Source organism: Syngnathoides biaculeatus, chromosome 2, assembly GCF_019802595.1.
Source record: "Syngnathoides biaculeatus isolate LvHL_M chromosome 2, ASM1980259v1, whole genome shotgun sequence".
Taxonomy (NCBI): domain Eukaryota; kingdom Metazoa; phylum Chordata; class Actinopteri; order Syngnathiformes; family Syngnathidae; genus Syngnathoides; species Syngnathoides biaculeatus.
The window spans coordinates 30,569,051-30,677,654 of record NC_084641.1 but is presented as its reverse complement, the minus strand read 5'-3'; the positions used below and the strand labels follow the sequence as shown (position 1 = coordinate 30,677,654).

General features: G+C 46.8%; 5 protein-coding genes across 19 annotated transcripts; 2 read left to right on the top strand and 3 right to left on the bottom strand.

The window, feature by feature from the left end:
* Positions 1-5,463: 5,463 nt before the first annotated feature.
* On the bottom strand, positions 5,464-8,949 carry LOC133515011 (uncharacterized). Its single transcript, XM_061847212.1, has 4 exons — positions 8,668-8,949; positions 6,772-8,108; positions 6,560-6,712; positions 5,464-5,868 (listed from the first exon to the last, which is right to left on the bottom strand). Exons 2-4 carry the CDS (start codon positions 8,050-8,052, stop codon positions 5,626-5,628), a joined length of 1,677 nt encoding a protein of 558 aa, XP_061703196.1. The 5' UTR covers positions 8,053-8,108; positions 8,668-8,949; the 3' UTR covers positions 5,464-5,625.
* A 1,558-nt stretch (positions 8,950-10,507) lies between these two features.
* On the bottom strand, positions 10,508-13,446 carry LOC133515093 (uncharacterized). The gene is made up of 3 exons (XM_061847363.1): positions 13,285-13,446; positions 12,318-12,506; positions 10,508-11,765 (listed from the first exon to the last, which is right to left on the bottom strand). The coding sequence occupies exons 1-3, from the start codon at positions 13,444-13,446 to the stop codon at positions 11,571-11,573; spliced, it is 546 nt and encodes a 181-aa protein (XP_061703347.1). The 3' UTR covers positions 10,508-11,570.
* Positions 12,540-22,538, top strand: LOC133515023 (monocarboxylate transporter 2-like). 8 transcript variants are annotated; one of them, XM_061847279.1, is made up of 7 exons: positions 13,546-13,662; positions 16,292-16,371; positions 19,460-19,587; positions 19,686-19,907; positions 19,974-20,117; positions 21,343-22,165; positions 22,229-22,538. In XM_061847279.1, exons 4-7 carry the CDS (start codon positions 19,700-19,702, stop codon positions 22,536-22,538), a joined length of 1,485 nt encoding a protein of 494 aa, XP_061703263.1. In that variant the 5' UTR covers positions 13,546-13,662; positions 16,292-16,371; positions 19,460-19,587; positions 19,686-19,699. The 8 variants fall into 8 exon arrangements, with proteins under 8 accessions (XP_061703246.1, XP_061703263.1, XP_061703254.1 ...); XM_061847270.1 differs by having other exon boundaries at positions 17,488-19,587; XM_061847262.1 differs by lacking the exon at positions 13,546-13,662 and adding an exon at positions 12,540-12,913 and having other exon boundaries at positions 16,292-19,587.
* Positions 22,539-26,970: 4,432 nt separating this feature from the next.
* On the top strand, positions 26,971-101,017 carry LOC133515097 (chemokine-like protein TAFA-1). Of its 8 annotated transcripts, none has more exons than XM_061847422.1 (8): positions 46,547-46,883; positions 48,807-48,960; positions 75,940-76,080; positions 79,307-79,431; positions 79,536-79,625; positions 96,878-97,022; positions 97,182-97,414; positions 100,888-101,017. In XM_061847422.1, the coding sequence occupies exons 2-5, from the start codon at positions 48,807-48,809 to the stop codon at positions 79,569-79,571; spliced, it is 456 nt and encodes a 151-aa protein (XP_061703406.1). In that variant the 5' UTR covers positions 46,547-46,883; the 3' UTR covers positions 79,572-79,625; positions 96,878-97,022; positions 97,182-97,414; positions 100,888-101,017. The 8 variants fall into 8 exon arrangements, with proteins under 8 accessions (XP_061703387.1, XP_061703406.1, XP_061703397.1 ...); XM_061847413.1 differs by having other exon boundaries at positions 96,878-97,056; XM_061847403.1 differs by lacking the exon at positions 46,547-46,883 and adding an exon at positions 26,971-27,285 and having other exon boundaries at positions 48,804-48,960; positions 96,878-97,414.
* On the bottom strand, positions 100,133-105,111 carry LOC133495627 (chemokine-like protein TAFA-4). Its single transcript, XM_061810502.1, has 3 exons — positions 104,994-105,111; positions 103,319-103,474; positions 100,133-100,986 (listed from the first exon to the last, which is right to left on the bottom strand). The coding sequence occupies exons 1-3, from the start codon at positions 105,109-105,111 to the stop codon at positions 100,688-100,690; spliced, it is 573 nt and encodes a 190-aa protein (XP_061666486.1). The 3' UTR covers positions 100,133-100,687.
* Positions 105,112-108,604: the final 3,493 nt, after the last annotated feature.

The following is a 108,604-nucleotide window of genomic DNA, read 5'->3' as shown; positions in this document are numbered from 1 at the left end:
GGAAAACGGAGCTCTAGTTATACGACACGTGAACAATAGTGTGTATATGTATATATATCCATCCATCCATTTTCTTAGCCGCCTATCCTCACAAGGGTTGCAGGAGTCTGTCAACGGGTAGGACGCGGGGTACACCCTGGACCGGTCGCCGGCCAATCGCAGGGCACGTGGAGACAAACAGCCGCACACCTAGGGACAATTTAGAGTGTCCAATTAATTTCGCAGGTTTTGGGGATGCGGGAGGAAACCGGAGTGCCTACCCGGAGAAAAGCCACGCAGTCACGGGGAGAACGAGCAAACTCCACACAGGCGGGGGCGGGATTGAGCCCCGGTCCTCAGAACGGTTGAGGCCAACACCTGAGGCACCGTGCTGCCACACATCATCTCATTCTCTTTATTTTAAGTTTAGTTATCTGGAAAACTGCGGCTTGTTGTAGGTTGAGTCACCTTCCGGGCCACCGTGCTCAAGACTGTACTCACGAATCCGTCCATCCGGCCATTATCCAAGCCGCTTATCCTCAGAAGAGTCCCGGGAAAGCTGGAGCCCATCCCAGCTAGCTTCAGGCGAAAGGCGGACTACACCCTGAACTGGTCGCCGGTCAGTCGTAGGGTAGATATCGACACCATCACCGAGCGGGAATCGATGACGAGAAAAAAATGAACATAAAAAAAAAAATTAGCCGATCGACAGCTCGTATCGTATAATTGTCAGTTTTTAATCTGAAGGCACCGCTGGATAAACATTTTCACATCTTCAGGGGGCCACGATTAATCACAGCTTTTGTATGTCCCAAAAAGAGCAAATGATTTGGAAACAGCTCAGTTATTATGTATTCTAATCATGCTTTCTATGCAGTACAGCCTCAAAAATGAACATGACACAGTATCTCTAGATGCTGTACTTCCAAAATGATCAAAATCAAGTTATGTCCGCACGTTTTGCACATTCCTGCACAACTCCAAGATTTCAACGTCCTCTTAGCAATAGCAAACTAATAATACAAATATCAGGACAGGGAATTCTCGTTATTCTTATTATGACGTGCGACCGAGGATGTGTACAAACATGCAGAAACGTGTACGAAAAGTGGAGGAATTTTGCAAAAAATGTGCAGAAACATTCAAGAAGGTGCAAGAAGAGGTTCTTGCCCGAGAAAGGTCTCTGAAAACGGACAGCCAAAGTTTACGCTTGAAGTACTGGATTCAGATGAGACTATTGCCGGGATTTTGTTCTTCACGGCATCGGTTCTGCCTAGACCCAGCGGTGCTTCATCTCCCAGGCCCTTCCGCAGATCCAGTCCTTGGTTTTGGCGAGAGCCGAAGGCTCCGCCCCGAGAACCAAACACAGTCGAGCCACTTTGAGACGGTTCCGTTCCAGGTAAACCCGCGCGTCAGCCTCCAGCCGGTCCAGAGCCCCCGGGCGGCTCTCGTCCAGGGACACCTCGGCGCTCAGCATGGGGTTGAAGCGGAAGTAGACGTCGGGGGGGAGCAGGTCGTCCAAAAGCGTGTGGACCCCTTCGGTGTCGGTGGCGCTACTGATCAGGTGGCTTATTTTGGCCCTCAGGCTCGTGGAGGTGGCGGGACCTCGCTTGGCGTTGTCGTAGCGACCGGTGCCGAGGGACAGCACGCACTGGAACGGGCGGTCGGGCCACAAGAGTCGGCTTTCGTGCACCGCCAAGGCGCAGGGGTTGTTCATGAGAATGCCGCCGTCCTACGATAACCAAAAAATAATCGGCGTCGACACGCAGTGGTCTACAAAAGAACAGCAAACGTGGCCGCCCAATGACTTTGACTGGAAATGAGATGAGCGCGTTGTGGAGAGTCACAGAAAAACCTACAGGGCCAACGTGCCGTCGGAGAAAAATGAATTGAGCGTACTGTGGAGTTCAATTTGTGAGCTTCAATAAAAGAAAAGCAGCTGAAGCAGGTGTGACGCTCTGAGCTGAGAAGTCTCCCTGTGATTAACGCGCATGCGCGTCCATTTTGCAAACTGAAACCCATTCGACAACTTGTCGCCAAGCGTTTGCGTTCGGAAAGACGAACACAGCGAACGTACGTATGTGTGTATATCTTTTTAATCGACTGTTGTTTTAATGTCAGGTTCGGGTTTGGTTGTAACGTGTGCTAGCTACCTCGATGTAGCAGAAATGAAGATGTTGAGGTTCTCGCTCGGACCCAGCAGGTCGGATAGGCTTAGAAATGAGATCACCAGAGGGACGGCCGAAGTCGGATGTTTTGGAGACAAGGTGAGAGAGGGACGACTTCCGTGGTTTGGACGTGTCCAGAGGCGAGAGAGTGAGTAAATTGGTAGGAGGATGGTAAGGATGGAGCTACCAGGGAAGAGAGAGCGAGAGGAAGACCAAAGAAAAGGTTGATGCATACCTGTCAACTTCATACGGATTTTGCGGTGAATCTTACGCATACGGCCGTACATCACAAATCAGACGGATTCTGAACATTTCCCTTTGCTTTTGCGCTAGTCTACGTCTATTGTGGGGAACACCCAAAGCTGGAGAATTCCAAACGTAGCCTGCATCAAAGATTTTTTTTTGCCGCGGCAGGCAAATGTTGATATTAGATGAGCAAAATACTTGCACTTCCAGTAACTTTCCAGTAAATCCTCGGCCCGGATCGAGCGCCGCCGAGGATTCGAGGCGAGGAATCGCCTCACCGCGGGAAACGTAGAGGCTGCGTCCGAGGAGCTGCCGCTAACCCCGTCGGCGACCCGTCGCAGTCGATCAGATCGTTAACGGTACGCTATTGGTGACGCTGACCTATCGAGATAGGAGGCGTACGGGGATATTACTTGACCGCAACAAAAAGTGAGTGTCATTTTGTTTATCTCCACTTTGATCATTTGTGGCTCAAATGAATTTGACTTAGCTCGTAGCTAATGTAGCGTGCATGCTGGCTAGTTATCATTACAAATACATGGGATTATTGTAGCTGACATTGTAGCTCTCTTGCTAGCGTTCTAGCTCGTGGTCGTGTTTTTATAACAGCTGACAAGAGGAATATATGTCAAGATGGATGTTGCATTTACTAAGATTAAGAATGGCTTCATAGGAACAAGAGCTAATGTCAGTTATTGTTAGCCTTACCGTACAGATCAGCTCCGTCCTGATTCGCTAAAAATAAGGAATTGATCGTTGACATGTCATCTTTCAAAACATTTTTCTTTTCCCGTCACTGATTCTCTTTGGTGAATCTCTCTTACAAATATCTGAGGTATTGTAGCCTGGCTGATAAATCGCCATCTTTTTCATCATTCCACTCAGTAGAATTAGACGTTAGCGTCAGATATTATCATTATTATGTAGATCTACAGTAAAAATCATTGAAGAACTTTGTGTTTTTTCCCCCCGTTATTTGGCCATATCATTTGCTTGGGTATGTGATCAGGATTTTTTTGCTCTCTATAAGGATTTTTGGGGGGTAGTTTATACAGGTTGGCGCTCCGAAAAGTTGACAGGTATGTTGATGGGTGTCGTGAGGGAGGACATGAGGACAAGTTGGGGTGTTAGAGACGAAGATGCACCAGCTGGGCTGAGATGGAGACTGCGTGGCGACCCCAAACGGGACAAGCCGAAAGGAAAGGAGGAAGACGCTCCCTCGATGTAGAAGAAGGGGAACCACGAGACCGGCAAGTGTCCGCTACGTACCCAGAGATCCCCTGTCGGTAACGCGTGCGCATTCATCACACGGAGACTTTTCAGCACGGGGGAGCGCTCGGTGTCACGATCCTGCCGCTTCAGCGCGAGCTGTGCGGGTGCCCCCGCCTCATGCGGGCGGATCATCCCCCGTGTATAGATAGGACCCGGTGACGACCGGTCCTCCGCCAGATCGTTGAGCTTCATGCCCCGTTCCGGCATTCTCGTATCCCCGTTCGAACCTGTGTGTAGCGACCTTCGTCCGTTCTCGGAGCGACCTTGGAAGCCTGACTCCTTCGATACTTCTGCCTTGCGCTGATTGTTTCCCCGTGTACCGACTCCCTCCTGCCTGTCCGCTCATCTGTTCTCTTCGCCCGACGTCACAACTACCGCTGCCGCACCGGACTGCCTGCTCGATCCCCGACCCCTGCGTACAATGGACGTGTCTCTTCTTGAACTACCTTGCGTCTTCCGAGTTCCTGCATTTGGGTCCTACCCTCGTTTCCGATGGGACGTGACACTCGGACCGTCACACCGGCGTGGATTGCACGTGCGTTTGCTTTCTGAGAATTCGCCACGTTTTTCGGAAGAGCGGCGAAGCGTGAGTGATCAACAGACGTTGATGTGGCAGGCGCAAAAAAAGAAAAATATCAGCAATAAATATTCTCAAGATACCGCTGCTTTGTAATAGCATTCATCTTCTCTCTAAATTTAGATTACATAAAATGGGGCTTTTCATCAATGTCAAATTTGCGTTGAACATTTATACACGCTTTGATGCGTATATGCACAGTGGCCAGGTTGAATATTTTAATTACAAAATATATGCACTTGTAATCCATGACAATATCGCCGTGCGATTGAAATACAGCGACTGGCTGTTTTGGCGTCACTTCCTCCTTCACCAGCCGACACTTGTGATTGGCTCGCTGGTTCTGTGGCAAACGTGCCATATTTTTCCCAAATATTTCCTTTTTGTGTTTTTCTCTCGGGGATTTTGAAATCGTTTGACTTTTGAAGATATGAAAAAAGATCAACTTTGGAATAGTTTCGTCTCGTTTCGTCGTTTGGCCGTCGGTGTTATTGGTGTAAAGGCTAAAAATTGACCCTTGAGTCAGGCGGAATACGGGCGGGCAAACCTGGTGGATGTCGCTCCGCAGCGGGAATTCCCGGAAGTATCCCGGAGCGGCCGACGACGCCCGCGCCGCCTGCCAGGCGGCGTGGCCGGAACCGCCGGCGTAGCGGCTCAGGGATCCCGGTTTGTGGTTGTAATTGCGGAAGATGAAGGCCTTGGGACTGTTGCCCCAGTTGACCACGGCGCTGACCGCTGACACCTGAGCGCAGGCACCCCCGATAAATGCCAGCAGCTAAAGCGGAGCGTACGTGACCTGATTTCTTTTTATGTTTTCGTGCGTTTCCACCTTTGGACTTGACTCGTCTGCGGCTGTTTTGATGAGAACCCGATCACCGAGCTTCTCTCTGAACACAAGACGGACGGGACGTTTGATTTCACACTGTCCGGACGTTCCGGAGTCCGTCCGTTGTTGTTCTTGTACCTCAGTATGCTCTCCCACGTCTCGGTGTTGTAGTACGAGTGATTCCAGCCCATTTTCACGGTGCCGACCAAGCGGTTCTGCCGGAAAACCTCCGAAGCGAAACGCCGATACATGTCGGCGCACTCTTCCAGGGGGAAGCGGGCCAAGCCGAGCATGAAGGCTAACACGGCCCCTGCGGTGGAAACCGGGATTTCTTTATCGTCTCACGCGGGCACTTTTCGGTTTCCGTTTCTGGTTCGGTGGCTCGCTCACCTGTGCTGACGCCGCAAATGTAGTCAAAGAGCTGGTGAATCTTTTTCCCCGTCTGCGCTTCCAGCAGCTTCAGGACCTGCAGGGGGACCAGGCCTCTGGAACAGAAAACAGCAGAAAGAAAAGGGCCCAAAAATCCAAATATTTTTGTGACGTGACCTACTCGGCCCTTACCTCGTACCGCCCCCGTCGATGGAGAGCACCTTGATACCGCGGCCTTTGACCGGGTCGACGTAGCCGACGCGGGCCAGAGCTTCCCTTATGGCCGTCTGGACGGCTCGGTTGTCTCCGTGGGCTCGCCGCTGTCTGACCAGCGTGGCGGCCATTTTCTCCTGCAGGTTTTGAAATATATAATACAGTACCACCTCGGTTCTCGACCACAATCCGTTCCAGAAGGCGGTTTGAGAAGCGATCTGTTCGAAAACCGAATCAATATTTCCCATTACAATTAATGGAAAAAGAAAGTCTAAAAAATATAGCATTTTAAAGCATTTTTAGGCTTTTCCTGATTAAAAAAAAACAACAAAAAACGGCATAGTAGCAATTATATACATATATATATATATGTATATATATATATATATATATATATATATAAAATAACAAAGGATTTGGTGACATGTCCATGAGAAGGAACACAAATCAAGATGATGTGAACTATGAAGTCGTTCATGTTGTTTGCTGTACTTAAATTTTAATATAGTCCAATACTGTTGCATGAGATTGCAAAATCAATGTCTGGAAATGTCAATAAATCAATCCCCCCACATCCCAAAAAACATTAATTGGACACTCTAAATTGCCTCGTCGGTATGATTGTGAGTGCGGCTCTTGTCTATGTTGTCTATGTGCCCTGCGATAGGCTGGCGACCAGTTCAGGGTGTACCCCGCCCGCCGGCCTCCTCCCAGTTGACAGCTGGGATAGGCTCCAGCACTGCCACGACCCTTGTGAGGATAACCGGCTAAGTACACTTAGCCCATTTATTCCGCTGACGTCTGCATTTCGCGTGGTAACGTGACGTGGGCAGAACTATTTGGAAAACTACGATCCTGCCGCGAATCACGCGTGAAAGCGTCGAAAAGATACTTTTCCTTCCAGCAGACCTGCCACGCCGGAGCTTTACGCGAAGGATGACGTCGCAGGTGCTCGTTCAGCTTCTCCACGCAGGCGCTCAGAACTTCTGCAGACGAGGCCCGTCCCAGCTTTCCAATCAAGTCACGCGTCAGGTCGTCAGCTTGCTGGTGGCTCAAAAACACCTGACGACACGCGAGATAAAATGCCTGGACTTGCGGATGCCGAGTGAGCTTTTCTTTACCTTGTCGCCGAAGGCCGCTTCCGGTGACGCCGTCGCGGCTTTCGGCTTTCTGTCCTGGCCCAAGGGCACCCGCCTCAGAAGCGGGCCCAGCAGGTCAGGGATGAATCTTGCGGGGTGATGAAAGCAGTCCAAGACTGAGATGGCCTCCTGTCCGTCTGCGGCGGCGAAGCCAAACTCCTCCTTTGGGTCCTCGCCGGCGCTGGCGGCCTTGAAATATTGATTGATGTGACGCGACATCTGAAGATGGTTCTCCCCGAAGTGGGTCGTGTTACGGCTGCCGTGGAAAAGTCCGGTTTCGGGGGCGACGGGGCCTCGACCGTGTGGCGTTGCGCCGACTTGGGCGGGCGACGGAGATGGCGAGGGGGCGTCGTCGGTAACCTCGGCGCCAAAGTAGGAGTTAACGTGTCTGGCAAAATGTCGATAGGTCTCCTCCAAGCTTTTGTGGAAATTGGCTTCGGCGGCTGCCCGCTCGACACTTGATTCGAACGGCGATGTTTCAGCGTCTTTGGGGCGCGCGGCGTGATTACTTTGCATTTTCCTCTTTGCCCTTCCGTGTGCGCTCCCCCCTTTCTCTGGAACTCGGACTCCGGCCGAACCCAGAGAGAAGACGGAGTTGACGTGACCGGCGACGTAATTGTAGCTCTCTCCGAATCGCGTCGCCAAAGAGCTAATGTGGAACAGCTGCGGTCCAGAGTTTGCCTGGATCGCAAGACCCGAGTCCTCCGGTTGCAGGTCTGCCGTCGATTGGACCGCTTTGGCCTCAGAACCGGGTTTGTGCCCCGACGTCTGCCGGCTCGGACTACGCCGCCGCGTCCTGCCGCTATGTTCTGGAGCGTTTTCAGCCCGAGATGCGGTGCCCTTTTTCCTGGAAGAAGGGTTAACTTGTCGGGACCATCGATGAACAGATTGACCCCGAGAGCTTTCTGCGAAACAGTTCGGAGGTGGCTCGATGGTACCGGCGGGAGTTTGGGCTCGGAACGCGCCCCTGCTGGAGGCCAAGTAGCATCTCACATTCTGGAGATGTTTCACTTTTGGGGATGAATCAAATGGGAAGCGATCCGAGACGGAACTGGAATCACCGAGACCGACATTTTTAAAAACTGTTTTATGGCCAAATGTGGAGAGACGGAAAATGGGCTCTGAAGAATGTCGGTGGCGGAGGTGAAGCGGAGCCGCCCAGGCCGGGTGCCTTCTCAGGAGAATGATTATGTATTTCATTTTACAGTACGAGCTCCAATTAGTGTCCGGCGTCCTTCGGTTGATGCTGAGGTAACGGCCCATTGTCGCTGTCACGTGATCGACGGCAACATTTTTAGTTTTGCGTGTCGATGATGGATCTGAGGAAAACAAGACCGACAGGTGGAATGGTTCCCTTTCGCGACCAAAACCGTGTGCAGAACAGTCGCGACAGTTGCAATGGAGCCCAAAGGTCAACTTGAGTGTTGTCGTGCTTTTTGCCCCTTTGAAAACATTTTGCGCGATTCCTGTAGCGTGTAATTGCCCCACCTAGTGGTGGAAATGGTGAATTACAAGCTCATCAACCTGTCAAAAATAACGCGATCAGTTTGTCAAAAGTGCCTACTGGAGACCGATTGAAACAGAATCCATAGTAGAAAGATTATTTTGAAAGTTGTAATAAAGTAGTAATAAATGAATGGCTGTAAGCGCGCCACGCACCTTTGACCCCCCCCCCCCTCCCAAGTCCAGTATGGGAATGCAACATGAACCCTCAAAAGTAATTCCACACGAGCACGCCCTTGGCTGTCCTTGTTTCTTTGCTTTATAAGTGGGACAAGTGCCGAATTCAAGAGTCCACTTGGGGGGGGGGGGGCGACAGCGTCGTTATGTACGTCACGAGCGCAGATGAAGGTCAAGACACAAAAAGGGAGAGCTTACATTTGCTTTTCACCTCGGGCGACTTCTGAAACGTGGAAGCTTCTTCTTCGTCTTCTGTCCTTCAGTCGTGACGACATTTTTTTCATTTCAAGCGTGCCAGGATCACACTTCTTCTTGTCGTTTTTGGATACCTAAGAAGCAATTCCTCTCTGGCCTGGCAAGAACATTGCTGGATGAACTTCAGCTTGGTGCCGGTGGGGGCTGGGGGAGGAGAGGGGCGGGGTGGGGTCCTCTCTCCCAATGTTCAGCCAGGCAAACAAGCTTCACATCACGTGCACGACGACACTGCCGCATAACTGCTGGTCGGTGGGCTCCATTGACTGGATAGCTTGAAGCCGGTCGGCCGCCATCTTGGTACTCCCCAAAGGACACGGGGGTTTTCCCTCATAAAATTTGGCATGTCGAATTAAAACCGGTCCTGTGAGCTCGACTTTTTTTTCCTTTTTTTCGGTTCTGGTCACATGAAGGATTTTTAATTCGACTTGGTGCAAAGTGCAAAGGAAAAACCCAAAACACTGTGACTAGCAGGAAAGCTTACATATTACCTAGGGCCCAATTTCCGTGACGTTAACTTTTCCCAAAAAACGCCGTGAAGCACTATCATCACAACATAGCAAAAAACAAAGCATTTTTTTTTTGTCATAAAACATGAAATTTTAAATCAATCAGTTCGATATATTTTTGGAAATAAGGACTGGCAATGTGCAAATACATGCTAAACACATTGTCCATATCCTGCCCCTGCGACGTCCTATTGAAGACAGAAAATTCCAACTTGTTTCCTCGCATTTGAAAATGAAATTCAATTTGCAAAGTTCTGTATCATGAAATTCATCCCAAAAAAATTCCCAGAAAATGTGTTTTCTTGCTTATCCACTGATGACGTCTGGGAAAATAGTGACATCGCTTTTTCGCGAAAAACCGTTGGCCTAACAATCGGAAACAAAACTTTGTGCAAGTGAATTAAGATCATCAGAAAATAAAACAATGAAAAAAAAAACCCCTTTCAAAACCATCTTTAACAGTGTCAAAGTAAATCTTTCTAATTTACTTGTGGAATATTTTCTCACAGCCACAAAACGGGCGATTAATGCTCAGGTCGGCGTGCTTGTTTTGGGAGTATCAAGGTTCGGTTCTGGTGGCCAACGAGCCATCCGGTCTTTTTTTTTAGATCAGTGGTGGGCTCACGTTTGCCCCGTCCTCCGTCGAACATACCGTGCAAGGGCTAAATGTCAACAGCGTGTGCATTTGGCAGCTCGGTCCTGCAGAAACTTGATCCAAATGTTTGCCATTATTTACAACGTTGCTATTTATGGAGCTAATACTTTACTGGCAAACAAGCCGACTGTAGCACAAGATTAATTTTACACAATAGTCAAACTCATTTTTGTCAAGGGCCACATTATAGTGACGGTTGTCCTCAGAGAACCATTATGACTGTGACACCATAAAAATATTTAACACCCTCATGATGCTTACACATGAAATCTATGAATTAGTTTTGGAATCAGAAATCAAGGCTATTGGATTTTTCAACTATTGTTGATGTTTTGCTTCCATTATCATTTATGACGTGACCATTTGAAACGTTGGTACAGACATGAATGAAAATCATGAAAGTTGACAGACGTGATTTGCCTTCGCGGGCCACATAAAATCATTAGGCGGGCCGGATCTGACACCAGGGCCTTGAGTTTGACACCGGTGCCATAATGTATACGTAGATTCGAACCTGTAATGACATTTTGTGGCCATTGGTTTTGAACTGCTACAAAACTTCCTGAACATTCTTCAAATACAGTACACCCACAAGACCTTTTACAGCATAAATACTGTAATACTCAGTTCAGAAATGATTTAATACAACTAACATGTTTGGTAAATACTGTAATACTCAGTTCAGAAACGATTTAATACAACTAACATGTTTGGACATCGACCCGCATCGGCGACATAGAGGTGGAGCGACCAAATACTTTTCCATTAGATGGTAGAAGATGTAATGAACTTGAGTAACTACAGTAACCATTCGTAAAACAGAAAACTGTACCAGTAGCTTCGATTGAAATCAAGGTTAAGCTTATCATAGTTTCAGTATAATTTACAGTACATACTTTACACCAAATATTTGTTTGTCTCCGTTTAATGTACGATGGCTCGTCTCAATAAAGGTTGCGGAAAAACTATCATGCGGAAATTTCCGGCCTATAAACCGCAACTTTTACACACTTTCAACCCTGCGGCTTATGCGGTGATGTGGCTAATTTGTGCATTTTTTTCTAACGGCCGCAAGGGGGCACTCGAGCGGAAAAGGTAAGAGTGACGTCCGGTGGAATACATGTGCCGAGAAAGTGACTTTTACCGGTCCAGTTAGCGCCGCCGCGTCAGCATGTTACTGCTGTGCCTCAATTATTTTTATCGGTATATTTTTTTAACTGGGCCTGTTAGCGCTGTGCTAGCGTGTTGCTGCTGTGTTACTGTCGTGTCGCAGTGATTTTTTACCAGTATGTTTTTTTTTTTTTTTTTTAAACTGTCCCTGTTAGTTGCTGTTTTTTTTTTGTTTTTTTTTTAACCGGCCCAGTTCCTGCTACCGTGTTGCTGCTATGTTAAGATAAACTCAAGGTATAAAAACTTAAACTCCTTGTAAATATCTCGTGTTTCAATGTGGGCACTTTCGGCTTTTACACAGGTGCGCCTTATGGGTGTACCAAATGGTATTTCCTTGACAAATGTACCGGGTGAGGCTTTCAATCAGGTGCGCTCTGTCGGCCGGAAATGACGGTAATTAAAAAGAATAACATGGGTTATAATCTGACACCACAGCAGGTACTTCTCTGAAGCATGTGATTCACTTTTGTCGTGAAGCAAAGAGCTTCCCTTAACAAGTCCATATTTTGTGCCGATCACTCCGTTTTCTTCCGACAAAATCCTGCGGCGCACTCCTCTCCGCGTCCGGTCCACTTCAGCCGATTCCGGGCAAAGAACGCGTAGGACGTGTCCATGAACGGTCGCACCGACGGGAGCGTCATGAAGCGGCCTAGCCAACCCAGGCCCGCGGCGTCGTACATGACCGCGAAGGCGGGCACTCCCCGGTGAACCTGCTGATGAAAGGAGAAATTAGGAAAAGGGAGCCCAACGCAAACAAATGCCGCCCGCTACAGAACATAAAAGTCCGGGGAACGTGCCACAATTTAGTAAAGATGCTGTCGAACAAAAAAAGATGATTTAGAGAGCGACCTGTAACACTCAACAGTGCTCTTCCTTCCAAACAACTGATTATACAGTAAATATTTAAAATCTATTAATTTTTAAAATAAAAATATTCTCAATGCCATTTTCAAAATAATTTTACGTGACCCTTAAAAAAAAATGTGTATGTGAAGATTCTCTGTAACTTCCACTAACGACCCAGATTAAACATAGCTCTTGCCCTCCATGTAGCGCTTGCGACTCGCTTGAGATACATTACGTCAGCATACTTCCCTGACACCGATTTTCACCACACAAAATGTGCACGTGGAAGTAAGTATGTTTCTTTCGGCTTGTCCCTTTCGGTGTCGTCTCAGATGAACGCACATATTTGTTTGGCACAATTTTTACGTATATACACAAAGCATTATTTTTCCAGTGCCTCGATCAGTTCAATCGACCTGGCGGTTCCGATCAATCACGTGCATTTCCTTCATGGCCGCCTCGAAGCTGACATCGTTGTATTTGGCTCGGTCGTAGCTCGGAAGCGAGATATCGACGAATTCCACCCGGTCGGGCTTCGTTCTCTGCAAAAACTGGAGGAACCGGATCTCCGTCACACATATGGGACAAAGTCCATCATAGAGCACCTGAAGCAGGGAAGACAAAACGGATTCAGAAGACGGATGGTTCCGTGCCAGGTCGTGCACAAAAAATAGATAGCAAGGGCACAACACGATTGGGCCTTAGACCCTAAATTGGCTCAGAACGCGGAATATTATCGTTCACGTATTTCAACTGACTTTGGAAAATGAATTTTGAGAGACATTTGAATCATGTGTAAATGATTTTCCGCCCGTGCGTATTTGCTCTGGGATGAATACGCAACGAGTAGGTGGCACTCGGCTTGCGGTATTTGTGACATGTCGCGTCGGTGACACTTTAAAAATAAAGCCAAAAAATATCTGGTGTCCATTTTGCCCGGCCAGCCAAGCCGACGCTTTTAGTTCGTGGGGGACGATGACCGGCCGGCAGGTCCCGATCTCGGATTTTCAAGGTGACTCTCTTGTCTGATAGATGAGTTTGACTTTGTGGTATTGATCACAGATGTATTGTTACTTTAAAGACATCAATCAAAATTAAGTTTGACAACGTACTGTTGCTGTTTAACTTTTTTTCCGTTTGTTTGTTTAAAGGGTTTCTCCAGGAAGTAGTAAAATGGTTCTTTTTACCACTAAAGTTACGGCAGTCTACTGACATAACGCGGTTAATTTTACACCACATTTCATTTTGACCTCCTGGTTCGATTTGTATGCTAACCACTGTAAAGGCGCATCCCTCCCACGCTGCACCTTTTGAAACATCACAACAACATGTCAGCAGAAGCCATCGGCGTGATCTGTCAACTGTTCCGCATCAAAAACTCGCCTTGACCGCAGCAGGCTGCGGGACGTCGTCGTCGTCGTCGTTGTTGTTGTTCCGATGCTGGTGTCTGCACACTTGCACGCTTGCCCCGCGTTGCCCGCCATCGACACGCGTGGGCAGCCTGGCCAAAGCCGACGTGAGATGTCTTCTTATCCTGGGAAGCATTTGAAGTTGCACCAAAAGCCAAACGTCGCAAGGAGACTCACACGAGTTCGCTACGTAGAACGAAAGTCAACAAAGGTTATTTTCTCTTTTTCGTAATAGCTACTGACCCGACTTCCGGGTATGATGCGAGGGACTAGATGACGCAGCACGTGTTTCCGCCCACTGCTTCGTAACGTCAAAACGGACGCCATATTGCTGCGGTCAACACCGATTACTGTAAGTGCAAATATCGCATTTTATGTGTGTTAAAAGAAACTAGGACAGTAATTACTTCTTTATTTTGCCAATTGAAACATTTTGGAAACGGATTGTTTTTCAAGCCTTCTTCCTTGAACTGTCTTTTTGAAGTTTCGGCGTTCTAATTTTAGAACATGGGATGGAATATGAGTTTATGAAAGACAAACAATACCCCCGACATGAACCTAAAATAGTATTAGTAAATGCCATACTTGATGTCAGATGTCCTGTGAGCCAATGTCTGGTTACGACAGGACAAGCTCTTGTTTGATGAAGTTTGAACTGATGAATGGAACGCTCACATGATTTGATAATCCTCACAAGTGAGTCAAATAACCAACTACAGCAAGCGATTTCTTGTAAGATTTTATGTTTCAAGAACTGCAGCAAAACTACTCCCCTCAACCTGAATATAATTGACTATTTTTGCTGTTATTGTTGTTTTGGGGCTAGTATGAGCAAGGGATAATTCACTCTCTTAAATAAAAAAAAAAAAAAAAAATCAAAGCTTCCCATCTCCGAAATGTAATGTCAATGTTTGAAAATCTCGATAACTCAAAGCATGACGCTTAGTCGCCACATTTGCGTAAGTCTTGGTTCTGTAAATGACCCCTCCAGTTGGTGAGACGTTTTATGAGTATGTCGACCTAATAACGCAGCACATGTGGCATATTTTGATGTGGCAGAGCTGACCTTACGTTCAAAGCACAACAAACCATTCGATGTTAATTGAGCATAAATCAATAAAAGGAAAACTGATGAAAATGATAATACTGATGGTAAGTAGGATGAGATAAATGATAAAAATGATCTTCAAAGAATTCGAAAGCATCAGAAATTTTTGAGCGAGCCTGTTAGGGGTGATCGAGTCCGACATAGCTCGAAGCCTAATATAGTAATAATGATTTTCGGGATTAAGGATAAATTGTCAAGGCAACTTGACCATGTAATTACGCTGGTATTATCCTGCCATTATAGTAGTTGTTTAAGATTGATCTTAAACGGACTGGTCAAAAATAAGCATTCCATCACATTTTCTGCCAAAAGTTTAATGTCAAAGTAGTTGAAATCAATTTCTGCTTGCAGACGTCCCGTGTGGCGATTCGAGCGTGACGGGCTTCCCGTTCAGTAACTTGACGCTGCAAACGTCTCGTGTGACCCGGCAGCTGCATCCTGTTGATGTTGATCTTCATGTCAAAAACAAGATGTGAATGCCAAGATATGACAATAATTGGGTTTATATATGGTTACTGACTTCCGTGTATACGTACGCGATGCAGTGAGATGCTAAGTGGGGAGGCTCCGTTTATCAGAGAGATCTTTGCCGTGCTGGTGACCCGATCGAGTAGAATTTTGTTTGGCGACATCTGCTGTTCAATTTGAGAGTTGGTGCCAGGGCTCAGCTCAACACACGAACCCAAGCCACGCAAGGCAATTGACCCCTCCGTGGATATTGCGCAATCCGCGTCACTGACCAATCAGAGGCCAGAGATCTGCGTAAACCACGCCCCTTTTCCGCTCCCGCCATTTTCTCAGACAACATTGCATGGTCCAGTATAGGTTTGGTTGGCGTTTTATCGCGTATTTGGGTTCTTTAACAAATCGATATGGTTAAGAGGTGTAGTCACGGACTTTGTAATAGTGACGACGGGTATCCTGAAAGGCGAGTTGGTGGAGTTCCGCTCGTACCCGTTCCAAAACCGAAGACCCGGTACGAAAAATGCCTTCGATGGATCAAACTTTGTGGAAGACCGCATCGTCAACTAAATCCATCTAATATCAACCGGAACACACATGTTTGCACCAAGGTATTCCTTATATTTGATTTTCAATACACGTCTCGTATCAAGGAATTTGAAGTTCTTCGCTAGCATAACACTGCTGCGTGTGATCGATTGAACGAAATCAGAAGCATGGCGTCTCTCTCAGTTAAGAGTGTATTGTATTGTATTTGCCATTTTTACGAATTGTTTGTCTTACGTCAGCGCACGTGGCGTGACGTCACTTCGGGAGGCGTGGTTAAGCGCCCTGTACGGAGGGGTCAATTGCTAACAATTCGCTCCATTGCTATTTGTGGCATGGCGACCTACTTGACACCTCCCACGTCCCAAAAACGTGCAACATTAATTGGACACTAAATTGCCCCGTCGGCGTGACGAGTTGAGTGCGGCCGTTTGTCTCGGTGTGCCCGTTGACGGCCGGGATAGGCTCCGGCACTCCCCGTGACCCTCGTGAGGATAAGCGGCGGAGAAAATGGATGGATGGAATGTGAACGATTGACCTGACATGCGATCAGAGGCGGATAGTAACGCGTTACATTTACTCGCGTAACATTTTTCCATACTTTTGACTTTTTTACATGAGTATTTATGTGAAGTAGTAACGATACTTTTACTGTTACAATGATCGACGTGCTGTTCGCTACTTTTGTTTTTTCATTCTCGCGTGCGCATGCTTATTTTTGGACTCCATGTTGGCCAATCAAACGCCATCACAAACGTCGTTTGCTTCCATTTCACCAATCAGAGCTCATCAAAATGACTCATTTTGGGCTTAAAAAAAAAAAAAAAACCAATAACGGCAAAACTTTTTTATGATTATTTTACAGCCTCCCATGCAGCCTTTCAATCGTCGCTGGCCCAACCAGGAGATTTCAGCCCATTTGTAACTTGAAAAAAAGACCCTGCGGTAAGACGAGATTGTTTTTGTTGTTGTTTTGCGCGTGGATTTGCTGAAAAGTGGTACGAGCATAACGGTGGCGCGCACACAATCGGTATGTTCAGCAAACAGAAGTCATTGGGTCGAGTTTCTGTAATAATCGACGTATGTTTTCGGTGGCCCAAAAGGGAAGGAAAAATTGAAATGGTGGCGGCAGTTTGTCGCTACTCTTTACTTGAGTACTTTCTTTAAATTCAGTACCTTCAAGTAAGTATTTGTTGAGTAGTTTTTCCATTTGACCTGAGTCATATTATTCCCATGTAAGAGTACTCTGACTTGAGTACAATATCCGGATACTATACACAGCTCTGCTCGCGACGTGCGTGTAAAACGTTGACGAGAAGACGTTCATATACTGTACTTTTATATTTTTCTTTCGGATGGATGTGTCCTAAATCCATAAGGAGCCTCTGAAATCCAAGTTAATTACTAATTAATACACTCGATAAATCGTGATTATGGATTTTTGTCAAGTCAATGTGATACCTGAGAAATAAAAAGCAAGCGAGCGCAGGATGTTGAAACTCATAACTGTGCACATAATTTGGAGCTGCGGGGTATTGGAATGGAAAAAAAAAAAAATATGATGCCGTTTCCTGCTGATGAACTAATTTAGTGCGAGGTGTGTAAATACATTTTTTCCTTTTTCCATTTCCAGTTTATAGGAGAGTAATTGCTGACTTTTAATTACACGGATTGTTCCATTTGAAACATACAAAAGTTTCCCGGCCTTGAAACGGTTGCAACTTCTCGTGACTTTCTTGATTATTTTAGCAGAATTGACGAGCACGTTTGCGAGGTTTGGGGTTCAAATGTCAGCTGTGCTCCTCCCGTGTGCGCTTTGCAGGTTTTCGCTGTGCTTGCTTGCGTGGTTTTGTTTTCCGAGCACACGTGCGGAAGCTTTGGGGTCATTTCAGACGCCTTCTAAGAATATCTTAAGAATTATCTGAATATAATCGGCAGTGTATCAAGTACAAATGATAAAAATGCGCGAATAGCCTGCTCGAGAGCGATAATGGGATTATGAATCCTTTATCAGCGCCTGAGAGAAAAGGCAAAGTGCATTTTTGTTTTGCTGCATTGCAGGGTCCTGTTTTTGCAGGTGCAGATCTCGTCCCAGTGTCAAGGTAACCTCTGACCTCGGCGCAGCACTTTCATTTTCACATGTCGTTGTAGTCGTTCAGTTTTTCGAGATTGCTTCTTGACCCTCCAAAATCCAACGGTTGGATGATTCTGTGGGAAGCTAATGCGGTCAGAAGCGACGCCTTTCCCCGCAACGGCGTCCTTCCTGCCCCGTATCGATACACATGTACAGTACATGACCGGAGCTATTGTACAGTTTTTGAGATTCGCTTTCAAAATAACAGCAGGTGCATCTTTCTGCAGGAAAAACAAGCACTTACTTAAATACTTTTGCCACTGTCCCATGACAAAAAAAAAAAAAAAAAACAAAGCTCATATTTACGACATGTAGACCACCCTGAACTGGTCGCCGGGTCCTCAGAACTGTGAGCCTCACCATGCCGCGTCTGTTTTATATAAAATGATGAATTTCCAGCGGCACGGTGGAACCGCTGGCGTCGGCCTCACAGTTCTGAGGAGCCGGGTTGGATCCCGGCCCCGCCTGCGTGGAGTTTGCTTGTTCCCCCCGTGCCTGTGTGTGTCTTTTCTCCGGGTGGGCACTCCGGTTTTCTTCCCACATGCCCAAGAACATGCAACATTAATTGGACGCTCTAAATTGCCCCGAGGTGTGATTGTGAGTGCAGCTGTTGTCTATGTCGCCTATGTGCCCTGCGATTGGCTGGCGACCAGTTCTGGGCGTACCCCGCCTCCTGCCCGTTGACAGCTGGGACAGGCTCCGGCGCTCCCTTGACCCTCGTGAGGATAAGTGGCTAAGAAAATAGCTGGATAGATGGATTATTTTCGAAATGATTGCGACAGACGAACCGTTGTTATCGTAATAATGATGAGAAAATAAGTGATTTCTTGATGGCGAGGGGAAGAATATTAGAAGCTGAAATGAGTTTATTTTTCAACATTTGTGTTTTCTTTTGGACATTCGCGTACGTGTTACCGACTGCAGCGCAACACAAACCGAGCCACACGCAGCCAGTCGCCGTGTTTTATCCGAATGAAGACGGGGGGCGCACGGGGGCCGCCACAATTAATTGTTGAAGGTAACGCTTCTATGTTTGGACAGCTGAGACGTTGGGTCGAGCCCCCCGCCCCGCGAAACCGAGGGAAGTCGGACAATGAGCCACCTCTAAGGAAGAAAAATCAAACGGCTTCCTCCGGCTTCACGTCAACAGCGATCGTGGCTGACGCGCAGGCTGTGACAAAGGGAAACAAAAGTAGACGGCGGCGAGCCGACGGGTCGCCGGGGAGACTGTCGTCCTCGAGGCGCTTGCGGAGAAAAGAAATTCCTTTCTACATTTTTAACTTTCAGCTAATCGCCAGCCAAGGTCACGGTTGTTATTTTCCCTTCCGCACACAAAGGCGACACAAATCAAAAGTCAATACAGATACATATTTTGCGTCCGAGCGGCCGCGCGCTTCAGAAACGTCGCTTGCTGGTTCCTTCTCCTTTGTGTGGACTTTTGTCGTCAGAACTCTGCAAAAGACTCCGAAGCTTTCGTCGAGTCACGCCGGACGAGATCAAGCTCCCACCAAATGGCGAGAAAAGTGGGGGCGGGTCGTCGCAATTTAATATCATTTTTAAGGCACTTTTAAGAGTAAACGTGAACATTGAAGATGAAATATGACGGCCCGTCCCGGAAAAGGAGAAGCGCTCGCTCGCAAAATCACTTTTGAGACAGATTTGTGGACAATATTTCAGAGGAATATGCCTTTTAAGTACCGTACATACAAAAGTCAGAAATGTTTTGAGTTGAGAGCAGCTTTGATCGATATTATTGATGTACGTATATTGATCACACAATTTGGGCTCCTTCAGACTTGCTCGAGTTATTTCCAGCAGCTTCGGTTTGGAGGACCATCTGTTGAGTTCCCAGACCTCCCCTTCCTGCCCCCCTCCCCTGACTTGTATTTCTTGTTCCAGCGCACGTGAGGAGATCAGAAGCCTTTCCGCGGGACCCCTCTGGGGTGGGGTGGGGTGGGGTGGGGTGGGGGGTTGGTTTTAGCCGGTCACGCTCACGCCCAGCGACACACTTCAACGGCACTCGAAAGGTTTGTGCAGAGGCGCGCCGATTCCGCTGCCGCAATCCGAGTCCTAACCTTTGCCGGAGAATTTTTTTTTTCTTCCCCCCCCCCCCCCTTTGTGTCAGCCCCCGAATCCGACATGCCGGCGGACGCTCTGGGCTACGTCCCGCCGGACGGAGGCTGGGGCTGGGCCGTGGTCTTGGCCTCCTTCATCTCCATAGGATTCGCCTACGCCTTCCCCAAGTCGCTCACCATCTACTACAAGGAGATTCAGGAGTATTTCTCCATTTCCTACAGCCAGATCGCGTGGCTGTCGTCCGTCATGCTCGCGTCCATGTACGCGGCAGGTCAGTCGCAACGCGGCGCCTCTCCGGGTGCTTGAGTCGCTAACGTGACCGCTCTCTCCCGCGCAGGGCCCGTGAGTAGCGTTCTTGTCAATCGCTACGGCAGCAGAGCGGTGGTCATGGCCGGGGGGTTCTTGGTTTCCTCCGCCATGGTGCTCGCCTCTTTCGGAACAACCATCGTCCATCTGTATCTTTGCGTCGGAGTCATCGGAGGTAATCGAACGTAAATGTCACTTCCCGGCGGTTTTTCTCGAGGGGTGAGAAGGACCGCACGTCTGTTTTTCACGGTATTTACGGTACCCGTCAATGTATGTTGTTTAATACGCCGGCGTTTGGACATTTCGTAGCCATGCGGCGTTTCCGCATTGAAATGTTTCCCGCCCGTCCCTCCCATTTTCTACAGCGCTCGTCCTCGTTGAGGTCGCAGGTCAGCTGGAGGCCGATCCCGCTGACCTTTGGAGCGGGACCGAGTACATACGAACTGGTCTGGTCAAGTAAACTTGTGCAGCCCATCGCAGAACATCGGATACACTATCGGATATGATGTGTCACTCACATACAGGATCTAATTAATATACTGTATGTTTGACATACAGGGTAAGTACGTACTCGTTCGCTTAAAAGACTTCACCAGGGGTGCTCAGACTTTTTTACCCCGAGATCTACTCTCCAAGCAAACTTTCGCGATCGACCGGCGCCCGGGAGGGACATCGCTGCAACTGCCGTAAATAGGAGGCCAGCTTGCTAGAACGTTCCGACGTATTGGCCATCCCTGAATCACGCGACGGGGTGGGCGATAGGCTAACGTCGTCGTCACGCCATCGACCGAAACCGCCTCACGGTCGACGCATTGAGCGCCCCTGGACTACACAGTGCGTGGAAAGTCGTTCCAAATCAAATTGATTTCGATAACGCACTTCATCCACAATGTGCTTGGCATCGTTAAAAGCATTTAAAAACAAACTAATGAACGTAAAAAAAATGAGGAAATAATAAAAGTGCAATGAAAACAGTGTAAGGTGCGAGAAATATCGCTGAAAAAGGGAACTACCCTAAAAAAAAAAAAAAAAAAAAAAAAAAACCCTGGATTTCAAATTTGGACGCTTTGGGCTGACAAAATTGTCACAAAAAGAAGAAATGATTCACATTTCCGTGCTAGAAACGCGACACGTCCTTCGTCCTCGCTGACGATTTCAGCTTCCAGACTGCAAATTTTGTGCCTAAAAGGCAGCCTAATAGTCGAAATCTTCACAAAGTCCTTTTGCTCGTGGGCAACATTGAATTGCGTCATGCAGGCAAGCCGAGAGTGGTGGAAATGGTGGGAATCAGAATCTGATTCCGACGTCAATATTTTTGTCTCGCAATTTCTCTCCCCGCTTACGTGGCCACGATGGGCAGCCTCGTCTGTTATTTAGGACCGGGCAATCCTTTTCCTCAGGTTTTGGCCTGGCCTTCAATCTTCAGCCCGCCCTGACCATCATCGGCACCTACTTCCACGCGAAGAGGCCGCTGGCCAACGGGCTGGCCATGGCAGGAAGTCCGGTGCTTCTCTTTACGCTGGCGCCGCTCAATCAGCTTCTCTACGATTCTTTTGGCTGGAGGGGAAGCTTCCTGATCCTGGGGGGGCTCACTTTGAACTGCTGCGTCGCCGGGTCTCTCATGAGACCCGTGAACAAAAAAGTCCAAGGCCAACTCCAACGTGAGCCACACGAGAGGGCCGGGGCAGGTCCCCAACACGCCGAGGCCCAAAGGACGGGCGGCGTGCATCGATTTATCGACGTGTCGCTCTTCAAACACCGAGGATTCCTCATTTACCTGCTCGGCAACGTGGTGATGTTTTTTGGCTTTTTCGCTCCGGTGGTTTTTTTAGCCCCGTACGCCAAACACCTGGCCGTCGACGAATACTCGGCGGCGTTCTTGCTCTCCATCTTTGCTCTCGTGGACATGTTCGTGAGACCGGCGACCGGCTTGATGGGCAACACCCAGCGGATCCGTCCCCGGATCCAGTATTTATTCAGTTTTGCCGTTTGCTACAACGGAGCGTGCCACCTTTTGTGCCCTCTGGCGTCCGGGTACGCCGGCCTCGTCGTTTATGCCGTCTTTTCGGGGATGGCCTTCGGGATGGTGTGTTCTTTGCTTTTCGAAGTGCTGATGGACCTCGTGGGAGCTCCCCGCTTCTCCAGCGCGGTCGGACTCGTCACCGTGATCGAGTGCGTCCCGGTCCTCCTCGGCCCTCCGCTTTCAGGTTGGCGACCCAATGGGTGAGTTGACCGCACCTCGAGTCGGGGGGACAGCGTTTGTGAGGAGTCGATTTTGTCTTCCAGGAGCGCTGGTGGATATTTTTGGAGAGTACAAGTACATGTACTACGCGTGTGGCGTCTTGATGCTGGCGCCGGGCGTGTTTTTCTTCATCATGCACTACTACAACTACAAGAGGCTGGACGAGGAGGGGAGGCAGCGGCCGTCGGCGGAGACGAGCGCGTGTGGAGAGGCTGTGCAGATGAAAAGGAATCAGAACGAACCGCAGCGATGAATATCTTGTCCCGAGTGTGTGCCGTGTACTTGATATTTACTAAAAAAACAAAACCCCACTTCTTACCTCAAGCAAGAGTTTTGGTATGTGTGGCCTTTTAGTTTTTGGGATAACACGGGACGCCAGCGTCCACGGTATTTGTCGTACTGTCCATCCGTGCATTTTCGACGGCGCTCGAAAGGCGGCCTCCGCCCCGAAATGGTCGCCAGTCCGTCGCAGGTCACGTGTCGACGCCGAGCGGGAACTGAACCCAGGTTCCCTGCAGCAAAGTCCGACGAGCCAGGTCACGACTCGTCAAGTGTGCTGCTGCTGCTGCTGCTGTTGTTTATGAACTTCCTCCCGACCGCTAGGTGGCAGCAAACACCAACATGGAAACTTGACCCAGTTTGCAAAACCTACAAAAAAAAAAAATAATAATCTTTTTTAAATGTAAAAGCAAAACATTGTGGAACGGCATCTCCTAGTCTTGGTTTTTGTTTTAGATTTTTTTTGAATTCTCCCTTTTCACCTTCTCGTACAGGGTACCTTGAATCTACAGTACTGTACTGTACTGACCCAGCGGCGACACAATGCGCTCCAAGGTGCGCGTTTCTATTTTCTCTACGTGTACTACACTTGTTCCCACATCATTTCCTTTCGCTACTGTAGGTCATACACACAAAAGTACTTATTTCCCTTGTGATCAACATGCAAATATCAGGTGTGTTAAGTGTAAGCTTAAGGGAAGGATTGTCACAATTCACATTTTACATTAACAAAGTATTTTGTCAATAACTGAAGGCTTGCACCTTTGTGATAGTTTTGTTAGCCACAACTGAGTCGAATGGACTGCAGTACAAGAGCCGCGTCAAATATTCAGTACGTGGCTTTGCCAAGATGACAATAGTCGAGTGGTCAGCCGCGATTGAATCCAATATTTCTTTCAATTGACCTCCCGGCCTCCCGAATCTGCTCGATGGCGATTCCTGCAGCGAAAAAACACACCAAAAAAAAAAATTCAACACGGACTGATTATTTACTGCACAACAAACTTGTATGGTCTATGAATGCAAATAAAATTTCATTCCATTTTTTCTCCAAACCTAATATCGTCGTTCGTCGATTATGAAAGTTGCATGAAAATGTTAAGTGAAAAAGCAGCCACGGCCTGATATTTTGTGATTTCTTGTTTCGTGTGGTATGTACGGAAATTCCCGGCCTACAGAGCGCACCTGGTTTTAAGCCTCACCCAGTACATTTGTAAAGGAAATACCATTTGGTACATACATACGCCGCAAACAGTTTGATGCTAACGCTAGCTCTGCGCTAACGCTAACAAGGCCGGTTAAAAAAAAACATACCGGTAAAAAGCACTGAGACACTGCAGTAACACAGCGCTAACAGGGCCGGACCGGTAAAAGTCACTTCCTCGGCACATATATTCCACCGGTCTCACGCTTAGCTTTTCCGCTCGAGTGCCCCCTTGCGGCCCGTTAGAAAAAAATGCACAAAATAGCCGCATCACCGCATAAACCGCAGGGTTGAAAGCATGTGAAAAAAGTTGCAGCTAATAGGCCGGAAATTAACGTCATCTTTGAACAGTTGGCCACCTCCCTGTCATGGGGATTATTTATTAATGTATTGATTCATACTTTTACCACATCGTGGTTCACATTCTGCCTTTTCCACATGTAGCAGATTTTTCCACCGTACATAGTTAATTTTACATACAATATGGCCGATTTTGCGCTACGTCGTGGGATTTTGTGGTGAGCATCTTTTTCCACGCAGGCTTTTCCAGCAGACTCACGTGGCAACAAAGTGCCAGCCAAGGCTGGCATCATTTCACACCTAAAAAAAAGATTTGAAAGTCAAAATCTCCCCAGGCAATAACAGGCGACTCTCCGCTCTCGTGCGTTGACTCGCATGTCACTCAACACGCCAGGCCCCGCTTTTTAAAGCCACACACATTCAAAGTCACAGATACTACCACTGCTACTGCCTAGAACGTTGAGCCTGGCAGCCCCAAGTAATACCTGCAACTCATATCCATATTTTGCATTGGTATTATGCATAGACCCAGACAATAGCAGATTTTTCATCTCTCGTAGGGTTTCTGGTATTGAACCCTGTGCTAAATGAGGAACGATGGGGGTGGCGGTGGCGGCGGTGGCGGTGGCGGTGGCGGCGGTGGCGGTGGTGGTGGTGGTGGTGGGGGGGGGTTAGTTCGTTCTACTCAATTGGGCCGCAAAACATGTCTGGCAAATGTCACCCATGGCGAATGAATAATTGATACCTTTAATTGTTCTGATTCCGAAACCTCCTGCACATTTTCCTTCCTATTTGGAATTGAATTGCTCAACCATCCACGTTTTTGTGTATCTTTTGATTTGGACCGTTTTCCTGGACTTTTGCGCCACAATCTTAGAATGAAACGACGAGGACCGCTTCAGACTTCGGACCTTTTGGTCACTTCGGGGCAACGAGCAAAGTGACCCTTAAAGGCCCGGGTACATTTCTTCTGCTTTGACTTTGGCTTCATACCCCGAAGCATCTGAAGGCCAAGATGCACTCAAGGAAAGAAGAATCCCATCATTACAAAAAGTATGCTGAAAATGTCCCCGCAAGGCGCATATCGACTGCCTTTCTCATGGAATGAAATTGTTTGCGTGAGAGAATCGATATGTTGTTCAAATATGCGCGGTGAACATTATCCGCAGACGAGACGGACTTTCGGTCTGAATGCTTTTTTTATTTCCCGACAACGGGCACAACGGAGCGAATTATTCAGATTCCTTTGAGAATCGTTTGTCCACAACGCGGTCACGTGAACCCGAAGGTGACAAAGAGAGAAATATCGAGACTTCCGATTAGCGGCGGGACCCGCGAGCTTCGTTATCGTCTCCTCTCTCAACAGCTTGAGCGTCGTCATCGCGGTGAACTGTGACCGATGTCGCTAAATCTGACTTTAATTTGGAGCGCCCCGATTTAATCCGGGCGGCTATTGCCGTGGCAACGGCAACTGTTTGAATGAATGGAGCCTTTCAGCTTTCCACCTCACGTGTAAAGCAAAGAGGTTTTCAAACTGGGGGTGGAGGGGGGGAGAGCTAATCTCCGAAAAAGGGGCGCGCGCCCACAAAAGTTTGACAACCACGGGTTGAATCCGACGTAGCGGTGAACCAGAACCGCTAATCGGCAGAGTGACGCCACGTCAACCGAGATGCAAGACCCGATTGATCACGCGCGGACCCGACATTTGGTTTCGGGGCGTCACTCGAACTGAGCTGAGCTTGTCCGAGATTCGATCCGCATCAGCACTGGGCTGGCCTGATATCGAATTGAGAACATTTCTTGCTATGTTCTTTATTTTTTTATTGCTCAAGGTGTTGGTTATCAATAACAAAGTACCCTGGCGTCTTGAGGTCCAATGCAGCCTGTTTTGCGAGGGGAAATTGTACTTTTTAAAAACATACAGTAGCACAGAATGTTAAAAATTAATGATTAATTTCAATACACTCTCTTCTGTTGTGCATTACTTGCCCACTGGTGGCATTATAACACAATAATTCAAGTAAACGATGACGCGTTTCAACCATCTCCTATAAGTGACTCAGCAATTTGCAATTATATTTAGCAGAGGATCAATATAGGCCTTGGAGTATTGCGATATTGTCTGTCTACATGTGATGCTGAAACAGTTGTGTTCAAATATCCCCTCGCTTAAAGTATTATAAAAAATAAATAGTATTTGCTAACCCGTCTATGATGGGTGTTTCTCATTACGTGAAGTTTGGCAAACATTTTAAATATGCAATGTGGAATTCTCTGTTTTTGTTCCGTTTGAAAAAAAAAAAAAAAAACAATTTCGCCAGCACTGAAAATCTCACGGCCGTGCAAACTCCACTGCAAAGTCATAGTCTTTCCTTAACATTTACTAATGAGAAAACATTTCATATTCAAAGAGAAATGAATACCTCTCACAACAACATACGTCAATATTTGAAGAAGAACGGCCGATTCATTTGAAGGGTCAGCCTGCGATGAAAACGACAACCCCCCCCCCCCAAAAAAAAAAAAAACACTTTTTGCCTTTTAAAAAAAAAAAAAAAAAATACTATTTGCAAGAAACAACAGGGGACGGTGAGGAAAATCAAAGGGGAAAAAAATCAGAGGGAAATCAACCAATCAGAGAAAGGATGCGAGGAAAAAGGTGTCAATCATTTCTTGTGCACTTGCAGGTGCAACCTTGCGCTCATCAATTTCTTCGGGATTCAGGAAGTCTGATGAAACCAAAATCAATCGATTGAGCCCTCATTTGCCAACAACTGGGAAAAAGACTAGCAAACAGAAATCGAGCCAATGGGGGGCGTAGTTGTCGCCTTTTAGAAATGGGGGGCAGCAAGCAGCTGAGAGGATTCAGAAATGGTCTAAAATTACATTATCGCCACTTTTTTTTTTTTTTTTTCATTGAATTGCGTTCCAAAAAATGACCACCAGGTGGTGATGGGTTGACAGGTCCCCCCCATCTCCGCAGGTCAATGGACCTTTCCGATGGCGACCTTAAGCTCCGCCCCCTTAGCCGTGTCCCGCAAGATTTCAAAATGGCGATTGAACATGTTTGAAATGGATTCTCTGTCGCCTATTCCAGATAATATTTGAGTTATGTTTTGTTTTTTTTTTTGACAAATGCGCCAGACTCGTCCAAGAGGGTTCTACAGAGAGGTCTCAACTATTTCACGCAAGGATATGTACACGGAATGAAGATTTTGGACCCAATGTCAGAGTTGCAGCGAAATGTTTGACGCCTCACAAACTTCATATTGAAATCCAACTGGAAATGGTGGAATCGTACTGCGCATGTAAAGCCGGGTGAGTACTTTTTACTTGGAAAGATCACCAGCAGTATCGTTGGAGTCTTTAGAAGTATTCATTTGACTTGGCTCGTAATGGAACCCAGCGCTCTGTCTTAAAAATCCGACGCGATACAAATAGGCAAATAGGCATTTCTCTTGCATGACGTGGCGGATTTACGCATCACGAACCCGACTCTTCGGCATAAAACACGACGCACTTCGTTCAGCAGGTCAGTGACGCGCTAACAAAGTGAAAGTTGTTGTCCTGCACAGATAATAATTCAGTCAATCTCTGAAAAGATACTTCTCCCTCACTTGAACATTTTTTCAACATAAAGCCTTGTGTTTGTTTGGTATTGTCCACACTTAGTTGTACGTGCGCTCTTCCGCGAGCCTTTATCCGTCGCAGACACTTGGTCAACTGCGTTTTAGGCTTTGGAAAATGAGTCAAGTGGGCCCCTTGTAACCTAGCCGGATATCTTTCGTCAGAATTGCGTGACATCTGAGGACCATTTTCTTCGTAACATTAAGGTTTCCAAGCGCCTGCTACTGACAACCAGCATTGCTTGTGGGACCACATGGCGGCAGTTGCATGTGTCAAGCCAGGGCTTAAGACGATGCGGCTATCTGATTGGCTATTATTGTACGAGTGATTGACATTAGCGACACCTACAAGTGTCCTGGACATCCTTATGTCTGGACATGGTGTTCTTCAAGGAAAATCCGGTCGGTGAGGGGCCGTTCTTCAGGGTGACGCCCTCGTGGTCTCACTGTCGCCCTCATGTGGGCACTGTCATTAGCGCAATGTTTTGCGAGCCCGATTAGCAACAAGTGTGATTTTTAACATTGACGCGCATAATGAAACATTTTTGTGAAATTGTCGTTTTGTGGTTTGGGTTAGATGAAGTTTATTGAAGGGATGATCAAAATGGAGAGCAGGATTGTTGTATTTGGATGTTGATTTGTTTTTCAGCATTCATCCCAACGTGCGCAAAACAGAAGGAGGCCCCGAACGTCTCCGTCATGAGAAATACTTGAGAGAAAGAGTCGACAGCCAAAGGACTAAATGCGCTTACGCGGCCCAAAATCTGAAGCACGTCCCCAAAAGCCAGAACAAAAAAAAAAATGGCTTTTGTCTGCCGACTACTCCAAAAATGTGCGAATGATCATCTGTACCCATATTTAGCCCACTTTTCTGTGGTGACAATGCGGAGGCGCTCCGACCGATATCTCAAAATACATTTTGGATTTGTTGGAAGGAATGTGTGACAGAAAGAGAGAGAGAGAAAGCAAGAAAAGACCGGGTGTGGACGCTCTGCGCTGCCGATCGGGACCAATGTTGGTCTTCATCGGGCCAAAGCAGGAAGCCGCCGAAGCTCGGACGCCCGCTGTGGACCGGCGACAGCGTTCTTGTGTGCGTGTTACAGGAGCCAGACGCCGATCGCAATCTGTCCTTTGAATGGCGCAGCGTTAACATGTTGGCTCGAAGAGTAAATGGCAGCCAGTGGCCGCAAGGCTGCCCGCTAACGCATTTACACGCTCGGCACACACCAAGTGGTGTGTGTCATTTGGCCGACGGAAGGACACCGGCTTGCCTTTTCCCTCTATCAGTCGCGCTCGAGTGATCGACACGACCGCTTTTCTGTTCCTCTCCATCTGGAATGGCCGATCCCGGATCCGCAGACGCCCACCAAAGGCTCCCCCACGGCCGTGCCCCCCCTGGAATCGGGCTGAGAACGCCAACGCGGTGAAGACGAGTAAGTCGGGCCCGGGCGAAGCGTCGTGCAAAGGTGCGTTGCTGCCGCGTCGGGGGTACCCCAGAAAATCGAACTTTACTCGCTTTTCAGTTGTGGAAAACCATTTGTCGACGGGCGTTTGTGAGGTTTTGAATGTTCAGCCAAAACCCGAAGGTGGAGCCTCGGGCCCGCTGAGCGGTACTGATGACTTCTTGTTTCTCATTTCTGTCTCGTTTGTCCAGATATGAGACTCAAAAGATTGCTGGATTGTTTTTTTTTTTTTTTTGGGGGGGGGGGGGAGGTTTCTGAATAATAGTGATTTTGAAGATGGGAGGATTGGCAAGGTTCTTTTTCGCTATGTCTCGGACACAAGTGTCGTGGGCGCGCCGGCCTTTGTACTGTGACTGAAGTGACGCGAGGCCTTCAGAACTTCTTCGAGCTTCAAGGACACCCTCCGTTCAGCCAGCGGTAGGCGTGATGAGGTTGTTGCGCGGTGAAAGGTGTGCGATTACATTCTTTTCAAAAGAGAAGCCGCCAGGAAAAAGCTATAAAGCAAGTATACAGGGACGTCTCGTGTCTTGATGTTCAGCTCTCCAGGTTTTCTCCAAAAATGACGTCCGCGTATCAGAGGGTTCGGTACCGCATACGCCCGAAGAGACTGAGGAGCTTTTTAAACCACCTCGGTGGCCTCAGTCCCAGAGATCGGAAGACCCACCTCAAAGAACCCAGACTCTTGGGAGGACTTCAAAGTATTCTCCTGACTGACTCGCAACGTTTCTACGTTTTGATGGTAGCGGTGCCCCCATCCCCACCAAACCGAGTGTTGATGCTGACTATTCTCCGCCCACTCTGGTTTTCTCCCGCATTGATTGGAGAATCGAAATTGCGCCGTCGCCGTGATTGTGAGCGACTGTTGTTCGTCTCCGTGTGCCCTGTGAATGGCTGGCGACCGGTTCCTGCCCAAAGATAGCCGGGATAGGCTCCAGGACCCCTACGACCCTTGTGGGGATAAGCATCTCAAGATGGATGGGTGGATATTCTTGGCCCACAGCAACATTAACCTGGAATATCCAGTATACGGAAAACGAACAGTATGTAAGGGTTTAGGCATGAATTATTGTATCACGTACATTCATATCTGAGGTTTTTCCTTTTTACATGAGCATTTTTCCAATAAATACTGTATTTTCAAGTCAGGTTTATGTATTTTGAGAACCCTTAATCAGGAAAGAGAAAAGGTTTCGCCCTGATTTCCGCAAATACCGCATTCCGGAGTACCCGCTAACTTCTTTTTTTTTAGCGCTCTGAGTCACCAAAAGACCGACCCGTGTCTGACGTCCAGGACGGAACAGAAGGTACTACCAAAGCAGCGAAGATTGGAAGGTGCTAAGTTCCGTGTAACCTTTTATGAGTGAGAGAGAAAAACCTTCAAGGCAGATCTCACGTGGAACAGAAGACACGACAATTTAGCAAAAGATGTGCTGAGAGCGCAGGTGTGAAACTCGAGGCTCACGGGCCGGATCAGACCGACCGCATCTTTTTATGTGGCCCACAGAAGCAAATCATGCGTCAACTTCCATCATTTGCATTCACTTTCGCGCCAACATTGCAAATTGTCAACTATGATAAATAATATTGCAAGTATTGCTACTAAACCTCCTTTCACGATCAGGTGGACAATAGTTGGACAAACTTTGGCATTTTCCTTGACTTCTGCTTTCCAAAACTAGTTTGCTGCGCGATTATGTTTGTGCTCCGTTGTTAGCTTCACGTTGCGTCCCGCGCTAGTGCGCTCTGCTCCCATCAGTTTCCTCCTCCCACTCGTCCCGTCCGAGTGCGCCTCATCGTCCCATCATCGCGTGTCTATTGAACGCGGCTCAAAAGCGCAGGCGGTCATTCGGTACTTTCGGCTGGATTACGAAGTCCCGATTGCAAATGTCGTTCAGTTTGCCATGTAGCGATTAAAATAAAAAATAAAACAGGATGGAAGTTCACTCGGAGAGATCGGCACGACGCTGCCGTGCTTCCTTCGCGTAGACGGGCTGTGCATCATCACCTGCAGGCTGCGGCAGCTCGTGAAACGGAGAATGACAAACAGCATAAGTCACCGAGTGACTCCAGCGCAGCCAATCAGCTGTAATTTATTCTAATGTATTCATAAGGTCGTTCAGCGGTGATGGATTGGCTGGTGGGAAGCAAATAAGCGCATTGCTTGAGTCTTTTGCTGGATTTCATTTCTCTTAATTGCCACGTTGCCCGGCGCCGGGATGTTTCCACAGCGAGACGCAAGCTGTTGCGACGCCGTCTCGAAATGTTTGAAATTGACGTCGGCGAGTGACGATCCGCTTATTGTTGTCGCGACGGGAGAAACAAGGTGATGAGCGTTTTCTTTCGACGGGATAAGTTTCACATTTCAACGTGATCTGGCGTCGCGTTCAAATGTGACAAACTCGAAACCTTGGCCTCATTATTTACTTTTTCCGGTATTATAGAGGAACATCCTAGCTACGCAACTCGTGATATTTAATTCAGAAATCCCCAAATAGCGTCTGCTGCATACCTTTCTCTCCTTTCAGTGACCTCAACCGCAAGTCATTGCTTTTTGTTTTGCAAATGCAAAAGGGAAACTTTATCATGTTTAAACGTGATAATGTATTGCGTTAAAATGCCAACTCTGTCGTGTTAAAACTTGAACAATCTTGCTCCGTTTACAATCCAGCTGGTAGATGCACATTTTGTTTGTGTAGTGTATTCAATTGAAAAGGGTTTACAAATCTTTGTAGTCTGTTTTAGTTTTCACTTTCTCAAATTTTATTGGAATTGCGGTTCTGCATATGGTTGGGTCGCATGTGACGTCACTCTTGTACTTGACCGCCACTGTTGCAGACAAGCAGTCAGCTGCCCGTCGTCACGCCAGATTTTTGTTGCACCTACGGTTGTGGAAATCGTGGAAACGGAGACATTCTGAAGCGATTTTTTTTCCGGGTTCCGAAGATTAGGTTGCACGAAGAAGAAGATACGATGGAGTTATTGGAAAAAAACAGCAGCAAAAGTGGCTTGGCAAATATCCGAACAAAGCTCAAGTACACAAGGCAAATGCTTATTTCTGTTCTGATCATTTTGGAAGCGGTAACCATGTGGATTTCCAGTGTTCGGATATTCTACTTCAGAGAAGGAAGAAGAAGAAGAAGAAGAAGAAAAAGGGAAGACTTTCAGATCCTTTGAAAGTTGGTCGTTGTGGACAGTATACGGATAGATATCTTCACAGAGTTTGATCTTCTGTACATATCTCGTTTTGGCGACATCATCGAGTGAATTAAAGTAGGCAGAAAACATCCGCCGCTCGCTGATACGTGGGCCTGTGGACGCTGCCACGGTGACGTCGTCTGCAACGCCTAGCTTGTCTGTAGAAATGGCGGCGATTCGATTGAGGGCGCGTTTTTATCACGTGATTGCAACCCAAGGACAAGCTCCATAGTGACGCTCTCGAACGTCACTGCAAAGTTGCGGCGCGAGAGGCCGGAGAAGCCTACTCGAGATCAAAGATGTGAAGAGTGACAGTGTTGCACATTACATCACTTAAATGGCATAAAGCGTCAGGTGTGCAGTGGTGCCTCGATTTACAAAAATTAATCCGTTCCGGAAGTCGTTTCGTAACCTGACTCTTTCGTTAGTAGAGACGTTTGTAAGTAGAGGTACTGCTGTATTTGTGATAATTGTGTGACATCATCATGACGTGACCCAATGTGGTGCAGCGAGGTGCAAATAAATGAAATATTATCTTTTAGCCTTATGTTTCTTTATTGAGGCTCACAATGTATGTTTTTACAATCAAGAAAATAGAATGCAACACGTAACGAAAAGTCTCAAAAATACTTGCTTCCATTTGTAGTTTGTCAGCTCCTGGGCGCGAGTAAGAAAATCCGTGTAATTGCCTCTTTGTAGCCCAAAATGTGCAAATATATTAAAAAGCAATCGTTTGCGACGTTTAATCAAACTGCTTCCATAAACAAACGGAATGGGGGAAAAAAAAAACTACATATAAACAAAAGGCCCAAGTTAAGCGTCATCGTGGCAGTGTGAAGTGCGTGATTGCCAGCGAAGGCTGCGTTGCACAATAGCGCGTCTCAAAAAGTAGGCCCTCTTTTTGTCTAAATAGGATGATTGGTGCCGGGCTGAAGGGTCCTTCAGTGGGGGGGGGGGGGCACGTGTGGGAGGCCTCGCATAAAGCATCACCCATGATGAACTTTTTTGTCAGTACGTACGGTCTAGCTCGCGTTGGCTTGTCCTCCTCGAAAAGAATATTTTCCATCTTTCACACAGAAGCCGTTCGCAGCCAGGTGAAGGACGGCGTCAAAAGGAGGACGTCCTTTGTTGCCAGGCGCTAAGCCTTGTTACTCTTTGGCAACATAATGATGCCATTATCTCCCTGCGATACGTGGCTAATAGCAACCGTCTTGCGTTGGGGGAAAAATAGCTCGAGCTCATGCCGTACTTCACCGTTTCTCTTCCTGGCTCATCTCGTTGCGGAATCGCATCTCATTTCCACGTCCGGGCGAGATTGTGAAGATGAGAGGCAAGTTCTGTCCGTCGCTTTTGGCCGACACGGGCGCGCCGGCGGCCTCTCGGCCTGCGTCCGTCTCGTCTCAAACAATTTTCTACGTCTGATCGGCGCGCGTGCAAACTTGCTCGTGACACCCGATTTAGGAAAGTCGCTCCTTCTACTTGAAAAAAAACTGTAAAATGAATATGGACATTTCTTTCTAGTTACATTCTGTTGTGTACATTTGAAAATAATTGCCAAAAATGTCCAGGATTGGGAGATATAGTATGAAACTCTTTTTCACCTTTTGCAAAACGGGGTCCAGTGACACACTTGGACATGAGTCCCCCCGTACAGGAACTAACCCGAGCCCGAAAAAGATTCGCTTATCTGCTTTAGAGTGCCTCGTTATTGCCTCAAGAGTGAGTGTCGGGGCGAGATTATTTTGTTTTTGAATTTGTCAGAGTAGGTAGATCGATAGATAGACTGCTATCTAGCTAGATCAGCAGTCGGCAACCCTCGGCTCCGGAGCCTCATGCGGCTCTTTCATCCTTATAATGCGGGTCTGATTGGCTTGGGAAAATAAATTACTAAAAAAAATTTTTTTGTATTTAATTGAAGTTCGTTTTATTTGTGTTAGTTTTTATATTATTTTAGTTCTAAATTTGAAGATTGTGATCTTGAAATATTAAAATATTAATTAAATTATTTATTATTTTTTCGTCGCTCAAAATAGACGTCACACTGCGGAAGCGGGTATACCCGCTGAAACGCCGTCTATTTGGAGCGACTTTCAAGCCCGGCAAAGCCAATGGAGAAACATGCTGCGGTAAAGTAGTAGAAGTTTTTTTTTTTTCTTCATTTTAGATGTGCGGCTCCCAGTGTTTTCTTTTCCGTGGAAACCGGGTTCAAATGGCTCTTTCGGTGTCAAAGGTTGCCGACCGCTGAGCTAGATAGATAGCGAGCTAGCTGGCTAGATAGATAGATAGATAGACAGCTAACCCCCCTCACCCCTACACAGGAACTAACCCTAGCCCGAAAAAGCATCTTGCCTTGCGTTAATCGTCTCACTTATCTGCTTTAGAGTGCCTCGTTATTGCCTCAAGAGTGAGTGTCGGGGAGAGGGTATTTTGTTTTTGAATTTGTCAGAGTAGATATATAGACAACTAGATAGATAGATAGATAGATGGCTTCGGGCTGGCACAACCCCTTTAAAGAGCCTCGTTGTCAGCCCCGAGTGCACGCACATCACACGGAGAAAGGGTAAACCAGGAATTTTTTTCTTAGAAACCCAAATGACACCAGTGGCATAGATTCCAACCACCAGAGCTGTAATCATATCTACTTTTGCAGCTCAAACATGTCATGTGTAAGCATAAGAAAGATGCTCTCGGAAAAAAATTCAATTTCTCATGTATAATGTGCATTTACACCCCGTCAAATTTGTTAAAAGTCAACAGTGCGTATTATACATCGGTATAAGTAAGAACAGAGCATATATATTTTATTATAAATGTATGCCCCCATCTAGTGATTATTAAAAAAAAAAAAACGTCAACTTTTCATTGCAATATGCCAGCTCCACCTAGAGGTTCCAAAAAAAACTGTAGCCTCCACTTTCATTCCAATGTTTCAATGGGGTACATATGGCTGCATATATGTACACTTATGTTGATAAGTTTAGATACCCCGGCAGAATTTGTGAATTTTGATTTGAATACAACTGTTCTTTGTTGTTACGTTTTGTTGACTGATGACGCTTTTCCAAAAAAGCTTGACGGTTTCATTTGAATCCCATTGAAGTAAAATTAAAAGAATTGTTGAAAGAATTATTCACATCTTACCAATGCCGCGGTGATCTTTTTCTAAATAAAATATATGAGCAAGTAAATAAAAAGTATAGTGTTCAAATAAAGTGCCTCTCTTCAGAATAACTCTTTGAAAAAAAACTAAGGGAATTAAGTTAATAATTCATGTTTTGATGATTTTGATTGATGCATGTGCAATGTATTACATTATACAAAGGTTTTTGCAGAATTTTGAGGTCAACTTTGGGGGTGCGTATTATACATGGGTGCAGATTATACACAAGAAATTACTTTAGCATCTATCTGCAGTGATTGATCATTTCAAGCAGATGGCCCCACATCTGAGAGTGGAGACAATGATTTTTTTTTTTTTTTTTTTTCCCTGATTTTGTATCTTCATTTTCTATAATTGGTGTTTTTTTTAATTATTCAAATTTCTCAGAGTTGTTAACACGTCTCTATGGTGTGTCAAATTTATCAGGCAATTTTACGCGGTAGTGACTCTAAAACTTTTTTTTTTTTTTTTTTTAAATGAATTCGGGACGTGGGTGTGAGGTCGTCCGAAATGAAGCATCGTAGTTGTAACGTGAAAAAATACAGTCGGGAAAACAAAGTTGTCACGCGCACATCGCGCGTGTTGTTGTTGCACGCTGAGTTATGGCCCCGGCACGCAAGAGATGATAGCGCCGTACACTTATCAATAATATATCATCTGATAAGAGAAATGATGGGCACTCAATCAGCTGCTACCTTCTCCTCAGAAGTAAGGCATAAATTTGCAGGCCAATAATAATGCATAAACCTGGAAGAAAAATGTTTCCTCTCTCCGCAGCCAGCCGTCGTACACAGCGGGTACTTCAAGCAGCCAACTTGATATGCAACCATCCCACTTTACGGGGGGGGGGTCGAGCGGAAATACAATTTCACTTTTCTATGAGCCGTTCTCACATCCTGCCTGTGGAGGCGAGCTCAAGTTCACTCCGGTTATTTCTTTCCTTTGACCGTCAAATTTGGCTCGTCATCTCACCTCGCTGGACTTGATTTTTATTTTCTGCGCGTTTTGGAAAATAACCGTCACCTTCCTTCCTTCCTTCCTTCCTTCCTTCCTTTCTTTCAAAAAGGGAAAAAGCGTCTGGTGGAATCGATGAGTTGGCGGGAAAGCCACTTTCATATTTTAGGTATTCTGGCAAATTTGACATTCGAGGTTCTAAACGGGGACTTTTTTGGGAGGGGCGGTGATCAAACATCCCAGCAGCCAGCACTGTATTTCCTTTTCAAACAAACGAGATAATTAGCTGTATACAGTACCTGGTTGACAAAAGTACGAGGCATACACCCCCCCCCCTCCGCCCTCGAAAATGGTTTGTTTCCACCCAATCTCTCCTCAACTCCCCAAGACTGGGCTCTGAGCGCGATGTCTGCAAATAATAGACGCTGCCGTCCAATCATACAAAGTTGTGCTTTAAACACTTTGTTCAAACCGAGATAGGCGGAAGGGAACGTTGCTTAAAGGGCCGCCGTCATGAAATGCATGATTTTTAGTATGTTATTAATGAAAAAACGGACCCATGTGTTTTTTTTTTTTTTTTTTTTTTGCCACAAAAGATGATTTTGACGTATACGGCTTTTTGTAACTCCCGCTATGAAAATCTTCTCGAGGGATTTTTTTTTTTTTTTGAGGAGAAGCAGGAAGTGACGTACTTGGCGGGACCGCCCTCAAGTGGGCTCGGTTGTTTCCATTCGTTTTGCCTCCGGGAAGGCGGCTCGTTGTTCCTCGGTGTTAGCCAAAATGCCGGCTCGTCGCATTGCTGGACATTGCTCCAACACTCGGTCGGGAGGAAGGATTTACCCTTCACAAGTTTGCGACCACTTGGATGTCGTCCAATGACGCTTCTGCAACTTTGCGCACGGATGACACGCTCTCCGCTCATTTTTATTTTTTCGAAAAGACATTGAAGTGAATAATGTTATGTATATTGTTCATTTCAATATCTATTTTAGAATGTTTATAGGGATGACACTAGACCTTTACTTTGTATTGTATAATACCAAAACTACTATCGATCGATAGCAGTCCTCATTTTTGCTGTAATTCAGCGATAGCGCTCTGTTGATGTTGTTGGTTCGAAGTTATCCAATGTTTTTTGTTGTTGTTTTTGTCCTAGCTAGGCCATGTTTCGTGCGGTCCAAGACAGCACCGCCGTCTTCCGTTTGAATTGGAATGAGAGACGCTCGCTGCCGTGTCGTGTGCTTGTGTTAGTATTGAAGCCGAGGCGCCACTGACAAGCTAACGGCCCCGGATAAATATAACTCCTAATTGGACCCGCAGAAAAGGGAGGAGAAAAGAGAGGATCTCAGATGCGCCGGCGGTATTAGCGGCAGAAGGGCCAAGTCATTGGTGTGCGAGTCACACGGAAGTCTGCAGTCTTAGCGCTCAAGTCCTGAGTCGGGTCCCAAGTCGAGACATGCGAGAGCGGAGTCCTACACTGTGAATTTTACCCACAAAATAAAGAAGATGGTAGAATATACCATATTTCTTTCCAACTAATGTTATATATTGAATATAAAATATTGTATCAGAAAGAGGGGAAGAAATGGACGCAAAGAATCGAGTTTCATGTCAAATAGATGCGAAGTGTGCGCAGATTGATTGGTAGATAAATTGCATTTCAAAAATAAATGAAGTCTCGTCTGATTCTTGAGAACACTACGCTAACGAAACCGGAAGCTAAGCCCAGACGTGCCAGAGTCGGCCCGTCGTGGATCGCTCGCAAAGCTAGCTGTTATTGCTAACCAAAAGAAGCGTAAGAGACGCGCTGTTGCGAGGCTTTCGACCTTTGGCGAGGTCGAGTCCAAGTCATGTGATCCGAGTCCACACCTACCGTGGCCAGCTTCATTTGAACGAACTTGAGAAGACTCCTTTCTACCAGTTCAAGTCCAAGTGAGGTCGCGAGTCATTGCTGTCTTTTAACAGATTGTCAAGTCCGATCTTAAGTCCAAGTTATACTATGTAATTATTGATAGTCACAAGCGTCATTTTTTCTTCATGTATGTCAATACGGTGCATGACATTTTATATAAAAGTCCCCAAAAGAAGTCTGAGGTCCGTTTTTGTCATTTTTAAGTACAGTATTGATGTGTAATACTTGTATCGAAATGAGCTGCGTTCCGCGAGAAATGAGAATTATTGCTTTTTTTTTTTTTTTTTAATGATTTATTAGTAGTTTTTAATCAATCAGTCAAGCAATTCGTCTCTTTGTGTGTTTCGATTTTGAAATGATCTTTCTCCGATTTGTTGGAGCTTCCCAAACAGAAAAACAAAACAAAACAAAACAAACGCTTCTCTTTGAAAAACTGTGAGACCGAAAACGGCACTCGGATGGAGAAATCTTGCCCGGCTTGACTTCTTTCCGGCTTCTGAAGTTTGCTCCTCTCCTCGCAAATGATCCTCATTCTGGTTTCTTTCACCGTGAACGTTCTCGCCGCCCCACCCACTGAGAAGCTTTGTTGCCAGTTGTTTTCTTTCTCCCTTATCGGAGCTCCGCCGACCTCGCCGAAACGTTCCTGAACTTTGTTTTGGCTTTCGGTCGGGTCTTTGACTTTCGCCCGAGTTTTCTGCTCTTTCCGAAGAGACATAATTAATCCGTGTCGGTGTTGCTGTCAAAGGCCAGCAGCGTGCGAAGCCATTCCGGATGCGCTCACCTTTTAATCTGCAGATGACGGATTCCGTCTCCTATGAAGTCGACGTTTTCACGTTTCCGGCGAACGCTCCCTTCATTGCGTCGTCTCCCTTTTTTGTTTTGCTTTTTTTTTTTTTTCGTATGCGGCCATCAAATGTCCTAATTTTTTCCGTACGGATTTCATTAGCTCCCGGGGCGATCGCGGCTGACCTCCGCCGCCGGGTTTCCTCCAGCTGCTCGAGCCGCCCAAGGACGAAGGGTGCCAGTGGAGTGCAAACGGCAGGCGTCGAGCAGTTTAGGCTGCGTCGTTTGTTGTGCTGAGTGCTTTCCACAAAAAGCTCGCGTGAGACATTCTGACCTTGTCAGCGGCGCCGGGCCGAGATCCCAGAGATGGGCAAAGATTTGACATATGTCATACAGCATAACATAAACGATATCCTCCTGAATTGTGTTTTTTTTTAGAAAGCCGCCCTTTTCAAAGCCCGGCTTCTTTGCATGCGGTACGACGCCTCGTCGCGGCGTATTGGAGCTTCGACCGTGCATACCCGTTTGTGTGATTTTGATGCTGACGTAAACATTTGAAGGGCAAACACGGTTTCATCTGGGGAGATGAAAACAGCCGTCGGTGGGGGGGGGGGCAAATTACAGGCACGAGCGTAATTGTTGGCGTTATCGTGTGATGTCTGCGAGGGAGCCGACGGTCTTTGGTGGCAACTGATATGATTGCTCGCCAGATTTTCATCCCTTTTCAAAATCCTTCAAAGGCAGCCTTTTCTTATCTGCAATACGAGAAACGCAGATCGGGTTCGGGGATGCTCGATTGCAAATATTAACGCAGATGACATTCTTAAAGGCCGCGAACAAACGCCTCCCATTGTACTGGCGTCTCGCACCTGGCCGCCGGTAGAGTCGAACGGTCGCAGATCTCGGGAGGCTTCGGGATGCTCACTGGGATGGAACCAGCCAGAAGGTAAAAGCATCTGTGCTCCGTGCGCAATGTCATCAGCAGTTGAGGCGGTCGAGGGGAGGGAACCTTACAGTTCTTCGTTAATTGGAATATTTCATAATGTGCACGCGATGACATTTGACCGATGATCAAATAGCATCGCCCTGGGTAAATGTCAATCTTGCATTTGCATGCGGTTATTAGTACATCCTGAGAAATTAGCCCGTATTCTGCTTTCCTTCCGCCTCTAATTGACTCACAGTTTGCGCCCGGCGAGCGAAGGAGTTGTTTCGCCGCTTTGCTTCTTATCCGCAACGAGGCTCAAAAGGAACAGATTAAGAAGCTATTAAATGTTAAGATCAACTGACGTGAAAGGTGTAAAAACTCCATTTCCTTTCAACGTGAGGGGCGGGGCCCCCGCAAATTGAAAAAGATCCCGCTCGAGACTTGTTTGTATTGATTTCACACACTCGGGTGGAAATAACCCCACTGAAACAGATACACGGGATCAAATTTGCACAGCGGCTTCAATCAAGATAATCTCGTTTCTTACTCGGCCAAAATTTCAGATGCGGATAAAGTCGACGGCGACCGTTTCCTATTGACCTTTGTGGAAGCGAGCAAAAAAAAAAAAAAAAAAAAACGGCCAATGAAAATGCAAACGAGTCCCGAGGAAGGCGGCGGCGGCGGCGCCGTAACTTCTCGGCGACTTCACGTCGAGGCGCTGATGCATCGATATCACGCGCAGGATATTTGAGCTCTAGCATCTGAAACTGTTTTTCTCTTGAAGAGTTTCGGGCCCGTGAGGATGATTTGGTGCCTCCGCCTTTCTCTCCACAAAATCTTCCTCTGTGTCATCGCGGCAAAAGCACTTGTGCACGACATCATCTTCATTGTGTCGCGTGGAACTTGTCCGACAGGAATCGACCCCCCGGCATTTTGTTGTTGTTGTAGTAATCTGAATATCATCTTAAAATGTCATGTCTTTTTTTTTTTTTTTTTTTATGGGGTACACACACAGAAAATGCCTGAAGTGTTTCTCATAATGACGAGACCGCTGAAGGGGAAGCTAAACAGACGAGAAGCATCCTGGCTCCATAGTTCTTCCCGAGACATTTTCAGCGCTCCCACCCTGAGCACAACACAACGATTTATTGACATTTTGACTGTGCTTAGCCGCCCTCTGGAAGAAGCGACTCACACCTTATTTTGTAGGCACGCCATTTAGAAGCATAGAGTCAGACAGGCGTTAAAAGTAAAACCATAATGCCGCCGTAATTACTTGAAAAGGCGGCTTGATGTTTGTTGTCCGCAGTCTGAGCAGTCATTATGTCTTGTACCTGAGTAATGCCGGGCTTTGTGTTTGCGCATATCTGTACTGCCCATTTGGAAATTATGAGACATCTGTGACCACTATGGGCTAGGAAAAAAAAAAAAAAAAAAAAATAGAAATATATATATATATTTCTATTTTTTTTTTTTTTTTTTTTTCAGAGAGCTGCCGTCAGAAGCATTCAGGCAAAGGCTCGTTGAATCAGCAGTGCGCAAACCTTTTCAGACAGAAATCGGTGGTCTGCAGGTCAGGAAAATCTTTGTGATTGGTTTGCAGCGCGGCGCGGATGATAGACAGGCGGCCATTTGTGGGTTTTTTTTTTTTTTTTTTTTTATGTGGGTGCTTCACAGTCCCTCACAAAAGGGGCTTAGGAGGAAGGCATGAGCTTTGCCTCCATTTCATTTGAGTGCCAAAATGCACGTTTCAATTGAATATTGATGTTGTCGAGTGCTGGGAGAGTACTCGGCAAGTCCCCGGGGATATTTGGCGAGCCTGAGCGGGGATTCCCTCGGTAAGAAAGTCGTCACGTTGTCATAATAAGATGCTTGAAGTCCAAGGTCGGATCCCTGCGTGCTTTTTGTCAATCATGTTGTCGTCAATTCAGTTTCAAAGCGCTGCTGGTTGTGAATTCTCTTTGTGGACAACAATGTGAAACTGTCAGTTAGTTCACATGGACTCAATAAAACTGACCGCTTGGACTACAATGAATTCATCCATCGGTCCGTCCGCCCATTTTCCATGGCACTTCCCCTCACTCAAAGTTTAAACGCGTCCTCTGCTGGACATTTCCAACTTGAACGTCTTCCACTTGCAGAATACGAGTGAGGGAACGTCTTTTGCCATCTTCCGAGGGGAGGACGTGATGGAAAGTGGCATCCATCAGGGCAAGGACAAGCAAAAGTGGAGCAAAGTTTTGCTCTGAAATGTGACAGCATAGTTTGCGCAGCTCAACAAAAGATTAAATCATCTTCGGAATCGTTGGAAATTTCTCTGCAGCGCTATTAACTGTTTTTTTTTTTTTTTAAGAACATCCTCCTTCACGGATATTAGTACTTGTTCTTTTTTTTGTTTGTTATAAAGACGAAAGAAAGAAGAAACAATATTTTCAAAATAAAATCTGTCAAAATTCTGATCGTCACTCAAAAATTGGAGAATTTTACAAACGGGTGATTGGAGCACGTGTTTTTCTTGGGAGCAAAAGGCTGAGCTCAGGGCTCGGGTCAACCTAACGGCAAAAGAAATTGATTGGTCTCAGGATCCCACGGATGAGCCGCCGACATCTTGGAGAGAAGAAAAGAAACGCTGCGTTTCCCCGCGTTACGACATTTCACGTTAACGTTTCTCAGCACTGGTATGTCGACTGAAGGACGCGCGCCGTCGTGAAAAGGTTTGGAGCGGCTACGAGACGTCTTCAAGCGACGCGGCGGCGGCGCAAATCCTCCTGGCCGTCCGTCAAGCGGGAGTATTTAACGCCGACGCTTTTCACGTCACTTTTCACATTTCTGAGGACCAGTCGAGAGGGGAAGAGAGAAGAAAATGGATGAATACAGGAAATATCAATCCATATTTCACGACCCCCATGGAAATGAAACCATAAACAAGGACGCGGTGTCTCTCGTTAACACAACGAAAGGAGTTTTCAAATTGGAAAATATTATCAGTGAGTGTGAAGATTATCCAGCGTGTGCCGTAGTCTGTTCCTTTACTCAAACTCGATTGAGAATACACACGTACGCAACGTTGTAGACGTCATGAGCGTAATTTATTGATCCATTTCAAGTACCGCTAATGCCCTGCGCAACTGAAAGTCAAAACGCACCACTGGAATCGATTTTGTCCCCCCCCCCCCCCCCCCCCACTTCATACTTGTTTTTATTTTTGATCAGCATCTGACCTTTGCAGTAAAAGTGGGGAAAAGTGTTGTACCAAGGTAGACATTGTGCATTGTTTAAAAAAAACAAAAAAGCGATGGAACGAGATATGTGTAAAAAGATCCCGTACGCCCACATCCGTACATTTGAATATCCACGGGCAAACCGGCGCAAATTTGCATCGCTGCCACTTAGCATTGCGGCAGCAGACAAACACAAGATGGAAATGCAGCCAGCGCGTGGAAAACGGAGCTTGACGGACGTGCAGGGAAGAGCGGATCGACAACTCGGGATTTTTTTTTTTTTCCCCGCATTTTCCACAATGTGATGAAAGTCAAGTCCCACAGGTCAACAGGTGGGGGCGCCGTGATTGGCTAGAAAAGGAGCCCGTCTGAATTGCTCAGCCATTCACGAGCAAACATGGGGAGGGGGTTGACCTCTTTGGCAACAAATGCGTGAGAAAATGATCCCACAGTATAAGGAAAATGTTCCTCAACGTACAACTGCGAGGAATTTAGGGATTTCATCGATAATATTAAAAGGTTCGGGAAATGTGGAGAAATCACCGCATGTAAGGCGGCCCTGCATTAAAAACCCGACATCGGTGTGCCAAGGATATTAACTACCTGGGACGCAGGACCACTTTAGAAAAACCACGATCGGTAAAATACACTTTTGGTGCTACATCCACACTATAAGGACAATTTAAAACTCTACTATGCAACCCAAAAGTCATTTAGCAAAAACATCCAGAAACGCGGCCGACTTCTGTGGGCCCGAGTTCATCTGAGATGGACTGATGCAGATTGGTTCTTTGGTCCAACAAGTCCACATTTCAATTTCTTTTTGTAAATTGTGGACGTCGTGTCCTCTGGGCCAAAGAGCAAAACAACCATCCGGACGGAGCGTTCCGGACGCGAAGTTCAAAAGCCGGCATGCATCTGTGATGGCATTGGACTGTTAGTTCCAATGGCAGAGGTAACTTACACACCTGTGAAGGCACCATCAATACTGAAAGGTACATGCAGGTTTTGGAGAAACATATGCTGCCATCCAAGCAACATCTTTTTCTTGGACGCCCTTGCTTATTCCAGCAAGACAATGCCAAACCACATTCTGCACCTGTTACAACACCGGGGCTTCGTAGTAAAAGAGTGTGGGTATTTGACCGGCTTCCCTGCAGTCCAGACCCACCTCCCGTTGAACACGTGTGCCGCATTACGAAGCATCAAATAGGACAACGGAGACCCTGGACCGTTGAACAGCTGAAGCTGTCCATCAAGCAAGATTTGTATTTATGTTCAACCAAACGTCCCAATTTCAAGGGAATTTGGGTTGTACTTTATTTGTTGATTTCATTTGAGAATAGACTTGCATATTTTGAAGGTGACGATACTCATTTTCGGTCCAATTTTTCCACAGCCGTAAAGCAATCCAAGTGTCAGGATGTTGTTGTTGTTGTTGTGTTGTTCCATGATAAAACTAAAGTTGTCAGTATAACGCAGTTGCTACCTGTGTACTAAAACATTAAACGTAATAAATGATAAAACATTTTGCCGCTGACTCCGTGCCACTGCAGCTGTTCCCGTGGTTCCGTCGCTATGGCGATTGAAAGCCGAGTAGCAGAAGCTAGCGAGACCACCGCATCTTCAATTCTCGTTGTCCAGCTCTGGAAAAACTCAACAATTCACCGCATTTTGCTTCCTCGGCGTTTTCCTGTACTCGGATGTCTCGTCCGAAGCCTCCCGGGTTAAGACTACGTTGCCTTCGCCGTCGTACCGCTGACTTCGCTCCTTCTTCCGCTGGGAATGTGCAGTCTACTTCGAAAAGCATCATAATCATCATCATCAAGTCTTTACTCCATGGAGCTTGCACTCTGCAGGTTCAGACCCTTTGCCGATATCGTGCGTGCCAGACAGATGATAAAAAAAACGAAAAAAATAATCACCGCGTGCTGAGTCATGTTGCGGATACAGCTGCTTATCCACACAGCGAATATTTCTTCCCGTTTGCAGCCCCCCCCCCTCCACCCCCACCTTGGTTTTGCTCATAGCTTTGGTGTTTTTTGATGAGTGACCCTCGTGATGATAAGCGGCTCAGAAAATAGATGATGGACATGGCTATTTCGGATCATTTCTCTGGATTCTTTGAAGTACACGATCATCCAAAAGTTCTGAAGGAAAGGTACACAAAAGGAGTGTACCGCCGCTGAAGTTTACGGAGACCGAAGTTGTGCCACAAACTGTGAATGCTGAGACAAGAATTTCAGCTGGAAAATCTTCAATGGGATGAACGCCGTCGCGCTCTTATTAAAAACGAAGACAATCTTGAGGCGACTTAGAGCACCGCGGAGGGGCGCAAGGATGGTCGAAATCAAATTCTGGGGATACCATACTTACATACTCTGACTTTTCCAAAGCTATTGCAAAGTCTGTGTGTAGTCTGGACTTGACTATTGTAATGCTCTTCTGACTGGTCTCCCCAAAAAGAGCATTAGACAGCTGCAACTCGGGTTCTGACCAGAACAAAGCGGTCAAAGCACGTCACTCCGGTTCCAAGTCTTTACACTGGCTTCAAGTCGATTTTAGAATCGATGTTTTTGTTTTGTTTTCAAAGGTCCGCTACTCGTCTATAAATCATTAAACGGTTTAAGTCCTGAATACACGAAAGAAATGCTAATGGCGGTCGGGTTCTGTGCTTGACAGACTCTGGTCCGATGACGGAGCGCAAAGTCCGAAGCAGACGTGGTGAAGCGGCATTTTGCCATTATGCTGCACACAAATGGAACGCGAGCCCCAAATGTGAATATTTGTTTTTAAAATCCAGGTTCAAATCTATTCCTTTTTGTCATCTTTTTTAGAGCAGTCCTACTTTTAAATTCTTCTTCTTATTATTATGACAGTACAACTGGATCACTCTGATTCTCTTCTCCCGGCACGTGAACCACTACACTGGCGGCGTTTCTCCCGCCAACGGTTTCCCTCCGCATTTCCATATTTCATTTCAATTTTCCTTGAGGGAGATGCCGTGCGCTGTCCGCAGGGACGCGTTGCAATTATGCTTCAAATGGCGCCCCAGGTGATCCGCTCAGTATGTAGATGCTTGTTAATCACGGAGGTGCGTGCTGCCGCTTTCCCTCATTTGCATCCGATCGGGTGCTGCGGTCCCACGCCAACGGTGTCCAATCCAGAGGCGGCCTTGAACTCTTTAAAGCGTGCGCGGCCCGGCCCCATGAGAATTGTTTTGGGATTTTGTGTGTGTGTGTGTGTGTGTGTGTGTCTCGGTGCCGGCCGAGGAGGCGGCGGCGGCGATGGTCGCGGTGGGGGGGGGGGTGGGGGGGGGGGTAACTCGGAGTCAGTGGGAGCCTCTCACTCACGCTGGAAGGATGCAGACGGCGAGAGGAGAGATTCCAGTGCACTTGAAGAAGGCGCTCGCCCGCCGCCACATGCAAATGGACAGAACAATTCAGCGCGAGCCCCTCCTCAAGGGGCAGCAGTGGCATTTCTGAGCTGGACTCGGCAGAACTGGATGCCTCATTCTGCTCTCTGCTTCTTTCTGAGTCACCGGACCGTTGCAGTTTAAAAAGGAAGAGCGAGCGGAGTTCTCTCCTCCGGCTTGGGATCGGCACGAGCGGCGTCATGGGTGGATTTATGGCGTTTTGGTGAAAGGTTTACTTGGTCGTGGACGAGTTGCTCAGGTGAGACGCTCCTGCACTCCTGTGGTGAGGAAAATCTTGGAAAATGTCACTTCCGATGCAAACTGTTTTGTCAGATGTCTCGAGGTACTCGTGGAAGGAAGGGGAAAAATTGGGGCATCAGCTGACGCTTCTAGCTACGAACACATGCGTCAAATATAGCCGCTGTTCCCGTTTGCTTTCAAAAGTTGAATGCGGAGGTGGAAAGGAACAAAAAGTCCTACCGGATGCACGTCTTTTAAATCGGACGCAGGAGGCTGTGGAGCCAACTTTGAACGCGCAGATGAATTTAATTCACGATGCCAGGTTGTTAGAGAGGATAAAAATGTCAGCGCTTGGACGTCGCTCAAATCAAGTCTTTGTCCATTCCGTTCTTCACCAGAAAAAAAACAAACAAACAAAAAAAAAAAAAATCCTGCCTGCCCCCGTTGTTACATTCTTTTATTTCCATTTTTCCCTCTTCTCTAAACGAATGTGGCGCAACAGATTTTGATTGCTATTTCTGCTGTGTCACTGTCACATCGTTCTGACAGACGCGCAAAAGAATCAGCAGCTGTCTTTAAGTTGGACTTTGGTTTGGAGGGAGGGGGGGGAGGGATGGGGGGGGGCGACACTGCTCAGGACGAGATGGGAATCAGTCTGTCAGGGGAAATCTCAGCTACAGCTGAAAAAAAAAATCCCCGGGGAAGGAACACACGCACCCGGTTTAAGGCTGCTCAAGCTGATGCAAGCGACACGATGTGGGAATGCAGCTGCAAAATCATTTTTTAAAAAAAAACAAAAAAATGTTTTTGATATTGCGATGGCTGTCCTGGACTTGATATTGGTGAATGCCTCAAGTTATTAGCAGCATTGGTGCAAAGGTTCGCAGGCAGCTTGTCCAAACTTGTTTCTCTCAACACGTCAATTGCACTTTACTCTGCCCCCAGCTAGCCTCTCGTTGGATATGGTGATTTCTTCCTAATGTATTACTCAGATATATTCAAATAAATGAAAAGACGTGCTCGTTACTTCTGAATAACGGCGTCTTTAAAACTGTCAGGCTTTCATTAGTTCCATTACTTTAGTTTTTCATTTCAGTTTAGTTCTCATTCAGAACAAAACCCCAAATGTGATTTATTGCTTTAGTTAACATTTCAAGGACGGAAAAATCCTTCGTCGCAGGTATTGAAACGATGTCATTTTCAAAACTTCACGTGCAGACGACAACTTTGTCTGAAGGTTTTGCCGGAGCTGCAAAACCGAGCGAGAAGCTTCCTCCGACTGCTCCACCCCCCAACGCCTCCCCACCCCACCTACAAGCAGTTTCATTTTTTTTTTTTTTTTTTTTTTAATACTGAGCCTCAAGATTGGAGAGGAAGCGTTTTGCATTGATGTCTTGTCAGTGAAAGGCCAGAGATTTATTAAAGCTAAATGTCACACTTTTAATCCCCTAAATATTATCGCCGTAGCAGAATCTGAACAAATAGGAGCGCGTCTTCCTCGCCATCTCCACAAGCGACGTTTGTCCAATGTCCACCATAGAATTTGCGCAGTTGTTGGGGTGGGCCCAAAATAAAAAAAAAAAAGTGTCCAGTCAAAACGAGATTATTAGCGACCTTTATTGCTGCGTGACTGTTGCGGCAAAGTCTTTGTGTCTCAGATGCGTCAGTTGCGGTACGAGATCGCCTCCAGCGATCGATCGCAGACCAGAGAATATTTGGGCAAATCAAGACGCTTCCGATTGTGGTCGTGAAAGGCCGATTGCGCCCATCCTTCCCTCGCTCATCTTCCTTAATGACAGAAGGTGGCGGCCTCCGGCTTTACTAAATGACGCTTCCCAAGCAGAAGCCAAACGGACATTTATCTGCGCGCCCTCCTGCCGTCGCCGTCGCCGTCGTCGGTATGTGGGCTGACGTCACAAGTTCTGAACGTGATCCTCAGCAGATGCGTCCCGTCATGTCCTGGCCTCTGTTGGTGTGGCTCTGGGTCAGCGTGACGACCGTTCAGCTGTGTCAGGCCACTTTCTCCGACGCCGCGCAGGAGCGCCGCGGGACCGGGACCGGGACCGGGCCCGGGCGCACCAGCATCCACACGATCGGTGAGCCCTTTTTCTTTCCCGCTTCAGCAACGGTTCCGGAGCGGCAGAAAATGGTCGAACGAGAGTCGCAGGCCGTGCAGCTGCTCGGGCTGCCTGGCTTTTCGGCGAGTGACTTTGATTTCCTGCGAGTTCGACTGGAAATCGCACTTTTTCCACCCTGCGACAAATCAACGTAGCGTAGATATTTCAATACGTGAACGCGAAGGTGCAAAGGACAGCGGAAAGCATCTCTTTCCCGTTTGATGATTTTCCTCTCAATGACTTCCCGCTGTGTCGTCCTGACACTACAAGAACCCCCCCCCGGGGTTATCTTTGTTCATGCGATATTTTCACACCTTATCATCGACGCGAACGCAGAGGGAAAACGTGGTTAGCGGTACACGAGCGATGGCTGTTTGGTTGCCGTGGTTACACTCATTACAAGACACCCCCCCCCCCAAAAAAAAAAAAAAAAACTGCAACTTAGCTCATTCCTCCAGTTTGTTTTAGTGAGAAAGAATAATTGTCAAAGGCTTTTGAAAGCAGATGAACTCAAGAAATCTTTGCACATTCCGAAGATGTATTGACTGGAATCAAATGTGCAAATACTGAGAATTTAGTTTTTAAGCAATGAAATGAATGCCCGCAAATGGTTGTTTGAGTTATTGACATTGAACTCATCGGTTGTCTGCGAGGAAACGTTTTCCACGTGCTTGTTATTTTCATTCAAAGCGAACCTTAATTGGATTGGTGAGAATCGCTCAAATATTGGTCCCATTTTTGCAATTTCCTCCTTGAGTCGACGGCTGATATTCACGCTGCATTGCCTCCACTCAATTTGCGACGGCGCACCTTGTGAAATTCAATGGAATAGAAAATGGCCAAACTGCAGTTGAACTTTTGTTTTTGGCAGACGTGCAGGTGTGGAAATAGTTTTACCGGCTCCCGATTTTGAGAGCGGGGAAGGCGTCGCCGTTTCGTGGCTCGCATTTCGTGGAAACATTACGAATCGGGGGGGGGGTGTCATTACATCAGAAGAACAATTTGGATTCATTAGGTCCAAGCGTTGAAATATGCTGCCAGTCCATTTAGCAAGAAGCGGCCCGTCCTCACTCTTGAATAAATGAGATGGCGCTTTTATGAGCACAGGCCGGGCTGCCCGTTCAGATTGATCCTGACACCGAGACATTTGTTCTGCGCTCCGTGTCGCGCGCCTGTTGGATTGGTGGGAGGATTGGGGTTGACGGGTCACCAATTGGTGGCGGGGAGGCCAGCGGACGGAGGCCGGCGGTGCCGATCGTCGAAGCCGGCCAAATGCCACGACTTGAGTATTACCCGAGGAAATCGAGATTACACGCGACGAGGGGCCACTTCGATAGAAATGTCGTCGACCCGTGAGCTGCTTCCAAAAAAATTGGGGGCCGACGGCTTTGAGGATAGACTGTGACAAGGCCGTGTTTGTACCTTCCAAGAATCAAATCCCACGGTCCCCCCCCTCCGAGTTGGAAAATGGATGTTTCATGTGGGCCAAATCGTGCTTCTATTCGTCGAATCCAACCTTCGCCTTTTATTGTTCAATTGTTTCAATTTCGGCCGCGTTGCGCGTAGTGGCTCTTCTCAGACGAGTTGCGAGTATGAGCTGTTTTGTTTTGTTTTGTTTTTTTTTTTGATAAATTGAGTGCAGCTGGATAAAGGCGCATTGTTTCCTTCCCCTTTCTTCTCGGACTCTCTCATTTCTATATCACAAAGATTTTTTTTTTTTTTTTTTTTTTTTTTTGCTTGCACTTCAGTCAGAGGTAACAACTCGTGACAAACTTGTACCTTTTCCTCGCTTTGCAAAGCCTTTTTTTTTTTCTTTTTTGCAAACAGTAACCCAAAAAGACAAGATGTACTTCTTTCTTTATTTTCTCAACAAGAGAGTTGCCTACCCCCAAAACAAACCTCCAAAAATATTGGAACGGCAGGGTCATTTTCGTTGTTTTGGGGTTTCAGATCCAAAGGTGGACGCGAGCCATTCGTTCAGAATTCCGGTTCTCCTTTCCTGGGATTTGCATGTAAATGTGTTGAACAACGCAGTCGGGAGGACCTTTTGTTTGATGCCACAAACGTTTTAAAAGAGCAAATGTATTGGAACAGTCGTGAATAAATTCACTTGGAGTGCAAAGTAATCGATATTTGCTGGCGTAACCTTTACTTGCAATAAGTGCATCAAGCCTGCGGCGCGTTGACCTCGGCAGGCTTTTCCAGGCCTCTTTGGGATCTACATTCCGTTTCTTCTTCAGGAGGTAAAATGCATGCTCAATTGGGTTATGGTCAGGATAAGACCTTCCACTTTTTCCCCTGATGAAGTCCTTTGTTGTTGGTCATCGTCTTGTTGCACGATGAAGCTTTTTCCCATGAGTTTGGATGCATTTTCTCTAGATTGTCAGGTCTTCTGCTAGCAAACGCTGTGGGCATGTCTGCTAAATCCCCAGAAACTACACGTCGTCTTTTTGCCTACATGTTTGAGCGGTGAAAATATACCCACTTAACTCCTCCGGTTGCTCGTATATTCCCACTGAATCACAATGAGCAGTGCAAGGCAGCAGCTAGCTTGCAAGCTAAGCAGCTTCCAAGGCTCCTCCTTGCCCAGTGGGTTCGATTCCCGCTAGAATGCGCATTGGACTGAAGAAAAAAAAAATATGACAACTTCATTACTAGATTCTGACTCCATTCGTGTAGTATATTAATTTATTTTCCATTTCACGGTGCCCTTAATGCTGGATCATATAATTGCAAGTTGCAGTGTATTATACTGTGACGGGGGGCCTGGGCACCCCAGAAGTACCGCGAGGTGTTCGTCATCATCTATCGACACACATCAAATGATTGCGTGTTCATTGGGAAAAGCCCCGCCCTGACATGTTGTCGTGTGAAGAAAATATTCAATCAATCAATCAATCAAGCCAGTGAGCTTCACGATCCCACAGCGTGTGCGCTCATATTGTGAAAATAGTGGCTATAAAAGTACATGGTCAGTGATCGCAAGACATTGACCCGCTTCCTACACCCCGCAGCTCTACTTTTCTTTTTTTGTTTTTTTTCCGCCTTACTGGTATGCAGCCAGTGCCGCACTCGAGCTTATGATTCATAAAAGGTGTGTGCTGTTTTATGCAAAGCGCGTGAATGGTGCACAACAGAGAACAGATTGTGTTTGTTGTGCATCTGTAACGGTTTTTTTTTTTTTTTTTTTTTTTGGGGGGGGGGGGGGGGTTTGTCTCTTTGGGTCAGCTATTCTTGACCCCCGCAATGGTGTCCGGAGGAAGAATTTTCATTTTCAAATCATCCGCTCGTCAAAGCAAAAGTAACTTTGACTTTGAGGTGACTGAAATAACAGATTCGGCGAATTAGCATGCTGGATTATTTTCTTAAAAAGCAGGAAAGTCGAAATCCAAACCATCTGAATGAAGGATCTGTTGAGCAAAAATGTACTTTTCATTTCACATCTTCCATTCCATCCTATACCAACAAAACAAAAACAAAAAAAACGGTTTACTTCAGTGGTTCTTAACCTACATTCAATTAAATGTGCGTTTGTGTCCGTTTTGTGATTTGTGACGTCACTCCCCTCTCGGACATTCATTGGCTGCAGCTGATCGTGCCACTTGTCGGAATATTTGGCGTCACCTAATCATTCGGATTATTCAGAAAGTATGTTTGTATGATCGTAAAATATTTGTCGGGGTGGCTGGTTGCCGCGGTAACTACCGCACTACACAAACACAAAAATATTGTTTACTTTAGCTTTTTATATACAAGAGATGAGAGGTCGCCCACCACCCATTGCGAGGTCAAATGCGTCATTTACTTTCGTATGTCAAGAAGTTCCAGTTTCCCTCAGAGGGCCGAAACCATAAAAATCTTTAACTGCCTTATCATTTTTTCACCTGAAATTTATCAACTAGTTCTGGAATCAGAAATCAAGGCCACTGGGTTTTTCCAAGCATTGTTCATGTTTGGGCACACAAAACAGCTTGCAGTTTCTCAATGTTGTCATTTTTGAGATGACAATTTGGAATTTTGGCACACCTTTTAACAGAAATCATGGAGATGGATACACACGATTTTCCTTCCCGGACCGCCAAACATCATGCGGCGGCCCGGTGCTGGCCCCCGGCCCTTGAGTTTGACACCTGTGGTTGAATTGATATGTACAACTGGCATCATATTTTTCACACTGATTTGGGATCCATTTATACATTAACATTTTGTGTGATTCAAATTCTTCTTTTGTTGAATTTGTACTTTGAAAACATTGAGCCTTTCCACATTGATGAAATATATAACTTTGTTTTGATATTTAAAACGTCCCCACGCCCATATGAAGGGTTCGCCGAATGGACATTTTAAACTTACAGGGTTCAGTCTCCCGAGGAATTCCTGGTTTAGTCATGTGTTTTCAATGCTCTCCTAAGCTAGTGGACCGGGGGCCCACCCAAATGCAGGACTCCCAGGCAGAGGCATGACGTTCAGTGGGTTTTATTATCGGCTAAAGTTGTGCATGACAATACGGTCCAAGAAGGCAGCATCCAAAAACCAAGAAACAAGGTCCGATAGGTATGAGACAACTAAAGAGCGCGACTGGACTATAACGGCGCCGTGGCGGAGTAACCCAGGATGCGGTAAAGCGTGCTCAACGAACTGGCAAATGCCAGCGCCGAAACTCGGACTTACATACTTGGTCTAATCGCATTGTCGCATGCGGAACAGCAATGGCGTGCAGGTGTCATAGACGAGACCGCCCAAAGCGGTGGCCAGGCCACGCCCCTCTCGGCCGCGGTCCGTTCTTGCTCATGACCGAATGGGCCATAAATGCAGAATATGGGCTGTATAATTCTGGCTGCCAGTCTTGCATACTAAAAGCCTTTTTTTTTTTTTTTTTTATGATGAAAAAGAAGGATTATGTCAAATTTGTGATGAGCCTGGAGTCTTTCCCGGTTGTTTACAGAAACGACGCCGTGCCCGTAAAATGTAAACAGGCTTGTCTAAAATTGAAAAGAAATTCCTCACGCAGGACGCCGAGCGACGAGGCGGCGCGTTCTGTCTGGGGGGGGGGGGCCAAAGAGCAACCGGAGTCGCCCCGAGGTGGCCTCGCGCCACGGTGAACTCCCGCCCACCGTATGTCAGCTTCGCCGCATCACGCCGCGCGCCCCTGAAAGGTCGTCCGTCGACCGTCGCCGACATTTTCTCGCCGTTTGCGGAATAACTGTGGTGACTACGAGCTTGTAAGTATGCGTATCACTTATTCAGGTGAAGGTGATAAATCTTTCACTTTTTCCGCTGCAGCGTATCGCCCCGTGTTGGCTTTGCTCGGGGGCGTGATGTTGTTAAAGAAAGCCGTTATCAGCGTTCCCTCCCTCGGTGACGCTTTCAGAGAGAAAGACGTCGTCAAGCCGGAGCCACGTTGAAATCGTTAAGGCTGACCGTAATCCGCCCCCCCGGAACCCGATCGACGCTTTTGGCCGCACAGAAGCAACGATAATCTGTTGCGTTCCTTCTGTCGCACAATTATGATTCATAATCATCATCGAAATGAGGCTGTCATTAGAATGCAAGTGCAAAGGACGGCGTACGGAATATGTACTCCATCACTTGGCAATTTTACAGTCATGAATTAGATTCCTCATCTTTTAGTTTGATAAAACTGCACTGAAGCAAGCGCGAGTGCGTTAATCTGATGCAGATTCCGCGAAGGTCTGCTCCCGAAAAGCCGACCTGAACGTTACAGCGCAGGTTCTGACATTTGGCCAGAACCGCAGTTTTCCATCCCACGAAACATTTTCTGCTTTTTGACATATTTATTAGGGTAAATCCAGTGGTGCCCGACGTACGGGTTTTTCAAAATACGAGCTGTCAATTTTTTTGGTTTTGTCTTTGTTGAGGTTTGAGCGCTGGATGGTGGCAGACTTCCAAAAGAGACTTGGAGTTGTTGAATGCCCCTCCCAGTTGACGTTTACCTCAAACTAAAGACAATTACGTGTCTTTAGAACATCGATCGGATGAATCTGTTCAATGCGAACAGACATCAAAATGCCATAGACGTGCTCATAAACAGCATCTTAACACTAACGCTGCATCAACGCGTGAAGACGTGCAGTATTATAGGCTGCTATTCTCCATCCAGCCATTCTCAACCGCTTACCTGAAGTCGGATCGCGGGGGCAGTAGCTTCGGTCGGGACACCCAGATTTTCCTCTCCCCAGCCACTTCATCCAGCTCTTCCGAGGGAATCCTGAGGTGTTTCCAGGCCAGCGGAGAGATGCAAGTCCTTCCAGCGTGTCCTGGGTCATCCCCTGGGTCTCCTTCTGGTAAGAAGTGTCTGGAACAGCTCACCAGGGAGGCGTCCTGCTTCGATGGCCCAACCACCTCATCTGGGTCCTGCTCTGAGCCCCTCCCGGATGACCGAACTCCTCACCCTATCTCTGAGGTCTGCAGTATAGCTAGTCGGAACTTCTCGATCCGACACACCAGGTCGGGTTCCTTCCCTACCAGAGAGGTGGCATTCCACGTCCCTAGAGCCAGTTTCTGCATATGCCCCCTGTGGACCTTCCCACAGGTGGTCAGCCAATGTTACCCTTTCGGTCTCCAACTCCAGGTCTGGCTCTAGAGGAGGGGCCCCTTCTGATCCACATCAGGACAAGTTTTTTTTTTGGACCTGTCATGGGGGTTTATGGACCTGGGCTTTGTCTGGTCCCTCATCTAGGACCTTTTTTTTCCCCCCCGTGGATGATCCTACCATTGGGGCGTAGACCCAGAAAATGCATCGTTGGGACGCAGAAACCTTTCCACAATGACAAGGTGGGGTGGGCGGGGTGGGCTTGCTATTTTTCCAATTCAAAGCATTGTAATTTAGTTTTTGGTTTTTGGGGTAGATAATTAGAACTATGATTGTCTTGAGTTACGACCACGCCGATGGAACAAATTAAACATATGTCAAATTACCACAGTCTAGTTCAGTGGTTCCCAAAAGTCAACCTGGGCCCGGAGCCCCAGTGAGTCGTTCAAAAAGCTCCCGGCTCCCCCAACCTCAACTTTCGCCAATAATGTAATGCTGGATATTATTATTAGTCTGTCTCAGACATCGTGTTGCGGACCCCCCTGGAAAGACATTTTTTCACCCCCTGGGGGTCCGTCGACCCCAATTTGGGGAGCACTAATATAGTTAAAGTGTACATGTGCTATTTTAAAGGGGATGACAGTGGCTTTCGCGTGTGTGTGTGTTTGTTTCAGTTTGGCTCCATCCATCCATCCATTCATCCATTTCCTAGTATCGTTTATCCTGTTCGGGATTTCCGAGAACTGCAGTAAACCAAGCTGGCTGCTTTAAAAAAAAAAAAAAAACAACAACAACAACAACAAAAAAAGACATTCACATTCATACGTTCACCGAGTGGGAAGTGAACGGACGAAGTCAGTCGGGTGAGCCGCGACGCCGGTTCCACTTCCCAAAACTCCTCCAATTCGTCCGACGATATTAATTAGCGAGACGTTTTCATCCCTCCCTGATTGGAAATGTCATTCAAATGGCTCCTTCTCATCTTTTCATGAGGTTTAATGGTGATTTTGTGCGCCCCCCCCCCCCCCCCCCCGACCCCCACCCCACCCTCCTTTGTTTGTTTTGTGCGCTTGAAGAAAACGAGCTGCTGGCTGCTCACGGTGACATGAAAAATGGATATTCGGCTGTCACAAACAAAGGTTATATCCTCTCCGCGCCATTTTCGACACTGACAATTTAATAGCCTTATATAATGCGTCCTGGAGGCACATTAGTTTGACACACATCACCCAAACCCCCCCCCCCAGACCTCCTCTCATCCGTACTCTCCCTTTTGTCGATGGCGCCGACGGGGAAGCGGCGTGACTCCCCGCCGGCCGGGGGCCTCGCCGCCGCTCTGGACGTGACTCAAGAGCGCTGACCCTTTTGTATATCGCGCGAGGAAGTCGCAATTCTTGCTTTTCTCCAAATGTCTTTTCTGAACCGCTTGGAGGAGCGTCGGGGGCCGCTTCCGCCGGCGTCCTATCGTGGACTCCCTCCGGGCCGCTTTTCGAGTTATTAGATCATTTCGCGCAGATTTCCTTTTGCTAGCCACGAGAAAAATGCCTTCTATCAGTGTCCTAATTATTATTACATGCACATAGTTACAAATAGCTTCTGCATATTTCAGTATTTGCCATTTATTTGGTCTTCCAGTTGATGAATAATTGATGAGCGTGCTCCTCTAAGCTTGTGGATATTTGTTTAAACGGCATGTTTAATTGAAGTTTTTCAAGCAACGTGTAAGGGCTAACGCTTCTTTGCAAAATGACTTGCGCGCTCGCTCGCTCGCCCACAGCTCAATTAATTAGCCGGCTCCGTTGCCAAACGTCCGTCTGCCTTTCGCAGAAGGAACAAGAAGGCTTCATAACTCGATACATAATTTGCTTTCTCCCCCCGTCATAAATGTTGGTCCATTTGGTGAGTTTCAAGATTTCGTGTCGCGAAAAGTTATTTCTAATTTACTCACTGGGAGAGAAAAATGTCTTTGACGCTTTAGCTTCATGACGACAAGAAAGGAGCTCTGATAAATATGTCAAGCGATATTCCTCACGAAAGGAAGTGCGTCAGAAATGTCTCCACTTCTCATCTTATTTATTTTTGCCAATGTGTCTGAAACTTTCAGTGCTCACTGACTCTCCACAAGGATTTTTTTTTGGAATTCATAAATGTATATTTCACGAGAGTGGCCGTTACTACTTGCGCACTAGACTACCGCGGACAAATTCCTTGTGTATCTTGTGACATGCTTGGCCAGTAAAGTTGACTCTGGTTCTGATGAGTTCTACGTGTAGAGCGTTGCCTTGACATGCTGGTTTGAATTTTTTCCGGTCCGGGAAAAATATCTATATTCCCAAATTATCGTTCCCACGTAAAATGAATGAAAATGTCCCGAAAAGGGCAGGACGCAGCAGTTGAGGCTAGAGGACACCACCTCATCCACGTGCACCATCAGCGAAGGGGCACCCCAAGGTTGCGTCCTCTCCCCGCTGCTCTTTTCTTCTCTCTCCACACAAACGACGACACTTCGGTGAAGTCCCGCTGTCAAACTCCCGAAGTCCGCAGTTGACAACCCAGTCATCGGCCGACCTGCTCGCGTGGCAACGACTCCTGGAGACGAGTTCTCGGTGGGTTTTTGACATGCTCGGCAAAATAAACACGATACTGATTCTGCTGACGTTGTACTTTATAACAACATCCAATAATGTTATTATGTAAAGAATTAAAGCACCGTGCTGCATTTTTTGTGTGTGTCCTCGTCAGCTGTTCAATCAAGCAGAACGAAGAATCTGCATCCAGTTTTATTGTGTCACGGTGGAGTTTTGGAGCTTGCTCTGGGATTTCTTCATATTTTCAATGAAGTTTCATTAACCCATTCATGGGCAGGGTGGCATTTTTTTTTTTTGCCTTATTGAGATTTAAAAAAAAAACAGGCCACAATCAAGGGAATAACAGTTCTTTTTCGTTTAAGGCAAAAAGATGTCCCCTCTCGCGCCAAATCTGGGACGCGTATGATATTAGATCTGTGACGTGGTACATACGAGAGGTATGTTTATTAATTCTCTTGGAAAACGCTCAATGCGTACTTGATGCAGCCATGTTGGGTCAGCAAGGAAAGGGAAAGGACTCCGTGCTAACTTTGACCGATGACTTTTCCTCTCCTGATCCCAAATTATGGCTTCAGATTAAAACGCTTCAATGTTTTTGATATACTGAAGGATATAGTGCGTGAAAATCACGACGTCCCAAAAATGGGACGCTGCCCACGAATGGGTTTAATGATCAAAGTCCATCAGTCGAACAGAGCAGAATTTCTCGAGGGGTGAGAGGAACAAAAGCCAAAGACAAAGTGCAAACTGTCGACAAAATGAGAACAGTAAATCATTCCATATCTCCAACTAAGAAGGATGAAATATTATGGATGTTGCATGAGTCTGTAGCACTTCACCCCAGTGTCGGGTGTTTGTTGTTTCAATTCGGTGGACGTTGTGCTGTTCTTTCTGGCGTGGACACCTTCACCACCTGGGTGTTGCGTAATACGTCCGTCCATTTTCTATATTGGTTATCCTCACGAGGGGGCCACGGGCGTGCCGGATCCTATCCCATCTTATTCTGAGCGAGAGCTGAGGTGCACCCTGGAACGGTCGCCAGCCAATCGCAAGGCACATAATTGTAGCAACAAACAACCATTCACATTCACACCTAAGGGAAATTTAGAGTCTTCAATTAATCGACCGTGCGTGGTTTTTGGGAATGTGGGAAGAAAAACCGGAATACGCGGAGACAATCCACGGAGGCACGTCGTACCAGGTCGGCACCGATTTGCCGGAGACAGATTCCTTGTGTGCGGTGACATACTTGGCCACGAAAGCTGATTCTGATGGGAACAACATGCAAAGTCCATACTGGGGGGGGGGGTTACATTTAAACCTGAGTCCTCAGTACTGTGAGGCGGATATGGTAACCACTCGGCCACCACAAATCCAGAAATTTAATACGCAGGCGGTTGCTCCTTGGTAAGCTGCAGTAATATTACTTGTTTTGGCAAAGGATAAAAATAGTCAGTATTGTTAAAAACATCTACATGTGTTGTTCCACTGTGTGTTCACATATCAATGTTAATTCATATATTTGCCCATCTATGGTGTTTTGCATTTTTTTTTTTTTTTTTTTGTGAACATTACCAGACTAGCTTGCTGCGGCTGAAACTATGTGATTATCATGATCATCATTCTCTTTGCTATACGTTTAGTTAAAAAAAGTTACACTGGGTGAGGCAATAAGGTCAAAGCATCTTTTTTGATGAATTAGTGGAAACTTGATTTGTTGGATTCGTAGGAAGGGAAGCTGATTGTCCGTTGAAGCATTTTTTTTTTCTCGCACGGCCTAAAAACACCAGCGCAGTAAAAAGTCATATATCGTTTTTTTAAAAGGCTTTAAATGTTTGGGAAAAAAAAAAGGGTTCAAGTTTAATCCAAACATATCTCACTGGTACACGAGTGGGGTCCTTTTGAGTTCCAGCTTGACACTAATTAAATCTGACATGCGTTAAATCGAGGTCAGTTAAATTGAGGTTCCACTTTATCTCCTATTTGCCAAACTGCTGCATGGTGGAGGGCCCAAGTGCTGAGAAGCCAGGAAGTGCGAGTGCAGCCATTACCCAAAAAAAAAAAAAAAAATCAACGTGAGAAGACAAACGAGGCACGTGGAAAAATCAAATGACTGACCTCGCAGTCTCCCCAAAATCAGTCACGAAAGGAGCAAAAACAAAACACTCAAAACTCCAGAAAACAAAGACTTGACAAGGGAACAAACGAAAAATGAGCCAACCGGCGACGGTCAACAAGCGACAATCAACCAAACGAAAGCAAACAAATTGACGAGACAGCGAGGAACTCCTGGACTGGACGGAGGTGATGGGTTGGACCAGGTTCAGGCTTGGCCAGAACGGCAAGAGGACAGACGCAAAAGCAGATATATCCATTTTGGCTTTTGCGTCTGAACTCTACACGTTCACACAAGAAGTAAATGAAGAGAGCAACATGCGTCGCAAACCGGGAAACGTGAAAGAAAATGAAATTTAATCCAAGCTGGAACACAGACCATGACAGCTTGGTGTGAAGTCAGTTGAGTTCAGTCCTCAGCCGGTGCTCAAATCTCAAATATTTGCCTTCACTTCAAAAAGAAAAACTGTAAGTTGACTCAGTTGTAGCTGAAGGCATCGCCGAGGTGGGGGGGGGGGGGGGGGGGACATGGGAGGTCATCAGCCAAGTTGGGGAAGGGCTCAGTGTTGTACATCCAAGAAGCAACCTTTTGGATTACGAGCCCGACCTGACTGCACAGTCGCTTTTGTGAACATTTTGCAAATATGCGCATGACGAGTCGCAGTAAGGGAAGTGCAGCATTTAGCACGTAGCACGAGGCGGCCTCTGATGTGTCACCCGCGCGACCTCTGAGGCGGGGGGGCGGGCGGGCGTCTCCTCCGTCGGGGTTCGAGTAACGCGCGTCATCGTCGTCAGTCGTTCCGGGCGAGTCCTCATTTTCCGATTTTCCGCCATCAAAACCTTCCCGGATCAAATCATTTCTCATTTCCTCTGTAGCAACTCTTGAAACATCAGCGTCATCGCTGCGGCGCCCGGTTGAAATAAACATCAAACCTTCCATGATCAAATCATTTTCACACTCGTCCCCGCCATCATTAGTTGTATCGTATATTTAGACTGGGTAGAAAAACATATATAGGCCAGTGCTGCCGTTATCGTATCTCGTCAACAGCAAAAATGCCGAGTGCCGGACTGAAACCAAATGTACCGGACGGCAAATAGTCACAAACATCAAGCAGCTTCGTAGCATTACATTGAGAACTGGAAACATAAATATTGATATAGTAGAAAAGATAAAATTGTACTGGGATGTGACAGGACACAAAAAAAAATTAGGGTTTGAATCTTTCCTTGCCAGATTCTTTATCATCTCCCAAAAAACAAACAAACAAAAAACAAAACCCTAATGCTTCTATTGCAGCTTGCCGATTCAGTCTTCTTGTAGTTGCCTTTCTGCCATACTGCCCCCTGATGGCCAAGGTGCGCACAGCAGAAGGAGCACAAAGGCTAGGACAGATTAAGGGCATTAGCATTCATTTCTGTGGGGATCGGCGACTCCCAAGTCCAAACTCGATTGTTTGATTCTATTTTAAAAAGAAAACATATTCGATCAAGGCGGCACGGTGGGTCAGCTGGTAAAGCATTCGCCTCACAGTTCTGAGTCACCGGGTTCGATCCCGGCCCCGCGCCGAGTTAGCATGTTCTCCCCGTGCCTGCGTGGCTTTTCTCCAGGTGGGCACTCCGGTTTCCTCCCACATCCCCACCGCCATGCAACATTTATTGAACACTCCAAATTGCCCTCTCGGTGTGACTGTCTATGTGATTGGCTGGCGACCAGTTCAGGGTCGCCGGCTGGGGTAGGCTCCAGCACGCCCCGCGACCCTCGTGAGGATAAGCGGCAAAGAAAATGGGTGATGTGTGGTGGACATTTGATGAATCCTATCGCTTTTCACTTGTTTACTCTCCCGGCTGTCCTGTGAAATATCTCCACTCTAGCCCTCACCCTGACAATTTTCAAGCCAAGCGATGAACTATTTTGCCGTGGAAAATAATGAAGGAATTTACCGAGCACTTTGTCTCTGACAGGTATAAAAAAAAAAAAAAACGTTGTCTGCGTGCCGGTTGCAGGATTTGTTTTTGTTTCTTGGCTGCCAGCACTTTTCGAAATGTGTCGTAGCGCTTAGATGCCTGCCTGCCTGCCTGCCTTCTTACTTCGGGGCTCGGCTCGCATGTGCGTCGCAGATACAAACTATTAGCGATACCGTTATTTGGACTGCGTGCAAGCTAAATGAGCGGTTTTCTAGCATGGCGCGATTGTTCGAGGGAGCCTGCGGAACATTAGCGGCCCGGAATGAATCAGTGGCTTTTAAACTGCGTTAACAGCAGAGCATGAATATTTTATATTAATTCGTCTGTAATGGCAACTGTAAGGAGTAATTAGTATTAAACTTTAATTAGTCTGAATTGTGCTAGACAAGGACAGGAAGTTGCATCGGGGAAAATCCTGAACTTGAGCGAGCGGTACGGCCGCGGTAGAAGCTGCTGACTCGCGTCAAAGACCAAATGAATCGTCGGCTCCCGCGTCGGACGTCAGCGCAAATGTGTGCCGATTGTTTTTTTTTTTTATCGTATAGTCTGTCTTTTTACAGGATTCGCATAGAGAATGAAATGAGGCGCCACAGTGCGACCTTTCCCTAATTACCTTCGGCAATTGCGCGTACGGCGCTAGCTGCAGTACGTGCGTAGCGTTGTGTGGAAACAGCGTTCCCCTTTTAATCCAACATTGCCTTTGGAACAAAAGGTACTATTGAATTAATGATAAGCTTGCGTTCCCGCTCTTTCTAAATATTCTATCACGCACTTCCGACCTCCCTGTCTTGCGCGCCGAGGGTTTTCCCCTCAAATGATCAAGGAGATCTCCAGCCCCCTACAAGGTGAAACGCGAGATCGACTTTCTGTTTGCCTGCATTTCACTTTTTGCTTACTTTAACCAAAAGTGGCAACCGATGATTTTGTTCCGTCATCGTCTGGCCATTTGGAGTGCAATTCCGGATGGAGGATGAAGGTTATTGGCACAAAAGCAATTGACCAATGCCAAACATTTTCCCAATATCTAAACACTTCAAAGGAATGTGATGTTGGTTGAAAGATGCTCGTTTTCACCATCGCGGTATTGTAACACGACATTGCATTTGTCTACTTGGTTGTTAGACAGCATGATGACGAGATATGTATTGTCAAGTTGTTTTTAACTCCCTCAGTCCTTTGCCCCGACTTGAAAAGGGCCTTGGTCTTCAAACACATGAACAACTCAAATCTTTTAGGTGGTTGGAGGTTGATTTAGGTTGAAAACCTGGACCAAAGAAGCACATTGAACACATTGCATGATTTGAAGTTTAAATAAATGGGTCATCAAAGCATTACTTTAACCTTACTCATCCCATTTTAAGTCAATTAATGACATACATCTAACTAGTCAAAAGTAAATAAGCACCATAACTGATTGAATAAACCAAACAAAAGCATCCACTTTGTCTCCATGAATACTTGAGATGATTTCAGAAGTTAGACAAGCACAGAGAACAGAGCTTGTAGCTGAAATGAAACCAATTAACCAATTAGCATCCAAGTCCTTTCCCTACCAGTTGCGTCCGACCGGAAACTGGGGGGCGTCTTGGCGTTTTTTTTTTTTTTTTTTTTTTTTTAGTTGCTTCAGTTGTTTGTTAGTGATTTATTCCTTTTGCTGGGAGGCTTCCTTTGTTCCCTACACCCAAGCTCACAAGCTGTCTGTGAGCAATATGGCCGTCCCTACCTCTGACAGGAGTTGTGATTGAGGTTTCTCTGCCCCCTGCAGGTCTGGAGGGGGACAGGTGCTCATCCTGATGGTTGACTTGACATGTATCAATCTGGAATCATTTTTGTGGTTCTGGCTCTTTAAAGGTCAGATTTTTTAAAAAAAAAAAAAAAAAACATTTGAAATCACTTCATACCTCTCAAACCATATCTCGCATCTTGAAATGACGGATGGATGGATGAAAATAATGGATCGTACAGGATGAGAGTGATTATTTCTTGCCAGGTAACAACCAAAAATGCAAATCCGCTTTATGTTCACGACACACAAGAACATTTATGAGTCAACATGCTAACACAAGAAGTCACTGGACTACACAAAAGCGTGATGACATCATTACGATCTCCAATTCGGAATTACGAGACGACGTCAGAACAAAATCGATGTAAGTAAAGTCTCCCTCTTGAACCCCCCCCCCCCAACTTACTTTTATTGTCATCTGGTTAATGGAAAGAATCTTTAAGTCTGTTGACAAGCGCTGTTATTATCATTAAATAAAAAGCATTAATAATCACATTAGAGACACAGAGGGAATCATACGTATGTGTGCGTAGGCATATTTATTATTAATTGACATTTGAAATGTGGGCGCTTGTTTTCATGTGCTCGACTGGCTCTGATTTAGCCATTAGCGTGAAGAAACGGCTGCCGGTGAAAGCGATCCCGGCGAGGATGTCGGGATTTGCTGTTAAAATCACTCGCGCAGGGTCACTGCAAAGTACGTCGTCCCTCGCGCAAACGAATCGCTCGTCGGACTTGTCCGTCGCAAACCAAAGACTCACTTGTGTCTAACGGTGTGCGAATGAACGAATCACTCTTCAGTCGCTCAGTCCGGCAGTTCACTGAACGGATCGCTCGGCTCGCTTAAGTCCGTCCTCCGCCGGCGCGGCGTTGCCTGGCATTAGCTGCTCATTCGCCGTCATTCGCCTTAGAATTAGCATTGAGTGGCCGAACGCCTCAGCGGTTCCGTTTCCGCTCCCAGCTGAGGGCCGGCGCCGCCCGTCATAAAAAAACAACTAGTTTTACAAACTGATTGGGTTCAGTTCATTCGAGCAAACTTTTTTTTTGTGAAGGAAGCGATCCCCGTCCAGGCAGTGAGGCGCCGCAGTCAAATCGGGCCAGGCGGCAGCGGGCCTCCAAAGGCCGCCCCGTCTATCGCGGCTTCCTTCTTCTTCCTCTTCTCTTTGAAAGTAGCACTTTCATCAGCGCTAGCCATCTAAAAAAAAAAAAAAAAATCTGAAATAACAGTTGTGGACGTGTGGCGGACGGGGAAAAGGCTTTTCGGCGGAAGGACGGGCACAAGTTGACATTTCGAAGAGAGAGACGCGTTGCGGACGCAGCGGTGCCTTTAAATGTTGCGTTTTGGTGAGAGGTGGCGGACTGAGGAGGATCCCGTTGAGCGCCCGTCTTTGTTTATATGCGCTTAATGGACGTGAAAAGGTGGCGTGCGTCGCTGCCAGCGAGATGTCATCGGGGCGTCACGCTCACGGAGCGTTTAGCGCTTTTGATGGGACTCCCGCCTGTGAAATGCATCCAAAAAGCTCGACTGATGCATTTGCGCACGGAAGAAAATCCAAGTCTTCAAATATCCGACACGGCCGACATGTTGTCAGGAGTATCATGACTTTGCGCCTCACACTGTGCTTTTGTCAGCAATCGCTCGCTTCTCTTTTGTTGGTAACGTGTTCTGATGTTTCCATCTCTATCCCGTGCCTCCTTTCGACATGTTCCTAATCTGAAATTCTTCTCAAGCTTTCCCTTCAACTTCACTTGTCAGATATAGTCTAAGTCTTCCCTTTAATTGTTTACTCCAGCATGTGCATTCGTCCATTTTTTTCTTCTTCCCGCTTTCAAAACAAATTTGCCTCACAGTTTCTCGAGCGACGTGTCGCTCCTCCCGCGCTCCCGCATAACCAAAGCACAACGGGGATTTATGTTTTCACCAAAGACAGAGGGCAAATCATTTGACAACGCACAGTCACATATTTTGGTCCTCCATCTGCATTAATTTGACTTTCCGCCGGCAGAGAGAGAGCCCCGGCGGCTGCCCGCTGTCATGCGGAGAAAGCCGAGCCTGTCACGGGTCACCTTGGATGTGGTTCTCATTAAAAGGTGACAAGCGTGTTGCCCGACGACACAGACCGCCGTGGCTGGGAGATCGCGACCTGCTGTCTCTCTTTAAACGACTTTCAAAGTGAAAATAATGAAGCGCGGGGGTCACGCGAGCTCCGACTTTGATGGAGCGCGGACACTTGTCGCCAGTCCTCCGAAAGGCGTCACGGCGGGCTCGATCCCGGGTCAACCTTGTAAATCCCGGCAGACGACGCGAATACGTTGGGGCCTTGGGGTTATTTACAGGTTTTTGTAGATAAGGGTCGTCATTCTGCCAATCTTTTGCTGTGACCTGCTGTTTGGTGGCAGGCTAGCGAACAGAAAGTTCTTCAAAAACCGCTTCTTGCAACTCCCAAGTTTGAAGTTTACTGACAATGACACCGTCTGCATTCAAAACAAACAAAAAGCTTTGCTTGATGCAAGTCTGGTTAGCCTAATGCTAACAAATAATGCAGAATGCCGTAGAAGGAACGGCATTGGCGTTGTAACCCTCGCAAACACAAACGGGCAAACAATACATGTTGACAGATAACGTAATACTCCCAGGAATATATTTGACTAATATTACTGTGCCTTACTAAATTAGTTAATAGGCTAATACATGACAGAGAGAGCAGCACAATGTCCACTGAACTGAAAGCGCCCACTGTCATGATTTTTAGTCCGTTATTCATGAAAAAACGGCAGCCGACATGGACTCATGCGTTTTGTTCGCCACAAAACATGATTTTGACGTATGCAGCTTTTTGGAACTCCCGCCATGAAAATCCCCTCAAGGGGTTTGTTTTTGAGAAGAAGCAGGAAGTGACGTACACGGCGGGACCGCCCTCAAGTGGACTCGTTTGTTTCTATCAGTTTTACCTCCGGGAAGGCAGCTCGTTGTTCCTTCGTGTTAGCCAAAATGCCGGCTCGTTGCATTGCTGGACATTGCTCGAACACTCGGGAGGAAAGCTTTACCCTTCATAAGTTTGCAAGAGACCCGCTTCGTCGTGAAAAAATTGATTGCACGGGTGCAAAGGACGAGAGCTTCGTGGCTTCCAAATGACAGCTACTAAAAAAAATGATAGGTTGCTAAATGTGTCGATGTGCGCATTGGCAGGTTTCCGTGCAGCAACCGCTGAGGGACGGCCTCCGCGGGCCGTGTGGATCCCTGCCGGCCTTGTCGACAAGGCCGAGCCCGCCGCCGGCCTTGCTCGTCGCCAAGGAGGCGCATGTTCACCGCGGAAGTGGGCGTTAATCGCCGCCACGCGGAGGTGGATTGGCCGTGATCCGCATATCATCTCAATATGGCTCAAAACAATAGGCTCATATTGCCCCGATCGGTAACGTCACTCGGTTGTGAGATGTTCTCGTCTTCAACAAGAGTTTCCGTGTCTGAAGGGGCGTGTCCTACAGTAGGGGCCGCAGCGTGCTTTCAACGGCGAATGTCCGGGGTGAGGTCACGGACGGTAAACGCAGCCAATATGGCGACCACTTGGATGTCGAATGAGACTTCCGCAACTTTCCGCTCATATTTATTTTTTTGTGTAGACATTGAAGTGAATAATCTTATATGTATTTTTCATTTCAATATCTATTTTAGAATGTTTATAGGGATGACACTCGACCTTTAAGTTTGATTCTTTAAATATTATGTTATTATTCTATGTTTTCGAAGCGTGCAATGTGGTTTTTTTTTTTTTGGATCTTGGAAGAAAATTATTACAAAACATACAGATTGATGGTATTTCCATTGATTTCACTGGCCAAAGCGGCTTTGAGCTTGGCGTTTTTTTTTTTTGTTTTTTTTTTTGTTTTTTTTTTGAGTCACGAGTGTGGTCACAGGGTCCGGATCTGAAGTCTCCACTTTCCGAAAGAACTCCAGTCTTTGTACGGTCGCTGCTTTACATCGCGTTTGAGAGCGCCGCCGATCTCGGCTCCCCGTGGACTTTCGTTTTGTGCGTGGATTGAGCGGTCAGGGCTGCCCACTCGCTCATTAAATCCACACTTGGAATGTGCAGTTTTAATCAACGATCCAGACTGCACGCCGTGATCTCCTCTACAGAGCGCCGCATCATGCGGTCAGGCGGTGTGTTCATTTCGCAGCTATTCAAACGGTCGCTCTGAGCCGCGACTGAGAAAACTGCGCACGGTCTGGACTTATTAGACTTGACGCCGACTCAGTGCATTCTGGCATTTCTATTGATAGACTGGCCAATTTTCTGTGTTTTGTCACATTTCGAGTACAATTCGTGGGCCCCAAAAGAATAGGCTTCGCGTTCATTTTGGAACAGGGCGAATTCTCGAGACTAAAAGTACTGGCCCCCTTCTCGGATTCTCACAAATGTAAATGGCGGATAAATACTGTACCACCTAACTGGCCCTGTGGAATGTAATTACCACCCCCTCCCTCCCCCCATGTTAAACTGATCCCACCCGAGCCTGAGTACCGCCAGGCCTGTTCAATCAAAAAATCACATCAACGGAACCCGTTTGACAAAATCCAGTTGGACAAAGGATCTAAAAAAAAAATAGCGAAATTGAAATCTTTCCCTTTGGAAAGGGTGACAAGAGATGGGCAAAAACGGCATCCAGTGCCAGAGTCCGAGAGCGAAAACCACTGCTGGTCAAAAAGAACCTCAAGGTTTGTCCTTTGTTTACACAAAAAAAATAAAATAAAATTCTGAATGATTCTTTTGGGAGGATATGAATAAGTTGAGCTTTTTGGATTGTGTCTGTCTCGTTACATCTGGCGTGTAGGAGTACATTTTTTTTTTTTTGTATAGCGCATTTCATACACAAGGTAACTCAATGTGCTTCACAAGATTAAAGCCATTTGAAATCAAAGAGATAAAACAGTTAAAACGGGATAAAAACGAAAATCACAAGCAAAATATTAAAAAAAAAAGACAATGAAAACCGCATACAGTGCAAGTCAGGTCGGAATCGATCGGAACAGCAAGGTTCCAGCCTCGGTCTTTGGTTTTTCAAGGTAGAGAGTCCAGGTGTTTACCAACAGCAATTCTCTTTTCTTTATCGCCAAAAACAATTGTCTCGGTTTTGTTGTGATTTAGTTGTAGAAAAATTTTGGCTCATCCAGTTATTGATCTGATTTAGACAGCGGAACAATACCTGAATTGAACGGGAGTCATCCGAAGACACTGCTAAATATAACCGTGCGTCATCTGCATAGTTATGGTAGTCAACATTAAAGTTTTGAAGAATTTGACCCAAGGGGAGCATATGCAGGCCGAGCAGGAGAGATCCAAGAACTGATCCTTGAGGGACCCCACAGGTCATTGCCATTCGCTGAGACCGAGCACCTCCGGTGGTCACAAAGTAGCTCCTTTCCTCCAGGTAGGACGTAAACCATTTAAGGACCGTTCCATTTAGTCCCACCCACCTTTAGCGGTATATTGTCATCTACTTTATCGAAAGCTGCGCTGAGATCAGACAAGACCAAAATCGACAAACATCCGACCAATACTCAAACATGGTCCCGGGCCGCTTTCCTCCTTCAGGACCTGGACGACTTGTTGTGATAATGAAAGCATGAATTCCGGTTTTTAACAGAAAATTCTGACAAAGCCACCATTTTCTTTTTTTTTTTCCAGGTATTATATGTTAAAAATCACGTTTACTTTTGCATCTGTGTATTTCAGTCTGTAGTTTTTTTTTTTTTTTTTTTTTTACTTTTGCTAAAGTGCAGGAGTTTTTTTTTTTTTTTTTTTTTTTTTTTAATAAAGTGTACTTCCACTTGAGAACAGGCCGAGTATTTTTATCCCCGGCGCCGATTGTCCTTTCCTCGTCAACCACGTCAGGTCCAACGCAGATGTTGCATGTTTTTGCAGCATGTGTGGAGAAAAGTGCACTTCGCTTAAACACTCCGAGCGATTTTTATGGAGCGAATTTGCACAGCGCACATCGCTCGGCGCATCTTGTGCCGGAGGGCCTTTTTTAAAACACAAACAAAAAGTGTCAACACGCTGTTCCGTCTTTTGATCCGCAGCCGTAGCAGAACTGCCACATTGCGACGAACTAAAACACAGCAAAAGGCAAGAAATTCTGCGGGTCTGACACGGATCAAGACGTCACGATAAGGGGCCGGAACCATTTCAAGTGCCCCCCCCCCGCAAAATCAAATTGTTTCTGTTATATGTACGATCTACGTCACGCGCTGAGACCCAAAGCAATTTGCAAAACTACAAAAAGACTTGGATTTCGAACCCGTGTCACCGCCAAACAAGGTAATGAATACTTTGATGTGAAAGTGTGCTATGATATTTTTCTGATGTTGGAAACAAATCCGACACAGCGGGAATGTTTAAATGGATTTCATCAGCGCTTAAGCATCAAAGTTGAATCTTTGACCTGAGCAAGAGACGACGAGAAACAGATCTCGCTCCCGAGTCTCGACGTGGGCGGTTTACATTTTTATGTGTATATTTGTCTGCCATTTCTTTCATTGACGACTTCAATGACTCCTCCAAGTTAAAAATAAACGCTCCAAGTTATTTCCATCACAACGACGTTTCATTACAGTCATGGAGCTCCACATTTGGAGGCAGAACGTATGAAAGGGGCAATTCGTCTTCGTAAGCGGGGAACGCTTGTCTCTCAGAAATCGCCAAATAAATTGCTTGACTTTGGGAAATAAATATTCATTTGCGTCGCGGTACGACTTGTGGAAGTGGAAGTCTGTCATTTGGATGCACGTCTTAAACTACTTTGTTTATCGTTTCAAGGAACTCCGTGAAAATTGCTGTCGATGGAAAGTAACGGCTTCAAATTCCTGACCTCCAATTCGGACCTTGCCTTGGATTAATTTCACTTTTTTTTTTTTTTTTTAATTAAATGAAATTAGATTGGATTAGCAGAAATGTCTCTTGTTCTTCGTTCTTGTTGCTTTGGTGTTGTTTGTTCCGGATGTCTGGAGAAAAATTCCTGGTGTGTTTTTACACACTCGGCCATTAAATCTGATTCTGATTAAGGGGAAAAATTCTGGTTCTTCATCAAACGGTGTTTACATCAACACAAGACATCTATGTCTTTCACACGTGATACATATTTGAAGATAATTGCTTGAAACATTTGTAAAGATTGAGACTATTTAGAAGTTATTTAAGTGTTTTTCACGAGTTCAGTTTTCCAGATTTTTAGCGCATGGCTAAAACTGGACACTTGGCACGCGACATGAGTGTTGTTTTTTTTTTTTGTTTTGCGTCGGGAGTTATTTGGAGCTGAACTGGAGGTGGCAGAAATGAAGATGTTGAGGTTCTCGCTCGGAGTGACCAGGTTGAATAGGATTAGAAATGAGCTCATTCGAGGGACGGCCAAAGCTGGATGTTTTGCAGACAAGATTCGAGAGAGCAGACTTGGATGGTCTGGACATGTTCAGAGGCGAGAGAGTGAATAAATTGGTCGAAGGGTGGCGAGGATGGAGCTGTCAAGGAAGTGTGATGGAGAGGAATACCAAAGAGAAGGTCGATGGATGTTGTGAGGGAGGACATGAGGACAGTTGGGGTGTTAGCCAGGAAGATGCAGGAGATAGGCTAAGATGGCAAAAGATGACACGCTGTGGCGACCCCTAACGGGACAAGCCGAAAGGAAAAGAAGAAGAAGCGTCGGGAGTTATTTGGCGCAATTGTGATGAGCAGCTAGCAAGCTAGCTAATGTTTACATCCCGCATTTTCCATTTTTTTTCTCTGGCGTGGCGGCTTTTGTAGCGCTTCCTTGTTGTTACGCATGCGGGGGGACAGCGTGCGGGCAGGGCCTCTCCGTTGGCATGGCTGCTTTGGAGCGCCTCGTTGTCACAGCATGGAAAAGCCTGGTGACAAACTGCTCGAGTGCATTCCAGCCACCGCAGCCTTTAATCGGTTCCATTTTTGTGGCTGACTTTGCGGGGAAGAAAGACCCTCGAAGAAGTCGTTTTTTTTCCAGCTTGCACTCGAGTGATCGTGTTGACCTGCGTCGCCGTCTGCCGTCATTTTCTACATGTTTACCATTATTTTGAAATAGAAAGTTAATTCCTTCTTTGTAAACTTTTGTTGATATGACTCAATTAATGGGTCCGGAAAATGATAACAGCTGACTCTGCGTGGAAATGATTGACAGACTATTTTGTCACTACTCTTAGCGCCTTGCCAAGTCTTAAAATAATAATTACAATTATTAATTGTGAATAATTGTTTAATTCAAGGGATTTCCAGTTTATTGATAATAATACAAAATATTGAAGCTCAAATTTAAAGAGGGCCCGGCAATCGGACTGCTGCCGCACACGTTTGGTCATTTTCCCACCAACCCTACTAAATTTTGCGGACTACAAGAAATTGAGCAATTTGCAAGGTAGCCGCAGACAACCAAGACCACATGAGCAGCAGATGATTTTTTTTTGGGAGGTAAAAATGAAACGAAGGCAGCGTTCGCGTGCGCTCGCCTCGTTACCTGGCAGGCTCCCGTCTCGCCTCGGCGTAATCGAGATGGCCGCGCCAGAAACCGAGCAGCAGCTCCGGTTGAGACCTTTGGCGCCAACTCTGACCCGACGCCGTCAATCAAAATGTTCCAACGCGCACGCACTCCGAAGCCAATTATGATTTTTGATTTATAATCGCCCCCAAAGCTGACCCGCCGAGCTTTTTGCCCTCCTCCTGCCTCGACGTCCGAGCGTCCTGCGGAGTTCCTCTTTGATTTGAACGCATTCTTCGGAGTTGATGACTTCCAAATATAGAGTTGCCTTTGCTCCGTTCGTGAATTCTGTCGAGCGGCGTGTTTTTTAATAGATCAAACGAGAAATCTGGGGCTGTCTTGTGCAATTACGGCAATGCATTAAGAGGAACCAACCCCCGTGGGCTGTTGTTTTCAAACCGTGCCCCGCTGGGACATGGCGATTAATGTTGCACATGCGGGCCCTTTTGTTGAACGCGTCAGACAGCCGGAAAAATTCTCCCGGACCGGCTCCAAGAATTCAACCCGATCGCCGCGATACGGAGCGCGTGGAAACCGGGGAATGTGCTGGATTATTGTGTGCTACGCGAGGAGGGGAAATAAATACATAAATAATGTTGTGTTTGTCTCGTTGCCAGCCAGCAACTATTAAAGTGCATCAAAATTGCACTTTTTGGCGTAACTTCCTGGCGCTGACAGCCAAACTTGTTTTTCTTATTTTTGGGAGCCTGACACGATCTGAGGATGTTTCCTCGGGGCTTGCTTCCAGAAAAGAGCTCGTGCACGTGACGTCTCCGTTTTCGCTCGACAGTGCAGGGGAACGTTGAACCCAAGACCTGTTGTGCTGTTGGTTGTCACGCTAGACGAGACAGATATCGTTCTATGGAATACCAGCTGAAAAAAACGGAAAAGATCGATGGATTTTGGCAATTAAACGTGATGGATGGTGCCCAACCAAAATACACAAACACCTGTGTAACGATCACTTCATTTCAGGTAGGAATTAATCTTAATCTCTTTTAATGCACAGTTGTATCATTTCAGAACAATGTGTTTAAAAAAAAAAAAAAAAGGGCGTCGTCTCCAACGTACACGGAAGCGTTTTGCGGCCACACGTTAATCTTCGGTAAACCTCTCCCTGACAGACTTTTTCATTTTATTTTTTTTTTAATATGCATTGTTCTCAAATGAGTCCAATGTATATTTCAAAAAAGAAAATAAACCGTGGGTCACACAGAGGTTTACGTAGGTTAACGTGTGGCCGCAACGCGCTTCCGTGTACGGGGGCTGAAGCCTATCCCGGCGTTTTTTTTTTTTAATTTATTTTTTTTAAATACACATTGAACTAATTTGAGAACAATGTGTTAAAAAAAAAACAGGGAATCGTCTTGAACGTACACGGAAGCGTGTTGCGGCCACACATGAATCTTCAGTAAACCTCTCCCCGATGGACTTTGTTTTAATTTATTGATTTTTTTAAATATGCATTGTTCTCAAATGAGTCCAATGCGTATTTAAAAAAAGAAAATAAATCGTGGGTCACACACAGGTTCCACAATCCATATTGAAAAGAAAAGTCTGTCGGGGAGAGATTTACCGAAGTTTAACGTGTGGCTGCAACACGCTTCCGTGTACATTCAAGACGACTTGCTGTCTCTTTTTTTTTTTTTTTTTTGAATCCTTGTTAATGAATGCGAGTTTGTGTAAAACCAGGTGTCATTTATTGAAATATTGGTATTTGTATTGAAAAGCTCCGAGTGGCTCCATCACTGTGGGATTTATTCTTTTTTTTTTGTACGCGTCCAGCAGACTTTTCTACGCTTTCAAACTCTTCTCGACGACGTCCTCACCAGATCCACGTGCAGATCCAGTTGGCCAAGTGAGCCACGTGAGGTCCATCCAAACGGGACGCAAAGTGTGGGGAAGGCGTGAATCCAAGGCAATGGAAGTCGAGTGATCCACTTTCGCCCCCCCCGGGGGGGGGGGGGTCAAGTGGGGCTGTGTTGACGAATCCCCCCAGGAGCTCACATGGTGGCACAATTACGTCAACGCACAACCGTTTGCTCTTTAAATGAAAGCTACATTTTGGCTTTTATGGCTTGTAAAAATATTTCAGCACATTTCTGCAGCCGCAGAACAAATTCATATGTTTATTGAGATATTTTAGGAGATATTTTTATGTCTTAGCTGAACTGCAGTTTGAGCAGTAGTGGCAAATGTTGTAATCTTTCTCCTTTCATGAGAAAACTACCACCAAGGGTGGGGAAGACGCACGCCTGGGCGGATTTATGACTTCGAGTGCGGACGAAATCGTGTCCGCCTTTCACGTGACCCTGAACAAGATAAGGAACCGTTTTGAATGGAGCAACCTGGCCGAATGAAATCACAAGATTAGGACTGACCAAGGCGTCTGTGCAAAATCTTCCACATCTCAGGAGGAAATATTCAAATCTTCATGCAAAGTAGGGCAGCAAACATCTTTTTCCTGCCACTGGACAATTTTTGTGCTCCCAGAGGGATGTTGTCACGTCCTCTCTCACGAACCTCCGGTGCGTGGCTGGACCCAAATGCAGGACTCCGAGGCGAGGGCATGATGTCGGGCGTAGTTTTATTCGAAGCTGAGGTCATACACGGTGTAAGCAGTCCGAGAACGCAGAGGTACAGAAACGCTAGGCCAGGCAGGATCCCAAAGACATGCAGCGAGGTGTGACGACTAGGAGACAAACTAGGGAACATGAACCATGACTGTGAAACATAAACTGAGACAGGACTAAACAGTGGTGGCACAGAAACGCTCGCTGTGACGAGGATAACTCAACACTGCACAATTGCCAGTGGTGGAGATTCCGACTGTCAGTGAATGCAACGTGTTAACTCAGGGCAACGAACTGGCAAATGTCATTGCCAAAAACTCTAACGTAAATACTCGTCTAACTACAGTCCCAGGGTGACCAAGTCTTGCTCGTGACGTTGTCCTTTTGGACTTTTCCGGGCGGGTCGGGGGCTCCCGTCCTTTGGGGCGCAGCGTGATAATTGCACGCCGGCGCCGGCGTTCATATTCAGGACGACCCTGAAGCGGACCTTTTCTCCCGCTCAGGGGGGGATTTTTCTCTTTTCTCTTTTCTTTTTCCTTTTTTTTTTTGTCCTCTTTTCTTTTTGATGTTCTCGCGCGTCTCTTCATCGTCACGTCAATAAGCTGCAGGGGCTCCGACTCCTCAAAGACAGATTTGCGTGAACGGAGACATTTTGTAGCTTTTCTTGAACTTAAGCAGTTAATATAAATGATGAATGCTGTGGGAATTTATTGAAGAATATCGCGCGTGTGCCGGCCGGGCGTTTTACCTCGCAAACACGAGGATGAAAGTGATGAAACGCTTGCTGATTAAAAAGGATTGAACGCCGCGTGGTCGTCGTTGTTGTTGTCTTCTCAGAGGGCGGCACGTGCGAAGTCATCGCCGCCCACAGATGCTGCAATCGCAATCGCATCGAGGAGCGCTCGCAAACGGTCAAATGTTCTTGCCTGCCGGGGAAGGTGGCCGGGACCACCCGGAACAGACCTTCGTGCGTCGACGGTGAGTCTCGTCCGCGTGGCGCTCGGTTGACGCCGGGAGACCCTCAACCACCGGAAGGCTTTCCTTCCCTTGGCGGAAGTGATTTTTAATTTGCAGTATTCTTTTTCTTGGGGAATTTTTATTATTTTTTTTTTCATTTCTATATTTTCAATGAGGGAACCTGTCTCGAGGTGGCACGGTAGACCATGTGGGTAACCCATTTGCCTCGCAGTTGAGGGTTTCAGGTTAGAAGGTCAACTCGGGCCTTTCTGTTTTCTTTTTTTTTTTTTTTTCAGGTACAGTATTTTAATGTTTTACTACTATGGACCAGAAAATTGATCTTTTTTTTTTTTGTTTTTTTTTACATTTTTAAATATATTTTTTATTATAAATATATATATATATATATATATTTTTTTTTTAAGATTTTGTAGACCGCACGATTCGTCACTTAAACTGCTCCCTTTGCACAATTGACTTGTTAACACACATTTATCTATTTAGATTTTATATATTGCACGTAATCTTATAAGGAATAGTTCATCTAAGCAGAAATCGCCATGTCGTTCTTTGTTCTTTGTTCCGAATGTCGTGGCAGGGCAGCACCGACTGCCGGAGGGAAAAAAAAAATTCCTCGGGTGTTTTTTACACACTCGGCCATTAAAGCCGATTCCGATTCTTTTTATGAACAAAAAGACAAAACAACGTCGACACTTTTGTTCAAGGACGGTATTTTGAAAATGGGAAGTGTCCTGCTATGGTGTAGTGGTACACACGCCTGCCTTTGGTGGCGGCGGCGTGGGATCGATTCCCGTTCAGTGACGGTGTCGATATCCGCCCCGTGACTGACCGGCGACCAGTTCAGGGTGTAGTCCACCTTTCTCCCCCCCCCCCCCCAAAAAAAAAAGCTAGCTGGCATAGACTCCAGCTTTCATGCAACCCTTGTGAGGATAAGCGGCTTGGATAATGACACCACAAGTTTCCTGCTAAATGAACAAATCCCACAAAATCCCACAGCCAATCTTCTTAGCGCCCTTCGTCAATTTCTACTCAGGATTGAAGAAATATGGATTTTCTGTCGTCGACAGAAGTCGAACCGATTCGTCGGTGATATTTTTTTTAACGCGTTCCAGAGTTCCCCGACACGTCTCGAAATGAATGAAAACAAATCACTGAGAATCCAATTAACTGCAGTACATCTGTAGTGTTTGTATTAGTGAAAGTTCTGCCTGGTATTTAATGTCATTTCGTGTAGCGCGCGGCGGACTTTTGACTGGTCAGCCGACGAGGCGACTCGCCCTTCGCCCTCCGTCTGCAAAAAATGAGCTGCCGGTGGATGAGAAGAGCGTGCCGGGCCGGGTCCGATCGCTGCTACTCTCAAAAGGTTCCTGACGGATTAAGCGGCGCCGCTTCAAAGCGAATCTCCATTTTCCTCGCCGCGTTGTTGCTTCTGATGGTGGTCAGACAACAAGTTGATGCTAAAACTCGGTCGCATCGTTAGACATCGAGCGTCGGTCTGTTTCCGGGTTTTTACTTCACTGGTGTTTTGATTGAATTTCCGGATGGCTCAGCAGCTCCCGGCTTCTCGTTTTGCTTCAAATATTTCCCCTTTTGCTCGGAGCGTCAATACGGCCACATGCTGTACAGTAGACAAACATCGATGCCATCAAATGTTGGTAGTGCGTTGCTGCAAACAGCTTCTATGACAAACAAAGTTATTTTTAGCACAGGCGGCACGGTTCTGAGGTCCCCGGGTTCAATCCCGGATCCGCTTTGTGTGGACTTTGCATGGTCTCCCCGTGCCTGCGTGGCTTTCCTCCCACACTCCAAAAACAGGCAACATTTCATTGGACACTCTAAATTGCCCGTAGGTGCGATTGGTCGTTTTGTCTCGACGTGCCCTGCGATTGGCTGGCAACCAGTTCAGGGTGTACAGATAGGATCCACCAATCCCCGCGACCATTGTGAGGATAAACGGCGAAGAAAACAGCTGGATGGATAGTTAGTCATCACTTGGTTCCGTTAATTTAATCAGCAATTTCAATACCTTATTTTCAGCTAACCTTCCTAGTAAGTTATCTTTTCCGATGCAATTAATTTCTTGTTTTCGGATATGGGGGAGGGGACTCTAAATTGCCCGTAGGTGTGATTGCCAGTGAGATTGGTCGCTAGTCTCGACGTGCCCTGCGATTGGCTGGCGACCGGTTCAGGGCGTGTCCTGCCTCCTGCCCGGGATAGGCGCTGGCACTCCCCGCGACCCTCGTGAGGATAAGCGGCAAAGAAAATGAATGGATGGATGGATTTTTAGCACATACGCCTTTTGGCCCGGCAAAGACGAAGTTTAACTTCACGGCACCGCTATGAATATTTTAAAGACTAGCAGAGACCAGAATAGCCGAAGCTAGCGAGCCCGACCGCCATCGTCGACGATAAGCGTCTCGTTTTCGTCCTCTCGGAGATGCGCGACGACAGCGTCGCCTCGTTGCCACAGACGATTATAGTCTGGCTGAGTCCGTGCACGGTCCTTCTGTAAATTGCCAAAAACGTCTTTTAACGATTAGTTGACTTCAAAAACGTTAAAGCATTTGAACGTTGACTCGTCAAGTAGTCATCTCAACGGCTAAATCCTACTCGACCAGATTCGTTTTTGCCCGCCGCGCTCAGGCAAGACCTCGTCACAGACGACAGTCTGACCCCGGGCCATATGTTGCGCACCGTAGGCTAAGAGTAGGAAAAACAACAGCGAGCGAGAAACGTTGAATGCGTAGCTTGTAAGGTCCGCCGCTGCTTTTCATGCTTTGGCAGACGTCTGCGACACGAAAAGTACAAAACATTTTTTCTTGAGTCGCTCGCCCCCCCCAAAAAAAAAAAAAATCCTTCCGTCTCCACGACGTCTGCGGCATTGCAAAATCTGTCAATCTGGGCTCTGACAGACTCTTAGCGCCGCACATTATGAAGCGTTTACCGTCTACTTGGCTGCGTATTTAAGGCAATTTTGTCTTTAAACGGCGCAAAGGTGGGCCGCGTTCGACTCACATCATCCGCTCGTCAAAAGCGTCAAAAGCTGCATCTAATCAAGAAAGGATACAAAAAGGTATTGTGTAAAAAAAAAAAAAAAAAAAAACCATGTGCAGTATGAGAAAAATGAGACAGGCAGGTTCCGAAAATAAAAGTTGACGCGGAGGCGGCGGTCTGGAGCCGGATTTGCAGTTTTTCGGACGTCTCCCCTTGTGTGGGCCGCCCGCAGCCTCCATCGTAATTGGGAGGTGGTGGTGTGAGATGGAGCCTTGCCTGGAGGGGGAAGAATGCAAGACGCTGCCCGACAACTCGGGCTGGATGTGCTACGCCGGCAACAAGATCAAAACCACCAGGGTGAGTTGACCGGGGGAAAAGGCGCAAGTGTGCACTTTTTACCTGGGGATGTCGTAGACAGACCTAACGGCCATGTCGCCCCCCCCCGACCCCCGACCCAACAGAACACTCAGCCATACACAACTTCGTCTACATACTGAAGATTTGCGAGGAGTTCGCCTGTCGACGTCTTTGGGGCAAAAGTTGAAGTGCAGGTAAGTGCGTTGATAACAAAATGTTTATATATATATATAAGGTAAGCTTCTTTCGGCTTGTCCCTTTCGGGGTCGCCACAGCGTCTCATCTCAGATGAACGCACACGTATGTGTTTGGCACAATTTTGACGCCGGATGCCCTTCCTGACGCGAGCCTTCTCGGGGAGCGGAGGCCCCCGGTGGGATACGAACCCACAACCGAACCACTGCTCTAACCACTGAGCTACGGGGCCTATATATATATATATATATATACACACACACAAACTGGCATTTACATGAATGCGATCCTTTATACAAACACTGTAATAATACAGTAATGCCTTGGGATGAGAGCGACGTGACCAACGAGTTTTTTGAAGATAAAAGTTATCTTTGGGGCATTTTATGCTCTGACGAAACGAAAATCTGAGCTGGGAATTCAACTCACCGCACAATGAGCAGCAGTTTCGCGTTTGTTTAAGTTTGGATTGTACTGCCCTCAGGTGGCCAATTTGTGCGCACAAGAAGGATCAGCACAATGTCCATTGAACTGAAGCAAAAAAAAAAAAGTGACAAAAACAACACATTATCGACAATATTATAGTGTTATCTTTATTTTACATTAAAAACATTTTGGAGGTTTTTTTGGGGGGGGGGGGGGCATTTTCATTCATTAGAGGATTTGAGTACCAATCATGGTTATGGAACAAATGAAACTCTTATCTCAAGGCTCCTCTGTATTCAGTTTTAATTGATTCCACCACTTTAAAAATACGTATCATAGTTTGCTGGCGCCGTGATGGAAGGTCAAATTTCATATTTTTTCCACACGTGGTGTTGGTGAAGTCCCCACGTGGGCATATTATTTTTTTTCCCAAATTATTGACCGCCGCTGTCTGTGACGACGCAATGTTGATTGTTATTGTCGGTCCGCTGCTTCATAAGACATCTTTACGCTTATCATAATATTGGATGCAGCATGTCGTTTTTTTCTCGGTCAACAAAATAATTCAACAATCTGTCAGCACGACGGCCTTGTACAACGACAAGTAAGAACAAGAAAAATACTTTTCCATTCGTATCTTTCTCATCTACGTGAGGTTTACCCGACAGCTGTACCTAAAAAAAATGACCATAAACCGGATATTCATACGCTGTACTCTAATTCCAGAGGCGAGTCGTTAATATGCCACAAAATATTGACTTTGACTTGTGTAACTTTTTGAATACATTGTACTTGTCGCTGTAGTTTTAATGCAACATTTTTTTTTTTTTTGTGACCATTTCTCGATTCATTTTTTTTTTTGAAAAGGGCATCTTTCACATGCACCGTGAATAAAATTGATTTTAGAAGGAACATTACTTTTACTCCTTTCAACGGAATTTTACTGTGCTCACTTTTGGGATTTTCATCTTTATGTAATTGCCTAATGCAACTATTGCGTTTTTTATTTGATTTGATTTGATTTTGACTTTTTTGCATTTGTTGATAGGCGTAAACAAAGAAAGATCATTCAAGACAATTTTCTGTGGCTGCATTTACAAATTTACTGCATACTCCTCCATATTTTGGGCAATATGACTTTGAATTTGTATATTTTTTTTCCTTATTTGACATTCCCACTGCTGAAGTTACTTGCCAGTTACTTGATACTTGAATTTTCCATTGAATACTTACGTCCCCTCACTTAAGTAATTAGGACTTGGAAGGATTTTTTAAACAATTATTGTTATTATTATTATCATAAAGTAGTGGTACGGTGGAACAGCTGTAAAGTGTTGGCCTCACAGTTCCGAGGTCCCAGGTCGAATCCCGGCTCCACCTGTTCGCATGTTCTCCGTGTACCTGCGTGGGTTTCCTCCCACATCCCAAAATTATGCAACATTAATCGGACACTCAAAATTGCCCCAAAAAATGAGATCGTGAGTGCGGCTGATGTCAGCCTTCATGTGTCCTCCGATTGGCTGACGACCAGTTCAGGGTGTGCCCCGCCCCCTGCCCGTCGACAGCTGGGATAGGCTCCAGCACTCCCCGGGACCCTTGTGAGGATAAGCGGCTAAGAAAACGGATGGATGGATGGATATTATTTCAAAAGTAGACGTACGCCTACTTTGAGTTGATTTTTTTTTTTTTTTTTTTGCCTTTGCGTAATCGGAACTGCTCCAATGTTTGGTCCCGTTCGGCAGTTCAGTTCAGTTGAAATGTCCACGAGCAAACAATCTGACTGCGATGTGCCGGCCCAGGTCCTGTTTTAAACGGACCAGGATCACGTGCTGGATCAGAACTCGTTATCGTGCGTGGAAAAAAAAAAAGAATCCTCCCTTTATCGTGACTAATGGAGAAATGTGACCAGTAGAGGGCGGCAGACGGGGGCTGTGTCATCATAAGGCTGCCCCTATTTGAAACCTTCCAATAAAATAATGTTGTCCTTCCTTCCTTCCTTCCTTCCTTCATTCCTTCTTTCGCCATCCTTCCGTCATGCCTTCCTTCTTCCTCCTTCCTTCCTTCCTTCCTTCCTTCTTCCTTCCTTCCTTCCTTCCTTCTTTTGCCGTCCTTCCTTCCTTGCTTCCTTCCTTCTTTTGCCTTCCTTCCTTCTTTCCTTCCTTCCCATGCCTTCCTTCCTTCCCTTGCCTTTCTTCCCTTGCCTTCCTTCCTTCCTTCCTTCCTTTCTTCCCTTGCCTTTCTTCCTCCTTTCTTCCTTCATTTCCTTCCTTCCTTCCTCCCTTCCCTTACCTTTTTTCCTTCCTTCCTGCCTTCCTTCCCTTGAATTCCTTCCTTCCCATGCATCCCTTTCCTTGCCTTCCTTACTTCTTTCCTTCCCTTGCCTTCCTTCCTTCCTTCCTTCCTTCCTTCATTCCTTCTTTCCCTTGCCTTCCTTCCATCCCATGCCTTCCTTCTTTCCTTCCTCCTTCCTTCCTTCTTCTTTTGCCTTCCTTCCTTCCTTGCTTCCTTCCTTCTTTTGCCTTCTTCCTTCTTTCCTTCCTTCCATGCCTTCCTTCCTTCCCTTGCCTTTCTTCCCTTGCCTTCTTCCTTCCTTCCTTCTTCCTTGCCTTTCTTCCTTCATTTCCTTCCTTCCTTCCTTCCTCCTCCCTTACCTTTTTTCCTTCCTTCCTGCCTTCCTTCCTTGAATTCCTTCCTTCCCATGCATCCTTTCCTGCCTTCCTTACTTCTTTCCTTCCCTTGCCTTCCTTCCTTGCTTCCTTCCTTCCCTTGCCTTCCTTCCTTCCTTCATTCCTTCTTTCCCTTGCCTTCCTTCCGTCCCATGCCTTCCTTCCTTCTTCCTTCCTTCCTTCCTTCCTTCCTTCCTTCCTTCTTTTGCCTTCCTTCCTTCCTTGCTTCCTTCCTTCTTTTGCCTTCCTTCCTTCTTTCCTTCCTTCCCATGCCTTCCTTCCTTCCTGCCTTTCTTCCCTTGCCTTCCTTCCTTCCTCCTCCTTTCTCCCTTGCCTTTCTTCCTCCTTTCTTCCTTCATTTCCTTCCTTCCTTCCTTCCTTCCTTCCTTCCTCCCTTCCCTTACCTTTTTTCCTTCCTGCCTGCCTTCCTTCCTTGAATTCCTTCCTTCCCATGCATCCCTTTCCTTGCCTTCCTTACTTTTTCCTTCCCTTGCCTTCCTTCCTTCCTTCCTTCCTTCCTTCTTTCCTTGCCTTCCTTCCGTCCATGCCTTCCTTCCTTCTTTCCTTCCTTCCTTCCTTCTTCCTTCCTTCCTTCCTTCCTTCCTTCTTTTGCCTTCCTTCCTTCCCTTGCCTCCTTCCTTCCTTCTTCTTTCTTCCTTCCCATGCCTTCTTCCTTCCTCCTTCCTTCCTTCCTTTCTTCCCTTGCCTTTCTTCCTCCTTTCTTCCTTCATTTCCTTCCTTCCTTCCTTCCTTCCTTCCTCCCTTCCCTTACCTTTTTTCTTCCTGCCTGCCTTCCTACCCTTGAATTCCTTCCTTCCCATGCATCCCTTCCTGCCTTCCTTACTTCTTTCCTTCCTTGCCTTCCTTCCTTGCTTCCTTCCTTCCTCCCTTGCCTTCCTTCCTTCATTCATTCATTCCTTCTTTCCTTGCCTTCCTTCCGTCCCATGCCTTCCTTCCTTCTTTTGCCTTCCTTCCTTCCTTGCTTCCTTCCTTCTTTTGCCTTCCTTCCTTCTTTCCTTCCTTCCCATGCCTTCCTTCCTTCCCTTGCCTTTCTTCCCTTGCCTTCCTTCCTTCCTTCCTTTCTTCCCTTGCCTTTCTTCCTCCTTTCTTCCTTCATTTCCTTCCTTCCTTCCTTCCTTCCTTCCTTCCTCCCTTCCCTTACCTTTTTTCCTTCCTTCCTGCCTTCCTTCCCTTGAATTCCTTCCTTCCCATGCATCCCTTACCTTGCCTTCCTTACTTCCTTCTTTCTCTTGCCTTCCTTCCGTCCCATGCCTTCCTTCCTTCCTTCCTTCTTTTGCCTTCCTTCCTTCTTGCCTTCCTTCCCTTGCCTTCCTTCCTTCCTTCCTTCCCTCTCTCCTTTCAGCTCCGTCGACGGACCAAGCAGCAAGCGTGCAACAAACTTTCGGCTGCTTTGAGACGTGAGCACTTCTCAGACTGGAGTGTAAAAAGTTGTAGAATACGTAACGCGCCCCCCCCCCCCCCCCATCCCGGAGGCCGCTGACGCGCCGGATGCTCCGGATGCTCCGGGCTCCCCGCGGGCTCGTCGTCAACGTCATCGTCATAACCTCGTTAGAAACATCACTCCACCCGTCACCTTTTCCAAACATTTTGAGCTGGGACGTCAAATCCGGCGACGCTCCGGCATTCTTCCCGAGACACGAGTGGAGCCAGAGAGGCCGTCGACAGCCCTCAGGGTTTTCTTTTAAAAACGAAACAAAAAACGTCGTGTGAGGAAAACAATTGTACATAAACTCTTTTGTCTCCTTTTGTGTACGAGAGTTTCCTTCCTTTTTGTTTTAGACGGGGGGGGGGGGACATTTGTTACTTCCTGATCTTTAGCGTCCGACTTGGAAACGCGTCAGACGGGCTGACAACAATCTTGACTTGCCAAATGTGTTTTGTTTTGGATACTCGAAATGCCTTATTTGTGCGCAGTCCTCCAAACCATCGACGACGACGACGATGTTGTACATATGAAGCCGTCCGCGTGTTGATATGTGATCAAATGTCATTAAAGTCATTGTTGCTGTAGACCAACACGCCAGAGTCTTATGTGTCGTGTCATAAATGAAGAAAAAAGTAAGAACTGGAACTGAAATAGTTTGACATTTGGCTTTGCCCCCGCCCCTCTCTCCTTCCTGCCAGAAAATGCCGCAGATGAGAGGCTTGATATGGTTAATGCTCAGCTCGGCTTAACAAGTAAGACGTAAGCGGGGGTGAAAGATTGCGAGCGAGGCTCGCGGACAACACTTGCAAAATCTTTGCCTTGTATTTGCTCTTTCAATTCAAAAGCTTTTTAATTTTTTTTTTTTTTTTTTCCTACAACAGGCTTCGCCAAAGCTTTTTGAGGTTGACCTACTTCCTGGGTGCTGATAATTGCCGACAGCTACCGTTGTAAGACGCACTTCTGGAATAAATAAAATTGCTCACACCAATTTTAATTAAGGCGCCACGGGACGCAACGGATTAGCGCGTCGGCCTCACAGTTTCTGAAGTCCCGGGTTCGATCCCGCACCCGCCCGTGTGGAGTTTGCATGTCCTCCCCGTGCCTGCGTGGGTTTCCTGCAGGCACTCGGGTTTCCTCCCACATCCCCAAAAAAACATGCAACATGCTAAATTGACCATAGGTGTGATTGTGAGTGAGGCTGTTTGTCTCCGTGTGGCCCGCGATTGGCTGGCGACCGGTTCGGGGTGTGCTGCAAGTTGACAACTGGGATAGGCTCCAGCACCCCCCGCAACTGTCATGAGGATAAGCGGCAAAGAAAATGGATGGGATGGATGGACATATCCATCCATTATCTACCGCTGTTCCGGGTCGGGCACGGGGGACGTAGGTCCAGCAGGGATGCCCAGACTTCCCTTTCCCCAGCCACTTCTCTCCAGCGTGTCCTGGGTCGTCCTCGGGGTCTCTTTCCGGTGGGAAATCCCCGGACCACCTCACCGGGGAGGCATCCGAATCAGACCACCTCATCTGGCTCCTCTCAATGCGGCTCGACACTGAGCCCCTCCCTGATGACCTAGCTTCTCACCCGTTCTCTAAGGCAGAGTCCAGACACCCTGCGGAGAAAACTCATTTGGGCCGCTTGTATCTGGGGTCTTGTTCTTTTGGTCACGCCCCACAGCTCATGCTCATAAGTGAGGGGAGGAACGTAGATCAACTGGTAAATTGAGAGATTCGCCCTTCGACTTCGGTCCCCCTTTAACACACCGGACCGATACAAAGTCCGCATCGAATGTAGAGCATTCCCACATTTTTTTTCACCTAAATTCGACTACGATTGACTGGCGACCAGTTCGGGGTGCGATGCCTGAAGATAGCGGGGCTGAGCTCCAGCACTCCCGTGCCACTCGTGAGGATAAGCGGCTCAGAAAATGGATTTCTGTTTTGTCTGTCTTGTCTTGAATGGTGCGATATTGCCCAAGAGCTCATATCGCTCTATTAAATGCATATTTTGTCAAAGTGATACCGAGTCATTGTGAACTTTTTCTTTTAATATAAAGAAAGAGCCTAAATGGAGGAGTATTTATGCGCCTGTACTCACGCTCAATAGTGGAAAGACACTCACGTCTGACTGCTTTTGTCATCATTTACGGCTGGAATTCAAATGACTGCATATTTCATCATGTGCTGCAATAAAGCGACAAGATTTTTGTCTCCCTTCGAGGAGTTGGTGCTCTTCATGTTCTTGCAGATGGATGGAAATCCTGTTTCGATATTGCCTCGCTTGCTCGGGGCTCTCTGTCGCGCCCTCGTTTGAGATGCTTGCTAAACGGGACGACTGTAATATGCCAAGAGGCGCCGTCCCGGTTTCGGCGGGCCGAAGGACACGCGAGTGACGCCGATCTCGCCTGACGTCCGAGGATGACACACCGGGGACGTCTCTCAAAGTCCCGATTCAAGGCGGCCTTTCTATATGAATATCAAGGTGGCGCCCGAGTCGGCGAAACCATCCGTTGGGATGAGAGAGCGCGCCCGGTGTGAAATCGCGCCCGTAATTATCTGCTCGAGTGAAGATCACTTTTGGTATTTGCACCCTTTAGAATAAAGCCCTCAGGTGGCAGGCGAACAACAGAAGGACACCGTGGAGGAAACGCGGCGGGACGGCGACGTTTCAAAGTCAAGGTAAACGCGGGCCAAAATGGATTTGAATTCAAGTTGACATCAGGTGCCTTGCTCGCGTTCCTTCCTCTCATCTAAATGATTCATGCAGCGAGTGGTGGGGTGCAGCGGGACTTTGATGCAGTTAGGACCTCACAAAGGAATAACAACAAGATGGCGCAAAGCAAGCGGAGACAGATCGACGGTGACGGCGCCGCCGTAGAGGCGCTCAGCTCATATTCGGAGTCATTGTTGGCAAATGCGGGATTTGGGGGGGGCCTCAAAATAGAAACCGCAAGATCGGAACGGACGGACGGGATATGCGGCAAAAGGCCCCACTTCCAGGCGTGAACCTTTTCAACGTCCAACAAGGGCCGGAACGCCGACAAGGCAAAAGCAGAAAAATGAATTTGCCTCTTCAGGTAACGGCGGAACGCAGCCAGGAAAGAAAAGGCGACTTTACCTTTGGATCTTACATGCTCGGATGGGGGGAGGGAGGCAGGACGTCAACTTGGTGTGACAAAAGCTGCCTTGAATTAAAGATGAGCCCTCCCTCAACTTATTGTCCACGACACACAACAGTCAAGTACACTGGAGCTTCTTTTTGTTTTTTAAAGTCTACGGAATGGGTCATTTCTAACGCAAATGATCTTATCGAGACGAAAACATATCTTCAACTGTTGCATAAAATGCATATCCTTTTCGGTGCTTTTACCAAAAATATATTAGCCTTTATGACTTCAACTCTGCGAACTTTGACCTAGTTTCTCTAACCTGCAAAACGAATAATTTAGTGGGCGGACCCCTGACGTCATAAAATCTGGGATGGGCTGTTTTGAAAAGACGCTGAAGAAAAACCCATTCCTTTTGAAAATTCCTCTGCGATTGTAATCTGGAACCGACGTGTGTGGTTCTGTTTTGTCGCAATTTCAATTCTAGATAATATGCATCTATGGCATTATTTTTTCAAAGACCCAAGCCTCAGAAGACAACGTGCAAATGAAGAGATCTTACTTTTCCAAACCTGGTCAGCAGTCTGCCACATGCAGTGAACATTTTACCCCGGACTCATGTCTGAGAGGGGTTTTAAATGTCAAAAAGTGTGAAAACCCGGAGGAGAGCCTGCGATACAGCCAGTTCGGACAGCAGAACAGGGACAAAACGCGATCTTGGATCGGGCGCTGAACCCGGCGGACACGCTTCGACAAGCTCGACGCAAAGTCCCAAAAAGCCGGAGAGCTTTTGTTAACAGAAGAGTTGCGGACGTATGTGTGTGTCCCCCCCCCCGCCCCCCTGAAAACGTTGCACCCTGTTTCCGTGGTTGAACGATGGAAACGCAAAGTTTTGGTGCAGTGATCATCATTTTACACGCAAAGCAGTTGCCGCGATTGTCGGGTACCAAATCGCTAAATACACAGCGTTTGCATCATTTCAAAACAAGACCGACAACTTTGTATATACATTCCGTTACTATTTATCACTTTATGACGAACTAAACCAGACAAGAACTTGACAAAGGCTTTCCAAGACGAGGCATACCGTCCACGACGGGTCTGACCGCTGTGTCGGCTCCTTCGTGGCCAGCGACTTTGTCCCAATTCCAACCTGTGTGCCGTCTGAACTGGCTCAAATTGATCACCGTTAACGCCTTCATAAAACTCGCATTCGTCACCGTTTTCGTGGGACCCTTCAGAGTAATGTTCATCGCTCCAATTATCGCAAAATTCATCGGCGCTCTACGGGATCCATGTCACGTCACGGCCCCGATCGTCTTTCTCCGCCACGTTTCCGTCCTTTTCCGGCGGATACGGCAATGTGCGATCATTTTGTTGTTGCAGATGGAAAAATAAAAATGTTTCCTTCATAACGGATTCAGCATAAAAACTGTATAATATCAGCGAAAAGGTGCATTGGTGTCTGGACATACACTTTAAGGCCTTGAGATACAAGTTTACATGTCATGATTACCAAATTCTGCATATTTCGGAGGCGGGGACTCCCGTCACGTGACTCGGACGCGAGTCAGAATCGAGTCCTCAATTTGACGGCTTTGGACTCAACTTGGCAAAATGACGAGAGACGTTCAACTGGACTCGGCTTTAAACGGCAATGAATTGCAGCTGGGTCGGTAGAAACTGTCTTATTAATATGATGGAATTCATGCGGAATATTTGTTCTCTCTTGTAAGTAATTTTATAACTTGGTCAGGTTTTGGGAGCATATTATAAATCCGTTAGGAGACACTTTAGTCCTAATGACACCGTTTTTATACTCTGATAAATCTGATAACCAACCGCTATTTTTAGGAGCTTTTTATTCAATTGTTCTTATTTATGAATGTCACGTTTTTCATTACATTTTCTGCTTTCGGGTGAATCTATTTTGTGGCGTTTTTCTTCGAAAGGTGCCCCAGTAAAAGTGGACGTGACGTCGGGCAGTGGAGTCGAAACTTCGTCCTTTGTTGTACGACAATGTTCCCTTTTTTTTTTTTTTTAGGGCGAATGTACGGGACGGATCAAAACTAAAAAGAAGACTTGAAATATTAACCAGGATTTTTTTCTTTCTAAATGAAGGAACATTGGGTCAAAGAGCAGAGGCCAGCACTCCCCCAGCCTCATGAATTCCAGGCAAAATGAATCCTGAATAACTTCAAGGTTAGCTTGTGCAGCGAATACATGAGCGCTATTTTTTTTTCTTTCAGTTCTTTCAGGTGTTTGGATCGGATCTCGTAGGGAACGTGGCTGAAATTAACTCAATTTAGAATCGTATAGATTGATTGTGTACGTGTGCGTGTGTGCACGGAAGATGGATTTGCAATCTTGTCAATCATGCGGCTGGATCAATCCCAGGTCAGCAAGCAGTCTTTGAGGTTTTGGCAGTTTGTTGTTGTTGCTTTTCTCGAGGGTTGTGAAGCAAACTGCGACGTCCGTCGTTCTCTAAATCAGCGCTTGTTAATTTGGTTGGAAGTACTGAACCGTGCACGTTTCATCGGTCGACTCCCCGAAGCCTTCATAATTGGAAAAATAAAAAAAAAAGATTTTACGTGATGCGGCGAACGGAACTCGTCTGTGCGCCGGTTTTGAACTCCAATGAACTTGAGACTGACTCACCGCAGCTCTTAAGTACAATCCAACCAAGGTTGAAGCGCCGGACCGGCGTGGACCCTCCTCAAGTCACTTGAAACAAACCGGAGGAGGCGTGGACTCAAGTCACTTGACTTGGACTCGAGTGATGAATTTGATGGCTTTCGACTCGACTTGAACAACAGTCCCTCTTGACCTCACTTGGACTTGAAGCCATTGACGTGAAAATTCTACTTCTTTGAGAACATTACAAACAATCTGCGTTTCTATAGCTACTACATGAGCCACTGACACGGGGGCGGACCTAAATGCAGGACTCCGAGGCAAGGGCATGATATTAAGAGCGGTTTTATTCCAGAAGGAGGTCGAACACGAAAAGGCAGCCCAAAACAGGTGGAAGCACAAAAACGCTCGGCAACCGGCAAGATCCAAAAACCTGCACAAGGTCCGGTGACTATGCAGCAAGCTAAGCAACGTGGACAAGACGTGGTCAAACTAAAGAGGCACAGGCTCGCTGTGACAAAGGATTGCTCGAACTTACGCACAGTAGCGGCGTATCCCGGTCAAAGAGCACACGGCCGAGGCCTGATTTGAAGTCCGGGTCTTCGCAACTGGGAGGTAGATGTGCTAACCAGTCGGCCAACCGTGCCGAAAAAAAAAAAAAAACAAGCAAAAAACTTGAATGTGACCGCTAAATAAAGTACACAACCCAAGAACCCCTTTTGTCAACCTTCACAGAAGCGACAGCGGCATTTGACATGACAATACGGACATCGGTTATTGCAAAACAAAAGTCTGCATTGCATTCTGGGAATCGGGCAGCTCGACGTGACGCATGCTTGTTTTCGTCAGCATTAGCAGCTAGCTTTGTGGGCGATCACGCGAGTAGTTACGATTGTGCGCTGCCGTGGCTTCCGTTACATCACAGTCTGGTTTTGTCAGTGTAGTGTTCGCAAGAATCAAGTTTTCCTGTACAGTATTTCTTTCTTTCTTCACTTTATTTACCCACCGAACAGCACACAGGTAGCATCAATTCGACACGACACGACATTGTTCTTTGTTTTATGGTCGCCTCTGTTTGATGTCATATTTTTACACAGCGCCCCCTGGTGTTCTGACCGATCCGCCTCAGTTTCATCAAATTCTACCTTCGCAACTGCACAGCTTATGTTTTTGATACTCAGAAGAAATGGCAAGTTTGAAATGAAATGCGTTTATATTTGCGTTTGGAATTTGCTCACTCGAAATGTTTTGTGGACTAGAAAATGAAGTTTCCTGGTACATGCACAGTGTGTAAATTTGAGAAAAATACGATGAGTTATTTGAACGAAGAAACCAATTGGTCTTCCTCTTGTGCATTCTATTTGTTTAGCTAGCTAGCCAGCTAGCACTGTCTGTTGGGCTGTTTCCTAGCTAACTGAAACATGAGGTGTGGAGGGTCAACGGTGGACTGAAGGTGGGGGACAAAGATAAATCCCGACATCAGCTCTGTTTCCCGGTTAAGATGGTAAAGTCGTGCAGGCGTCACGCAGCCCGGCATCCTTGAGAAACGCAGCTGGCTGAGCGCAGGATGACATAACGCCGGCGTCATCTGTCATCGGACGTGAAATGAGCGGCGAGCGACTCGGGCCGACTGCGGTCTTGCTCTGGGTTGTTTTCTTCTCTCGCAATTCGCTCCTAAGCCGCATGTTTGACTCTAAGCGACACTGACACTAAGTCATAATTACACACACAAGACACTTAAATATAGTTGAAGAAATTCAGCCACCCTAATGTGATTATTCAACGCCTGCAGTCGAGGGGCACTTTGCTTTGCTTTCACGTTGTCCTTCATTCAAGCGCTGTAAAATCCGGGATGAAATGCACGATTACTCCTCGGTGCCACACTCTTGTCCTCTTATTTATGCACCTCATAAACTAAATACACAGTCTCAGCTTTTGAGCCCAATTTTAGTTTTGACCAAATTCGGATTGGAAATCCAGCACGGACCTTGCAATCTTGTTTGTCTGTAAACGATTTCAAAACTTTCTGTGCATCTCATTACTGGACAGTCAAATGGTTTGTTGATGTTGTCATCTATATTTATTGCGGGGTTCTATTCAAGTTCCGCTGATGACATTGTGATTATGCGGTGGAAGCAGGGAGCAGGTGGAGGAACTATTAGAAAGATGGAGGCACGCACTGGAAAAGGAGAGGAAGGAAGATTAGCCCAAGTAAAACGGAATATATCTGCGTGAATGAGAGAGGTGGAGGTGGAAGAGAGAGTGAGGCGCAAGGGAGAAGCGATGGCGAGGGTGGACGACTTCAAATTCTTGGGGTCGACAATCCGGAGCAAAGGTGAGTGGGAAAGGAAGTGAAGAAACCGATCCAAGCGGGGTGGTACAGTTGGCGGAAGGTGACAGCAGAGTTTAGAAAACAGTGGTGAGGCCGGCAATGGTGGACGGATTAGAGACGGCGGCGCTGAAGAGACAACGGGAAGCAGAAATGTAGATGTTGAGGTTCTCGCTCGGAGTGAGCAGGTCGGATAGGATTAGAAATGAGCTCATCGGAGGGAGGGACAGCCGAACTTGGATGTTCTGGAGACAAGATGAGAGAGAACAGACTGGACATGTCCAGAGACGGAAGGTGTCTGGCGTGTAATGTGATAGAAGAGTCTCTGCTCGGATGAAGGGCAAAGTTTCTAAAACCGTGGTGAGGCCGTGGCGCTGAAGAGACAACTGGAACAGAACTGGAGGTGGGAGAAATGAAGATGTTGAGGTTCTCGCTCGGAGTGAGCAGGTCGGATAGGATTAGAAATGAGCTCATCGGAGGGAGGGACAGCCAAACTTGGATGTTTTGGAGACAAGATGAGAGAGAACAGACTGGACATGTCCAGAGACGGAAGGTGTCTGGCGTGTAATGTGATAGAAGAGTCTCTGCTTGGATGAAGGGCAAAGTTTCTAAAACCGTGGTGAGGCCGTGGCGCTGAAGAGACAACTGGAACAGAACTGGAGGTGGGAGAAATGAAGATGTTGAGGTTCTCGCTCGGAGTGAGCAGGTCGGATAGGATTAGAAATGAGCTCATCGGAGGGAGGGACAGCCAAACTTGGATGTTTTGGAGACAAGATGAGAGAGAACAGACTGGACATGTCCAGAGACGGAAGGTGTCTGGCGTGTAATGTGATAGAAGAGTCTCTGCTTGGATGAAGGGCAAAGTTTCTAAAACCGTGGTGAGGCCGTGGCACTGAAGAGACAACTGGAACAGAACTGGAGGTGGTAGAAATGGAGATGTTGAGGTTCTCGCTCGGAGTGAGCAGGTCGGATAGGATTAGAAATGAGCTCATCGGAGGGAGGGACAGCCGAACTTGGATGTTTTGGAGACAAGATGAGAGAGAACAGACTGGACATGTCCAGAGACGGAAGGTGTCTGGCGTGTAATGTGATAGAAGAGTCTCTGCTCGGATGAAGGGCAAAGTTTCTAAAACCGTGGTGAGGCCGTGGCGCTGAAGAGACAACTGGAACAGAACTGGAGGTGGGAGAAATGAAGATGTTGAGGTTCTCGCTCGGAGTGAACAAGTTGGACAGGATTAGAAATGAGCTCATCGGAGGGAAGGACAGCCGAAGTTGGATGTTTTGGAAACGAGAGAGTGAGTAGATTGGTAGAAGGGTGCTGAGGATGGAGCTGTCAAGGAAGAGAGAACGAGAGGAAGACCAAAGAGAAGGTCGATGGATGTTGTGAGGGAGGACACGAGGACGGTCGGTGTTAGAGAGGAGGATGCGCGAGCTTTAGAGGCTTAGATGGGGGAAAAAGATGACACGCTATGGCGACCCCTGACGGGACAAGCCGAAAGGAAAAGAAGAAGATTCAAATTCCACTGTTGTTGTTTATTTTAAAATTGTGGCTGAGAATTTCGATTCTTTCCCTCAGCTGAAATGTCGAATGCGCACGATTGGCTGCGGTTGTCAAACGGCCACCAGTTCACATCTTTCAGCCGCTCGTCGACGCCTTTGTTCAGAAGCTTAAGTTGGGAAATCCACTTTCCCTGTCCTGGCAAGATAAGGTCATATCTCCCATGCATATTTTCCTCCTCGACGCTGTCACGGTAATCCGGTCTTGATGAAGTGCTCTCGGTGGCGTCGCGGTTGTGGGAATCCCGTCCACCGCCGTCGTCGCCGTCGTGTGAATTGTTTTCGGTTTCTGTGTAATTGCCACTAACAGCCATGTGCAAACTTTAATCCTCGAGCAGATCAAAGTTGAGTTGCATTTTTTTTCCAATTATGTTTTTAGACTTATTGATAATATGGATCCCACGTTCATGTGCGTCCATTTTTGTTTGCCTGGAGTACGTGGGGGGGACATCACGCGAGAAGAAGACTGTCGTCCATTTTGCGTTTATTCTTCAAGTCGGATTGTTGGGCTCTGGTTTAATTAAACGGGAAACGCTTGCGTGCATAACGACCAAATCTTTGAGCCGTGACCAAACAACGACATTCATTTTATTGCTCCGTCTTGCTTTTATCAGTACCGGACTCGCCTGCGGTTAAAAAAAAAAAAAAAAAAAAAAAAGAAGCCTTAATTGACTCCGTGCGAACTCTTAAGTGCGCGCACACTGAGATCGACGCCGTGACTTCGCTTGACATTTTTTTATTAAGAGTACAGATGGAAAAAGTAATTGAGGGGAAAGCGAGCCGGGCTGGCTTCCATTATGTCCTTCACGAGCCCCGAGACGCTTTCTTTTCTATTAACGGCAAGCGCTTTCTCTCCGTGGCTCGCAAACTGGTGTCGAGAAAGCTTTCGCCGAAGCGTTAACGCCGACTCGTCGATCTCAAACGGAACCTTCGCTTTCATGAATATTCCGCAAAGCTTTTCGATGAGAATCCTTGGAGATATTTTTTTGATCGCAGAGTTTTGTGTATCGAAATGTTCCAAGGGGATGTTCCCATCCCCGAAGTCCAGCGACTGTTTTATTCATAATCATTTTTATCGCTCGTTAATATTGCATGCGTAACGCCGACATGAGCGAGGTTATGGTTCCACGGTGCAAAGATGCACAATTTAGTCTGTTTTTCTACTTCTATTTACCAATACTGCCTTTATTTTTGTACTACGCAACAGCCCCCCCCCCCACCCCCCAAAAAAAAAAAATCCCAAATGAAAAACAATTTGCTGTAATTTGCTAATTTTTTAGTCGTTTCAGTCTCAATTTTCTGAAATAAACCCACGGATGGGAAATATGTTATCGCTCCATATCTGTTATTATCGTCCATCGTTAATGGCCACGGTGTGTGTGTCTCATAAGTCTTCGAGACCTCAATCACGCCATCAATATTTCAAGCGACGCCGACGTCACCGACCTTCTATTGACATCGTTTGTTACATCGGGTCACACGCAGAGGCCGAAGAACGTGTTGAAAAAGTACACATAACCGTTTTCAAACATAGACAGCAAAAGTAACAAGCCATCATCGTTAGAATCATAAGTCAATACCTGATAATAAAAAACAAAAAGTGCTTTAGTACGATAACCAAGTAAAAGTATCATACTTTGTTTCTACCCACGAGTGGAAGAGAAGTACTTTGAATATAAACGTTATACGGGATTTTGTACGATATAATAAACACGCAGATCTCCTTTTTGGTGTTAAATTTAGAAGATTGCGTCCAAAAAAATAAAACCCTGTGATGAAAGTCAATGTTGTTCTACATTGTTGTCACGATTACTCAAGTAAGACAAACAATGTACATCACATTCAAGTATAAAAACATTTCTCGGACTTTTGTGTCTGACGTGGGGCGGACCCAAATGCAGGACTCCCAGGCAAAGGCATAATGTTCAGTGTGGTTTAATTCACAACGAGCTCATACACAGATTAAGCAGTCCGAGAAGCCAGAGGCACAAAAAAACGCTAGGCTGGAGGCAAGGTCCAAAAACATGAAACGAGCTCCGATGGCGACGAGACAAAACTTGGAAACGTGAACAAAAACGTGACTTGAATCTGGTGGCACAGGCTCGCTGGGACAAAGGCTTGCTTGACACTATACTTGCAACTTGCGCACGGTAGCGGAATCACCCATCACCGCATAAGCATCCGCAAGGAACTGCCAAATGCCGCTGACACATGAACGGCTTAAGTGCTTGGTCAATCCGTGACCCGAATGCAACACGGCCGCCGCCCAGAGCGGTGGCTTGGCCACGCCCCTCACAGGAAGCACCGCTCCTGACAAATGGAGTAAAAGATGGCGGACATGTCTGGATGTGAATAAAATTCCCATCAGGCCCGCTTTTCGACGCCCTCGAGCCAGGAATCACAATCTTAGCTCCTGTCGTTTCTTTTTGAATGACAACAAACAACGACGCATCCTCTGCTTTCAGACCATCGAATACATTTGGTTTTCCAGGCGTACACTTTGGAGGCACAACTGCGATTGGAATCGGCTAGCGACTTCATCCTAATTTAAGGAGGATTTTGTTGTTTTCATCTTTTTACTCCGTTTATGGGAAACTTTACATTTGAATAAAGCAGCGAGCTACACGTGAATCGCAGCTCTTTTTAAAATCAGGACGAAAACGCGCTCTGCTGCAACGATGACAGACGCTGGAACCAGATTGCGCATCGTTCACATAATTTCGCATCGAAAATTGCAAATTCCATGTGTGCGTACGCATACTTTATTTTCAGGGTGTCGTGCCTCAGTCCGTGGCCGTCGCTTTCGTCTTGGCTGTCTTCAGATCCGAGTACGGTAGTGGCCGCAATCCGTTCCAGAAGGCCGGTCGAGAAGTGAAAGGTTCGAAATCTGAAGCGCGTTTTCCCATTACAATTGATGGAAAATGAAGTAATGTGTTCCAAGCCTAAAAAAATTTTTTTTTTAGCTTTTCCTGGTAAGAATCAACTGTGCTTTAGTTAACGTCACAGCCTCGCTGGATATGTCGGTCCTCCTCCCTTTTACGATGACTCTCATCAGCAAATCTGACCATTTTGTTGCTGGGGTGAACAGGAAATCAGTTATAAATAAAGGAGTAAAAGAGAAGGGGACTGCGGACAAGTCCCGGAGGTGGCGTTGGGTTCACGACGAGAGGAGGTGTTGCTGTTTCCCAACTTGGCATCCCCGCGGTCCGTTGCTGAGGCGGTCCAGTATCCAGGTGCGCAACCAGCTGCCAATGCCCAGTTTATGAGGTACCGCTGCGTTAAGTCCAGAAGTGAAATCTGCAAAGCGCATCCCCGCGGACCAGTTGGCATCGTCCAGGTGCTGGTTGCATCCTCTGCCGACCCATTTTTTCCACTTTTGCATGCAAAACGAGGCCCAGGAAGTCCGTCGGTGATGAAGCCCGACGATGAGCGTCGCAGAATTGTGGGCCTCCGTCGCTTTCCACCGCAGAAGCGAGAGGTTGAAGGCGGCGGCGAAAACCTCTGCTACTACGCGGGGCTGCTGCTGTTCGATGCCGGCGATGTCCCGTTGCGGCAGAGCAAGATGGCCGCCCGTACCCCTGTTGCGCTCGTCCAAGCGGGGGGAGGATTGGAAGCGTTGGTTCCGGTAAGGTCGCGTCTGATGTTGGCATGCTGCTGTCCTTGTAGCCAAAGCGTTTGAATGTGTTCATTGGTAATTACAACCTCATGCGCCGGTAAGCTGATTTGTTTAACGAGGCAGATGATGGCGGCCTGTTGGCGAGCGTACCGCTGACCCCCCCCCCCGCAGGTTCACCTTGTTGGACTTGTAAAGAAAAAATTACGAAGGAAGAGATGAAACATTTCAAATCGTGTTTGCGGTGTTTACGTGCGCACCAAATTTGAGGAGTCGACGTCAACAACGAGGTGAAATTGATGACAGGGGTCTCAAATGATCCTGCATTTTGCGTCAACTTGTTTTTATTTCTGACGAGTCATCAAAGAGCGTCAATCAAGGAAATCCGCTCGCCACATTCGTTCGCTATCTGATGTCTCGGCGTCAAACGTACGCAGCTGCTCTCTTTGGATTATTTCCTCGTTGAAAATGGAAAATGCAAACACAGCGGCTTAGCTCCAAAAATACTACAGAGGCCCAGAAAATATTATTCATCAAGAAGATGAAGTGGTAATAAGACAAAACATTTTCTTAGTGGATACAGGGAGAAAAGGTTCGCTGTTTGCCGTCTTTGCGAAAACGTGACGTAAAAACGATCAAATGCTGAACGAGCTCCTCGGGGCGCAATTCGCATTTCGAACCGTCCTCGGTTGGAATCGCAGGAAAGGAACCGGTCCGAACGCAGCCCGTGCGTCCGCGTTTGTGTCGCCCCGGTCCAAAGGGTTCTGACCTCTTTGTAGAACTGAATGCGCGGTGTGTCAGGAGGACCTGCTATGCCGAAACATCCTCATCACGGCTGACAGAAGCGAGAAAAACATTCACGGGAGACACATTTTTTGGGTATTTTCACTAATACGCACAATGTCGACACAAAATGATATCTATTAATTCCATCTTCAGCGGATTCTTTGTGGGGCCGTCAGTCCGGGGGTCCAGAGTTACTCGAGTCGGGTGGTTTTGCGCGGATGACTTGCTAACGTGCCACCTAAAAACAAAAAATACGAATGAGTGGAACGGCAATATTCCGACACGCACGGCGCGCGTGAAGTTCAGCCAACAAAGTCACAGGAAACCTTGTGGATGTCATTGGGATCCCCTGAAACTTCAGCTCAGTGAGCATCGAGACCAGGGTTGGGAGCACTGGGAAGTCACTTTAAAAAAAAACAACAAAAAAAACGCCAGTAACTCTTACAAAATGGAGACGGAAGGCGGGGAACTGCAAAATGGCGAGACCCGAAGAGCCGCTAAGACCGGAACGTTGCTACATCCTGCGCGAGTCGCAGTCCCGGTTTTGTCTTAACAATGTGCCACCTCCGTCAATTAAGACGCACACTTAATAACTTCCAGATAACACAAACACACTAACTGTAATATTTAGCATCTTCGGGTGTGAAAATGTTCAGTATTACGTGCGGCAACGACAATAACGGCGCTTTTATTTCTCCTCAAGAACTCTTGGGAGTTTGTTAAAAGTGGTTTTCTTTCATGTCCTCCAAAAACATATTCAACGGCGTTGCAAACGCGGATGTCGGCTCAGCGTCTGTCGTGACCGCAGATCCGGAGGGAAGACCAGAAACGGCAGACGCGCCTCTGCGGCGGCCATGTTGGCGTTCCCGGCGTCCCCAGCGCAGCCCATCAGCACACGTTGCAATTAAGTCGTAACGAGCTCATTTCTCGAGCTTGACTTGCCAAACCGTGTGCCAGACCGACCGAACCATTTGGGGATTTTGGATGAAATTCCTCGAGTGAGTTGATTTTAATGTGGAAAAATGAATTTGTGCACTTAGTGGGGCGGCACGGCGGATCTTCTGGTAAAGTGTTGGCCTCGCAGTTCTGAGGTCCCGGGTTCGATCCCTGACCCGCCTGTGTGGAGTTTGCATGTTCTCCCCGTGCCCGCGGGGCTTTTCTCCGGGTGGCCACTCGGCTTTCCTCCCACATCCCAAAAACATGCCCCGAGGTGGGATTGTGAGTGCGACTCTTTGTCTCCGTGTGCCCTGCGATTGGCTGGCAACCACTTCAGGGTGTGCCCCGGCTCCTGCCCGTTGACAGCTGGGATAGGCTCCAGCCCTCCCCATGACCCTCGTGAGGATAAGCGTTGAAGAAAATGGATGGATGTTTTTGCTGCTCAAGCAGTTTTGTGCCATCTTTGAACCGTCCTTTTTATTCACACCAGCCCTTTGTTGTTTGACAAATTATATATATATATATATATATATATATGCATTTGAGCGTGAAATATATCAAGATAAGATAGGATTTTTTTTTTTAAAAGACATATTTTGTCAATTTTACGGTGAGATTTTTGTCACAACTGGTCGCGCTGACAAAGACTTGTTGCCCTTCCCCGATTGAGAAATGTTCTAAATTCCATCCATGCATATTCTGAGCCGCTTATCCTCACGAGGGTCGCGGTAGTGCTGGAGCCAATCCCAACTGTCATCGGGCAGGAGGCGGGGTACGCCCTCAACCGGTTTGCCAGCCAATCGCAGGTCACGTGGGGAGAGACAACGGTCGCACTCACAATCACGCCGACGGGGCAATTTAGAGTGTCCAATTAATGTTTCATGTTTTTTTGGCATGTGGGAGGAAAGCGGTGTACCCACCCGGAGAAAAGCCACGCAGACATGGAGAGGACGTGCCAACTCTGCACATGCAGGTGGAGTCATTCGGCAGTCACGAATCATTCTCAAACATAACACTAAAAGGCTCCGGCAGTCACGTGACCCTCGTGAGGATAAGCGGCTCAGAAAACGGGTGAAGGAATGCACGTCCTGTTACTACTGCCTTACTGGCTTTTGCCCAGAATAAGTCTTCCGGTCACTGCTTAACCAACAAGAGCTAGAAATGTAATGAAAGTCACAATTGTTGGATCCTTCGGTTTGTGTCTGAAGAAGGTCGCGAGGCTGCAAGTGACGAGCAAAATGGCCGCTTAAACCCGTGGCAAACGTTCCGTGCAGTCAGAGACTGCGATTAAAGCACGCAGGAAAACAAACGGGAACCGTAATTAAGGAGGGCCGAGCAGTGATGAATGGAATCAATTGGATTTGGGGTTTTTGGTTTTTCTTTTCGGGGGCGTCTCGACAAGTTGGTCCGTGGATCTCGGCTCGCGCGCTGCAACGGGCTTCCTCAAAAGGCAACTGAGCTCTTCTAAACGCGGCGCCGTTTCCGTCGCTCGTCAGATTTCATTCCGCGGGTTTTAGCCAAGGCTGTTTAGTTTCCGGCCTCTCGGCTTCGTCGTTCGCCAGATTACGGAAGTCGGCTTTTGTCGCGACCGCACTTTTTCCTCTCCGATCCTTCCCTCTCGAAAAAAGAAGAAGAGCTTATGGCCCAAAAAGTATCGCAATACGAAGAGAGGATTCCGTGTTTTGCTGCGCCCCAGCTTGTCCGAAAGGACCACGTGACTTCCCTCCTCCTCCTCACCTTGGTGGTCTTGACTTTGTTCCCAGAGACGCACGACCATCCGGTCAGGTCGGGAAGTACTCGGCACTCTTCCCCTTCCACGCACGGCTTCATCCGACACCACCACTTGTGACGCACGATGGAGGCTGCAGGAAATATGACACAACAGAAAGTCACTTTTTGTTTTTTTTTTTAAATGAGACCACTGACCATGAATCAGTGCGGCGGGCACGTCGGTGGTGGTGGGGGCGGGGGGGGGGGGGGGGGTGATGTTTTAAAAAACAACTCATAATGCCATAATGCGCATAGTGTTCCGTCAACTAAATGCACTTATCACGCCGTCCTTCTCGTGCTATTTGAGTGTACCGGTAATGGGCTTCGGGTTTGTCCGTCCGACTGCTCCCGTCGGCTCTTTCTGGCCTTTCTCTTCTGTGGCAGTGGCGTTGCCATGGAAACAACTTACTGGGCTCAAGTGAACGATGCGAGAGAAAGAAAAAAAAAAATCTTTGGGGCACAAATGCTTCTGCCCCAGGAGAGGGAAAAAACAAACCCGACTGAGCGAAACCCGGTTTAAAGTCGGTACAGGTAAAATGTCAGCGTCATAGAGTAGCAATTAGGTTATCGGTTTTCTTTACGCAAAGTGGTGGAATATCTGTTAAACTGTGTGCGCTGACTGCATTTCCTTTTGGAGGGATTTGTCTTTACATCTGTTTGATTCATTTGTGGAAAAAGAAATACTTTTGTTTGTCATTTTATTGTTGTAACCATTGTTTAAGAAGGACAGGAAGTGACGTGTTGAGAGAGGAAAGGCTAGAAAGTGGAAGGTGGCGGTTGTTGGAGGACAACGAACGAACGGACAAAGAAAGTGAAAGGTGGACATTTAGTTGATCGAAGTCTTGGACAAGGACTGTTGAAAGTTCAACTGGGATGGTGTGTCGTTTGAGCACACTACTCAAATCACGCCGTAACGTGGTGGAGTTAGCCGCTAGCACAGGGGCTAAATGCATGCATGGGACATGGCTTGGGCGCGAGCAACCAGCTAACGTTAGCTAGCGATGCCTGTGTGTTGGACCACGAGGGAGAGGACGAGGGCGCTAGCGAGGCCTGTGTTTGGACTTCAAGGAAGAAAAAAAAGACGAGGACCGTGAGGACGCCGGACAGAGGAAAAACCACCTTCACCTTTCTTCACTCCTGCCTCGGGAAGCACCGCAGTGACATTGGGGTTTGAATTTTGTTTGCTATATTCATATTTGTTTGGGCCCTTAGCTTGGCATGTGTGCATCGTGTACCTGTTATATTGATTTTGTTGATTTGACTGCTGTGTATACATGTTTGATTTTCCATCCTTTATTTTGTTATTAAATGTTGAGACTTTTTGTCACATAACCAGGTTTTATTATTTGACTATCCGCAAGACAGGGGAAATCACTCATCAGGGGAAATATTATTTCAGAGACTTTTTGATAGAGAATTAAATGCACAAGTAACGAGTAAAGTTGTCATAGACATTTAGAGTAATTAACGTTGAGTTAATTTATTAGTTTCCTACTTTGGAGTGAGGAAAGAACTCGGGTGGCTCCCTCGTGGAAGTATTTTATGCTCGAGAGGCGCCAAATGAGCAATCGGGATGACAAGAAATTCTGTCGACGTAATAGTAGTGGAAGAAGTACGTCATATCGTTCATAACCGAGCGACAATCCTTATTTCCTTATCTTTCCAAGTTCCGTCGTGTGTACCCCCCCCCCCCCCACTGAAAGTCCCTGAGCAGCTCACGGTTCTGCGTCCGCCTGTTGGAATACTTTGAACAAATGTATCCAGAAAATGAACTTTACGAATAGCTCGCCCGATAGCGTCTGATGTCGCCCTGGCGTTATTTTTGCCGCCCTTTATTCCGGATCACGGGTTTGAGTTTCTGGCAGCCGTCAATTACCTGTCAATCATTTCTTTCCCACCCGCATTATGGGATACGTCTGGAGAGGATTATATTACGGAGTCACTCCACGTCACCAGAGAGTGAATGAGGAGCGATTTCGAACGCATTCGGTCGACTCGCTTGTCGTCGAGCGAGAAGCAGAACAGCCCAACGTGCCTGCAAAAGCGAAGCCGATAACCCGAGAGCGCATTTAGTGGGCGGGTAAAGAGGCCGCCGATACTCGACTTTCATGGGCGGCGGAAAGCCGACAGCATATGCAAACAAGACGCCGCTGGATTGAAAAATGTTCCCCATCCGTAGACTGATGGCGGACTTCAGGAGGCGTCCGTCACCAAGAAAGACGATTCTGATTCTGGTTCTGAAACGCTAGACCTGATACGTTTGTACTGCAACATTTTCCTCTCATTCTCCTGTCATGTACACTATTTATTCTGTTGTTATTGACACAGAACGTCTAGCGACAGAGAAAAAGAGCAATTCCGACGCGTACGTCCCGCACGGCGCATCGGCAACGGAACGAAATCCTGAAATCGAAGGAAAATGACCTTCCACGCAAGAGGGCGTCGCCCTCGTCGTCCCTGCCACGTGTCCTTGGAAGCAGGAGCACTTGACCGTCTGAGAGCGTTCTTCAATCTTGTTCTTGTTACAGCAACGATGGGCCGCCACCACTTCGCAAGTCCCCGTCCTCTCCGCCGACGACCCTCGTGAAAGGAGAATTGGGAGAGTGCACAGTTGAAGTACGTATTGCGTGCGCGTGAGGAGAAAGTGAACTTTGTGGCCCTTTTCACGGCGCACACGTGTTTGTGTGTGTGTATATATATATATATATATATATCCATCCATCCGTTTGCCGCTTATCCTCACGAGGGTCGCAGGAGCCGGGGCACACCCTGAAGTGGTTGCCAGCCAATCGCAGGGCACACGGAGACAAAGAGTCGCACTCACCATCACACCTCGGGGCAATTTAGAGTGTCCAATGAATGTCGCATGTTTTGGGGATGTGGGTGGAAACCGGAGTGCCCACCCGGAGAAAACCCACGCGAGTACGGGGAGAACATCCAAACTCCACACAGGCGGGTCTGGGATTGAACCCGGGACCTCAGAACTGTGAATGAAGCCAATGCTTTACCAGCTGATCCACTCTACCGCCTTGTATTTATATAGAATGCTTTTTCTGAGCCGCCTATCCTCACAAGGGTTGCAAGGAGTACTGGAGCCTATCTATCCCAGCTGTCATCGGGCAGGAGGCGGGGTACGCCCTGAACTGGTGGCCAGCCAATCGCAGGGTACATGGGGACAGACAACAGCCGCACTCACAATCACACCTGGGGGGGGGCAATTTAGAGTCTACAATGAAATTTGAATGTTTTTGGGGTGGGGGAGGAAACCGGCAGAGTGCCCGCAGAAGGAGACCAATATATGAAGAGTTCAGACGCAAAAGCAGATGGATCCATTTTTGTTGTTTCTGCTTTTGCGTCTGAACTCTTCACTTGTACTCTTTGTGATATTCATATTTGTGGCTGTGCTGTGACTTTTTTTTTTTTTTTTTTTCTAATGTCACACATCTGGCTCGGCTCAACGCCGGTTGGAGGAAGTGAATTTCTGGGGCTCTCGCAAATGAGGAAGGCGGCACTTTTTCGAAGCTACAGCGCCACCACGCGGAGAAAAGCCGTCGGCAGCATTCGTGCACGGTGCTGACGGCGAACAGACGCGCGCATCTGCATGTGGGCAACTTCGTGAATTGCGCCGAATGCACATGAAGAGAAATACGGCGGATGAAATCTACATCTTGAAGACAGGAGAGATATAAAACTGATTTGTGGATGAATGCACAACGGACTTGAAAGCGTTGGGCATCCCAGAAGAGAGTTCAAACCCAAACCTCTGCAGCCATGTTTCATTTATTCAAGGACGAGGAGTCTGTCTGGGTGCATGTATGGCAACGCCGGCACTGCCCGGGGGTTCAATTTGAAACGAGCCATGTAAGCCACGTAGAGCGTTGGGTGGGTGTGGGGGTGTGGGGGGGGGGTTGATCGTGAGGATAAAGAAAGAAGGGAGCCGGGGGAGGGGAGGGGGGGTCAAACGGTTGCTGAGGCGCCGCACTGCTTTACGGGGAGTGCCGATGCAAAGGGAATTGGAGGCCGGGCACCCGCCGGGGTCACCGGCGGCCCTAATGAGTCCCCGGGGCCCGGCGCTGGCTTGCTCGGGGTTGCCACCTACCCGTCTCGACTCTGGAGCTTTGGTTGCCAGCGGACCCTTGCCGGCGACACAAGCTCACCACGCAAAACAGGAGAAGAGCCCAGCGGAATGGCGTCGGCAAAACAAAGCCCGGGGTCATCTTGCCTGCGCGCACACAAAATGAGGTTTTAGCCGGTGGTGGAGGGCTGCGAACCCTGCCCAGGAAACCCGGTGCTGAATTGCAACAAGACCCACGCAAGCCGCACAAACCGGCAGCGCGCAACCCTTTTGGCCTTCGTGATTTCAAGTTGATCTGCTGAGCATTTTTGTGACCTTGATAGGAATTTGATTTCCTCCGTTTCAGCAGCATTTCTTTCAATAATCACCAATGAATTAACAAATTCCATTCGATTTACAGACATTTGTCCAATAGCGAGTATCCGTTTTTACAAGCACAAAAGAAAACTGCAAATAATTAAATTTACTAAACAATATTCACTATTTGGAAGATTTCGTTTCTACTGTACATTCATGACAATGAAATGTGGCCTTTTACTTACTTTTCTTTACTGACGCAAATTGCTGCTCAAGGTTCCTTTACGAGTAGCCTGTTCATTCAAATCGGCACTTTTCAGATCCTCTGACAGCAAAAACATGAAACTGGAGTTGGTCATTGAAAATTGAATTTGAATTTTTTTTTTTTTTTTTTCGTTCAAAAAGAGGGGAAAAGGCAGGAAGGTGAGAGCGGAGCCCGTGCCGCACTTTCCCCCGCGAGCTCCTCTCCTCCGGGATGAATCCGGCCCAGCAAAGCCAGCGAAAATGAGAACTTAATCAAGACAGGAGCCATCTGTCTCCCGCACAATGTGTGCCCACTTTCATCAGCCCCTAAGAAGCTTAAAGTGCGTGACGCCGTTGACATGGTGTCACGGGTGGACACTGATGATGGGGGGGAGGAGGAGAAGGAGGAGAAGGAGGTGGCCCAAGGAGCCCAAACCAAGCCGAAAACAACGCACGTTGCAGTCCCGTGTGGGAAACAAGTCCAAGTCCAAGTCCAAATATGTTTGGCCAGGCTGTCGCAATATGTTCCGACGATCACTTGTTCGTTGGATTCAGGAGAAATTCTTCTTTTTCAAATTGGGAGGAGACCGCATCTCGTTATGGAGCAAAAGCTCGTTTGTCACTTTCAAAGTTGCCTCGGCAGATTTTAATCACGGATGAAACTTAAATCGAGGCCAGTGAGACAGACGGGCCTGCCTGTGAGTTTTCCTGTTTTCCTGTTTCCTGTTTGTTTTTTTTTTTTGTGTGTGTGTTTTGTTTGTTTTTGAACAGACCTAGTCTGGTACTCGGGACAATCCCTCAGAAAGGTCCCGAAGCAACCTTGCGGTGGGCCAACCAGGCTCCAAAGGCACGACCACGAACCGACATTTTCAGCCCAACTTTTTTTCAATTTTTTTTTCGCGAAATCTCATTCATTTATTTCCGACAGTCTGCACATTTTATTTCGCAGCCGCACGAGACTGGGGTAACTTTTTTTTCTGAAGAGTTTTTTACGACGGCTGTAGCGCAAGTGCAGTTGTCCCGTTCAGCGGATGCATTGGTTTCAGTACGCCACCAGGTGGAGCTGTTATCAATAAAAGCGAAGCAAAGGTTTCGGCACAGCATTTTGAAAATGAATACGGTATTCATTTTATCCATCTATTTTCTTAGTCGCTCATCCTCACAAGGCTCGTGGGAGTTCTGGAGCTGTCGACGGACTACACCAACGTGCCGCCGTCCTCATTTTATCACCAACGTGTATATAAATGAAAAAGTACAACAAAGTACTTTAAAATTTGAATGCAGGTGGATGCTGCAGGTTACTAAAAAGTCAAACGAAACTAAAAAAAAAAGTGTGATCTACATGACATGCACGTAATAGCAAAAAATAAATCAGAGAACGTTGACCAGAATGTCATGGTGTGACGGAAAGACTTGTAAGACTTGTACCTTTTCTTCTCTTTGCAAAGTCTTTCCTTTCTTTTTGTCATAAAAAGTCACAAAGACAAGTTGGTCTCCTTACTTACGGTGTTGGGGAAAAGATTTCGCCAAAACATTTGTGTGCTCTCTACAAACCACAATAAAAAAAAAAACTCCAAAGTTTTTGACACCCTAAAAAATTGAAATTGCTGACTCGAGCGTTTCTACTGCCGCATTTTATCAACAACATCAAATATGCAGCAGGGAAGTCCTTTTAACTTCTCTCCATCCCATAATATGATGTGTGTAATGGGGCTTGCACGACTTAGCAATTTTTTTTGCTTGTTTGTTTTGTTTAAAATCATCACTAATGTGATGAAAGGCAATTCAGCAATGATTTTATTGTTCCATTACTGTCATTTTTAAAAAGATAGAAAATGATACTTTATGCTTGTCTGTCAAACTAGTAACCTTTCAGCAACGTTTTTACTTTATAGCTCAAAAATATTCCCTCTCTGTCAATGGTTTTTCTGTTGTCGTCCTCGACGCGCATGTCGTACTAGAGCGTCTCCACTATCGGAGGCAAATTCTTTGAGTGTTTTTTTTTTTCATACTTCCGGTTTAGATTTCAACTCTGATTGCGATCGACACTGTATTGAAGTGGGCAACTGATGCACCGGATTTACGCAGAACGTGTTTGTGAGACCACGAGCGTGCGAACCTGGACCGGGCGAAGGTTTACGTGGCACAACCGCCCAAAAAATAAAGCGAGCACTTGAACGACAATGAATGACATCGTCTGGTTGAAAAATGGGAATTCATTCCATAACGTTGAGAAGACCAAAACATGAAAATGATTCGTGGAAATCAAAGTCCTCGTAGCGTAGAGGTCCGGATGACCTGACGCGACGACGGACCAGATCGTCGGTCGACCCCTAATCGGCGCATAACGGGACGTCCCATGTGCGCTCAATTGGATTCAGTTCTGAGGAAGGGGAAGGCCAGTCCGTCTCATCGACGTCTTCATGACGCACTCTCGCCACACGGATCAGAAGCAACTCGGGATCCCGTCCTCAGAACGTGACAGAGTCGCTGGCAGAGAGGTCACGGAGGATGCTGCAGGCAGCAGAATGTTCTGGACAACGTCTCCAGACCCGATTCCATCTGCCACACGTGCTCCATGTGAACCTGCTCTCATACCTAAAGCGCACCAGGCGCCAATGGCAAATCTGCCAATCGTGGCCTTGACTGCAGCTTAACGTGAGCATTTGCTGACGTCGACCCCTGGTGGCCGGTTTCCGACATGTTGCATTTGCGAATGAGCAGGCGCAATCGATTCCCGATCAGTGTGAGTGACATTGTGTTCTTGAAGTTGAGTTGTTTTGAGCCCGTCACACGACATCGCGCTCCAAACAAAGTCATGAATGCGTCACAGGTCGACTCGTCCGGACAACCCCGAGCGTACGTATGTTGCTTTGAGCTCGATAACGCATCAAACGCTTTTTTTTTTTTTTTTTTTTACCCTGACCTTCGTCACAAAGTTCACGCGCGAGTCATGGAAAGTTGATGCAGTGACATGGAGACAAATGACCAGGGTCACCAAGGAACAATCTTTCTTTCTTTTTTTTTTTTTTTTCTGAGCGGTTGTGATTCACTCAAGAGTCAAAGATGAAACTGATAACAATTTGCGTGTCAAA

What these genes read in the sequence shown, in the direction of transcription:
- LOC133515011 (XM_061847212.1), bottom strand. Translation starts at nt 8,052, where the DNA reads ATGGGCCGTTACCTCAGCATCAACCGAAGGACGCCGGACACTAATTGG. An exon ending in AAGCGGCCTTCGGCGACAAG is followed by an intron (nt 6,713 to 6,771) that starts GTAAAGAAAAGC and finishes GCGTGTCGTCAG; the next exon opens with GTGTTTTTGAGCCACCAGCA. An exon ending in GTAAAGCTCCGGCGTGGCAG is followed by an intron (nt 5,869 to 6,559) that starts GTCTGCTGGAAG and finishes GTTTTCGAACAG; the next exon opens with ATCGCTTCTCAAACCGCCTT.
- LOC133515093 (XM_061847363.1), bottom strand. Translation starts at nt 13,446, where the DNA reads ATGCTTCCCAGGATAAGAAGACATCTCACGTCGGCTTTGGCCAGGCTG. An exon ending in CGCAGCCTGCTGCGGTCAAG is followed by an intron (nt 12,507 to 13,284) that starts GCGAGTTTTTGA and finishes TCCCTGCTTCAG; the next exon opens with GTGCTCTATGATGGACTTTG. An exon ending in TGATTGATCGGAACCGCCAG is followed by an intron (nt 11,766 to 12,317) that starts GTCGATTGAACT and finishes TTTCATCAGCAG; the next exon opens with GTTCACCGGGGAGTGCCCGC.
- LOC133515023 (XM_061847262.1), top strand. Translation starts at nt 19,700, where the DNA reads ATGCCGGCGGACGCTCTGGGCTACGTCCCGCCGGACGGAGGCTGGGGC. An exon ending in CGCGTCCATGTACGCGGCAG is followed by an intron (nt 19,908 to 19,973) that starts GTCAGTCGCAAC and finishes TCTCCCGCGCAG; the next exon opens with GGCCCGTGAGTAGCGTTCTT. An exon ending in TCAGGTTGGCGACCCAATGG is followed by an intron (nt 22,166 to 22,228) that starts GTGAGTTGACCG and finishes TTTGTCTTCCAG; the next exon opens with GAGCGCTGGTGGATATTTTT.
- LOC133515097 (XM_061847403.1), top strand. Translation starts at nt 48,807, where the DNA reads ATGCGTCCCGTCATGTCCTGGCCTCTGTTGGTGTGGCTCTGGGTCAGC. An exon ending in CAGACCTTCGTGCGTCGACG is followed by an intron (nt 76,081 to 79,306) that starts GTGAGTCTCGTC and finishes GGCCGCCCGCAG; the next exon opens with CCTCCATCGTAATTGGGAGG. An exon ending in ACAAGATCAAAACCACCAGG is followed by an intron (nt 79,432 to 79,535) that starts GTGAGTTGACCG and finishes CCGACCCAACAG; the next exon opens with AACACTCAGCCATACACAAC.
- LOC133495627 (XM_061810502.1), bottom strand. Translation starts at nt 105,111, where the DNA reads ATGACCCCGGGCTTTGTTTTGCCGACGCCATTCCGCTGGGCTCTTCTC. An exon ending in AAGCTCCAGAGTCGAGACGG is followed by an intron (nt 103,475 to 104,993) that starts GTAGGTGGCAAC and finishes TCCTTTCACGAG; the next exon opens with GGTCGTCGGCGGAGAGGACG. An exon ending in GACGCCCTCTTGCGTGGAAG is followed by an intron (nt 100,987 to 103,318) that starts GTCATTTTCCTT and finishes TATTTCCTGCAG; the next exon opens with CCTCCATCGTGCGTCACAAG.